This window comes from Canis lupus, chromosome 22 (assembly GCF_011100685.1).
Source record: "Canis lupus familiaris isolate Mischka breed German Shepherd chromosome 22, alternate assembly UU_Cfam_GSD_1.0, whole genome shotgun sequence".
NCBI lineage: Eukaryota > Metazoa > Chordata > Mammalia > Carnivora > Canidae > Canis > Canis lupus.
The window spans coordinates 6,583,503-6,688,005 of record NC_049243.1 but is presented as its reverse complement, the minus strand read 5'-3'; the positions used below and the strand labels follow the sequence as shown (position 1 = coordinate 6,688,005).

The window sequence follows — 104,503 nt, the reverse complement described above, 5'->3', positions numbered from 1 at the left end:
CACATTACATTTGACACAACTGACCAGACTCATTCTTCAGACTTTTCCTTCCTTGGCTTCTATGACATGAATCATCTTGTTTCTGCTCTTTACCCTGAGTGACCTTGTCACCCTCCTTTGCAGACACTTGCTTTCCTCCCTCTTCATTCACTCATTAACCAGGGTCATAAAATCCTTGGTCTTAGAACCCCAGCTTTCTTTCTCCTCTCCTTTCTGAAGCATACCTCCTTTCTTGGTTTGAGCTACAAGTTTTCCAGAGAAGATACAGCTGATATTCAGCAAAGGCCTGGAGAGACCTAGTGTTTGCTGATTTGTTGAGTGCTTACTATGCACTTTGCAGGTTTTTGTACAGTGCATCTGTGGTACTTCAGTCCAGCCCCTACAATAACACTGCGAGAAAGGTGTGTCATTTTCTTTTGTTCTTTTGTACAGTTTTACCTTTTGTCTGAAATTCCTTTTCTTCCTTCGTCCTCTCATCTTTCAAATTTCTACTCCTTTTCAAAATCCAGTTCCATGACCATTTCCTTTATGGCATCTCTCTTAACTCCTCAGGCCCCTTAATCTCTTGGTGTGAGTTCCATGGCACTAACATCGTCCTTCCGTTAGATCATTTACCACATTATATTACACAGCACAGTTGGCAAATTTCCATCCCCCAAAGTTGTCTTCAGGGTGCTAGGGGGCAAGATGGGATCTTCCCTGTCTATGTGTGGATATCCTAATATCACAGTGCTTAACACATGGGCATTTCTTTAAGACATCTGCATTTATTATATGATAGCTAGCTGTAGTTTTCTCTGTGTATTAGCTCAGGCAATCCTCACAACAACTCTGTGAGCCAGGTCATTATCCCCATGTCACAGACGAGGAGAGTGAGATTTGGAGAAGTTTAAAAACTTGACAAAAAGCATACAGACAGAATTAGGACATGAACCAGCAGAAACTGAAGCCTGAGTCCATACTGTGTTGCACAGTTACTCACTGACTGTGGTGTGTGCTACCACAATCATCTGACAGTCAACAACAGAGAAGAGTGCTTAGCAAGGGCCCTGGCACAACCCAACGCTATATAAAGCATACATGAATTCATGAAAAATGAGTAAATGAATGAATCCACATCTATAACTCTTTCAAATAGTCCAGCCTGATTCCTGCTCATTCAACCTCCCTCTTGCCTCCCCCCCCTTTTATTTCCATAAATGCTCCTTCAGTCCCTACCTCTCTCATCTCATGCCTACTACCTATAACATCTTCTAGGTAAGTCCCTCAGCCCCTAGCTTCCTTCCTCCTGTCCCTGCACCCAGCATTCTAAACACACCTTCTGAATATTAATTCTTAAACTGTATTGTTGGATCTACATTAAAGGATTGATTCCAGCTACTGACTCACAGTTAAGTAAAATCCAAGTACTCAAGGCTAACTGCCAAAGTGTCACCCTCCCTCATAAGAGTCATTTCCTTCATAAGAGTCATCTCCATCATTTTGAACCAAGCAAGTTTGTTTACTGCCTCCAGCCCGCAATTTGCCTGTTTCGCCTCCAGATCTTTGCTCAAGCCATTCTTCTGTGTTTTGAACACCTATTATATATCAGGAACTGAGCTGGATTCTGGGAATACAGAGATTAAAGCTTCAGTCTCTGAAGCTCATAGATTAGTGGAGAGACAGCTGAAAGAGCAATTACAAGGCACTGTAATTGTGGTAGGCAAGTCAGGAAAGCCTGGGTTGCTATGGAGGCACATAGGATGTCCTCCTCCCACATCTCCAGTAACCTCATCTCTCAGCTCTCTCCATGCTCTGCAAACCTCTCCCAGGGGGCTCTCTAGGCCTGCCCCTCATTTGCTCCCTCAGGCCCTCCTCCCTGTGGATGCAATCAGATTTTTCCACACTTACCTGTACATTTTGATTCATTCAGCTACAAAAACATATTTCTGTGAACTTGGCTTCTTCAACCAGTGAACTGTAACAGGGGAGGAGAGGATAAAAGAAGGCAAACATAAAGGAAGAATGAGCCTACTCAGGGAGAATGCATCTCAGAGTACAGTGTAAGTGAAAGGCATGCATGGCTTCTGTTGGACTTTACCCTCACTATCCTCTGTGGTGTGCCTGAAAGAGAAAGGATCATATATAACTCAACCTTGATCTACTAAAGGGCGACCCCTTAAACAGTGGCTCACAGAACACAGGGTGCTGTTTCCATGCATCTGGACTGACCATGAAGCATATAAGACATATCCTTGGAGCACTTGGGTGGCTCAGTCAGTTGAGCATCTGGCTTTTTATTTCAGCTCAGGTCATGATCCCAAGGTTGTGAGATCAAGCCCCACATCAGGCCCTGTGCTCAGCAGGGAGTCTGCTTCAGATTCTCTCTCTCTCTTTCCTTCTGCCTCTCCTGCCCTTCTAAAATAAATAAATAAATCTTAAAAAATAAAAAAAAAAAAGACACATCCTCAGAACTCCAAGAGATACTAGTGGGGCCAGAACTGTGAAAGAAAGACCAAAATCCCATGGAGGATGCAGTTGAGCAAACAAAATTTGATCCTAAGGGTTGACAATCTCATTTTTGTGCAAAGCTAATGAAGCCTGGGGAACATTCACATGTAGTCCACTTGTGACTCTATAATGATTTGCCAATTGACGAAAGGAAAACAGACTCCACGAGAGATGATCCCAGGAAAACAGAACAGCCAGTGAGACTCACCATGGCCTGACAAGTCCCACAAGCTTCCCCACCATCCTGCCAGAAGGACCCTGCCATTCTAGTACCTGGGTCCCGGGCACTTGATTGATATGAAAACATGTCAACAACATCTATGGTTTAGCCTTCTTGCTCTCAGGTCTACAATGTTTCTCTCTGGCTCCAAGACCCTTTTACTTCAGCCTTTCAACATCACATTTTCCATTACAGTCACCTGTCCTTTGAACCAAGCCAATCAACAAGCTGAGGAAATCTCTGCTTTCCTCACAGTCCTGAGGAATCAGTGCTGGGAGCTGGGCTGTGAATGTTCTCCTCGCCTAGTGCTATCATTCTGAGGGCTGAACAACATCAGGCAAACTCTGCTGCTGGCTGAAACTCCCTTGCCATGAGGGATTTCATTTTATGTCAGTAGTTCATAGGCCGACCGTGTGGTAGAGAGAAAAGGAACATGGAAAGAAGATGCCACACATCATGAAACTTAGCATAGCTTTGGGGCAGAGATGCAGAGATTTGGTAAAGGCCCAGAAATCCAAATGCTGGGTTGTGCTTACTAAGTTTGCTTATGTATTGAGCTAAGCAAACAGATTTCCTGTATCCTTGACAACCAGAATACAATCATGTTTTACCTATATTACCTACCCTCTTTGCTGAAGCCAGCGCATAATCAGTGGAGAGACAAACCATAGGTGCCAGGTGAAAGAGCCCATATCTCTTAAACAATGTCTATCTCTTGCTCTTCTCTAGGCCAGGAGTTACCTATTCAACTTCATTAACATCTCACTTGTCATACATACTTGCTGGTGGAAAGCTAATACAGCTTTGCCTCTCCCTGTCAGCCAACACTATTGAGGGGCCTGATAAAATTCGCTTGGAAAGTTTATCTATAAAGTTCCATTTATAGAGGCACGCCTTGGTGGCCCTAGACACTAACTATAAAGAACCTCCTTCGTGTAGGAGGAGTAGGGCCATGTTGTCACCATCTTAGACGAGAAGGAGAGGCCTTTCCTCCTCTTGATGGAACTCACACTCATGTTTGCTGTCTTGACATGTAAGACAAGCAACATTAGTTTCAAACTGTTTGAAATGAACTGAACCCAGTGGGACCATCTCAAGGATGTGGGAGCCAGCAGCCTTTAAGTACTTAGGGATCCCAAAGGCACAGTCTCCTGAGATAAGCAGCTTCTAAAATAATGAAGGCAGTCCTGGAAAGATAGACTATCACCCCTCAAGTCTAGAATGCCTGTTCCCTATGACTATCCTAAGCACCACAGCCACAAGCAAGCAGAGAGGATGGTTAATATGGGAGGGCAATATCCTGACTTCCTCCTGACTGGACACATATAGGGCCTACAAGGCTATATTTGGAGTGAATCATCATCTTGAGCTCAGCACACACACACCTGGGCTTATGCCCACAGTTGGAGCCCTCCCAGGGTGGAGGACAGGATGGAAGCCAAGCGGGGAGAGAGAAAGAATGAACATGAGTATAGAGGCCCTGATTCTTCAAAAACAATTATAAAACAAATATGATAAGACTAAAGTGAGTTGCTTCCCCTCCCTTCTCTCCCCATGCCAGGTCTTTTCAGGATAAGTTTGGAATCTGTGTAGAGAATAGGAGGGGCTTATGTACACATGTAGGTGCACCAGTCCCCTCTCTCCCGTAGATCTGTATGGGTATACTGGTGCCTCTGGGCATGTGTGTGGAAACCCACGTGATGCTGCAAAACAGAACAAGCACCACGCATGTAAGCCTAACCACAAAACAATTGCCAAATCCAACTCTGATGGGAAAAGCTATTATTTTCCAAGAGTCAACAAATACTCTGTTCTCATTCCAGCTCCCCCTCTGGGAATCACCTAGCATAGTTAGGGGGAAAGAGCAGTGTAAAGTCTTGAGATAGAATGGCACAAAAAATGTCTACCATTTGTCATAATCAACATCCTGATGCGGAGGTCACTTAGACTGGAAAAAACAGTACTCGTTAGGAATGAGTTGGGACTGGATCTCAGGCAGCCTTCTCAGAAAGTATCCTGCTGGCTTTTCCCAAGAAGCAGGAATGGGAGATGGAGGGGCTAGCTGTGTGGACTGCCTCCAACCCTGCCGGGGGTGGCTTAGTAGGTGGTGCAGGTGAATTTATTGACAGGGATACATTTGAACCAATAGTTGACTTATGACAACTGATTGCACAATAGTAGCTGGCCTGGACATAACTCTTGTGCAATTATCAGAATCCTGTACTACTGCTAATAATAATTTACTCAACAAACATTTTACACCTACTTAATGGGGGAAGTTTTATTCCAAATCCAACCTTTATAGTCACTAAGGGTATCTGCTTCCCATGTTTACTTTTGTGCAAAGCACCATACTAGGCATTTGAAAGAGGTCAACAGAAATGGCATGATCTCTACTTTAAAAGTGTTTATGTCCTGGTGGAGAGACAGACAGCATTGTGAAAGATTTTTGAAGAACTGACTTCAGCAAATTTGGCCATTCTGCAAACATCAGGGCTTTCTCTTAACGACTGATAGGCTCTTCAGGTTAGAGGTACATGGAGAACTATAAATCCCCTCTCCTATAACCTCAGAAGTGTTAGACTAAACCCCACCAAACATACAGACATGTATTGGCAAGGAAGCACAAAAACAGCCATTCAGTTCATTCAGTAGTTTGGAGAGGCCCCCAGCAGTCCAGTGAGCATGGAGCATGAAAGGCTGGCATGGGGACAAGACACTGGGCAGTTCTGAGTTGGATTGGGCAAGAGGATCCTCTGTAAAGGGAAGGACAAAAGCCCCTTGGGGCTGGTGGCATGGGTAGATTTGCCATCTTCTTGTCTTATGAAAGAGGGTGGAGTCTCTACAACATACCTAACCAGTCCCCAGTCTTGACCTATTCATTGTACCAAAGAATTGACTTCACTAAAGATGTAGGGAGAGCTAGAAACCCCCCTCTAAAGATGCTGATTCACAGTCAGGCCCCTCATGTGCTGGTTAACCATCTGGAATGCTGCTTCCTGATTCAGCGCTCAGGCCTCCTATTTCCCGGATCCCATCAAATGACCTTTATGTGTCCCAAACCAGCATTCATTGAGTCATTATGGTCTAGTGTGTTTTCCAAATGGTATGTTGTCTTTCACATATAAAATAACTGAGAGAACATCCCACAGTTAGAGACGTTGTAAGAACCTGAATGTAAGGCAAAACTCTCTACATCAAGGGGTATTTTGGAGGGAAATATGCCTTATATTTGTGTATTTACTATCATATAAAAGCATCTAGTTTGTGTATGACATAGCAGGTAAACTTAATAAATTTGAGTTTCCTTCCCTATGTCACTATCTCATGTAATTTTCACTTAAAAAAACCACACACACACAATGAGGAAGGTATTATAATTTTTATTTTATAGATGGGGAAATGGAAGTTTAAAGAAACTTGTCAAATTCACGTGACTGCAGATGGTCATTCTGGCTGCACACTGGAATGCCATGCCTTTCTAGTATCCACACTGCCTCTTTAACACGCATAACTGGGCTTTGCAGAAATTGCATTTACAAAGCACTTTCACATACCCCATTTCATCAGATCCTCAGAAAAGTCCTCTAATATAAGGATTATTGTTTTCTTCATTTCCAAGTAGGGGACACAGCTAGAGGAATTACAGCAATTTGCCCAGGTTTTCTGAAATGATGAATGGGTCTGTCAGAATTTAATCCCGTGCCTTATGATGTCCAAACCTTTGCTCTGGGCACCACACCATGTGATGTCTCAGCATGGAGCCTAAGGATGGCCAAAGGGTTGAATGTGAACTGCTCACCAGAGCGCCCCATTCATGAGCAAGGAGGATCCAGTTGGCTCTTTGGTGTTCCAGAGCTACCATTAAACCCCAGCTCAGCAGCAAGGAGAGGCCACATGTAACAAGAGTGATAAGCTACATTTTCATAGATTTTTATGCTCTCTGAAGTACCTGTCCCATATGTTCTAATTTTGAGTGCAGCCACTGCATTCAACACTGCGGGACAGCAAGGTGGCTATATTTTTCAGGATGACTAGGCCCAGCCTTGACTGTGTTCTTAGGTGCTGGAATCAATTCCTACATCCTGTGGAGGCCACTTTCCTAAATGACACTCTGCATTTTTCTTGCCTCACTTAATCTCCTTGAGGCTACCTTGATCTTCTAGGTATAATTTTCTCAGGACCCTTTTAAAATAGATTTGCTGTATTTTGATTATAACAATAATACATGTTTTTTAAAAATAATTTAGAAAACACAAATAATATACATAAGAAAATAAGCATTAGCAAATTACTCATTTACTGAGATATGTCAATATCTTACTATACATACATAACATTTCATCGACATGTACATGTGTAGGTACCATTATTTAAGTATTAATGATGATTGCTATTTGGATAGTTTTCACCATATATATGCATTTAAGGGACAAATCCTTCAACATATACCTTTGTCTACTTATCTAATTTTCTAGAAATGGAATTGCTATTCATGAGAATATACTTTTCAAAAATTTTTAACATTATTGATCAGTTACTCTCCAGAAAACTTGAATCAACTTATACTCTCACCAACAAAACATAAGATGCACTTTTTCCACACCTTTGCCAACAGTGAGAATTAACAGACTTTTATTCTTTAGCAAGTTGATAGGAGACAGCAATAACTTGTTTTTCACATTTCTCTTATTACTTATGAAGGTGAACATCTTTTTATCAGTTGGTTGTCTGGTCTGGAGTGTGTTAAAAGTGAAAAGAGGCACTAACCAGTAGGGAAGCAAATGGAATTCATGGCCACACTACTTACTGGCCATTTGCATTTCTCAGTTTGAGGTTTACTTGTTGGCAGCTTTTATTTTTCTATCTACTTGTCTATTCTTAACAATTATATAAAGATCATGTTACAATAATAACATTAAACTACTGTAACTTATGTTAAATATATTTTCCTGTAGGTTGTTTATTTTTATTTTTAATGATCAAAGTAATACAAAAATAAGGGTTTTTTAAAGTTTGTTTCAGGTTTTTTTAATTAAACTTTTTGAGGCAGTTGTTGATTGACATGCAATTCTAAAAAATAATAGAGAAAGGTCTCCTTTACCCTTCACCCAGTTTCCTTCAATGCTAACATCTTGCAACACTGTGGTACAGTATCACAAGAATACTGACATCTGTACAGCTAAGATGCAGGACATGGCCTTTGTCACAAGGATCCTCCATGTTTTTCTCTTATAGCCACACCCACCTCCTTCCCACCCTCCCCTTAACCCCTGGAAATTGTTATTCTATTCTCCATTTCTATAATGTTGTCATTTCAAAAATGTTATATAAATGTAGCTGTAAAGTCTATAACCTTTTGGGATTGGCTTTTTTCATTCAGCACAATTCTCGAGAAGTTCCTCCAGGTCATTGAGTGCACTGATAGTTTGTTCCTTTTTATTACTAGGTTTCCCAAGATACGGAGGCATCACCATTTGTTTCACTGTTCATGTACTGCAGGACATCTGGGTTGCTTCCAGTAGTTACCGTTTGATTACTAAAGGAAAGCTGCTATGAACATCCATGTACAGGTTTTTGTGTGCACGTAAGTCTTCATTTCTCTCAGATAAATGCCTAGGGGTACAATTGATGCATCATATAGTACTTACATGTTTGGCTTTAAAAAAAAAATGCAAACTGTTTTCCAGGATGGCTGACATTCTCATCAGCGATATAAGAATCATCCAGTTTCTCAGCATCTTGCCATTGTTTGGTATTGTCACTGTTTTTTATTTTAGCCATTATGATAAGTAGGTAGTAATATCTCATTGCAAATATAATTTTTGTTTCCCTTCTGGCTAATAATGTTGAGCATTTTTTTAAGAGAGGGAGAATAACAGGGAGGGAAAGAGGAAGAGGGAAAGAGAGAATGTTAGGCAGGCACCATGCCTAGTGTGGAGCCCAATATGGGGCTAGATCTCACCACCCTGAGATCATGACCTGAGCTGAAATCAGAACTCAGAAGCTTAACTGACTGAGCCACCCAGGCACCCCTAATGATATTGAGCTTTTTTTCATGTGTTTATTCCTATTTGTATATTCTTCTTGGTGGCATATCTGTGTCTTTTGCTCATTTTCTAATTGATTTTTTTTTTCTATTCAGTTTTGAGTGATCCTTACGTATACTAGCTACTAGTCCTTTGTCAGGTATGTGGTTTGTAAATATTTTCCCCCAGTAGATAGCTTGTCTTTTCTTTCTGACAGGGTCTCTTCATAGGGCAAATTTTTTGAGGTTTCAGACTTAGCAGTTTTTCCTTTAAAACATTATACTTTTGGTATGAAGTCTAATACCTTTCTGCCCTGGATCCCAAAGATATCTTCCTATTTTTTCTAGGACTTTTATAGTTATACATTTTACATCTAAGTTCATGATGCATTTTGAGTTAATTTTATAAAGAAAGGAGACTTAGGTTGCATTTCATATATTTGTCTATGGATATCTAATTGATCCAGAACCACTTCTTTCTTTTCTTTTCTTTTTTCTCTTCTTTTTTCTTTTTCTTTCTTTCTTTCTTTTTCTATTCTTTCTTTTCTTTCTTTCTTTCTTTCTTTCTTCTTTCTCTTTTTCTCTTTCTTTCCTTTTTTTCTTTCTTCTGCTTTTTGCGGTGCTTTTCGCTTTTTTCTTCCTTTCTTTCGCTTTTTTCTTCTCTTTTCTTTCTTTCTTTCTTCTTCTTCTTTCGTTCTTCTCTTTTTCTTCTTTTTCTCTTTCTTCTTTCTTCTTTCTTCTTTTCTTTCTTCGTTTCTTCTTTCTTCTTTCTTCTTTCTTCTTTCTTTCTTTTTACTTTTTGTCAAAACCCAGTAGGGCATATTTGTAAGAGTCTATTTCTGGGTTCTGTGTTGTGTTCTATTGATCCATCTTATCTATCCTTCTACGAATATCACACAAATCCTGATTACTGCAGCTATATAATAAATTTTAAAATCTAGTAGACTGATTCTTCTCATTTATTTTTCTTTTTCAAAATTATTTCAGCTATTTTAAATTCTTTGCCTTTCCATATAAATTTTAGGCTAATCTTGTCTATGTCTACAAAAATCTTGCTGATATTTTGATAGAACTGAGCTAAACCTTATAGTTGGTTGGATTGTGGTCCCCCAAAAGGTATGCCCATATCCTGATCACTGGAATGAATCAATGTGACCTTATATGGCAAAAAGGTCTTTGCAGATGTCATGAAGTTAAGGATCCTCAGATGAGGAGATCATCCTGAATTATCCAGGTGGCTTCTAGATTCAATGACAAGTGTCCTCATAAGAGACACACAGAGGAAACAGATAAAAAAGGAGAGCACACTGTTACCATGGAGGCAGAGATGGGATTGAAGTGGCCACAAGTCAAAAAAACAAGACTGCCACCAGCCACTGGAAGAGGCAAAGAACAGATTATTCCCTAAAGCCCCCAGAGGGAAAGCTGCCCTGCCAGTACCTTTATTTCAGACTTCTGGCCTTCAGAAATAGGAGAGAATAACTTTCTGTTGTTTTAAGCCATCCAGTTTTTGTTGTAGCAGCCACAGGAAACCAATAAAAAAAAACTATATATCAAAACAGGAGACTCTGAAAAAAAAAAGTTTCAGACTCTGGGTCTGATAAAAATTTCTGTTGTTAAGTGAGTTTTTCTGATACTGTTCTTGCAGGAGGTCGCAGGGTTGTGGGGGATGGAGAAACACCTTGTTATTGCCAGGGAGCAGACGGAAATCCACGTTCCCCTTACAGTCTCTATTGACCCTTGTAGGAAGGGGCTTCTTGTTACTGCTGGATGACAATGGGAGATACAGCTCCCATGTAATCTCCACCTACCCTTCAAAGTGGGGATGAGGGAACACTTTTGCAGGCCAGTTGGGATGAAAGTCCTAGCCCCCTACTTGGCCTTCTCTGCCTATCCCAGAGTGGGGGATTCAAGAGTACCTCAATACAAGCTCACAAGGATTAGAAGCATTGAATCTTCACATGGTCTTCACCGGCATGGGTGGGAATGGAGCCACAGCTTTTTCTGTGGTATTTGGCTGAAGGAGCAGTTAATGTCTAAAAATGTTCTGTTTTTCTAGATTGCTCCTTTCTTCTTCCTTTGACTAGAGAAAGCAGGCTTTTCTTAGTTAGGGCTTATTGCTGTTGTTGTCTGCTCCTGTTGGCCTTTTTGGGTTGCTGGCTTCTTTAGCTCAAGTCTGGACTATATGAGGCAAAAAAGAAAACCCAGAGAACTCTTGGCCATGTCATTTCTCAGGTCCCCACATGTGAGTGAGTCTGCCTTCTGTGATTTATAAGCAAAATAATAAATCATCTTTTTATTATTAGGCAGTGGTTTTTGCTGTAATATAACCCATCAAAAGTAACCTGTGAGGCACCTGGGTGGCTTAGTTGGTTAAGCATCTGCCTTTGGCTCAGGTCATGATCCTGGGGTCCTGGAATCAAGCCCCGCATCAGGCTCCCTGCTCAGCAGGGAGTCTGCTTCTCTGTCTCCCTCTGTCTTGCTCCCCTTGCTTGTGTTCTCTCTGTCAGATGAATAAATAAAATCTTTAAAAAAAAAAAAGAAAGAAAGCTAAAATGATACACTTATATATCTTTATTAAGTTTTATTTTATTTTAAGATTTTATTCATTCATTTGAGAGAGAGAGAGAGTGGGTGAAGGCCAGAGGCAGAGGGAGAAGCAGACTCCCCGCTGAGCAGGGAGCCCCATGCAGGGCTCAATCCCAAGGCCCTAAGATCATGACCTGAGCCTAAGGCAGACACATAACCAACTGAGCCTCCCCGGCACCCCATACTTTTTAGGTTTTAATAGGTGTTTTTGCTTTGTTTTGTTTTGTTTGCTTCCTGTTCTGAAAGATGAAGAATGAATGCCTCTTACACTCTCTTGGGCTTCCTTACCCTCCTGCCCACTTCTTGAGTATGGTTAGTTTCATTATTATTTTTAAGTTTTTCTAATGGTTATGTGTATAACTCTAAATTATGTGCTTGGCTCTTGTTCCATCAGCTTTTGATAGCATTGGTTTACTCTTCACTATATACGATTAAGAAATGAGTGCTTTAAAGTTCTTCTAACATCATCTCCCTCCAAACTTCAGTTGGTGATACCATTTATTTTTATATTTTTAATGTTCTCTTTGCCTCCTCAAGCCACGTTGTTCTGTCTTCTCTTCAAACCATGTTGTTGTCCTAAGAATTTACTAAGGGGCATTACCACAGTGTGGAGGATTAATGAAAAGTCTCTGTGTCCATCAGGGAAACATGAAAACAGTGGGTGCTGAGAGGAGCAGTGGATTTGATGCTATAAGACTTGACGCTGAGGCAGAAGACTGACTGGAATCTAGGGGAACTCCTGACCAATGGTCACATGTACTTTCTTTCAGATCCTTATCCAGGGCAGGCAGCACTTTCCCTCTGGGCCCAAATTCCCCACACTGCCACAGTGCAGGGGAATAAGCATCAATCCTGGTGCTTATGCTAGGAGACCCCCTGATCCAAATAGAGTTGAGGAGAGGGCTTTTCTGACAAAGACATCCTTCATATACCTCCACCTTGCCCTTGCTCTTTTTCTTCAATCAATCCAACCTCTTAGTTAATTCCTCTTAACTACATATCAGTATAGAGTATCCTGTTGAGTTCTGCCCTTGGTCTCTTACAAGTTGAGGTGTTAGGGGTAGGGTCTCCAAATACTCTGCAGGACACTCAGTTTGATTTCAATCTCAATTAAACAATGGAATTTATTTATTTATTTAAGCACATCCCAAATACTGCATAAGCCATACTTATACTAAACAATTATTCATTGTTGATTTGAAATGCTAATTTAACTGAGCATTCTCTATTTTTACTTGCCAAATCTTGCAACTCTGCAAGGGTGGGGCTGAGCTTCCTGCTATCAGCAGGAACAGAAACAGAGCCAGGAGCCCCACACAGAAGCCCTGACCAATCCAAGACCATCATGAAGAACTCAAAAAGACTGCCTGTGTTAACAGATATGTCTTGTAGAGGGGCATCCACATGGAAGTTTCTCAGAGTTTCCTTGGGTAGCTTCATCTGCCATCCCACAAATCACCTCCTCCTACCCAAATAATTCCACACCTATTTCTCAGCCTGTATATAAGCAGTTTGCATTCAATGTATTTGTACTTGTTTATACTTTTATACATGTTGTCTCTTTTTCTAACAGATCCAGATCCAATATGTACTGAATGCCAACTTTGTGACAGCACATTACATTAAGTGCTTGGTCGTATTGCACCCCCACTTTCTTATCTGCACAACAGTCCCATAAAGGAAGCATCATTTGTTATTATCCTGTTTTCCAGATGTGGAAACCTAGCTTCAAAGGGTCCCTGAAGGCCAAGGGACTCATTAAATCAGTGTTGCCTAAGTCCCCACTACTAAGAAGTGCCACAGGGAGGATTAAACTCCTGCCTAAAGATGAGCTGCTCCCTAAATGTTCTGGAGCCCTCCCTGCTTTTCCATTTCCACCCGAGGCACCTACCACTCACTGCTCCCACCAATAGCCAGGTACCATGGCCTCATCCCCACTGGAACCATTAAAAAGCTGAAGTTCAGGAGGTGCCTGTGAGGCTCAGTCACTTTTGAGTGTCCAACTGTTGGTTTCGGCTCAGGTCATGAGCTCAGAGTCATGAGATCAAGCCCCGTGTCATGCTTCACACTCAGCGGGGTGGTCTGCTTGAGGATTCTCTCTCTCCCTCTCCCTCTGCCCCTCCTCCTCCTCACAGATTCTCTCTCAAATAAATAAATCTTAAAAAAATAAAAATAAAAGGCAGAAGCTTAGTAAAAGGAGAGAGGAAGGGACATTCCCTCCAACAAGATGGTGACACAGAGCTTCTGTGATTTAATGTGAGGACCAAGGGGATCAATTCATTAGTCCACAGAAACAAAGTTGCAGAAGGTGGATAAATCCTACCCTTGTCTGAAGGAACAAATGGGCTGTGGTTTGCCCACTGGAGAACTTAATCAACCTTTAGGGTATAATTTATAATTTACATTGGCAAATACAACCTAAGTTCAAGCCATTGATTTAGAAATGAACTTGCACAGTGCTCACCTTGGAGTCTGTGCCTATCTTTCACAGGTTTGTGCATGTGTGTGGCTGTGAGCACACTGCTTTTGCTTTCTATAGTAATTTCAGTGAGGGCAGGGATCAATCATGTCTCTGGTGACTCATTGTTTCCCCGAAGCACTAAAGCACTGCTTTGGCCAGAACTGAGCTCCATCCATGCTTTCCACTAATGGAGAAAGCATGGGAATCTCACATATTTCTATCTGCAGCATTTGTGCAACTGAAGAGATTTGTAGTCCCTTGCAATCATTATTAACTGCCAGCTAACTGAGACCATTATTTTTCTTAATGGCATAAATGCCTATTAGCTTTAGTTTTCCCTGTTGAGAAAGCATGGGGGCTTACTTTACATCCTTCCAATTCTCTGAAAGAACCCGGAAAAGTATGAAAAAAGGAAAACCATTTAGGTAGGTATCATCCCAGGACCTAAAAAATATCAGCTATATTGGGTCCAGCTTCACAACTGAGTTTATGGTGTGAAATATAGAAATAACATGGGTATTGTAACTCTCAGACTGTGGCAAAATTTAGTTTCAACGTGGTGGTTAGGAAAGCAGAACATCCTAGTCTGAAATCCTACCCATGAAAAGACTAAAGAGAAGCTCCTCCAAAATAAAATATGTATTGTTTAGGCAAGTGTTATGGTCAGATGACATTTAGATTTGAGTCTGCTCTGCTTAATGCCTTCATTTCCTACTGTGAAGGACGAAATCAGCTCTCCCATCCCACAGGTTCAGAAGAAAGCTCCCCTTTGCAGGCTGAGATGCCATTTTCGGCTTTGGGAGGAAAACAAATCATGTTATTGTCAAGGCTGTTATTGAGAACATCATGCTCTCAGCCCTACTGGCTTGGCCATAGTCAAAAGACTCAAACAAAGCTGTTTGCCATGAATTTCATCACTCTGACTTGCCCAGCTGGGACCTCCCCCACCCCTACCTAATTCCACTCCCATTTCGAATGCTCCAGGGTTTGTTCCAGGAACAAGTTAAAATTCTTGCTACTTTCAGACCTACAAACAATGCAAATCTTTTCTTTCCTTTCCCTTTCTTGTTTTAAGGAAAAAAAAAAAACTGCTTGCTGGACAATCTTGGGTAGCCAGCTCCAAAGTGTAAAGCCCTGAAGAGAAGTGGGGGGATGGAGTTATCAGTTTGTAAGACCAGAGGATATACACGATGTATAGGCCACGGAGCAAATATCTAATTACGTTCCAAGGCACAGAGGCCTGAGGGCCCCGTGCTTGGCTCTGACACCTGTCACCATAGCTGAGTGGACCCAAGAGAGTTTGTTTAGTCAATAAAGGCATTGGAGTCCTACCTGTTAATCTCTTGCCGTAGGGCCTGTACACAGGTTCCTTATCCATTATGCTGTCAACTTCTTCACCTCTAAGCCAGAATAGGAATGCAGTGGTTGTCCTAAGGAACTGGGAAAATACAAAGAATAATGTGTTGTTCCAAACAATGTTATTTAAGAGTCCACTGGATGGGGGAGAAAATACACTGGCAGCTTTCGTTACTTTTGTTTTGAGCATTTGTGTATCTGTGTTTGGAAGAGGGAGGGAGAGCTTTTTTTTCTTTTTTCTTTTTCAAGTGTGTTTTGTTACTAAATTCTCTTCGAAAAGTACTGTTGGCTAGGACATTCTTTCTAAAAACCTCCAGAATAAAACACAAGAGTCACTGTAGGGTAAGAGAGACTGTTTAAAAAACAACACCTTGGTAGGCAGAAATTATAAGATTTGAATTCCTGCTCAAACTCAAAGCCTGTGATTTGAGGCAAGTGAGTTCGGATTTCTGAGCCTTTCTTTCTGCCCCACGTCTGGGAGGTGAGTATACTGTAATAAAGCCTACTTAACGGCCTGGTTGTGGGCACAAAATAAAATAGAATATATAAAGCACACAGCACAGAAGCTGACATGTAGTGGATGCGTAAACACAGCAACAGCTAACATTTATTTAGATTTTATATACCAGTTACCACCATCTGTGCTTTGCCTAAAAGATGTCAATTAAACCTCACTGCTACCCCAAGAGGTAGATATTAAAATCATCCCCATTATATAGAAGGGTGAGGCTTAGAGGAGCCTTTCTGGTCAAGTGCAGAAGCAGGATTTGAACCCTGCCCCAGCTCTTACCAACTATGTCCTGTGCAGAAGCTGCAAGCTGAGTTCCATGAGCCAGATCTGGCCCATGAGTGTATATGTCTTGGCTTACAGTATTTACACACACATACACACACACACACACACACACACACACACACAATGTAACTTCACTGTCAATGCTTAAAAACTGAGAATGATTTCACAATTCTGAACCTTTAGTTTCTCTTTTAAAATCTGAAGCTCCAGGGGATCACTGGGTGGCTCAGTGGTTTAGCACCTGCCTTCTGCCTGGGGCATGATCTTGGAGACCCGGGATCGAGTCCCACATCAGGCTCCCTGCATAGAGCCTGCTTCTCCCTCTGCCTGTGTCTCTGCTTCTCTCTCTGTGTGTATCTCTCATGAGTAAATAAATAAAATCTTAAAAAAAAAATCTGAAGCTCTGGTCACCATGCCCTTGTGTTCTCACATAACTGTGTGCAGCTAAAGCTGTACAGTGGCTGTCACCCATGGACAGGCCAGAGCTTGTGGCAGTCCCTACCATTCTTCACCCTCACACATTCTGGCCCCCGGAAGTATGGTAGGCTTGTCCTTTCTCCCACTTCCTTTTGCATCGGTCTCCCTCACTAACGTCAGGAAGTTATTAGGTACAGCCTGATGTCTCCATGTGGTTCCTTTGTGGAGTAAAATGGCCAGTCCTACCCGATAGAGCTCTCAGTAGAATGTCAATGACACACTAATGTTCCCCAATTCCTCAGGAGCTTCTCAGTGCTTCCTCTGCTGGGAGAAATATAGAGAGACCCTGAAACATCCCTGACTGTGAGCACATATCATCTCTTATTTCTTAGATTTGCCTTTTTCTTCCCTTCATACTCCTATGAAACCGCCTGAATCCAGGGCCTCATCACCTCCACCTTCCTGGTGTATTGCAGTAACCTCTTACCTCATCCCCAAATATACCCCCAACTTGCTCAACCCATTTTACACAATGACTTCATATCCATCTTCAGCAAATCTTTCATGGTCAGGGTTGGCTTCATGAGTGTGAGATCTGGCACTTACACCAGACCCCACACTTAGAAGAGCTTTATATTAATTTAATGGTCTGCTATCTCCATCTTGAAATTGCTTACGATTTTTGAACCAGAGGCCCACATTTTTATTTTGTGTTGGGGCCCACCAATTATATAGCTGGCCCTATTCATGTTTCAGTTCAAGAAGCTTCCATGACTCCTTACCTTAAAGGTATTTCCTAGTCTTTTCTGAGCATGGCACACAAAGAACATGAAAATGTGTGTGTTATAGTGGGCTCCCCTGGAGATTCAGATGCTGGACAACCAAAATGAGGGGAACAGATGTCATGGCAAACTGTGACCACTTCCCAGCACACAGAGAAGCTGAGCACACCTGCTAGGGAAAATCTGGCAGGAGTAGGTCCTATTAATCTATCCTGTGTGTATCAGATTCACACATCAAGTATTATTTGTTGCTTAATCTGTACCAGGTCCTGAGCAAGTGCTGGAAATATAATTATAAACAAACCCATGCCTTATGAAGCTTATTGCAAGTTAGGAAGGTAGACAGTCAAGTAAAGAGGCCACTTTGAAGCACTGTGAAAACAGGTATACAGAAGTAAGGGAAGGATATATTAGTTCCTACAGCTGCTGCAACAAATTACCACAAACCTGGTGGCTTATGGCAACATAAATTAGTTCTCCCATAGTTCAGGACAATAGAAGACTGAAATCCAGGTATCAGTGGGATCACACTTCCTCTGAAGGCTCTAGAGGAGAATCTTTCCTTGCCTTTTCTAGTTTCTGGTAGCCCTGGGCATTCCTTGGCTTGTCACTGCATCACTAGATCTTTGTCTCCTTCTTCACATGTCCTCTTCTGTTTCTCTGTTTCTTATAATGACCCTTGTCATTGTCAACTCAAATCCGTAATTACATCTGCAAAGAGCCTTTTTCCAATCAAAACAACATTCACAGGTTCTGGGAATTCAGATGTGGACATTTGCGGGGGCATCATTAAAACTACTTCAGGAAAAAAAAAAAACTACTTCAGAGGGTGTGTGATAGGTCAGCTAACCCCACACTGAGGAACTGGGGGTTGTCTTCTTAAAAAAACAAACAAAAAAAAAAACAAAAACAAAACAAAAAAAAAACGTTGAAGCTGAATAAGCCAGAAAAAAGAGGAGGGAGAAGGAGGATGATGGTGATAAAAAATATTTCTAGAAATAGCGTGTGCAAAGATCACAACACAAAGTTAAGCATGCTGGGTTCCTGGAACTAAATAAAGCTAAGTGTTTTTACAGAATAATATACACAGGAGAAAGGTTAAGAGAAGCAGCTGGAGAAGTGAGCAAAGCCAAATCAAGATGAGCCCTGTAACTACAGAAAGGACTTTGGAACAATGTAATGGGGGGACATTGAAGGCTTTAAGCAATGGAAGGACATTATTGGATTTCAAAAGATTGCTATGGCTGTAGAGTGGAGCATGATTTGGAGGGGGCCAAGACTAGGCCATGGCAACTGGTTAGGAAATGGTTACATAATTCAGACAGGGAATAATAAACTAAGATAGTACAAAAGGGAAGGGAGGCAAGCCAATAAATTCAAGAAGATATTTTGGGAGGCAGAACCAACAGGACTTGGTGGCCGATGGGATTTCAGTGTAGAAGTCAAGGATGGTGCCCAGGCTTCTGGCTTCTGGTTTAGAGAAAACATTGCGGTTGTCGAAGTAAGGAACCGAGTAAGAGGTACAGTCTGGGTAGACACCAGAGGGAGGAGTTTGAAGTGTCTGTGGAACAGCCAACTGGAGATGGTTAGTGGGCATTTGAATTTAGAAGTCTGAGGCCCAAGAGAGGGTGCTGGGACTAGAAATACAGACTTGGGAACTGTCAGCACATAGAATACACATTAAACCAAGGAGTGAATGGTAACACTCAGAGGAATGGACAGAGTGAAAAGAGAATAGCGCCCACAATAGGAATCTTAGGGGCACCAGGACTCACTCGATGGGCAGAGAACAGAGGCTGTTGCAAGAGGCAGATGACTCAGAGGCAGACGACTGCCAGGATTTAGTTATGTGTGGTTTTTAGGATACAATTCAAAATTTACTCCCTGTTGCCCTATTCTGTGTCACTTATTTTATATATTACAAGTGTTCTCCTTTCTGCTGTCCTGGTCACTGACTACTTCTTACACCCAGGAACCAAGGCAAAGGTCCAGAACAGGGGGCCCTGAACAATGGGCTGGGTATTATCTGTCTGCGCCTGAGTTGGAAAACCTAGGGAGGGGACATTCCCCATCTCCTCTGATCCTTCACTAAAACCCACCATCCAACTTCACCATCAAATGGACATTCTAAAAATCTTATTTCTCTTAGATTATAAAGTTTCTCTAAATTTGAAGTATCTTTGTTTTGGCTCAAGATATTTCTTTTCCCCTCCCCTGGCCCCTTTTCAGCTATTTAAATTCTGTGTCACAGCACTGCCCAATGTAATTTTCTACAATGATGGAAACATTTGATATCTGTATTATGTAATTCAGTAGCCATGTGCCAAAGGTGGCTATTGAGCATTGGAATGTAGCTAGTGCAACTGAAGACCTGAACTATTTTATTTAATTTTGATCCACTTGCATTTAATTACCCACATGCCACGGCTAGTGGCAACTGTAGCAGACAGAACAACCATAAGGGGGCTCAGATTTCACTTCCTCAAGGAACATTCCCTGAATCCTCCTCCCAAATATGCCCTATCTCCTCCCTATATGCCCTCTAGAATCTTGTACTTTCATAAAACTAATGAAGATTATAATTTTGAATAATTATATGTGTATGCACTAGTTTAATACCTGTTGTGCCTGATAAACTCTCAGAGGGTAGGAATTGTGTCTATCTTATTCACTACTATATTTCTAGCACTGCACAAAGGGTATGGTACTTACTGTGTGCTCAATAAATATTTACTGAAAGAATGAATGAATGATAAAACGACTCACTAAAACAAAACATATTATTCAATACATACCAAATATATGTTTATTAAATAGTTGCTATAGACTGTCACCATATGGTAGATAATTCTGGGAGGCTAATAATAGCTCTAATCTGTAGAAATTGGTACCGTCAAGAGAGGAACAAATTTGACAGGCTCAGTTTTGGGTATGTAAAATTTGAGGTGCCAGCATGTCTGTTTTGTATTCCCTTGGTCTTATTATCCACTAAAATCCTGAAGGTCCTTTCAGCTCATGCTGGTATGCCACATGTCCTCTCCCATGCACTACGCAGTTAATAGAAAAACAATTCACACTTCTCATTAACATTTCTCGCTGAACATTACATCACCACTCAGCCCCTCGAAGTTGCTCTAAATCCTGGAGCTTGTCACAGTGTACTGGTCTCCTCTGCCAGCTATGCATTCTCTCAGTGTTTGTTTAACATCTTCTCAAAGCTCCTAATCCAATTAATTTTTAAATGGTGACTATGTCAGGAACTGTGGCACCCCACCGAAAACCTCCCTCCAGATATCAAAATGCACAGGCCTGCAATCTTTGGCTATAGCCTTTCAGCTATTAGGTAGCCCCTGCTTGGGATGGACTTCGAGGTGAGTCAGAAGCTCTGGCTTAACTGGAGCATTCCAGAGCTCCCTAGCTAGCTCTTTAGTCACTTTCAGCTCTGGCTGTCTCTCAGCACTGTGGCTTCCACCTTCTCCTAACAAATAAGGGGAATCTGGAAGGTTCTGCAAGCCCAACTGAATCCAGTTCCTACACCCTAGGACGGCAGAGGGCCAGGGCCCCTTAGCCAAGTTTCATCGCAAGTCCATGAAGGGCAGTGTTTTATAGGCACTCCGTGTCGGAGCCAAGGTAAACAGGCTGCGTCCCGATTGTCTGTCCCACTGGGGTTGGGCAGAGCGGAGAGACTGGGGAAGCCAAAGAGCAGAGAGGTTGAAAGGGATGGTTGGCAGGGAAACTGGCAGGTCTTGATTCATGCCACCATCATGGCGACTTCTGGAAGCAATGAGAGGGACTATAAGGGACATGGTATGATAAAGATGATCACTGAGAAGGTGGCGCCAGTGGATAGATTTGATTCCAAACGGGCAAAAGAGCATTAACCTTTACTTCAAAGCCATCTTCTCAAACATGGTGAGTGTGTTCTGTATAAAGCTGAAGGGAATGTATGTACCACAAGGTCCCCAGTGGCAGACAGACCCTTCCCTGGGTACCCTGAGGCAGGCAGCTCTGTGGGGCAGCCACTGCCAGCACCCCAGAAGAGAGAGAAGAAGCTGCATTCCTGGCCGCTGCCACCTCCCTGGCCCACCTCCCTGCATGCGTGCCTTGGCCAAAAGGCCATTGACACCTGCTCTTACACTTAGTGGAAGAGTCGTTCAGTCCTTGTTTACCCTACATGTCACATCACGGCTGCCTTTTAAATTTTCTGCATACATTCCTGGCTCAGTCAGTTAGGCGATCGACTCTTGGCTTCGGCACAGGTTGTGATCTCAGGATCGTGAGATGGAGCCCCACATTGGATTGTGTGCTGAATATGGAACCTGCTTAGGGTTCTCTCTCTCCCCCTCCTCTTCCCCTGACCCCCCCTCCCACTTGTGCACACACACACACACACTCTCTCTCTTAAACAATTAAAATTTCTTCATAATCCTCAAAGCTGCTAACAGGAGTGAAATGAACAGCTTCATGTTGGAAAATCCATAGGCGGTGATTTTACTGTGAACTAGAGTCACAAATGGGAGCATGTGGTCAGCGCTCAGGGGTCTTGGTAACAGATCAGGTGATTCCCAGAAGACAGTAAAGCCAGAGGGCGAGAGCAGCTGGTGATGTAGTTGGTGGATTCAGGTTGGCTGGAGCTGAAAGGCAACAGAGCAGTGGAAGTCAATGCAGAAAGCCCTGCCCAGGCCTGACAATGCCCGTGGCCGGTACTGTCCTGTTGTTACACTCGTATGTAATGATTCATGGAGTCATCCAGCCCAGCAGTCGGGGCCCAGCCCAGAAACAGCCCATGCTGTTCCCTCATAGCCCACTGGTTAGGTTTACTCTGCCAGGTTTTACCTCAAGGAAGCATATTGACTGTACAGATATCAAGCCTCGGGCCACTGAGAGATCCCAGCAATCTGGTCCAGAGATCTCTGGGAAGCTTCTGCAGTGCCAAACCGTCCCAATTGCTAAGTTTCAGTAAACAGCCCTCGGTTACCTATGGCATAAACCAGGTGCTGTCACATAAACCGTTTCACTTAATCCTGTCTCTACAATCTCTTTCCAGCCTTTCATTTTCACAGGCTCTCATTCAAGGCCTCACGATTTCTGTCTTTACTTCTGTAAAGGACTCTGACCTGATTCCCCCTCATCTACACAAAAGCCAGAAGAAACTTGCAAATGTATGAATTTGATCAAGTCATTCTGCTTCTTAAAGATGTTTTGTGTTCCCATGCTTTTGGGGTAAGGTCAGCCATTGGCTAGGCATTCAAGGCCCTCTGTGGCCACACCAGCCCACCTCATGCCCCAGGCCTCCCCATCTGTACTCACCCAGAGTGGGCATACTGCCTCACACCCTTTATGCCTTTCCATGGGAACTTCCCCTCTCTATGCCTGCCAGACAGTTCTGATTCCTCCTTTGTGATTTCTAGCATCTCCCTTTACTCCCTGAAGTCTTTCCAAACAACACCCACCACAGTCAGTCTCCCCCACCCATGGGCAGTGGAGTGACTCTACAACTTGTACCACTTTCTCCTATTGCACTCACCACACTCCCCTGTAACCCTTTGTCTCCTTCATTTTCAGGGGAGGATATATATCTTCCAGCAAGGGGGAGAGAAGTAGTTCTTGAAGGAGGGGTCTGGAAAAATCATACTCTTTTTTATTATAAAGCACAGATCTGAATACAATCCATAAATATATGCACAGTGTACCTGTGGTATTAAAATTTCATGGAGAGCAGGGAAAGATAAGGAAAAGAATGTCTAAGAAGGTTCCTTAGAGGCCAGTAATGAAAAATAGGTTGAGAAATACAGAACTGATTTGTTCATACATCTTACCCACCAACTGGACTATGAACATTTTGTGAGTCCCCAGAGTTGATAGAATGTTTTGAATAAATGTCGAACATTGAAAGCTGAGTGCAGTGTGTACTTGAATGAATTCTCCCAGTAATCCTGTGGGGTGGCATTACTGCCCCATTGGAGGAAGATAAGGAAACAGGTGCTACATGCCCCTCTCCCACCTCCACTACCAAAGTTTCAGAGTCAGTAAAGGCTAAAGTAGAAACATTTTATTTTATTTTTATTTTTTTAAAGAGTTTATTTATTTATCCATGAGAGAGAGAGAGAGGCAGAGACACAGACAGAGGGAGAAGCAGGCTCCCCACAAGGAGCCTGATGTGGGACTCAATCCTGGGACTCCAGGATCACACCCTGAGCTGAAAGCAGACACTCAACCACTGAGCCATCCAGGCATCCCTAAAGTAGAAACATTTTAAATTCAGTACTTCTAGAGTCCAAATTTAATGTTCTCTTACACTTTAGTATGATGGATGTAATTTACACAAAACCAGGACAATATATTTCCCAATTTGCCTTCAACATTCAAAAGTGCTCTGGTTGGAATAACCTAAACCAATTTGAGTGCCCAAGAACAACCTTGGAAAATCAAGCCTGGGGTGTGGCAGACTCAAGCAAAGACTCCCCAGCACTTGGAGGGGTTTTGATGTGGATAGTGGCCTTCTACCTGATTCAGGAGATTCCAAAATATAACCAGGTGTAGCCAACACCACCCATTGAGTTCATAACCCTGAGCCTTGCAGTTAATCCAATTAAATTAAATTTTTTTAAAACCCAGCCTTGAGCCTTTCCTATGTATTGAACTGAGCCACACAGGGCTACTTTGCCCTCAGGAGGTGAGGGTGGTGGAATAAGAAAAGAATACCACAGTTGTAATGCAAGATTCAACAAGATGACAGTCATGAGAGAGACTTGGACAACTCTAAGCCAGGAGATGAGCTGCAATGGGAAATAATGAGGACGGGAAGGTTATTAACAAAGATGCTTTCCTTGTTGAAAGCAAAGCAAAGCAATGTCTATAAAATGGTTTTATGAGTAAATTTGTTGAAGCAGGAGGAGCTGAGTAGTTCAACCCAGTGTTTTATTCTTTCCAAGGTCAAGATGAGGTTTGAAATTGGATTTATGGGTCTGTTTGTTCAATAAAACTCTTCACTTTCCACTCCTGAGCTTATGAGCAGTGGATAAAAATACCTATTGAATGGGAGTTCATCTGCCTAGGATGAAACCTTTTGCTTTTAAACATAAATACTTCATGCATACAGAAAAAAAAAAGCACTAATCATAAGTGCACAGTTAATGAATTTGCACAAGAAGACCAAACCCTTGTAACAACCACCCAGATAAAGAAACAGAACATTATTGCATCCTGAAACCTGTCCTGGTTATACCATAGATTAATTTTGCCTTTTTTGAACTTTAAAGAAATGGAATCATACAATATATAGTCCGTGTGTCTGATTTCTTTTGCTCAATAATATTATCTGTGAGATTCATCCAGATTGTTGCAAGTAGCAATAATTTGATCTTTCTCATTGCTGAAAGCATTTCATTGTGTGGATATATCATTTATTTACCTACTCTACTGCTGATAAATATTTGGATTGTTTCCACTTTTTGGTCATTATGTACAGAGCTACTATGAATATTTTTTCTACATGTCTTTTGATGAGTGTATGTGCTCATATACACCTAAGAGTTAGAAGGACTAGTTCATAGCATATACATATGTTCAGATTTAGTAGATTTTGCTAAAGACATTTGAAAAGTGGTTTACCAACTGTGTAACAATAGTGTACAAGAGTTCCGAATATTCCAAATCCTTTCCAATACTTGGTATTGAATGTCTTTTTTCATTTTAGCCAGTCTGGTGTCTGTTTTTGAAGTTTGTGATTTTAATTTGCATTTTCTTAATGACTAATGAAGTTAGGTATCTATTCATATGTTTACTGGCCATTTGAATTTTCTCTTTTGTAAACAACTTCTTCAAGTCTGCTGCACTTTTTTTCTGTTTAGACGTCTATCTTTTTCTTATTAATTTGTAGGAGATCTTTATATATTTTGGATACAAGTCCTTTGTCTTGTATATAATTTGCTAATATTTTCTTCCAATCTTTGACTTCATTTTTCACTCTTTTAATGGTGTCTTTTGATTAACTGAAGTTTTTTTCCTTTTTTTAAGATTTATTTATTTACTTTAGAGAGAGAGAGAGTTGGGGGGAGGGGCAAAGGGAGAAGGAGAGAAAATCTCAAGCAGACTCTGCGCTGAGCACAGAGCCCAACGCAGGGCCAATCTCATGACTCTGAGATCATGACCTGAGCCAAAACCAAGAGTTGAACATTTAACTGACTACATCACCCAGGCACACTGGAGTTTTTCTTTTTTAATACCCTGTAGTGCCAGTTTTATATTTAGTACATCATAAAATTTATAAATGCTATTAATGAAATCTTTGCCTCTCCTCTGCTCATGAAAATAATCATCTGATTTTAATACTGAGTTTTCCAATCTGTGAGCATGATCTATACCTTCATTTTTGCAGGTCTTCTTCACTTTATCTCGGTAATGTTCTATATGTTTCAGTCTACAGATTTTGCTCATTTTTTGTTAGATTTACATTCAACTTTGGGCAAACTCCAAATATCTTTCCAGTTTCAAGAGATATTTTTTTTAAAAAAGAGTCTAAAATATGTGCCTTGAATTCAGAATGCTTTAATACAATCGTGGCATGCAATTGCAGAAAGATAAAAGACAGAATATTAATTAAGTAGTAATTGTGTGATGGAGGCAACTAAAAAAGAGAGAGGCAAGCAACCAAAATGGGTTGAAATTGTTGGCAGAGATGCCTGATACAGGATGTAAAAAGGTATGAGATGGGCTTGAGACAGTGAATGGCATTTACAGGGTGGACTGAAAGGAAGTGTTTCAAGAGAAAAACTGGAATGAGCTGAAGTCCAGAAGTTAGAATGAACATAGCATGTTAAGGGACTCATAGGACACTGGTTGATGAAAGTATTTACACTCTGATTCATGAGTAGTGGGAGATAAGATGAAATACTGAGCTTAGAGGCCCTATGAACAACAGAGTGAAGATCTTCCAGTCCATTTTGATTATGGAGTTTGGCATTCTGGCCCCTGGAAGGGAGCTCAGCAAGTTTTCACCCTTGCTTGACATTAATTGGCAGCTATTTTAGAGTTTCCTGATAGGAACTCCCGTGCTTTCACCCTTGAACCAGACTTCCTATCCAAGAAGGCTTCCAATCAAGAAATGAACTATTTATTATAGAATATATAATCCAGAGACACTCTCATAGTAACCAGAGCTCGTGGCCCAACCAGAAGGCTTAGATTCAGCATCTACCACCAAATACTTTTGAGAGGGCTAAGCTGTAAAATCCAGTTGTGATGACTACTCAATGCATGCATTCTGTAGCAACAGCTGAATTTCTCAGAAGACATGCGGCTGGAAGTGGGTGTTCAAGTCATAGATCACTGGTCGGGTTTTTGATGCCCTATTTCCTTCCTAACTTAGGCAAAGTTAAAACTAGCTGACTTAGGGAAGCTCCAGAACTCATGGAAGAAGGTCCTCAGACCTCCTGGGAACTACTGGAATGAGTAAGGCGTGGAGTAGCCAGTAATGAGTTCAAATGATAAGATTCCTAAATGGGACATGAGTATGCATTTTGCCAAGATTCATTCTAATTTTGGAACCCAACTGGAAACTTCTGAACGTCATGTTCCATTTGGCTCTGACAAAATGCAGCTCTGCATTGCTTTGTGTTTATTTTATCCTTCAAGATCAGAGCATAATTTATTTGTAGTTAGATTTTTGTGTTTAGCACAAACCTCCATTTAGATAGAAAAACAAGATGATATTTTTTTCTTATATGTCCTTAGGGGAAAAAAAGATGTACAATGGAGAAAGTTTCCACTAGAAAAACATGCATGCCCAATATAGAAAATTTACGCAAACAGAAGCACCCAGAGGAGAAATATTTTATAAAGCCTAAAGTATAATGAGTCCTCAAACTTGGCACAAAATAGTAGAGATTAGATCCAGAAAATCTTCAGGACTCTCCTACATTTAGGCAGGACTGCATCTTCTCTAGCACCTCCTCCTTGTTAAAATTTCTTACCATATTTAAACAAATATTTCGAGAAGAAATATTATAACTTCCCTTGGAACTATGTTCTGTAACACTCTAACACTAGGTCTCAAACATGAAGATGCTTTCCTATAAGTACCTTTCCCCCCTCTTTAACTCATTTTTCATTTAATATCAAATGATTTTTTTTTTGGTATTATTGGTACAAATCCAAATTCCCCTATAGCTAAAGTGTACTAGGGCCTACAATAAAACAAAAATTAAGAAGAGTTGCAGATAAGGTTACATTAACCAGAACTCTTTCAGAAGCTCAATATAAAGTAAGACCCCCCAAAAAGGAGATTTATTGGCTCAGGTCGCAAGAGTCTTCTCACCACCTCCAGTTAGAAAGGTCTCAGAGAAGGATTCTAATTGATCAAACTGAATTGTGTGCCCAAGTCTGGACTAATCACTGTGGCTAGACCTGGGTCATACACCCAAAGTGGCATGTGCTCGTAGAAAGTGGATTTATTTCCAGGAGAAAGAGGAATTATAGATGATCACTTAGGGACAATCATAAACTGACAAATTTGAAAGAAGCAAAAAGAAATGTTTTCACAGTGTATCATATCTAGTACATTAGGTTTTGGAGAAAGCATTATTTCTTTAAGAAAGACAAAGGTGTTACAAAAGAGCACTGATTAGCCTTGAGACCTTGCTCTAGAATGTATACGTTTACTGTAGATGTCTTATGAGCATCGAGAAGGCAGTATAGCATAATGGCTAAGAACATTAACTTTGGATTCTAACTTACTCAAATTCAAATCCTCACAGTGCCAATGGCTAACTTTGGTATTTGGGCAAGTTACTTATCCTCCTGAATGAGTAATAGTAAAATTTACCTCTTTGGTTATTGTGAGGATTAAATGAAATAATAAAATGAAACATAAAATGCTTGGTACAGTGTCCATCACTTAGAGATCACTAAATGTTTAGTCCAGCTATTATGGTTTTCATTACAAGCATTATATATAATATGTTATAATATATACTAATATTTACATATTAAATATAATTATTATTATTAATTATTAGTTGTTAGTAATTATTACTATTAAGAGTGCCCAGGGATTTCAAGGCTAGAGAGTTCCTAGGATGGGTGATAGTGATAATGTTCCATTCTATCATCCTTCTGGAATAAAAAACATGTCTCTCTATACATCGTCTCCATTTATATCCAACTCCATCATTTGCCTAAAGTTACTTAAAATCTCTTTCTTCTACCTTCCATAATTTCTCTTTCTATCCACTGAGGCATGAAACACTAATGGATCTGGGTGGGAAAAGCAAGATGATGGTGCCCTTGATACTTGTTTTAATCTTTCCAAAAGAGACTTCACAGGTAATTGAAGTCCAAGAAATTACAGTCTTAGGAAGTGTCCATGCCATGAGCAACAAAAGATAACTCCTCAGAGAGATATCAAAACAGTTGACCAACTTCTGGAACCAATTGGCAAAGTTATGTGTAACCACACAAGATTACATTGCAGAGGAAAAGCTGTGAGGTCCTCTAGGAAAAATTGGAGTCTTCAAGACTGGACTTCTCTATCTTCTCATTAACTCTGTTATGTCTTACTTTTCATAAAACTTTCCATTGAAAACTCCAGAAAGGGAGATATCTCAAGAAAAACTAGTTCCTTTACTTCAACTGCAGCTCTCGGGGATCCTTGTTGCCTGGAGATTTAGGACCTAGAATTTTTTTAATCAAGTAAAATAGTGTGAGACAGAAAAACAGGTTACCATTTGAGCTTAACTTCCATGCTCTATTGAATGTCCATGGTAGCAATTACTCAGGACTCAGTCTCTTTTTTTTTTTTTTAAGAAAATGTTTCATAATATTTTTTTCCTTCTAATTATGAAAGGCAGATAAAATAATACCTTATATTTATATAGAACTAGCCCTTGGAAAGTGCTACAAATAATGTAATTCTTTCTCCCTCCAGAATTCCTTGTGGAAGTAACATATTTTCCTCACACCACTTTTATAGATTACATAGTCTGTCAGAATCATTGTGGGGGCCAGAACCTGGGTTTTCTTTGGATTTCAAATAAGGTATTAGGTTTCCTTTCTATTAGAAAAACAACATTTTTAGGCAAGGGAAAGAGAAGAAGAAAGAAGAAAAAAGAAGAAAGAAAGAAAGAAAGAAAGAAAGAAAGAAAGAAAGAAGGAAGGAAGGAAGAAGGAAGTAAGGGAAGGAAATAAATAACTAACAAGAAGACGAAAAAGAAAGCAATCAAGCTACAACATCCAAAACGAAAGAAAAACCCTAATAAATCCCTCCCTCCCCTCCAGAACTCCCTCAAACCATAAGAAAAAGAAAGAAAAGGCTTTTATACATAGTGCTCAAGGATTGCCATGGGAAAGAGCTCAGTTAAAACATATTGTTTTTCAACATAATCAAATAATCATTTTCCCATTTTCTTACAAACTTTTTATAGCCATAACTTGAATGGTATAGATAGTATACAAATATACTATCTATATCAGAATCATCTGCTCATAGTAATGTTCAGTATTGGACTGTGAAACTCATGTGTGTCCAAGGTCACAATATATTTCTTCCTGTGAGTGGCAGTGGTTTTTAATTTTTTTTTCTAACTGAAGTGTAATTGACATATAACATTTTATTAGTTTCAGGTGTGCAACATAATGATTTGCTATTTGTATATATTGAGAAATTATGGCCACAGTAAGTCTAGTTAACATCTTTTGCCTTACATAGTTATAAAATTTCTTTTCTTGTGATGTGAATGTTTAAGATCTCCTAATGTACATCAGTGTCTTACTACAATAAATGTTTATTTATCGTTCATGTGACAGTACAATGTGGATTCTACTCAGCAGGTGATGGCTATCCTCCATGCAGTGGTTCAGAAACTCAGGTCTCTTCCCATTTTGTGGCTTCACTATCCTCTAGGGTAGTTTTTTTCTATCAGTTCTAAGTAGAGGCCAGGAATATACAATTCACAGGAGAGATCCTGCAAAAAAGAATTTTCTGGCCCAAAATGTCAGTAGTGCCAAGGTTGAGAAATACTGCCCAAGGGACACATCTTCTGCATCCGGCCAGCTAAACAGGGAAGTGGAGAAACTGATTAAGATATAATTGCTTTGTAAATGCCTTGACCTAGAAACATTAGTCACATCATTCCCACCTAAATGCAAAAGAGGCTAAGAAATGAGTCCTAGTGGGCAGCTGCTTCCAGCAACAGCTCTTTTATTGGGGGGGAGGGGGGGGAGCAAGCATTTTTAGTGAAGAGCCAGTTAACTTGTCATAGGGGTCAATGGCAAGATTTGAATTGTGTACTTGCCTGGCTTACTCACAACACTCTTGAAGCATCAATATGAGCCAATGAAACCAGTAATATATATAAATGCAACCCTGAATTTCTCCTTGGGTTGCAATCTTCTGTCTAATGTCTTCTGTCTAACGTTTAATATATTATTAGGTGTTGCGAACAACACAGTCAAAGAGAATTTTCGGTCTTCCCACCAAAATGTTATTTTTCTCTCATCTTTCTCATTTCAGCAAATGATGACACCATGCTCCTCCCCTCTTTCTGACATCCTCTTCCAGTTGTTCAGCAGGTCTTTGCAGCTCTATCCCCAAGATACATGCCTGCGTCTATTACCATTGACTAGCTTTTCTAGCCTAACAACCAAAATAACCTTCTAATTGGCCTTTCTGTAACCTTTCTTTTCCCACTACCGCCTGTTTGTTCGTATAACCAAAGTGTCCTTTATAAACTATAAAGACTATTTCTGCGCATCTGGTGCCCGATTACTCTCTTGAGTGCCTTGGAACATGCCCCAGCAGGGATCGTGTGAGACCAATTTACTTCACTCCATTGTTCCTCTGAGGTCTGCACACCCTTCCTTCACCCTCACAGGTCCCTGAACTTGCTGTTAGCACTGGTTTGGTGGTTTCTAGATTCACAATAGTCACCTTCTTTGTACCCTTCTAGGAATGTGGCATAGTATTGTAATATGGAGAGTCAATTTGTCAACCTGGGGAAGCTAATTTGTCCAAATCCATGAAACTCACCATAGTCTACAAAACTCATCATGGTCTGGCCCCTGTCCCTCTCATCTCCTCTCCTGCCTTTCTTCACCTCTTCACTTTGCTGCAGACACACTGGCCCTCCAATGTGCCGGCTCATCTCGGTCTCAGAGCCTTCGTGTTCCCTTTCTCCTTGGAGCATCCTTGCCTGGGTGCTTGCACACCTGCCTCCTTCTCATCATTCTAGCCCCAGGTATTATCCACCAAAAGTGAAACACTCCTGAAATTGCTGTTACCACCCCTCTCCACCTCTCAAAAGCCATATCCCACCCCTATTTCAGTTTCTCCAGAACACTTATCAGCCCTGGAGCTGATACATATTATTCATTTGCTTGTATATTACTTGTCACCCCCTGCCACAGAATGGAAGCTCCTTGAGGACAAGGGCTTTGCTGGTCCTGTCCATCACTGTACCCCTAGTCCTAGAACAGGACCTGGCCTGTAGGTGTGATCGATACATAGTTAATGCATAGTCATTGAATCAGTGAGCCAACAGGAGAATAGTGGTACCCTGGAGAATAGGAAGTAGTGAATCTGAGGTCTTGTTCCAGCTCTGCCACAGATCTCAGAGGCTCACAAATAAATCTCATAGATCACAGTCCCTCCCCTGTAAACCTGTTTTCTTACCCAGGAAAAGAACTAACCACAAAGGCCTCCTAGAAACACAGACTTAGTAAGGAATTCTCTCCAGGGCCAGCAGACTGGCTGTCATTCATTGGTGGGTCACTTCAGAAACCTTTGTGTGCTTACTACCCAAAAGTGACTTCTGACCTTCTAGGCCACACACAGAATTGCCATTACTGAGGGAGTCAGAGGCCTAGTGAAGAAAATCATAATCATTATCATCCTTTCCTCTCCACATTCAACCTCTTTTATCTTTTTCTCTGGAATATCCTGGCTGCCCTCTCATATTCTCTAACAGCCAAGACTGCTCTGTACTTTTGGAAAATGTCATGATCCAAAAACCAGATCCTCTCAGCCAATACACCCCTGGAAGTTTCCTTCAGCTGGCCATGTGGCTGCTTCCTGGTTCCCACATTAGGCTGAGATGCTGCTTGGGGTACACACATGGCTAGCAGTAGCCTCACCTTTGATGTCCTCTTTCATCCCTCTGCATTGTCCTTTTCAGACTGAGTTCCTCATTCCTTCAATTAACAGCTATTTACTGAGCACTGAACTGGGCTTTAAAATGGATACAAGCTGAGGCACAATTACTGTGAATAAAACTTAAGCTCTAAGACCGATTTGCAAAAGTGAAACATTTTCACTGAAATCAGTTAAAACTATCCTTCTGCTCTGACTTCCCCTTCACCACACTAACCCCTGCGCAAGTTGCCACAGCATTTTTGGGATTCTGCTGAAGGGAAGGTGAGTTGGAGATACATTTGGTTTGCATTTAATGGGATACATTTATATGGTTCAAAGTCATGTTTGTATATAATAGTTATGTTATTGCTATACAAGTCAGCATAAAATTGCTTCTAGAAATACTCTGAGAACCCACTGCACCAACTCATCTAGTGTCATGATATGAAGACACACAGCCAGGTGCCATACCACAATAAAATGCATTATGCAGAATCCAGACCTGCAAATGGATGGGAAATGGAGGATCGCCCAGATTTGAGGTTACAAAAGTAGAAGCTCGTCTGTGGGAATTCCTCTAGTCATCACACGTATAAAATCGCAAATACAGATTTCAGTTCTCATGGACATGTAGTAAAAAAGGAAGTTCTCTCTGTGTCCGTAGGGCACAAACTCTTGAGGAGTAGTACTTTAAATAGCAAATATATCCTTGTGAGAATTGTTCATGCATCCCAACTATTTAATTTAAAATTTTAAAAAAACTGGTGTTGATCAACCATGTCAGAGGAAAGACTATCCTTCTATTGTTTTTTCCTATAAAATTATTGTCATATAAAGAGGCTATCAAAGAATATGTAGCCAAAAAGGTATGGGGAAAACAGTATTGTAGAGGTATGTCAGGCAATTAGTTAATAGAAATGGTATGCTATGGGGGATGGAGGAGTGGGGTGTGATGTTTGTAGGGTTTGTCAGCATTTAAATTTTTAAAATTTATTTCTATTTCTATCCTTAATCTGAATAAATATTTAATGTTCATAAATGCTCCCACAGTTGTTAAGCTAACTGGGTCGTCTCCTGGATACAGGTTCTAATGATATGCCTGTGGTTATTAAGGAGCTTCCAACAGATATTGAGTGAGTCCCAGATAGGAAAAAAGGTGAAGAAATTATCAGAATGCATTTGACAGTCCCTCTATCTACCAATCCATCATTCCCCTTATCTCCCCTAAAAGTAATCCCCAACAAATTAGACTCTTAACAACCATGCTCTTGAGGGAAATGGAAGGCGCTAAATTGTGGCATGTGTTATAGGTCAAATTCAGCAACACTTCTCTGTCCCTTTGGCCATCACCATCAGAGGAAAGTCAGCAAGTGTGACAGGGCTAAGCATTGTTTTAGACTCAGGTGTCCTAAGACAGGCCCTACAAAGGGACCTTCTGATCTTACTGGGTCAGTCACCCTGAGGGCTGAGGACAGCAAGTTTGTCACTGGAAGACCCTGAATGCAGTAGCAGTGTGGTGTCAATGAATGTTCTCTCTAGAAGCCTGCGTATTTTCTTCCTTCTGTGTGTAGACCACAATGATTAGTCAACTGATTTCCAATCAGTCAGTGAATGTTTGACTTGAGTGAGCCACTTACAGCAGATTTGGAACAACAAATTGGGTATGATGCTGCCCATCCCCTACCCTTCAACCCGTCACAGAGTTGTTTGCAAAAGATCCGTCAAATGGAGCCAGCTTACCAATTGACTGGCGACTGTGGTTACCATTTCATAAGAGAAAACGAAGCGCATCATGGTTTTCCTACAAAAATTAACCAGAAATGTAAAGGGATTAGACTCAGAACAGTATGTGAAGCAGCCAACAATTAATCATTTACTACAGGGTGGGTGACCTTTTCATTGAAGGTAACCCGTATAATTAAACAGCCTCTTGCTGAGTGGGTGTTGAAACTGAAATTCTCTAGGCCTGACTCAAGGCTTTTCCACCTGGTTCCTGGCTCCTTTGGAATTGGTTGGGAGGCAGGTTGCCTCTCATAACAAATTCTGGGAAATCCCCGCCTCAGGCCTGCCTTGGAAAACACTGGCAGTGTTTTCCTTTGTCATTTAAAGTTTGTTTGTGTGCTGGGCAAGGAAAAGCCTGCAAGCAGGTACTTGAACTGGGTGGAATGAAAGCCTAGGGATCAAATAGCGCCCTAGACCCATTGCCAAGGCCAAGGGAGGGACAGAGGTCTAATCACAGAAAGTGGCTGCAGCTGCACTCCAAAGCTGTCATTACTGTCTTGCTGTAACCCCTGAAAGCTTGTTTATTTCCTGTTTCAAACTTCCGGAAGGGTACCACGCAGGACAGTTATGAAGGGCAGTAACATCACAGCCTTTTGTCTTTCATTTGGGTGGTACCATCTTCAACATTAGTAAGTCCAAATCCAGTTTGGCGTGGCAGGCTCCTTTTGATCTGTAGACATCTTCTGATCCCTGCCCCAGGGACCCCTTGCCCCCACATCTCCCCACTCCTAGGCTTCCTCTGTGAAAGGAGAGATTTAGAGATGATCAAGCTGATGACACTTAATTCAGATTCAATGTTTCTCTTAAGTCTGAAATCCTCTGAATCTGATGGGAGAGGAGAAGGAAGTGAAACTGGATAGTCTAAATAATTTGTAGTTAAAGCCGAGATTTATGAGGGGAATTACTCCCCAGAGCTTGATTTTGCATGTTGTTGGACCTGGGAGCCAGATTCTCCCCTCTGTCTGCCCACATGTGTCTCTCATGGCTCTGTGGCATGACCCTTCCATGGTGGGAGAAAGCTACAAGTGTTCCACAAGCAGGGAGTCTTGGCCCTGAAAGCCCCAGGAGAGTGGCTTGTTGGTGTGTTTGGTAATTAGCATGTGGCTCTTCAAGATGAAAAAGAAAGACTTTGTGGTGACAGGGGAGGAAGCAAAAGGAAGGAAAGAAAGAACCACAGACTGTGAGAAACACTCCCAGGGAGACCAGGCCTGGGGGAATGCAGGATGCAACTTAGACCTTAGAGTTTTGTTTGGCCCCCCACTTTGCCAAAGAGGTAGGCATTAGAGTGGGATCATTTTGGAGCCACAGGTTAGAACCGGTTCTACTTAGGTCAGGCCCTGCTAAAATTCATTTTGAGAAGTTTGAAGACTGGAGAAGAAAACTGAAATTCTAGCATTCTTTAACACACACACACACACACACACACTGCTTTATGAAGATAGAGGGCAAAGTGAATTAATATAACACACTTAAAACAGTACCTAACACATAGTAGATGCTATAGAAGCACTATTGTATTTCCTGCTTTAACTGTGAACTGTTAGTAGTAGTAGTAGTAGTAGTAGTAGTAGTAGTAGTAGTACTGTATTTTGACATTGCTTTCAAATAACTGATTTTGAACATAAAAATGTAGATAGGACATCCCAGCCATATTTTTGCTTTTCTCAGTAACTGCATATGCGTAGACAAAGCAGTGAGCTAAAGGAGATGGTGTACCTGGCTTAGAGCCCAGGGGCAGCTACAGGAAGGCAGAGTAGTGGGAGGCATGCTGAAGATAGGAATAAGCCTGGTGAACTGCTTGTGTATGAGTGCGGCAGTGTGCCTGACTCCCCAGTGTAAGGGAAGAGCCGGAGAGACAGAGGCCAATGTCTGAACCCTCACCTGTGAAGTATGTAGCTGTGAAAATTACTGAGTATGTCTGAGCCACCAATTCCTCTTTTACAAATGGGTATGATTAAACCACCTCCCAAGGGAGGCACAGAAGACTAAGTGACTAAGTGGGGTTCAGCTGGCTTCTGCCTCTCAGCATTGAGAGGGTTTTATTATCTGGAGTTTGTGATAGAGCAAAAGAAATTAGGAAAGAGAGGCAAAATCCACCTGTGGAATGCCATCTAACCAATCTACTCAACAGTTAACTTGAGCATAAATGAGCACATACAATCAGTTAGGATTCAAATCCACACCTAGCCCAGAGTAAGAGGTCCTGGTGGGCTTTTTGGTCCTCTCTCTGTAAGGGATTTCGGGGCTTCACCCAGGTGGGCCTAATCTGAAAGAAGGACCTGACCTGGTCCTTTCCCCACCCAGATCCTTTTAGGACCTTCCTCCATGTGTATTGGTTGGCTAGTTGTGGTCCCTGGTCTTCCTCCATGTGCCCCACAAGTATCCAGCCCATGTTGGTCTCCCTGGAACCATCTCTTCCAACCCAGACAAGTTTCCAATTATAGCCAATTCTTACTGCTTTTAGTTCAGGATTTAAGAATCATCACCTTTATCTTTATAACCATTGCTGGTCCCAAACTCATTCTTTCTCAGTAAAATGGGAATAATCTCATAGGTTTGTTTTTATTCAGTTAGCACAATGCTTGCCACCTGTATGTAAAATTATTTTTAATGTTATTCACAATCATTGCCATCATCGTCTTCATAATTCAGTCATGCTACTCTTTAAACTGGCTTCCAGAGATGCCCTTCAAAATCACCTCTAGCAGTTTCTCTTTACATCAGAAGTTGATTTTATGAATCACCCCAATGTTTGGCAAGGAGAAGACAACTTTCAAGTGGAGGGTTACCGAACAAAGCAAAACGAAACAAAAGAATGAATTCCTGAATGATGCAAAAGTCATTTACTTTACGACTATTTCCTCTGTTCCACTTGAAACCTACTCAAGTGTAGTTTCGTTGTTGAATTATTTAATGCCAGTCGGGTAAGAGCCTTTAGGGAGTTAACTTACATCCCAGGGGCCAGCCTGGCATATTTATCTTCAATTCCTGGTGGAACTAACATAATCTATTTTAACATGTTACCATTCTACTCTTCTTTAGAGCACCTAAATGCTAAGTTCAGGCAGCACATAGAGGCCCAGATTCCGTTCACCCAAGGAAGTGGAAACAGGTAGAAAGCAACAGTCCTCCTGTGGATTGGGGATCCTCAGAGTTGGTTTGTAAATAAGTTACTGCTGGAATCTTGACATTTGGGATTAAATCCCAGATCAGAACACAACATAAAGAAAGGGAGAAGCCATTCAGTTGTAATGTAACTGGCCTGGCATGAGGTGGCCCAGACAATACCATGTGCCGGAGAGAAACCCTGTGCTCAACAGACAGGAGCACTCTGTCCACCAGGAAGAAAGGCATTAAGCACAAGAAGGATGATTTCCCAGATGTTGTATTAGTCTGCTGGACATCCCCCCTGAGATTAGGCAATTAGCTTTGTTTTGATTCTGTGCTCACTGAGAAACCTTCTAATTTTTTCTTCAGTCATCCCAGGTACCTTAATTCCCGAAGAAGGTGTACCCTGGATTATGGGAATGAATATATGGGTAGCACCCATCTTTGTGTAGGAATAAATTTGTTTTGTGGCATACACAGCCACTGCCCATGAGTTTAGCATGATGCAGTCAGCTCCAGGTAGATAGAAGAATAGAGAGTCAGCATCAGAAAGCTGAGAATCTATCATTCAGTCAATGCTCTTTGAAGTTCTGTTGTGCCTCAGTGTCCTCATCTATAAAGCAGTGGTAAACAATAGTGCCTCTTTTGTATGGTTGCTGTGAGGATTTATGATTTAGTAGATGTAGATTATTTATATATATATATATGTGTGTGCATGTATGTGTATGAAATGATTTTACATGTGGAAGTACTTAGAATGGTATCTGTGATTCATAGTGACCCCACAAGATTCCCCATTAGAAGCCACCACCTAGGAGCACCTGGGTGGCTCAGCGGTTGAGCATCTGCCTTCAGCTCAGGATATGATCCTGGAGTCCTGGGATCGAGTCCCACATCGGGCTCCCTGCATGGAGCCTGCTTCTCCCTCTGCCTATGTCTCTGCTCTCTCTCTCTCTCTCTCTCTCCATCTGTGTGTCTCTCATGAATAAGTAAATTAAAAAAATAAAAAGAAGCCACCACTTAATGTCACTCTGCCTTAGACTTTGTTACAGGGCATGCAAAGTACTTATTTCCTCTAGCTACTCCACTCTGATAACTCGAGGCTTTGAATAAAAGCTACACACATCATACCTTTGGGGGCATGTGACCTGTGCAAGTTGCCTGGGGCCTGCACTTAGTTTAATGCTTGGCTCTTGCCGTCTTGAAGTTCTTAATAATTTTCACAAAGGGGATCCACATTCTTATTTTGCATCAGGCCCTGCAAATTATGCAACCAACCCTAGTTCCCTGTCTTCAAAGACTAGCCAAGTGGCCTTGGGAAGGCTATTCCCTTTCCAGATGGCTCTATCTTAGTTTTATGGATGTTGTGGAGACAATGATGAAAGAAATGAGATTAATATGGCCACAGACCCAGGCTTGCCAACGAGCAGAATAAAGCCTTCTTGAATGTGTAGCAATGTGTTCAGGCTATAGGCAATAAATTCTCTTCCAGGGGTCTCCATAGACTCAAAGAAATCTGAAAGAAACTGTGGATGTGCTTCCCATCACTATCAATTCCCCCAAATAACAAACATACTTGGTAATTCATAGAGAAATGATTTGAGTTACTCAGAGATACAGAGCAGCCATCTTGGCCTTCAGCACAGGGAGTGCCCAAAGAGCATCCGACCACTGTTGGGAAACTGAGAGCACAGTTATTTAGGCTGGGGTCTCCCAATGGAGACTATTATGGGGGGTGGGCAGGAGGACATGACCATGACCACTTTGGACAAGCAGCTGAGGCCAGGTAACCTCACAGGTGACATCCAAGTCCACCACAGGAGCTTTCGCCTCCAGCAGTGTACCCCAGTGGGCTGGGAGCCTGTCTTGGTGCTCATGCAGGATGTTACCTACTTGGGTGGGATGTCCACTAAATTCAATAACGGGAGTAAGAGGCAGAGTGTTTTGAGGCCATTATTGTAAACTGTTCCTTCTTTGAGTTTCTAAGTGAGAGTGGCCCAAGGAAAAAGGGGTCTACAAATTCTCGGCCTCGTTGTTCTGGTATGTGTGTATTTTGTTCATGCAGTAGGTCTGACTTTGACACTGGTGGATATGACTTGGTAGCCATGAAATCACTTTTCCATGACCAGGTTCATTCCTATCATCTGCTTGCTCCCCATCTCTGGCCCTGAAGTGATGATGGAATTTACCAGTAGGTACCAGCGACACAGACCTGTGGATGAGCTTTCTGAAATGCTGCCTCAAATCCCCTTTTAGAGAAATCCATCTAAATATCCCACAATAATTCAGTTTCTTTGAACACTTGGATCGCTCTGTTCTGATTTTAGAATCTAGAAATGCAGCGCAAGATATTTCTAAGCTGGGAATTTGCCATCGTGTTGCAGGAGTGCAGCAGCAACCCCAGAGAGAAATTTTTCAAGGCTGCAGGGAAAACAAGGGCTGGAAAAATGTTTGTTTATTGCCAGCTCTCCCCACAGCCACTTACATAAGAGCTCGTGCTGAGACAGGCTGTCCTGCCCAGACCCTGGATTAAGAGTTACGCTCCTTGGGACCATGACAGAAACAATGTGGGAACCACACAGCCATGGCCCGTGACGCAGTCCAGGAAGGAAAAGCAAGTGTTGTGTGGCGATTAGTCCTTTCACAATGGTGTGATGGTTTCCTGGGGTGTTTTCCAGTTTGCGGGTGGTGGCACAGTCTGCAGGAGGGGAAAGGCTCTCTGAGCGAGATATGGCTGAAGAATGGTTCCTCGTTTTCCCATTTTGAAGATAAAACAATGCACAAAAGTGTGTGAGCTGAAGGGCAGAGTCAAAAGTTCAGCTATCTTCTGACCTTCCAGATCCATTCTGACTTTCGAGCCACGAAAATAAACACTATATCCAAATCTGGGGGCATTTAAAAAGTGTGGACAAAACTGTGTAGATTTTGTTCAACTGTTTACTGCACTATATATATACTTTTTTCTTCACAAAACAAACATGAGAAACAAAGTCCGCCAGGAAAAAAATGCAAAAGCCTTTTACAGCTTGCCTTCCCCCATGCTGTTACTGAAAAGCAGATGTGAAGGGCAGAGATGCAGGCCTGTAATCAAGCTTGTGAAGCAGCCATGAGGCAGTCTAAACTATTCGCAGCAGCCTCCCTCTACAGGAGACGCCACAGCCTCTTCGTGTAGACTGTTCCAGGCTCTAAGTGAATATCAAAAAAACATTTTCCATATGTTTTAACTTAACTTCTGGTTTAAACATGGGCCCATTCATCCTGTTCCTTCCTTAACAGCCTTCAAGAGTAATTGTCCACTTACTTTGCTGCTTGCCATTCATACCTGGGTGTGCATTTTTCATACACCAGACACACCTATCTCTTAGCGTCTGTCGTCACAAAAAAGGTTTCTGCTTGTTGCTTTGGAATGACAGGTTGAAACTAGCACAACCTTACACACATAGGAGATATTCAGTCAGGATTTTGCTGATGGAGTCATCTCTCTCTCTCTCCCTCTCTCTCTCTCTCTCTCTCCTTAGTTCTCCTGCTACTTTGTTCGCTTCCCTCCCCCTATTTTTCTTTTTTTTTTCTCCCTCTGCTGCCAAAACATTGTGTTTACCAGTGAATCTACTGAGTACTCTCTAAATCTCTGATTGACACCAAAATAGAAAAACACTCACTTTGGGACGCCAATTTGGGGCTGAATCTATGTGAGTTTGGAGTCATAATTTATTTTAAGCAAGTAGAGGTCCAGAAAGAGCAGAGGTAGCAAGATCCCATGCATCACCTGTGGATTCCATCTCACTGGACCTCACAGATAAGAATCTGTCTCACCTGAATGATGTTCTGTCCCTTCTTTTTTCTGACTCTTCCCCAAATCATAATGGACAGGCTGGACTCTGACGCTAATAGCTTCTGATTTTTAGTTCACTTTTCAGCATTTCTAGGAAAGAGGAAAACTGAGAAAGGACCTAAATTATTCAGGACTCATGGGTTACAAATGGAAGAAACACATCTTAAACCAGCATAAGCCTAAAAGGAAATTTATTTGTTCATATAACAAAAACAAAAAAGACAGTTGGATTGAGGCATATCCTCAGGACTCTCATTCTCTCTCCTTTTTGCTCTTGCTTGATGCTATTTTCCCAGACCAGATCCTCCATGGAGGTGGGGACACAGCCATGGGCAAAGCTCACCTCCTCATAGCTCATGATCTGAGCACATAGGTGTTTTCTCCCGTTCCCCCTAGGGGCTGGGAAAAAAATCCAAGATGAGATGCTGATTGGCCCATTCACTAAGGCTAACCACATGAGGTATGTGATCAGCTCTCCTAGGTCATGTCTCCCATGCGGCCAGGAGGACAGTTGGTCTCTGTTATCACAAGAGGGGTGGGGAATTCTAGGCAGATTAAATAGCAGTTAATATAGCAACTAAGGAAAAGAACTCCATGAAGACGCCAGGTCTACTGACAGATGACTCCTCCCTATCCTCGCAGCCCCATTTGTGAGAAATACTACATGTGGTCTAAGGTTTCTTGGACCCTTTACATGAAGATATAACAACAAGTCAACATCCTACCATCCTGGTGGGGAAGAGGTGGGGATGCTTTGTCTGATTTTCCTACCAATACCGAGAAGTAATTAGAGATGAAATTTGGGATTCACAAAAAATTATAGAGCCAGAGAATTGGAGAATATCTAAGAGAATCTAGATTTCCCATCTCTGGCCAGAGCTTTACAAAGAAGGGTGATGATGGATGGTGAAAGATCTTGTACAGGTAGAGGGTCTTGCACTAGGTGAGAAGCTGGACAAAGAAACTCTTAAAAGTCCTTTAGTCTGGGATCCCTGGGTGGCGCAGTGGTTTGGCGCCTGCCTTTGGCCCAGGGCGTGATCCTGGAGACCCGGGATCGAATCCCACGTCGGGCTCCCGGTGCATGGAGCCTGCTTCTCCCTCTGCCTATGTCTCTGCCTCTCTCTCTCTCTCTCTCTGTGACTATCATAAATAAATAAATAAAAATTTAAAAAAAAAAAAGAAAAAGTCCTTTAGTCTGTGAGAGGATGTGAGTCTATGAAGCCATCCTAAATTGAAGTTGGTTGGTTCTTTCCTTAAATTGTTCAGGACATTTTCTCACACCACCACTCTTACTGATTAGAACGATCAGCAAACCTTGTACTAGAGGATTCCATCTGGATGTTTCATTTAAACACCCCACTCTGGCAATGTAAGCCCATACCCTTGAAGCCTGGGAATTCACAAGTCCTTAGAAACTAGTAAGCCTTCCCTTCCTCCTCATCCCATGTTAGACAACATTTGTGAGCCTCCTTTTCTATAAATTTTGGCATTTTTATTCCTTTTCTTTGTGTCTTGGCTATACTAACCAAATCACAGCTGAGAAGAGAAGCCTGGGGTTGAATACAGAGGTCTAAAATATCTTCAAATTGCCTTTTTCTGGCCACAGAGAATTAGAGAAGTCAAGAAAGCAAGAGAAAGAGTTGATCTTTGTTCTCATTTTCCTACTCCCTTCCAGTGATAGGCAGGAAAAAAAAAAAAAACCCAAAGATGTTTATATCCTAATCCCTGGAAACTGTGGATATGTTATGTTCTGTGACAAAGAGGAATTCTGGCTGCTTTTCAGCTGACTTGAAGATAGGAAGATTACCCTGGGGAGCCCGATGTAATCCCAAGGGTCCTTCAAAATAGAAGAGGGAGGCAGGAGAGGAAGTGGAGTGATGCAATGTGAGGAGGACTCCACACACCACTGCTGGCTCAGAAGCCAGGAGAAGGGAGCCATCACCCAAAGAACAGAGGCATCTTCTAGCAACTGCAAAGCAAGGAAGCAGATTCTTCTCTGGAGCTTCCAGAGAAGAAGGAAGCCCTGCGAACATTTAGGTTTTAGCTCCATTAGACCCATGTTGAACCTCTGACCTACAGAACTGCAAGATAATAAATTTGGGTTGTCTAAACCACCAAGTTTATGCTTGTTGCAGCCACAGTAAGAAGCTAACACATTTCCTATTTCTTTCATGTGTGTCCTGAAGTGTTAGGTTCTTTAGGATTCTAGCCACCGAACCAAATAAAGACAAGATAGATAGTTTAGCGGACAAGGGAAACAGACTTGATGTTATGACTATGACTTTACTTCGTGACTTTGGATGAATCAGAAAACAGGCTATGACTTTACTTTGTGACTTTGGGTAAATCCGTTTCTCTGGTACTCAGTTTCCACATCTGTAAAATGAGGTTGTTTTATTAAACAGTCTCAAGAGCCTTTCTCCCCTTTAAGTTCAGAGATGCAATATCCTTGACCTTTTCTTCATGATGTAGAACATTCTGCATGCCCAGGCCAACCACTCCCTTCACCCTCTTCACTTCCCTCTCACCTCCCCCCACCTGCCTACCCCCATCACAGCTCACAGCAGAGCTTTGGATAGGGAGGGAAAGTCCAGGTGCTCATGATGTCTCTCAGGTCCTATCCCACAATGAGTGAAGGCAGCAGTGGTCAGAGTAGGCTCATCAGCAGCCCAGTTTGCTATCTGTACTCAGGCAGAAAGTATCTAGTGCTAAGTAAGCACTGTGGGGGCTAACATGCTGGAGAATTCCTAAACCCAGGTGATGACAGAGGTCCAGCTGAAGGAGGGGAGACTGTGTTAGCTCCAAAGAGACATAGGCTTTGGATGAGGGTATTCAGTGCATCAGTAGTGGCAACGGGCAAGGCCCACAGTGAGTTGGGAGTGGTGAGTCAACCAGGCTCATAGAAGAGAAGTCTTTGCAGTGGACATAAAGTCAGAAAGACATATTAAAACCAGATAGTGGTGGCCTTTAAAAATTCTGGGACAAGGCTATGAAGACTGAGTGACCTCCATAAGGCTGTACTGCATTTTGTGCCATAGCATATGCACAAAGCTTAGTATAGCACCAGACACATAATAGGTGCTCAACACAATAGGTGCTCAGTATTTGTTGAAGGAATAAATGAAGCATAAACATTTTTTTTTTGAACAGGACATTGCCATAACCCAAGATAAATTTAAGGAAGGTTAATGGAACCTCAGTGTGCAAAACGGATTGGAGGGTCAGGGGTGGGATGTCTGGATACCAATCAAGAGTCTGCCAAACCGATTAAGACCTAAGGGTTGAGTTGGGCCAGTGGGCAGTGTGAACTGAAGGGAAGAGACCCATGTGCCATTAAAACTTTCTTTAAACCAGTCCAGCTGGGAGGATGTCATTTTCATTCATGCAAATCTCCAAGGAAGGAGCCACCCCCCCACCTCATGAATAAGAACAATACAATAGCCCAGACAGGCCAGCACACACTGAACAAAATCCTCAGGCAGCAATTTCAGCATCTGTAACCCACATCATATTTTCGGTGGAAATGACCACTAATCTCTGCACAATTATTCTCCCTGTAATCAAAGCTGGTTCTTAGCTCACTCTTTCCTTCCCTAGGCTCAACAAGTCTGATTCCCCTAACCACTTACAGAGGCCCATTCACCAAGTCTTCTGGTCACTTGCGTTCTTCTCTTCTGACTTCTTTCCAACTTCCCTCTCCCTGAAGTCATTTACCTGAATCAGAGGACCAGTTTTGCTCCAGCTACATTCATCCTACAGGCCTGCTTTTTCTCTAAGTAGTTGGCAAGGAGCACAGCTGTGTTCCAGGAGGGAGGCCTGGTCTCACAGGAACACTGCAGTGACGTCCCAAGCCCAGCCAGCCAAGGATGCAGACGGTCCTAGCCTAGAGGAACCCCACAGAAATCAGCAAGAAGCCCACCTCCAAACAGTGTCTGGCCTCAAATCCCAGAAGAACCCACCATCCTCTTCCTCTTCACCATCCTCTGTAAGTTTTCCTATCTTTATATTGGCCAAAGCCTGGCCAGCAAGGACAGAAGGGTAATTGATGGCCGTAAGGGATATCAAAGTGCTATTGAGCGAAACCACAACTCAACAGCCTCACAGGTGCTTCCTGCACCAGGGAGGGAAAGAAGTGTCTTTAGAAAGCCCTAAATAACTCTAGGCAGGGATGTCAACTTGACAAATGACTCTCAAGAAATAGCCCTGTTGTTCTCTGGTGTGTGATTCATCCCAGGCGGTGCTGGTGTGGGGGGCAAGGCCCAGCCGTGAGTCCCACGGCTGTCACTTGGGGCCGCTCTTCAGCGTGCCTCTCAGGAAGGAATAAGAAGGCTCCGTGTTGGTTCCCTTGGCCCAGGTCTCACTCTGACCTTATTCTCCAGTGGTTTTATTCCATGAATCCTGGATTTGTGCTGATTTGGATTAAGCTGCTTTAAGTGAAGGATGGATGCCATGAGGAGGCTCTCTGAGCATCTCAAGGTCTCCCTCCATTGGATGTTAGCTCTCAGTGCTTCTTGCAGTCATAGCAACAAAGACCATGACCTCCTCAGGACAGAGACCCCCCCCTTCTACTCCCCATTCTCAGTTCCTCAAAGAACTGGCTTAAGTGATTGTCAAATGTCGGACTGAATAAATGCAAAGGTCCCAAGACCAAGAGTCATGATCGCTAGTTTCTGGTCTTGGCTCTGACAACAAATAACTGGAACCTTGGCCATGTACTGAAGTTCTCTGCTCCTCCTCACCCTTGTGTGTGCAATGAGAATGCAAGCTCTCCAATCCCCTTAAACTCAGACTGTGAGGTTCAGAGAGGCCTGCAGGGGCTGAACAGAGTTTACACTGGGCTCAGGGGAACAAAGCTGAGGCACATATGAGGCACCAACAATTGTTTTGCACACCCAGCAGCAGTGGTAAAACAAAGCACATTGAAAACCCAGGTAGAAGGTGCATAATAATTTCATTTAGTAGGTAGGCCTGGAGGCCTTGTCCAGTGACACTAGATGGAGGTATTGTGAATAGGAAGTGGGCGGGCGGGGAGCCTTGGGCCCACACCTGACATAAATACAGCCCTATCAGCACCCCTGAGTTTATTGGGTGCTCTCCACCAAGGTGTTCCAGCCACCAAACTATGATATGTGCATTCTTTGGCCTATGCTGTTTCTTCTGTGAAACAACACAGCAAATACATTGTCCAAGGAAGGCTGTCCTACCAGCAGAGGCCATTTTGTATGTGTGAGTTCCCAAGAGAAATCTCTACACAAGATGGAATGAATGGTTTTGTAATGAAATCATGGACACGTTCTAAGGAGACTGGCCAGTGTGTCCCAACAGGAGGCCCATTTCTCAAAATGATCATCTGATTAATTCCCCCATGGCGGTGGATGTGCCCTGGGTTTTAATGCCCTTGGTTTTCGTCAATGGCAGTTTTGTTAATGTTAACAGAAAGCAAGACAAATCCTTTTGAAATCCAGGTCTGATGGGTGCCTGAATATGTGCCCTCCTCTGAAGATGGCTATAATCTTGAGATTGAAGAATTGAGTGAAATTGTGTCTTTTATGGGAAGGCATTTTAAGCAACTGGAAATAAGGGTCACAAAAATTTTCAGGAGTTTTAACAACCCCAGTTTCCCCTCTGGGAATCATTTCAGGTTCTTTTTTGACAGATCACTGATGCCCCTGCTCAGTGAGGCTCTTCATGCCAGAGAAGTCAGTTAGTGAGGATCTGGACTTGGCCTTCATTTCTCTTCACCTTTGTGGAAAGCATCTAGTTCTCCTCACACTTTGGCTTGGCTTAGGCAGGGGCTAGGATCTGACTGTGTCTCCCCTTCCCCAAATTCATGTTGAAATCCTGACTTCCAAAGATGCTGGTATTAAAAGATAGGGCCTTTGGGGTGCTTAAGTCATGAAAGAGGAGACTTCATGAATGCAATTAGTGTTCTTATAAAAGAAACCCAGTACTTTCTAGCCCCTTCCACCGAATGAGGATACAATGAGAAATCTGTGACCCAGAAGAAGGCCTTCACTAGAACCTAACCATGCTGGCACCCTGATCTCAGACTTCCAGACTCCAGAACTGTGAGCAATAAATGTTTGTTGTTTGTAAGCCACCCAGTCTGTGGTATTTTTCATAGCAGCCTGAATGGACTAAGACAGTGGGTCTGACAGGAAGGGGTTTTGTTTAAGCTATGGATCTTTGCCAGAGTCTGGTATTCTCTGGGGGATGGACAGACCTTCCCACTGCAGAGTTAGACAAATAAAAGGAAAAAAGAGATAGTCTCATTCCAAGATATCAACACCTGCACATACATACACCCATATACATGCATGTACATGTGCATGTCTATCACTTGTTAGTTTATAAGCCTGCTTGAGTTAATTAATCTTTCTGAGCCTTGGTTGTCTTGTTTATAAAATGAGGAAAATGAAAGGGCCAAATCATAGTTCTGTTTCAGAGATTAATGGGGAAAAAATATACATAAAGCACTTACTTAGCACAACGCCTGGAATATTCTAAGGGTTCAATAAATGATAGATGATTGTAATAATAAGAATAATGAAATCTCCTTCTTCCTGACAAAGAACCTGCAGCCCTTCAGCACTCTATAGAAAGTCAGAGCTGTCTCCATTTGGAGTTTTCCATAGGGCTTGCTATGAGGCAGAGGTAAAATGTAAGTTATGGACTTTCCATATCTACTGTTCCAAATAAGAATTCCTGGAAAACAGCATCTGCAATTGTCTGAGTTTGAGGGGACTTGCCTCCTAATTTTATAGATGAGGATACAGAGGCCCAGAGACCCAGACAAACTGGCCTGAGTTACTAAGACCAGAAACTAGCTATCATGACTCTGGGTCCTGGGATCTTTTCAACTTAACCCATTCAACATTTGGCAAGTACTTAAACAAACCAGTTCTTTGAGGAACTGGGCAAGGGAGAGGACTAGAATCTCTGCCCTCAGAGGTCTTTGTTGCTAAGATAGCAAGAAGCACTGGGAGCTAACATCAAAGGGAGAAAGGCCTCTGGATGCTCAGAGTGTCCCCACGGTTCCCATCCTTTACTGAGTGCAGCTCAAACCAAACCCACACAAATCCAGAAAGCAGTCTGCAGTGTATATAGGACTGAACCAAGGCATCCACGCTGAGAGCTCTGCTTCAGGCCTTCATCCCTCCTGAGTCCCCCTCTGTCTCTGGTTGAAACTCGAGCACTTTGTGCTCCATTAGTCCAAAAGTCTTCATTTGCAAGGAACCGATAATTTCCTAATCTTAAAAAAGAGCCAATATTTACTAAACACCTTCTCACTCACATCCATATGAGGTGAAATAAGAGAAAGGCTCCAACGTCTGTTACCGTGGAACTCACAATGTACAATCAATTTACTAAAACAAATACCTGCTACAAAGATGCAGCATTCACCACCACTTCAGAAGTGTGACTTGTCACACCCAGAGCTGCAGAAGGTATGGATGTTATGTTAAACATGACACGTGCAGTTTGAGAGTCACCCCTGACTCAAACACAAGGACTAGGGGCATAGGGGTCACCTTTGGGGTTGCATACCTTTTCCCTCCAGTGCCGAGAATAGCACCCAGACATCACAGCCAATAAATATTGAGTGAATGAATGAATAAATGAACTAAGTATGAACAATGGAGTCAAAGAACCATTTAGTGAGTTTGGACAAGTTGCTTGCCTTCTCTGTCTGCACCCAGATTCCTCATCTGGAAAAGGATCATAATTGTTGTGGGGATTATTGGTTTCATTGTATAAATCTCCTTAAAACAGTGCTGAATGTGGACGCCTGGGTGGCTCAATTGGTTAATTATCTGCCTTAGGCTCAGGCCATGATCCCAGGGTCCTGGGATTGAGCCCTCCCTAGGCCTCCCTGCTCAGCGGGGAACTCTGCTTCTTTCTTACCCTCTGCCCCTCTCCCTGCTTGTACAAGCACACACACTGTCTCTCAAATAAATAAATAAAATTATTTTTTTTTAAAAAATGCTGAATAATGTTAAATATCATTGAGTATAGATCTTCCCATTGATTATACTTTTCCTTTGTCCTCACAGAAGTCTGGCACATATTCAACAATTTAACAGATATATCTAAAATTTATTTTGGTCAAATAATCATATTAGAAAAGTTCTGAAAGTTTTCTTTGTTGTTTTTTGTTATTGTTTTGTTAAAAGGTCAACTGCTCATCAGTACTTGGTTTTGCTTCCATTATTTCATATGAAGTGTGACTTTTCTGTTCAGACTTACCTGTGCTACCAAAAGAGTGAAGCTACATTCCCACATTTCTCTTGGGTTGACCCTCTTCCTACAAAACTGGGACAAGCAACCTCCTGGACGCACTGATGCCTCCCTAGTAGTGAGCCCTTTGTGAGAGGAAGACCTCAAAAAGCTTTCCAGAGGGTGAGCTGACCATGCCAATCTCCTCACTTAAGACCCCTCCAAAAACTTCAGCTCAGTTAATAACAAAGTGTATATGGTCTGACTTTATTCAAAAACAAAGAAAGCAACTAGCAAAATGTGTGACTACCTAATGGTTAGATATTAGGAGTGACTTGCAGATATGAATTCACCGAGTCTTATGAAACAGGGATAAAGGCAAGAGGCATCATATTTAGCTTATCAAAAAAAAAAAAAGAATGGAAAAAGTCCTTGAGAACCAGAAATGGAATCCAGCCCCTGCCTCCTGGATCCACGCTTAGGGAACAGCCCATCCACCTGAAGTTCTCTACGAAAAGCCAGTGTATTGAGAAGACAGTCATCCCCATATCAAACTGCTGAATATTGATCTGCCCTAGGACATTGTATTAGTAATAACAAATAATTTGCACACAAGGAAGTATAGCAGAAGTAGTGTGGATTTTGGACTCGGAAAGACGTAAATTTAAGTACCAACAGCGTGATCTTGAACAAAGTGAGTATCTGAACATCAATTTGTCCTGAATAAAATGGAGTCAAGGATGGCACCCCAATGGAGTTGTTATAAAAATGATAGATAATATCTGTAAGCTTCCAGAAGATTGCCTAGTTCATAAACTGTGCTTAATAAAGGATGAAGATGATGATGATAACGATGAGCTTCCCTATTCAGAAAATACATTTTCAAGTTAAGCAAACGCTTTGCCTTTCCCCTGGAAATGTTGTACTTATGAAAATTTGAGGTGCTAAGATTTTATAGCTTATCAGAGCAGCTTTTTGGGAAGGAGCAATTTATCAAAATTAAATTGGCTATATTCATTTGACCATAACTTTAAATGGCCCAAACTGACTATTCCCATCTAAAACTGTTTTCCTTTCCCATCAGCTTAAGACAAACACACACACACACACACACACACACACACACACACACACACACAAGCTTACCCCAGCAATTCATTTCTCATTTTGGTTTGGGATGAAGCCAGTTGGTAAAAGGGTTCAGAGTGTGTTTATTGCCTCTTTGTTCTCAAGCATTTTCTGGGGCCTCCTGGCAGCTCTTGGGTCTGCAGCAAGCAGCAAAGCCCTCCAGGGTTGCAAAGCCCAGACAAATCCCAGGCTCTGACCATTGCCTAGGGCTGGCGCAGAACGGCTAGAAGCCTCTCCCCTCCCACCCCAAACTCCTGCTCAGAACTCTGAGCAAACACAAGGCAGGAGCCGTGCACTTGGCCCCCTGGGGCTTGTTCTTACTGGTGTTGTTCTGGAGTCGGCTATGCTGCGTCTTGCCTGGCCCCACACAGGACCTTTCCCCTTGATACTGTGAAAGACTCTGGAGTCTCTAGAATTGCTTGGCCTCGGTAAGCAGTTGTTTGGCGGAATGAGCATGCGTTCACACGTACGTGTGTGTGTGTGTGTGTGTGTGTGAAGACCATCATACCTGGTCTTAATTAATGACACTGCTGGTTGTAGACACCATAGATGCTCTGATTCTGGGGGCGCATGGGTACCTTTCCAAAGAAATTACCCAAACAGCACTAGTGCAAGCCCCCAGGCCTGACCCCATTTAGGAATATTACTCTAAGCCTGAAGGAGAAACAACTGCTCAACCCAGGCTGAGGCACCCCCATCCCAGGGCCCTCCACCCCTGCCATCATTGTACCACTTAAACACATGCTGTGATGGATGTGTTAAAAGGTAATCCAGCTCAGTGGTCAAGAGCCACTTTTAGCCTTCAGCCAACTAACGTCCAAATCTGGCTTTGCCATGTTGGGGAGTTCCATGACCCTGAGCCAAGCATATAATCTTTTTTATCCCAGTTTCCCCAAAGTAAAGTAATCATGAGGACAGTAACACCTACTTTGTAGTGCCGTTGTCAGGAGTAAATGAGATGGTGGGTGGAAAGGGCCTGACACGGTAAAAAGAGTAAAAAGTGGAATGAGAATGTAAATTGCCGACAGACTCAGTACTCCTCAGTGTTTGGGCTTTGTTTCTGTGAGTTCCCAGCAACCCCCTCAAGAGGTTAGGCGTAATGAGCATGAATTAATATGGGTTTCTGTGGGAGTTGTTATGTGACTGGTGCTTTTTCAGTTTATTTTAAGTATCAGGTATTGTGAAGGTGGGAGCCCCTAGAAATCAAAAGGCCCAGGTCACTGTCCTCATGTTGTGCACACAGGACAGGGAGATAGGAAGGTACTTGCTCAGATAGTGACAAGGTCTGGGGGGATGGGCTACGGAAGGGGTGTTAGAAAGAGGCTGAGGCCTCAGTGGTTTCCTAGGAGGGTCAGCCACAGAGCAGGGCCTTAAAGAATGAATAGGGCCTTACCCAGAAGAGAGAATCAGGATGGGGATTCTAGACAGAGAGACCATGCAGGGGCACAAATCAACAAAGAGGATGCCATATTTGGAGAGGGGTCGGTAGTTCTCCACAGTTAGAACTCGACAGGAGGCAGGGGTCTGTATCAATCTGTTCTGCTGTAACAGTTTGGCTGAGGCCTCTTGAGGAAATAAAACACCAATGAGATGTCCGCCTGGCATGTCACCCCTTCTCAGTGCCCCGGTCAACCCCAGCCACAGAGGCAGGAAGACAGTAATGGGAACAAGAACCAAGGCTTGATTTGATTTAAATGGCTCTCTGAGCTCTTTCTCTGCCTTGTAAACAAATGTCTTCTCCCAAGTGCAATCTCTTCATCTGTGACATGGGATCAGGGTGGGGTGACACTTCTTCCATTTAAAGGAACTCCAGGCAACTGGAGAAACTCCTGAGTTTCTCATCACCCACTGATGAAAATATTCAGGGGCATTATTTGAATAGAGCGGCTGTTCAACACACCCTTCCAGAAGATCATACAAAGTGACTTTGCAGAAATCAATTTGACTCTTCGCACACCGTAATGGACATCTTGAATGGATTTTCCCCACCTTCCTCATGGCCCTGTGTGATTTTTCTATGTCATCCTCTGATCCCACCTGCAGGATGATGAATTATCAAACCAAAACTATTGCTTCCACTTCTGATTCCTCTGAGAAGGAATCTCACGTTACAGCTCAGAGGGAGGAAACATTAGCCCAGGTGGAAGTATTTAACTTCCTCCAGCCATCCTCCAGCACCCTTCTCTCCCATCCCCATCAAAAAAAAAAAAAAAAAAAGGCAGCTGAAATCTATCAGAGCCTTAAGGGAAGAGCCAATGGACCTATTATTAAGTCTTCTGGCCCCTCAATGAGAGTGGACTGACACAGGAGGCTTCTTTTCCATGCTGGTCCTGAAAAGATCTTTTCTAGAATCTGTTAGCAGTGAAATCCTCTCAGTACCTAATCTGATCTCTGCACCTTCCGAAATCACAGCTCGACTTCCTGAAACTATGGCCAGCCCATGCTTCCTAAACACACTGCCTGAAAATCACCCATCAGGACACCTTCAGGGGTTGTCTGAGTAATGACAATTACTCGTCACAGGATCTGAGTAATGACAATTCCACTCTTCACATAAGGAGCCACAGCAAACACACAAGCATGGTCCATGCCCAGAGACATTCCCCAGCAGAAAAGAAAAAAACCTTCAGTGCCCTCACTTATGGCTTAAGATCCTAGAGCTCCTTTTTTTTTTTTTTTTAAGATTTTATTTATTTATTCATGAGAGACACAGACTCCCAGCAGGGAGCCTGATGCAGGACTCAATCTCAAGACCCCAGGATCAGGACCTGAGCCACAAAGGTTCCCCCTGGAGCTCCTTTCCCCAAGGCAACCTCAGGAATGCAGCCCATGTAGTTTGAAGAGTGGGTAAATGGAGGGATAGATAACCTAGATTGTAGGCAACTACTTAAATAAATAAATAAATATTTATATTTTATGTATGTGAAAATACTTCTAAGTTTTATGAAGTCATATATTACATAATATAAATATAAATAATATAAACACAAACACAAATATATTTTTATATATTTATAAATATATTTATACGTATTTTATTTATTTATTTACCAGCCCAATCCCAATGACCCAATGGGAAGTGTCTAGAGTTTCATACTGAAACTTATACCCTCCACTGAAAAAAACAGTAAGAAAATCTTTCACGTGAAAAGGGAAAGATTCAAGAAGGTTTTTTTAAACCCTAGTTAACTGAAAGAGCTTGTTCTTCCTTCTTATTCCAAACTTGCGCAAAAGCTCTTGGCTATATGAGTGGTTGCTTCCTGATTCACGGTTGTCCTTCCCTTTACTTAACTAATTTATTAAACACCCACTCTGCTCTGGGAATCCAGCATCACACAAACAACAGCATGGGGAGGTCTTGAAGAAAACAGACTCGGCTGGCCCAAAAGGGCAAAACACAATTAAAAGAATTCATTCTGACTAAAACTATTGTAGAAACAATGGCGCAACCAGTTTGTTTTCTTCCATTGACTTTTCCTTGGCTCTGGTATCAGTGGACCCAGCCCTAAACTCACTTCTTAGTAAAAAAGCATGTGCCCGGAGCTTGGGAAGCTCTGTGGAAGAGAGGTCAATGTCCTAGGTCAGTTGGGGGAGAACAGGAATAGCACCCATAGGGAGTGGTGTGATCCTTCAAGTGGAACAGAGACAGCTGACGCTGAGGGCTGTGCCTGAGATGACAGTGAGTCCAAAACCCTCCTTCGTAAATGAAGACATCTGGAGACAACCTTGGCAGTGCCAAGAAATGGAGACTTGGACCAATTTTACCTGGTTCTTAAGGAGTAGGAAAACTGCCTCCCGGGGTTACACATGAGGCTGAGCCATAGACTGCATGCCACCATCTCCCTACTCCCTGAAGTTCAGGATTTCATCCCACTGTTGACTTGTTCCTAGTAAACCATGTCCCATCCCCTTCTCCTTCACTACCTCCCACTACAGAGGCCACAACTTAATGTTCTCTTTGTCTTGCAGCTCGACAGAGCCAGATCCTCCCATTTTTCCCATAAGATGCAAACAGAAGACTCCTGGACGCTGCTTCCAGAATAAATTTTTCTGGGAAAAAGGAATAGTCGTAGCCAGTACAACCCTGCCATTCCCCCTTGGTGCTGCCTTGAATGTGCTTCTCACAGGTACATAGCTACCTGATGGTCAAGGTGGAATTCAAACTGGGGCCTCAGCCACCCCCAGAGCTGTTCTCCTTGCCACCATGTCCCGCTGTCTCCTTTTAATCACTTTTCTGGTCCACAAATTACAATCAGTGGAAGGAAACCAAAACATTAGGCAGTGAGGGACTGAGAAAAGTGCACTGGACCCGGTACCTGTAGAGGGATCTGAGCTCTAATGCATGGTGTTCTGGCTGTGTGGCTTTAGGTCAGTCAGTTCACCCCTCTGAGTCTCTGTGATATTGTGATTTATAGTATGAAATAAAATCTTTGAGTTTTTTCCCATTCCTAGTATACAGAGCCCCTAAAAACTCACGTAGTGATGGGAGTCAGAGAAGTATCTTTTTTATGTTAATGAGATGGTGTTTACAAAGGCCCTAGGTAATGTAAGGATGGAGGCTGGTTGCTAGGGGAACCCACCCTGTAGTTAAAGGGTTGGAACTTACAATTCCCACCCTCTGACCTCTGGGAGGGGAGACAGGCTAAAGAATTGAATTCAGTCACCAATGACCAACAATTTAATCAGTCATGCCTATGTAATGAAGCTTCCATAAAAACTCAAAATTACAGGATTCAGAGAGCTTCTGGGTTGGTGAACATGTGGAGGTGCAGGGAGAGCGAGGAGCCTGGAGGGGGCATGGCTCAAGCTCTGCACCCTTTCTCCATGCTTGCTCTCTGCATCTCTCTGGCTGTTCCTGAATTATATCCTTTTATAACAAACCAGTCATCTAATAAGTAAATGTTTTCCTGAGCTCTGGGAACCACTCTAACAAATTAATTGAATGTAAGTGGGGGGGAGGTCATTGGAACATCCAATTTATAGCAGTTGGTCAGAAACACAGTTAATCTAGATTTAGGATTGGCAACTGAAGACAGAGGCAGTCTTGCAGGACTGATTCTTTAGCCTGTGGGATCTGATGCTATTTCCAGGTAGAGAGTCTCAGAATCAAATTGAATTGTAGGACACTCAGCTGGTTGCTGGCAGGGAAAACCCACACTTTGGAATTGGGGGCAGAATTAGGGTATCATTTTCCTAATTCCTGAGAACTAGCTCCGGAAACTTCTGATGTCCATTCCAGTGTTCAGTATGGTTTTGATTCTAGAATATGGACATACTACCCTGCCTCCACCCTCCATTTCTCCTAATAAGCCACCATATTCTCAAAGTCCTGCTGAACCCACCTGCAGCTCTGACCTGTGGAGGCAGAGGACTGATGACCCAAAACATCCATGGGTCCATTCTCATTTCTGCTGGACATGAACTTCCTGATGCATTTTGAATGTGAGTCCCAAGGGAGACCTGGGGAGACCTCCCAACCACTTAAGGGAAGGGCCCAATGGTGTGGTGAGATTTGTTTCCAAAGATGAGAAGTCAGAGTCCTTACCCCACTACAAATCATTTGGCTACTCTGTATCCAGGTCTTCTTCTTTGTAAAATCAGGATAGCACTAAAATCTCCTTTATCCTAGTTCCAGCCATGGTACTGTGATGTCATATGATATAAGGCACCAGGAATTCACTTTTAAAATGATAAATCTGTCCAAAAAAAGATAAATTTGTCATTATCGAGGGTTCAGCAGTGCTCAGATAGGTCTAAGTAAGAAACTGATTATATACCTGGCATGTAAAAAATTCACACACCTCATCATTACAATGCAGAGACTTATTTCAAGGCAGGCTGATGCTACTCAGCTACATTAACTTTCTGGCCCATTACAGTGGGTGCTCATCCTTTACTCAAACAAACAAAATCCAAAGGCAACAAAGCAATAAAGAGGCGAAGGAATGTGCAGAGGAATCTCACTCTTCAGAGGACGGTTGTTAAACATCTCCACATCCACCATCCTACCACCCACCACCCACCACCTGACCTCGTGGACTGTGGTGTAATCCCTTTAAAAAAAAAATGCTCTGTCTTTATCCAACCACCTTTCCAGCATGGCTTGAGATTCATCTGTTTCTTTTAATAGAATGCATATTAATGCAGGTACTAAGGCTTGGCTCCATGGTTCCCTTACAGAAAAAAAATGTCACCATCCAAAAATCAAATCGAAATGACTTCAATGTAGGATAGCCAGCAGAGCAAGGATTCAGTTCTCCATTCAGATCTTTTCTCTCCCTTGGTTTTCCGGGACCTTAGACCAAAAGGTGTTAGAGCTCCAGGGCTCCATGGGGAGCCTCATGCTATAGCCTATGTCCACGGATTGGAATCATTCAATGAGTCTGAGGAGGCTTTTCAGAAGCCAAAAAATGACCATATTCCTCCATAGAACAAGGCTTTGTCTTGTTTCCATTAGAAAAGCTGTACCCAGGGAGATATCAAAGTGATTTCGTGCTCTTGGGTTCTCATATTGATCTTTTCCCTCTCTCAACAGTTCCCACCTGGAAAATTATCTAACTGCCCAGAGCTGTCTTTCTTTGGAAGCAGAAGACTTCCATTCCCTGCTTCTTCGTGCCCAGGGAGCTGGGTGCTCTTGTGGCACAATGAGATGTGTGTCCTCACAACAAGGGTGAGGACACCAGGGATGGGGTAAAGCCTGCTGTGTAGTGTTGACCACTACGTCTCCTCACACCCCTATGTGACTTTGCTCTCCCACTGTGCTCCTCTCCTCGGACAGCACTCAGTCTTGGAAGAACCCACCATTCTCCGTGACCACACAACTGTGATCATTCAAGCTGCCCATTGGTCAGCGTCTGCCACCTAATAGGAAGCTTTGGTCCTAGCATGAATCCATTCTCAGGAGAGACAGATTGTGTGTGAGAGGAGGTACACACAGTGGGCAGTGCCCAGGTTCAAGACCAACTGCCTAGATTCAATCTTTTTTCTGCCTCTTACCATGGCTGGAATTGTAGACGAATTTACTTTTGTCCCTCATTCCCTTAGCTGTTAAGGGACATAATGCATCTGTAGACCTCACTGTGTTGCTGTGGGGGTTGAATGAGTTAATTGGCATGAGGCTTTAAGAACTGTGCTGGGCAAGGATGCCTAGGTGGCTCCCGACTCACTTTCTTTTTTTTTTTTTTTAAGATTTTATTTATTTATTCATGCAAGACACACAGAGAGAGGCAGAGACACAGGCAGAGGGAGGAGCAGGCTTCCTGCAGGGAGCCTGATGCTGGACTCAATTCCAGGACCCCGGGATCAAGACTTGAGACAAAGGCAGACACTAACCAGGCAGATGCTCAACCACCAAGCCACCCAGGTGCCCCTCCAACTCAGTTTCAACTCAGGTCATGATCTCAGGGTCCTGGGATCAAGTCCAACATTAAGCTCCAAGCTCTGCTGAGAGACTGCTTGGGCTTCTCTCCCTCTGCCCCTTCTCCCCACACATGCACACTCTCTGTCAAGTAAATAAATTGTTAAAAAAAAAGAAGAAGAAGTGTGCTGGGCTATATAGTAAGCATTCAGTAAGTGCTAGCCATTATTATTTTTTAAATGTGGAGAAAAGAGAAAACTCTCATTTATTGAGCATTGCCTCGGGCCAGGCACAGTGCAAAGCACTTTACATTCATTATTTAATGCTCTTGGCCACTCAATGAGACACAAGTCACTATGTGTATTTTTACTGAGTGAAGAGGTTAGGCACCTTGCCCAAGACCACGATGCTAGAGAACGGTACATCTGGGATAGGATCTGAACCCAGGGCTGTCTCATCTGAAATCCTATGTGGAGGCGTGTGTAGAAGAAGCAATATTATTCCAAGAGAACCGTAGTTGGAAGAACTATGGTGGTGACTAACAACAAAGCAAATGGCAGAGAAGGGTATCCATGTGAGGACCATCTGCTGGTGGAATGCAGGGCTCAGCTCAGTAACTATAGTAAGACAAATATCCTTTTTCTCAAATATACTAAAGGAAAGTATGACAGATGCCACAGGTTGACCAACCCAGCTGTTGTTCCCAGTCCCATTCCCCCTTTCTCACAGAATCTCAATTTTAAGAGAGTAACACTTCATGCATCCCTGGGGAATACCTCATGGCCCTTTCACTCGCCTCCGCTAGCTACTCACATTCCTGTCCTTCCTTACAGCTAGCCGCCCAGGTCAGATCATGGGAGATATAAGGAAAATTTTCTTGAAGCCTGAAGAAAAAACTTGTTTCTTAAAGACCAAAAATCTGTAGCCTAATAAAAAGAAAGTCTTTTGCCCTTGCCCCTTTCTTTAAGCTTGGGATGCACATGCAATGTCTGGACCTGCAGCCGCCATCTTAAGGTCACAAGCAAAAGGCCATTAACACTGAGGATGGCAAAGAAGGATGGAAAAAACATGGAAGGATCATCAAGTGACTGAACAGTCTCCGACACCACTTAGCTCCAGACTTCTTAAGTAAGTAATAAATGTAATTACGAGTTCACTCACTCATAATATTTAATCAAGTGTTCTGTTCCTAACGGACGGACAGAAGTGAAAGCTTAGCCTAGTCAGAATTAAACTCCTCCGTCTGCATTCTCATGATCCATGGATTGTGCCTCATCCGGCCTGATGTTTCCAAGACTAGTTGTTTACACAACTTTCCTCTTCCCCTTTTTATCGCCAACACTACCACCCCCAGTATCACCTGTGACAAGCTATTTGAAGAAAGGAAGCCTGAATCATTTTTTTAGCCACTGCCCCCGCTCCCCAACCCCACCTGCCATAGTGACTTACTATACCATTCCATCCTGAATCATCACGTCCATTGCAGACAGAAAGGCCAGCACACACACACACACACACACACACACACACACACACTCACATATACATACACAGAACCACATATGGTTATGGACCTGAAGCAGGCATCATTCAGCTACAAGTACTGAACCTCTGGTCAAGGTCTCAACATACTGGGAAGAAGAGGGAGGGATGAACCTAAGTGGAAATAGACTGAGTGGGGGGGGGGGGGACACTAGAAAGCATGGGAAGAGGGAAAGAGAGAGAAAATAAACCAACACGGCAACAGCTCAAGGGCTTGACATCAGCGAGATTTACGGCACTAATATGCCAGGCTGCCTGCCGTAATTAGTTTCTGTAAAAACCATATCTCCTCGCTCAGATTCAATTAAATCATACAGTGTTTATTTGAGAGCTTTCTTATTACATGATGGGAGGACTGGCAGGGCCCCAAGCTCAGCTAACCCACCTGTCCCTTGCCTGGCACAATTTATGTGTCAGTCACACTGTTTTCAGGGGGTCAGGCAGTGAGGAGATGAATGGGTGAGTGTGTGCCCTGACAGAGACATAGGAAGATGCCGTGTGACACAAGCCTGGCACTGAATGATGTTGCCTTTTTCAAAACTTGAAAAGAAAACACGCACCAGAAATAGGTAACCCAGTGTTTGATGCAGGCATTGGTTATCTTACCATCCATCCCCTTCCTGCGGAGGAGGCAAAAACCAGGGTGAATTCTTCTTAAAGATCATTTAAGAACAAGCGATAAGCTTGTCAGAGAAGATCCTGATGAGGTAGGGAAAGAAAAGCATCTTATTCAGGAAATTCATCTGTCTGAGATTTCCTGGTCACTGTACAGAGGTGCTTTTGACTGGATGCGCTTTCTATGCCACTCTTCATCGCCTTAGAATGAATAAACAGCTCCTCAAAATGCCCTCAGTATGAGACACGTGCATGTGGGGAGGGGCCTGGAGGAGAGCAGAGTCCTGGTCAGAATGAGAAAATAGAGGTCGCTGAATGACACCACGCTCAGTGGCAAGAGCGATTTCTTCCTCCCGAACCTGAAATCAATATTAAATTAAATCTGCGTGCTTCATCTCCATGGGTAACTTCTGAGCCTTCTTCATGGCCAATCACGATTCCTTCACCCTCATCCATTCACTTGCATGACGTGTGTGTGTGTGTGTGTGTGTGTGTGTGTGTTTCTCTGCCAGTAAACTACATATTCCCATAGGAGAGAAACAGCATAACACATCAGCTGCTCCCTATTACTAAAGAGTTAGCCAGAAAAACATCTTTAAAAACTGCGATCTGCAGGAAAGAAGAATAAGAGATAATGCTTTAATTCTGAAACTACCTGTCTCCTGCTTTCCAGCTCTGTCACCTGGGGCAGGTCTGTGAAGGGAATACTGACCTTGGGCAAAACCCGTTCTGAAATATTACTCTGAGTTTCTGATGATGCTTCTCTCTCCTTGTTCTTGTTCTGGTGAGTGATTATTTGCTACCGTCTTGATCTTCTAATTCCCTAATTTCTCTTGGTCCAATCTTTCTGGGAGACAGTCATTTCTTTGTTGAGATTGCACTTGAGAACATGGCATAAAATAATAACTTTAAAAGCTTTCCAAGACTTGAGACAATAGAATGAACTTCAATGCAGTTTTCCCCCCCGAGGATATTCTTTTTTTTTTTTTTCTTTTTAAATCATTGTGATTCTTTTCTGCCAGTGGGTGGTCCTCACTGTTCTGTGACTATCCTTAAACCCAGCTTTGCTACTTTGTTGGTTTAACTTCTGTTCTTTACCCAGAAGCATGAAAGCATCTCAGTTATAAAAAGATTCATAGTCAAAGACAAACAACCCACCGAAGAAATATGATGTCAATTAAACTATAGCAGAAGCATTGCATTTCTTTAAGTAAAAGCACACAATCTGCAGCATATGAGGAAAACAAACTAACATTGAGCTCTGACCAGATGCTGGACACCTTGAGTAAATCCAAACAACAAACTTCAACGCAGTTGTTATATTTTGTAAGTGAGGAAGCTGGAGTTTGGGAAGGTGAAGTTCTTTGCCCATTAACCCAATGACTGGCCAAGATTGAACCCTTATCAACAGAACCCCCAAATCTGACATACTGCTTACATCTTGGCAGTGAAACATATTCCCCACTACCCTTAGATACCTTCACTCTTCCATGCCCACATCCTTTCCTGTGCCTGAGAGTAGTGCACGGGCAGTCTAACCAGAAGCAACAGCTGATGATGAGGTTCCCTAAGTGCGAAAGACATCAGTCAATGTCCTGTGGAAACCTCAATAGCACAGCTCACGTGTCTAGGCTGTAGGACGCCCAGCACACCGAATGTCCTTGGTGACTACTGAATATCACCAACAGGAAGGGGAGATCATCATCCCTAAATAGTAGACCATTTCAAAATGGTATCCTATTCCCCATGGTCCAGGGCAGTGGCCTTGCTTAGCTCCTTGGTGCTGTGGTCCTAAAAAAGAGATCTCTGACCTCTATCCTACTAGAAAAGAGGAAGGCTGTCTGCTTCATTACTTGGCGTCAGAAGAAGCAGAGGACTCTGTTCTGGGCCTGTGTTCTCAGCTTGGGAAGCACCCATATGTTGGTCTCCCTTATAGCTTTTCACAAAATCAGCCTTACTGGTTGGCCCCAGCCCTGACAAGGAGACAGAAGGTGTCCTCCAACACACCCAGCCCAGGGGAAGAGTTACCCCTGCCTCTCTCCTAACCATGGTGTTGTCTGTTTCATCCCTGTGCTAATTAGGAGCACAGATCCAGAGCCAGATGGCCTGAGTTCAGAGCCCGGCTCTGCCGCTTACTGGCTGTGTGACCTCGCAGAATCACGCAGTGTCTCTGTGCTCTGTCTATGAAATGGAGAAGGGTAACAGGGCCTTACCCTAGGTAATCGTGAAGGTCAAATGAGGGACTATTTGCGAACTTCTTAGAACAATGCTGACGAGTCGAGGCTCTCCATACGATATTGATTTCTAATATAATTGTTAATATGGCTCCTGATGCGTTTTAGAACAGGCAACCTCCAGAAATCTTTCCTCAAACCCACTCAGTTATCAAAAGTAACAGAAGAGACTGAGGATCCAAGATCCTGTGACAGATGCTATGTGGTGGAAGGCAAGGAGCCCTGAATTAGACGTCATCACCCTGGGAATAAGTCCCCCGTCTGCCTACATGAGCCACAGGACCCTACACACATCATAGGACCTCCTCACACCTCCTCATTCCCACCTGTTACGGATAGAATGATGTCAAACCAAAATTCATATGTTGAAACCCTAACCCCCAATGTGCTAGCATGTGGTGAGGGGGACTTTAGGACATAACTAAGGTTTGATGCAGTCATAAGAGCGGGGCTTTCATGATAGGATTAGTGTCCTTATAAGAAGAGACTCCAGAGAGCCCTTTGTCTCTCTCCATTCTGTGTGAGGACACAGCCAGAAGGCACCTGTCTATAAGCCAGGAAGACGACCCTGCTGGCACCTTGACTTCTAGCCTCCAGGACTGTGAGAAAGTAGATGTCTGTTGTTCAAGGGACATCTGTGGCATTTTGTTAGGGCAGCCCGCACAGACTAAGATGCTACCCACACCTGAAACCAGCCATCCTTCCAGCTGCTTCCCCACGTGCTGGCAGAGAGAAGGCTTTTCACACACGGGGAGGCTCCCACACAAGACCCCACGGCAGGAAGGGTTTCAAGGCTGGTAATGACTTAAAGACTATCAGAGTATGTGACTGCAAGGGTCCCTCTGGCTCTAGCAGAGCTTCTGCAGCACCAAGAAGAGAGCTATTAGCTCCACTGGCTCGGAACTACTACCAGAAAGTAGTTCTAGCCACATAGAGTACGCAGAGTAGTAGTTCACATAACTGAATTTCCCATACAACCCATTTCTTCCCCTTGTCATTTTGTCTGTTTGGTAGGAAATCTTCCTGATGTACATTACATACTTTATCTCCTTTTTTTTAAAGATTTTATTTATTTATTCATGAGAGATGCAGAGAGAGAGAGAGAGACACAGGCAGAGGGAGAAGCAGGCTCCTCTCAGGGACCCTGATGCGGAACCCAATCCCCAGACCAGGATCACGACCTGAGCCAGAGGCAGATGCTCAACCACTGAGCCACCCTGGCGTCTTGATACTTCACCTCCTTAAGAAGTATGTGCACACAGGCATGTACATCCACAAATATATTTAACTTTCCTCAATGACATGTTGGCATCCTTCTGAATACCAATAAAACAAGACCTTTGGTGGCCTTTAGGCTCTGCAGCACTCTTTGCCTCCAATATCATCTGGCGGTGCTAAGTGACTGTAAGCTCCTGTCATATCAGATGTCACTCTCTGTGTGGATCTGACCAGCTGCCTCCACAGCTCTGTGTGATGCATAGTTTTCAGGGACGAGATCCTCACGGCAGCTTCACATCACTTACATGGGATTAAATGCACGGCCCTTCGGGGCCAGCTGTGTTTCCCAGTGGCTCATATCTCTCCCTAACTAGGCTGGCACCCGTGGGCTCCCCTCGCTGCCACGACTTGGGGTGCTAGGCATCTGAGTGCCAGACTGTGGGCACCACTACAGATGGAACTGCTCCGGGGGCCCAGGCCCTCAGGGTCCTCACAAGGGATGCCACAGACAGTGAGTAAGAAGCTGCTCATCACCCACATTCTGAACACGAGGTGCTGGAGACAGAGATGACCGCCGTGGATTGTTGTGGGCAATCTGATGACCAAACGTGGGAGCCAGCTACTGTGGGAGGGTCCTGACAGTCAGAGAAGCCAAAAACATTTCTATTGAAGGCATACACAGAGGATACTGGTGAAGCAATAAAAAAAAAAAAAAAATGCATTCTGAGGACATGGAGACAGGCAGGGATGAACCAAGAAGGCTTTGGAAAGCCCCATGACCACCCACCTTGGCTGCTAGGGGAGCAGCGACTGGGTTCCCAACCGAGACCTTCCTGCACCCAAGTGATATGGGTCCTGTTGGCCCTCCGATCAAGGCCCTGTTCACATGAATCGGCTAAATGATTGTTTCCATGACAACGACCGATGCTCAGAGTGCCAGGAACAGGAGGCAACGACCACGCCGGAAACAGGCCTGAAATTCGCTCGGATGGAGCCAAGATGAGCAGGCTCCGGGCAGGTGGGAAGCGGGGGGCCCCCATGGGAGCAGCCCGGGCCCCTGCCAACCCTTTCCAGAGAAATGCTGTCGCTGTGTTCCCTCACACCTTGCCTGCGATCGCGCTCCTCCGGGCTTTAGCAACCGGCTGATGTGTACAGTTCTGACCTGCTCTTTTTCCTCCACCCCAAGCCCCTGTCGGGGCTCCACACACTTGACCAGTCAGAACATTTCCACTGCTTCGACCCCTACCGAGAGATTATGGACAGGGAATCTACCCCACTAGCTTTTTTATTTTGGTGTTGATCCCATGCCCTCTGTTTGGGAAAAGTCCTTGTGTCTTTTCAAATGACTTTTGGCCGGAACAGCAAATTTGCTTCGTGAGACTCTGTCTCAATTTCTGTCTCTCTCTAACGTTACTCACTTTGTTGCCCTGGAGACAAGAGAAAATTCACAGCTCTCTCTCTCTCTCTCTCTCTCTCTCTCTCTCGGCAAAATTGCATGAGATTTTTAAAACTTTAAGCAGGGAGAAAATGCCTGTTTCTTAATCCCAATATTTTGTCTTTCATCTTCTGTTTATTCAGCTCAGAGCCTCAAGGTCAGGTTAAAATTAAAGTCCCACTAAATTACTCTGGTTTGTTTTGCCAGTTCTAGGAATATCTTCTTCGTCAATCCTTCACCAGGATGTGATTTCAAAAATATGTTAAAACCAGGCATTTATTCATCTGCACACACTTAGTGAATTCTGTTGAGGGCTTTCTATGTGCAGACAGTGTGCTGGATGAACAAGACTGTATCTTTGCCCTTTGGAGCTAATGAGGCCCAAACAGGGGACGACAGAGGAAGCAATTAGAACACATGATAAATGCTGCAATAGGAGGGTGTGAGGGGTTCTAAGGGGGCAGAGGAGGAGCCCTTGATTCAGGATTGGGAGGAAAGGGGGAAATGGATGTAAAGGAGAAAGGAAGTAATCAAGGCAGTCCCCCAAGAGACAGAAGAGATGCTGAGCAAAGGCCTCCAGGCCTGTGACACTTAGATTCAGGAAGTCTCCAGAGAAGTGCCCAGCTGGTTCAGGGAATGCTTATTGAGTCAAGGAGCATGAGTAGAAAGTATTCTAGGAAGGAATAAACTATGTAAAGGCACAAAGACAGAACATGGAAGGTTTGAGTCCTCAGGCCATAATGATGAGAAACTTAGGAAGGGCTGCCCACATGGCATGGTTAGACCCCTCCCTCTAAGATGACGGACATGAGCACCAGAATGTCAGATAGGAGGAGCAGGTCAGGGCCACAGCTGGGGCTGAGAATTGTCCTTGAAAAGCAATCTTCAAGCTGCCTGTGTTTTGAGAGGCTGCTTGCACTTGAACACTGGTCAGAGTCCAGGGAGGGAAAGTTGAAGGATGCCCCAGAGAAGCTTCGCTGGTCTGACAGATGGCGATACCCTGGAGCTGCTGCTTCTGGACAGAGGGCCAAATTGCCCAGGGGTAGTGGGACAGAGATGATGCGGTGTGACAGCTGAGTCCAGCACAGGGGCCTCCCATGCACACTGGCAGGGTTGCCCAGCTTGGGAGCTTGAGTCCAAGTTTTGATCTTCAAAACAACCACATAAATCAGAACCCAACATAAGGGGGAAGGTGGTTTTCCCATGTCACATGAAAGGGCGTCATTGAGGGCAGTGTTGATGGAGGATGAAGCCACTTGAGGGTGGGGCTCACACAGGTTCCCACATCTCCAGGGATGCTTCGAATTACTGCCCACTCACTATATTTTCCCAGTGACTATTTGTTGCCCCCTACCCCCCAGCCCATCTGCCATTAGAACTGGATCATGCTATTCAGACAACCCCTAGAAGGGGATAAACTAACTGTTGAAAAAAACCACCATTGCTCATGCTGTGAATTCCAATTCTCACTCTAATGGCAATAGACTTTGTAAGACTGTTGAGAAGGCATTTTATCAGGACTCTCAGACCTTTCTTGTTTGTTTGTTTAAACATAGAAAGACCCAAAAGCTCTTTTGGCTGGCCATACGTATCAAGGAATGAGAGAAGGTAGGGAGCGATATGAGGGTGATTCCTACCCCACAGGAAGAAGAGGAACCAAGATAAGACTGTGGCCTGCCCACCCCCCCCCCACCCCCGCACCCCTAGAGCTTCCCCTCTCCTTCCTCCCACTCCAGCCCTGGAGCTCAGAATTGTGTCTGGAGGTGCCAGACAGGAACTGCAGACCAGTCAACCTGGCACTACAATGGTCTCCTATGGTGACGGGAGGGGTCTGGGAAAATGAGCCTGAGGGTGTCCTCACAGAGGCTTGCATTCCTCCCGCATGCTTGGCCACTAGGAGCACACAGGTCTCCTGAGGAGAACAGAATCATCTGGAGGCACTGAGGAAGGCCCGCCACAGAGGAGGCAGGTAATAGATAATATGTGAAGAGTAGAAAGAGTGGACAAATGGATGGCTGGATGGCTAGACAGATGGCTTCATGGCAATAAGTCAGAAACCCAAGTCCAGAGGAAAAGCTGGGTCAGAAATGAAAGGCCGTTGCAAGGGACTAAGGATAAAGGGCTGTCAGAGGATACCCCCATGATTTCTTTCAACGATTTGCTCCTTGTGGAGACCTGTTGTTACTGAGGCGGACAGCCCTGGGGCAGGCCCCCTGGGCGAGGGAGGGAGAGAGGAGAAATGAGGGGTGGTCTTAGGCTTTTAACAAAGGAAGCTTCTAGTCACTTGTCTGTTACTCTCTTAGGGATAAAATTAAAATCCACGAAGACTCTAAAAGTATCTATTTTTATATGATCCTTCTGCCATATAACCATGGGTTGAAACTACCATGAGAAATGTCATCTTTAAATCCAGAAAGTAGTATGACATGGAAAGTACCCAAACATAATATAAAATCCTTATTTAAAAAAAAAACTATTTTGCTATATCCTCCAAACCTTCACCTATTTACAACCTTTTGAGTATTTACCTATAAACAAATACTAAGCTCTATTTATATTCACACAGGAATTCCCCGAGGTAGTAATAATGCTCTCCAAATCCCCAGTCAAATTTCATTTAGATGGAATGGTCCAGACAAAACCACGTACTCTGTGTTTGGCCCCTCTTCTCTGCCGGAATCCAGTGTTCTTGCCAGAAAGCAAATATACTGTTTTTGTGACTTCATCCTGAGATTCCTGTGCCACTTTTCATATTTCAGTGTTTCTAAGAAGAGCCACGCAAACCAGACCAGATTTGGTTTAGTGAGAGGGTGTCACAGGAAGAATTTGCCCTCACCCACCTCAAGATTGCCTCAGTTACTGAAATTTCCTTGTTGCAGTAACATCCAGATTACCCACAATGTGCTAGGAAGAGAATTGCTTTGTATTTCCGAAGTGAAACATCCAAGTTTACCCAGAAATCCCTTTTTGTTTCAGTATTAATGAAAATTTGTCCTAAAAAATAGAAAGGCAAAAACAAAAATATTACACCCCTGAGTAACCATAATGAACATGCACATTCGCTCTTTTCTTGATGATTTAGTCTTGCTTGGAATAGCATCCTGCGTGCCCATGAGCACTGTCTAGTAACAACATCCCAGCCCATCCATTATACGTCAGGAATAACCTTGCAGGAGAGTACAGTTCCTGAGAGCACGAACTCTGAAGCCAGATTGCTTGATTCACTCCTGGCTTTGCCCTTACGAGTGATATGATCTTGAGCATCTCTGAACCTCAGCTTCTTTATCTATAAGATGAGACTAAAAACAGTACCCACCTCTCAAGGCTGTTATGGGGATTAAATGAGTGGATGTGTATAATATGCCTAGCACCATACGAGGTTAACCTGGTTTGCCACTCTCACAACCTGAGGATGTCAGGCACTCCCAGTGGGAAGAGAGATGAGAGACACTTCCAGCGCCTGACTCCGGTGAACCACAGTCTCTTCCACATCCCACTACCCTGAGTTCTGAAACTGGATTGTCAGTTCTCCTCTTGCTCCACCCCCACCTACCATCCTGAAGATGTAGATGCTGGAAACTGGAGGATATCAATTGACCTCACAGAACCCCCTGGAAATTGCATTTCTAAAATAAATACTGCTAACCAAGGGAGGCTAAGTTTGCAAACAAATTCAGCTTTCCAAGAAATATCATATTTATTTATTTTTTATCCACTCCAGCACTGCACAATGATTCCAAAATTTAATCTTTGTGCCTTTCTGACCTACCAGGATCATACAAGGAGCCAACATGGCCTTCTGAAGTCCTAGTGCCTGGTACTCCCTAGCCCATGCCAGGGGCGGAAGAAGCCAATTATTACTGGGGCCAGCATCCCCATTTCCTGGACTCAAGCCCTCTGAGAACTCTCCACAACCATTTCTGCCCAAGGTCTCATTGCTAAGGCTGGATGTGGACAGAGAGGAGGTGAGGCTGCCGTGACTCAGCAGACCCACCCATCTCCACCAGCACCCCAGTCTCAGGATCGCTCCCCCTCCCTCTCAGCTTTCACTTGCACACCCCAAAATCCTTATCTCTCTCTGCTGCCTCAGGAGTTCACAGTCAAGCGTCCCTAAACGACCTACTTTCTTAGAACGAGAAAGCTGGGATAGAATAAGTGACGCACAACAGAGTCTCATTCAAGTGCATTCTTCTATTGCAGCACAAAGCACAAATATTATCCTAATCCATTATCTTGACATACAAGCTTTGTGTGTTGCTTACTAATCGTTCTCATGAATACTAAATGCAGCAACATAATTCTGGTGAACTGAGGATCCTGGTTCTTAAGGTTCTACTTAATCATGCTTTGAAGTGCTTTGTTTTCAGTGCACAGCTGAGAACCCTGACTGTTTATACTATCCAGCTAGCAGAAAAAGCTGATCTTGTTTATTGAAGAGTGACAAATGTTACCGATGTCTGATTTGGGGGCAGATATGTCAGAAATGTATGTGTCTGTTTATGCACCTGGATGCATCTCCTCAAAATGTGGGATTTCGGCAGAAGCAGCTTTGGCGGTCCTCCACGTCCAGTCCTCATGGCCGACTACCAAGAGTCTCACCCATCCGGTTCTTGTAAGGATGGGACCGTGACTGCCAGCAATTGGAGATGGTTGGGCTCTTGCCTCCTGGCACCACAGTAAGTGCACACACATACGTGCACCCAGGACTGATGGTGGGAAGATAGGGACGGGGTGGAGGACAGCGGGGAATGCAGGCCCTATACTCATCCCACCTTATCAAACAATATCATGACTCCAGTTCATAGACTTTAATAATCTCCAAACCAGATTCATATGCATTATCTCTTTTGATCCTCACAAGGACCCAGGAAGACAAAAATGACAGCTTCCTTACCCAGGAAGCATCCATGATAGGCTAAATAATTGACCTGCCTGAGGTCACTCAGAATGTGAGGGAACTACACAAAAACGTGGCTGTCCCAATTGGCAGGTAAAAAAATGCTTCTCTTACATAAAACCCATCACAGTTGAGAGAGCATTTTTTCTTTCATTCTTTTTTTCTTTCTTTTCTTTTTCTTTTCTTTCTTTCTTTTCTTTCTTTCTTTCTTTCTTTCTTTCTCTTTCTTTCTTTCTTTTTCTTTCTTTCTTTCTTCCTTTTTCTTTCTTTTTTTAAGAAAGCATTTTCATATCTATTACATCATTTACTCCTCTCTCCCAAAACTAGGAAAGCAGGATGATCACTTTTTGGGGAACAAAATGTCAAACTGATGATTTGCTCAGAGTGACAGAAACAGCTACTAAACAAAAGAAGGATCTTTGGTCTTCAAATCCTTTGCTCCTTCCCCTATCTCCTAGCTGCCTTTCCATGAGCCCTTTTGGCCTATTCCTTTGTCAGTCGGCAGCCAAAAGCATCATCCCCCAGAATCGGGAGGAGTGCTTGGTATCAAGTATGTGTGCACCAGGCACACAAGTATGCACCAGGCACTGGGCTCATTTTGAGAATTCAAGAACGAAGGAGAGATGATCCCTGGCGGGGTTCCAGGAGCAGCGGGGGAGACAGACTGGTGAACAAACAATATGCTATCAGCAGTTAGTGCTGGGACAGTGGCGTGCACAGGTGCTCTGCATATTCAAGGTGGGGGAGATGCGTTCTTCCCACCCAGGTGGAGGGTGGAGGTGATACTGGAACTCTCCACGGTCTTACCCAAACACAGGAATTAGCTTACATGCAACATCAAAGCTGAAAGGGCAAAAACTTACCTCTAGCAGCTTATTGAGACTAATGAAAATCATGGGGTGGGAAAGAGATCAACTAGACTACTGATCTTTTCTATTCTTAACACTTTGGTTGAAATTGCCCTGAGTCGTGCTTAGAACACTGGATATTTCTTGGAGCCGTAACAGGTAAAAATCCTCAGCAGCCAAGTTGTTTATCTAACTTCATCCCGGAATGTGTGCCATGGTTGCCAATATATCCTGAGTAAGGAAAATGAAACGGCCAAATTTAGTAGCAGATGACAAGTGTCAGGTCCAGGCGTTTCCGAGAAGCTTAAGAAAGCCCGTCCTGTTTACTGAAAGTCTGAACCTCCTTTCCCAAAGCCTGTCCTTCTCACAAGGATGAGGGGAGTGCTCACACCCTCACACCCGAGCTGTTACATCCTGCAGCTTTCAGAAGAGGAAATCAGACCCGCCTGCCTCAGGGGTGCCCGTGGGGATGCTGGGCAGCCCTGAGCCAGCTGAGAGGCTGGCATCATGAATGAGCACCCCAAATAGTTATGAAAAGAAAGCCAAGACGGTATAGGTGTTACATGTTTCCACAGCACCCTGCCTCACTTCCTAAGCCCGGGCACCTTTTCCTAATGGAACACCCACAAGCCTAGTGACCGCAACCTAAGGAGAATGGCTTTGGTTCTTAAATTCTTGCCAGCAGGAAGGAGTAGAAAGCTGCCTCTAGACTGTGACTTCCCGAACAAGTCCAGGTGTTAATATTTTAAACAGCAGAGTCAGTGATCTTCTTGGTACTCATCTACTATTAGAGTAAGCTTTCTCCTACAGGCGCTGGAAAATCCTTTGCATTTTGAATCTTTTTTTAAAGTTGTGGCTTGCTTAGGTTATGCTTTTTGTGACATTTGTTGAGTTAGGACCCGGACCACAACATTGTCTCCTACACTCTCTAGAAGGGATCATTCCCTTCTCACCGTTTGGCTGGCCTCCCCAGGGTTACACCCACACAGGCCAGCAATCTAATTTCCATCTGGTCAACCCCAGGAGCTATTTTGGGTTTGGCCTGCTTTTAATCCACTTTTCCTGCCAATGCAGGCTCAGCCCCTCCACTCTCCAGGGACCCTTTCCTCTAAGGAAACATTTGAAAAATACAGACTTTCCAGAGGACAAAAACCAATGCCCATCTCAGCTCAGAGTGCTGCCAGGAGGTGCTAAGTACTACCCTAAAACCCTTCTAGGGAGAGACTGAAAGGCAGGAGCTGGCCTCTCCATCCTCAGCTCTCAGGGCTTTGCACCTCCTCCTCCTTTCTGCTCCCAGCCTTTGGCTCCCTCCTGCAATCTCCCCTTAGTGCACCTTGCTACGTGTCTGACCTTGGCTCATGTTTTATTTACTCTGTGCCTGCCTGGAGCGCACGCACGTTTGTCTAGCTAATTCCTGCTGGCCCATCAGGCCTCTTTCTGTCTCCAAGGTGGCTCAGGTACTCCTCCTCCACACTCTTGTAGACCCCGCCTCGGTGGGGCTGTGACCCCAACCTTACAGAGCTGGACCTTTCGCTTGTCTGTCCTCGACCCCCTCGTGCCAAACTGTAAACTCCTTATGGTCACCACTGTGCTTCTCTAGCCCCTGCCCGCTAAGTGCCAGGCCCCTATGCCTTTGCTGAATTAAATTTAACGGAGCTAGAAAAGTATTGGCAGGACAAAATGAGAGACAGGAAGGAGGACTGGAGAAAGAGAAAAGAAAAACCAGCATTTGGTGCAAAGCAAGAAGGCACCTCCAAACTCCGCCTCAATTATCATGCTTGACCTCACATAGGGACTAACAGCAAGGATGAATCAGACAGAAACGATGATACTATCTCTCGCCTCTGCTGCCTAGAGAAAGGGTCCCCACGTTCATTGTCTCCAGGGGCCAAGTTAGGTAACATCAGTGTGAAGAAGTGGGCCAGGTATCAACCAGCAGGGAGCAAGGGAGCCATAGAAGCACTCAGGAGAGACCCCCACCGGACCAGACATTGCAAATCCAAACAGCGTGGGCCACGCAGAGCCAGCCTGTGGATCCAGTGTAGGCTCAGATGGCCAGAGCAAGAAGTACAGAGCTCTGTGTTACAAAGGACAAGCCTAGAAACAGAATCCGTTTCCCCTTATTTTTCTATATTTTACTTGTTTAAAATGCACTTGAAGGTGTTCTTTGTAGGGGTATTCTAACTACATGGAGCTACCATTTAACACGCTGTTTCTATGGGGGAATGTAGTTCAGGTTCTAACTCTAACTGTGAGGACTGCACTAGCACCTTCTCTTTGGTGATGACAGCGTCCATTGTATCAACATCTGAGGGACAGAACTCCCAACAGGGAGACAATCCTGGGCCCTGGAAGCTTGGGTTCTCTCCATACCTCTGGATCCATCTCTGTATTTCCCCTCATACTTGACACTGCAGACATACCAAAGTATCCACCGGAGCCACTTTATCCCCAACCCCTTACCCACCGTGTGTCATCTATGCTCTCTGCCTCACCTCCACCTGGCTCTCTTCTCTCCATCCTCGGGGATGCTTTCCCGAACCCTCCCCCAGCTAAGTTGACTGACTCTCCAAATGCTTCCACAGCACTTGACTTCCCCCAGCGTGGTGAGTATCCACACTGGAATGTAACTGGCATTTGCGGTAGGCATCCTCACTACACTGGCAAGGGCAGGGCATGGCTGTATCCCCAACACCCATCCAGTGTCACACACTTAGTGGCCAAGGCTTGGTGAATGAACAAGTGAATCAATGAAAGAATAAATGGACAAAGTGGATACAGCACACTCTCCAGCTAAATCTCCGACCAGGTATTTTCAAACAGATCATATAACACACTGTCCTATCAAAGGACAGGAACAAATAAATCTTGAATCTGAAATACCCCATACCTGCACATTTCACCTTCACAATAACCTCCATGAGATAGGTATTACCATTTTCCCTTTACAAAAAAAAAAAAAAAATGTAAATCGAAGATCAGAGATACTGAATAACTCGCCGAACATCACACAGCAGTAAATGGCCGAAGCCCAAACTCCAGCCCCAATTTACTGACCATAAAACCTGTGTTTTCCCACCATACCATACTGGTCGGAGGTTGGGACATCATCAATATAGAGGATAATTGTGCTGCTGCTACCATTCCTAACTTTAATATTCTAGGTTGAATCAACTCTTTGAAGATGTCAATTCCCAGATCAGATTCTGGATCACAGCTGTTAGGATTAGGCAAATTGGTCTTTAACTTTGGGTAGAAACTTCATTTCAGTAGCCTGGGATTTCTACCAGCATTGAGCATTCCCTCTACCTGCTGTCCTGGACCTGCCTCTCCCATTTCCCATTCTCATTTAGCATATTTTAAAAACCATTAACAGACAGCCTCAAGCCAGATCCCCAAATCTTCCTAATTAAGATACCAGGGCAGGCACCTGGGAGGCTTAGTGGTTGAGCATCTGTCTGCCTTTGGTCAGGGTCCTGGGATCGAGTCCCACATCAGGCTTCCCACAGGGCATCTGCTTCTCCCTCTGCCTGTGTCTCTGCCTCTCTCTATGTGTGTCTCTCATGAATAAATAAATAAAATCTTTAAAAAATATATATATATATAAGGGCAATATTTATCATCATATTTTGGTCAATATAAGTAAGAGAGAGACAGAGACAGGCAGCAAGAGAGAAACTGAAAGAAAAAAGCAGAGTCGTAAACAATAGGCTCTTAAAATAACACTATTCGGGAGAGGTGTAATAATGACGCACATCACTAGAGAAGGGAACAAAATGGAGGAAGCTCCCTGGCGTCTTTGTGCCTTATGAAATTACTGATGAAAACAATTCTTAAAGTCACGTAGTATTAAGTGACAAGTAGTTTAACTACGATAGCATGAGTCAACTACTGCATATTCTGTTCTATTTTAGCATTGAATCCTAAGATGATTCAGGCTAGTCCTGTCCTTTCCCAAACCGATTTAAAATCACATCTTCATGTAAGACAAGAGGTACAATCACTGGACTGCAACCCAAGTGGCAGCCAGTCTTCACGAGATTCCAGCTCAGGATCTATAAAACCCCAAGACAGCTGCATGGAAAGGACCCAGGGCTGTTCACACTGGCTGAGGCGGTCTTTGAAAATGGGCCAGCAAGGCTCACGGAGAAAGAAAGCAGACCTTTTCAGAACTCAGCAACACAGTGACATAGGAAAGGAACAAGGGCTGCCCTGTTGAATTTTGCAAATATGAATTTTATCACACTTATGAAAACAGGTCCGGGTACAGCCTATGCCACCTATCAGCTCATTGAGTTTGTTTTGGGGGAGAGGCAGTTTTATGCCTACCCTCTATTAGGCAGAAGGGTCATAAAGAAGCAAGGATCCTGGACGGCAAATTCAGTGGTGTTTTCAAGAGGGGAATGGCAACACACAGTGGGAGAGAGAGGGGTTGTCTCTACCAACTGGCGTACAAAAATGGACTTATGCCACAGGGCTCCAGATAAACTACCCATTACTCAAAACAAGAGGAAGTCTTTTATAAGAGAAATATTTAGAGTTGGAGAGCCATAGTCCCAGAAAGAAAATGTCTTAAATGAAACTTTATGTCTTTGTAGCTTTGCACTCTCAGATCCGCAAATACTTCATCACTATTTTCTTTCTTCTACTCCACAATCTCACTATCCCTCTGCAAGGTTAGGGGAAGTCAAATTGTTGCCCATTCTGCAGCCGCTCAAGAAAATACATTATACTAAGCAAAAGGAGCCAGTCACAAGAAGTCCCACGCCATATGGTTCCATCCACATGAAATGTCCAGAGTTGGCAAATCTGTAGAGGCAGAAAGTAGATTATTGGTGTTTAGGGCTGAGGGGGTGGGGCATGATAGCTAAAAGGTATGGAGTTTCTTTTTGGGATAGCGAAATGTGCTAAAATTATTTGTGGTGATGGTTCTACTCTGAATATACTTGTATATAGTATACTTGAAAATTGCACATTTCAAATAGGTGAGTTGTATGGTATGTGAACAAATTATAAAGAGAGAAAGAGAGAAAAAGGAAGAAAAAATTAAAGGAAGAAGGAAAGGAAGGAGAAATGAAAGGAAGTAAAGAAAGAGAAAACACAGGAGCCCAAAGGCAGGACAAGTAGTATATAATTGCCTCTGCTCAGCCTAGAATCTAAATTCTCTGCTTCCTTTTAGTGTGAGCGTCCCCCACCCTCTCCCTCCCACTATACACATTGACACATACCAAAACCTATACTCCAACCATCCCAAAGAATTTACGTTTCCACTTGAACTCTATGCAGTTCTATTCCTTTGAGTTTTGCACAAGCTCCTCTCTACCTTGAATGCCTACCTACCATTTCCCACCAAAGGAGCTCCCCTTCATCCTTCAAGAGGGCTTCAAATGCCACACCCTTCAGGATGTCTCTCCTGGCCTCCACTGGTTGTTGTTAATGGCTCCTCCTCTTCACCTCTGGAGGACCCATGGCATCCATACTATATATAGTAGGGCATTTGTTACAAGGTACTACAACCTATTTCAATGTACATGGCATCCCCAATGAGACCACGAACTCATGAAAGATACTATATTTTATTCATCTTGGTATTGACAGATGCCTGAAACAGTGCCTGTCATACAGAAGACATCTAATAAATATTTGCCAAGTGACCCAATAGCATGGAGATGTGATACCCCCAGATGCAGGTCATGGAAAGATAACCAGAAATGATCCCTAATTCCCAAGGACAGTGGAAACATTAATGGTTTCTCAAAGAAAGTGTCTGGGTGCCTAAGTCCACCCCAAGTGAGAATCCTGCCCACAGAACTACAGGGACCCTTCTGATGCTTGGGCGGGATCCATATCAGGAGGAAGAACGCAAATGGAAGGCAGAGTGTGCGGTTAGAGAAAGACGAAAAGAGCTGTGAATGCCAGTAGAACCACAAAACAAGCCTTGGGGTAGCAAGCACAATAACAAAGGAGTTTGCGGAATGTTTTCTGGGGAAACCAAACTCCATAGAGACTGCTTGATCAGAATTGTGTTTAAAATGAAATCTAAGCACTTGCTGATAGCAAGTCTAGAAGTTTCTATACATAAAACAAGCATCCTGAACAAAAGAAGCAGCCAAACTAGCGCTGACAAGAAAGGACAAGAAAGGGGTGTGAAACATAGCAGAGGTCAACGTAGCCTGAGAGAAGAGGCTAAGAAGTCAGAGCGCAAGTTTCTACATAAAACCAGAAAGCTATTAATGATATCTGTGGATTTTTATGTATTTATGGTGATGATAATGGGTAGATTTCCTAAATGTAAGCTCATTCATTCTGAAAAGTCATTATATTGGCCTCATAGAATCCTGAGTTGAAGATGTCCCTCTAGGTCTGATCAAATACGGACAGAGCTTGTTAACTCCTGTGCAATACTAGGAGCTGCAGAAGCTTCTAAAGAAAAGAAGCCATTCTAGAGTTACTGTTAACTTGACCTTATTTATGAGTTAACCTTATTATATTGCTATTTAAAAATATACCAATAAAAATGTAGATATGAATTCCTTATGCTTGTAGCTCTAATATAATATGAAAAGCAACACAAGTTTACAAATTAAATGGAAACTACCTCAAAGGTCAATAAAATTCAAATTAACAACATTAAATTAATGACACCAATAACATTGTTTTGTTGAAATCACTTCGCAGCACAAATGCGACGCTGGCATCATTACGATGCTGGCATTTTTGAGTGTGGCATGCCTGTGCCACCCTGTGCCATGGGATGACTCAATTCTCCCACCACTTTTCTTGGTTTAATTTGGTGCTACACCTCCATTCATGCAAAGCTTCAAGATGGCATTTGCCCTTCACTGGAGTGAATATAGTCATAACTGTGGGTGCTCAAATTGTACCAGCAGGCTTGCAATAAGTTCATCATCCAGTTGCTCCAACTATTAAATTAAATGCATAATTTTAAATTATTGTCGTATTATAAAGGTTAGACTACTATAAATTATTTCTACATAGAACCTGTGGATTCCTCTTGAGAAACAGTCTGTTAGATGAACCACCTACCCCGGCAGCATTCTCCTATCTATGGAACCAGTCTGATCACTCTTTGGGCCCAATGAAAGACAGACCACTCCAGTCCCCAGAAATCTTAAGACACCGTAGTTCCCTGCCCAAGATAGTGTCAGTATTTAGAGCAATACAAAGAAATGGATACTTTCACAATGAGTTTTCCTCCAGAAGTTACTGGTGGAGGGAAGAATTCCCAGAAAGGCAAAGGGCAGAGAGGATGACCCACCTCCCTCCCCAACAAATCCTCCCCAGGGCAGCTTCTCTCCCAGCTGAGATCACCTCCTCTGACCCCAGTCTCCATTGGCCACATGTGGCTGTGTCTCCCAGGAGTCTGAGCGGCCAGTTAACAAAGCTCTGTCAATCCATTAGTTGTTTTTCAACTCGCTTGTCTTGTTTTTGTTTGTTCTTTGTTATTGTTTAGCTATGGTAAAATACATATAATATATGACTGACCCTCTTAAATACTTTTAAGTGTGCGGTTAGGTAGTGTTAAATATATTCGCATTGTTGTACAGCCAATTTCTAGAAATTTTTCAACTTGGTAAACAAACTTTATACTCATTAAGCTATAACATCCCATTTCCCCCATCCCCCTGACCCATGGAAACCACCATTCTACTTTCTGTCTCTGAATTTGACTACTCTAGAGGCCTCATATAGTGGATTCATACAATATTCATCCTTTTGTGATAGGCTTACTTCACTTAACAGAATATCTTCAAAGTTCATCCATGTTGTATACAGCCCTGAATTTCCTTCCTTTTTATGGCTGAAGAATCCATTGTATGTATAAACTACGTGTTGTTTATCAGTACATCCACAGTTGGACTTTAGGTTGCTTCTACCTTTCGGCTATTATGAATAGTGTTGCCATGAACATGGGTGTATCTTATTTTACTTTTTACTGAACTGACTGGTTATTTGGATTCTAACATATTAACCTCTGAATTTTCTAGATTTCTCAATCTCCTTTCAAACCTGAGAAGAACTTGCCTCTGAGATTTGGTACTTTTTTTTTTTTCTTCAGTGTACGATTTCATATGCTTTCTGCCTCCAGGCATGGGCACAAAGCTTCATGGATGACAGGTTGTAATGGCTAGACTCCAGAACATCCTGCAGGAACACGTAAATGTGTGCATTGACAATGATGTTTGAATCAACTTCCCAGAGGAGGAGAACTAAGAGGGGTGTTATTCTCAGCCATCAGCCACAGGGTGTCACCTCGATGTGGTAAGATTCTGGTGTATCCTCAGGGCCCTGCAATGGAGCTTTGAGAAGCCTCCTCTCTCACCAGCCTTCCATTCCAGGGATTTCACAAATGCTTCAGTGGAAGCTACTGTCTTAGAAGTGATGAAGGCAACCCAAAGTAAGCTGAAATTGTAGGTGGAGGCTGTCATTCATCATGACGTCTTTCCTGTGAGTGACACATGAAATGTGCTATTACTTCTGGAGGAACACTTAGAATGCCACTCTCTAATGGCTCACACACACACACACACACACACACACACCACAGAAATCAGGCCGCTAATGTCTACAGCCTGCTGATGTGAAATCCATCCTCCCAGACTCAGAAGCCTTACAGAAGTTCATCTTAACACAGATCTAGTTTCTCCTGGTTGAAGAAAATAATTCCCATGGGGCATATTTGTTCCCCACACCACATGAGAATCTGTGTTTTCACAAAAGAGGAAATAGAGGTGTCTTCCCTCTCTGGGTCAACAGCTGGGCGAGGAACCTCGGGCTTTCCCAGTGGCCAGCTGGTCTTCCCTCTGTGCACACCTGGTACCAGGTGGCAGAAAGAACTCACAGGAGGCTAAGGGGTAAAAGATGGAAGAGTCAGCTTTCTTAGTAAACTTCTTAGATGATACTCACCTGCTGGAGGTGAGGAGGGAGCAAGGGGCAGAGGATTGAGCCCCAGGCTGAGAACACTAATGGAAGTCCTGGATTCCCGGGTGGGCCGCTTCCTCCTTTTACCTAAATTGTGAAGCTGATGTGAAGGCCACACATAATTTGTGACAGTATTTTGTAAAGGCTAACATGCTTTACAAGTGGAAGGCATTGTTACTTTATAAAAATAAATAAATAAATTTAATAAAAATAATTTCCTGCTTTGAAACATTTGGTTCACAATTTTAATGGCTGCAAGGTAAAATTTGGTTTTAGGAGTGAGCAAACGATTCTGCAAACCACCAGCCACATTCCCCCAGGCCTGAATCCTGTCCAGGATCAAAGGGCTGCTTTAAGATCAAAAGACTCTGCAATCCAGAAACCAAGCCTGGATCTGCCTCACCCTAGTGCTCCTAGAGGGGACCAACTCCACAAAACAGTAAATATTCCCTCCTCTTTGTTCCCAAGCGAGCTCAGTTTCCACTTCTTTTTTTTTTTTTTTTTTTTTCACCTGCATGACTTACTTATTTTATTACTAGAGGTTTGGACCTGTTAATCCCTATCCCTATTTCACCCATCCCCTCACTTTCCTTGCCCTCTAGTAACCACCAGTCTGTTCTCTGTATTCACGAGTCTGTTTCTGTTATTTTGTTTGTTCATTTGTTTTGTATTTTAGATTGCACGAAGAAGTGAGATCATATGGTATTTATCTTTCTCTGTCTGACTTCACTTAGCATAATACCCTCTAGGTCCATCCATGTTGTATATGCAAATGGCAAGAGCTTATTCTTTTTTTATGGCTGATATGATTCTAATATATATATATATATATATATATATATATATATATATATATACACCACCCCTCTTTATTCTTTCATCTATTTGATGGACACTTGGGTTACCTCCATATCTTGGCTATTGTCAATGATACTGCAATAAATATAAGTGTATGTATCTTTTTGAATCAGTGTTTTTGTTTTCTTTGGGTAAATACTCAATAGTGGAATTACTGGATCATATAATATTTCTATTTTAAATTGTTTGAGGTATCTCTATACTGTTTTCCACAGTGATTACATCAATTTACATTCTCACCAACAGTGCACAAGGGTTCCCTTTTCTACGCATCCTTGCCAACACTTGGTATTGTCTTTTTGATACTGGCCATTCTAACTGGTATAAAGTGTTCTCTCACTGTGGTTTTTATTTGCATTGCCCTGATGATTAGTGATGTTGAGCATTTTTTCATGTGTCTGTTGGTTCTGTATGTCTTCTTTGGCAAAATGTCTATTCAGGTCCTCTGCCTATTTTTAATTGGATTATTGGGGGGGGGTGGTGTTGAATTATAAAAGTTCTTTATATATATTGGATATCAACCCCTTATTTATTATTTGCAAAATATCTTCTCCCATTCAGTAGGTTGCCTTTTTGTTTGTATGGAACCACAAAATTACCCTGAATAGCCAAAACAATCTTGAAAAAGAACAAAGCTGGGGGTATCATAGTCCCAGATTTCAAGATATACTCCCAAGCAATAGTAATCAAAGCAGTATGGTACTGGCCCACAAAGAGACACATAGATCAATGGAACACGATAGAAAGCCCATAAATAAATCCACACTTATATGGTACTAATCTACAACAAAGGAGATAAGAATATACAATGGAAAGAAGATAGTCTCTTTTATAAATACTGTTGGAAAAACTGGACTGCTACATGCAAAAGAATGAAATTGGACCACTTTCTTACACCCTACACAAAAATTAACTCAAAATGAATTAAAGATCTAAATGTGAGACCTGAAACCATAAAACTCCTCAAGAAAACTCAAATAGTAATCTCTTGGATACTGGCCTTAGCAACATATTTATGGATGCCTCCTCACGCAAGGGAAACAAAAGCAAAAATAAACTATTGAGACTACACCAAAATAAAAGCTTTTTCACAGCAAAGGAAACCATCAAAAAACAATAGTTTCCACTTTTATCCCCTTCCATACCCAGGAAGCAATGAATGCTCACAGTGCTTGCTCAGGGCAAAGTCAGAAAGGAGCAGGAGAGCAGGACAGACAGATGACCAGACAGATGACCTAACCCACTCAGTGGTGGGCACAGAAGTAAGTCCTCTTTGCCTTATACAGATTTCTCAAAATGACCAATGGAAATATCAAAGGAAATGATCAACATAACAGGAAGTATCACCATTAGAAGGAAATATAAGTGTGCCTTTCCTGTTTAGTGTAAACCTCTAATGATAAAAATTCTATTAAAAGTAAGTTTGCAGAAGATCTCTGTTTAGGACACATTTCCATCCCTCTCTTTCTCTCCCCCATCACAATGGCCTCTACTTCTCTCAGAATAATGAAAATCTTAGTGGTTTCTTCCAGTTACTCATTATTCATTCCCCATCTCCTTCTCCCTCCTCTACCCTCCAGCCCCTTTCTTAGCTCAGCTCTTACCTGGACTATGACACAAGACTTAGACAGCCATCCCACTCTGATCCATCTTCTAGTCTGCAGTTAGATGCCATTGAAGTATGTCACCCTCAACATAAAACCATTCCATGGCTTTCCATCATGATAAAACAGAGTTAAGCTCTTTGCTTGTCTTACTGGTCCTGCATGAACTGACCTCTCCCCTTCTAAATTCCTCTTCTGCCTCTTCCTGCCTCACTATTCATGCTCTAATCTTGCTAAAGCACTTGTAGCTCCTAACAAGCATTGTGTGATTTCAAGTTTCCTTGCTGTTGCTCACACTCTTTCCTCAGCCTGGAGTTTCTGTCCATCCTTTGTTAACATAGCTATCCTTTACACACCTTTCAACACTCAGCTCAGCTTCCATCACCTCTTGAAGACTTCCCAGAAGCTCCAGGTTAGGCTGAGTGCCCTCCTCCATACCCCTAATGCATCCTCTGCATACCTCTTCTTTGGCCATAGGTGTGTTATAAGCCATGTATAGGCCTGTTTCCCCAATAAAAACTGTAAGCTCTTAATGGGAGGAACTGTTCCCTATGTTTATTTGCCTCCAAAGCATCTAGCACTGTGCTTAGAAAATAGTAAATGTTTGTTTAAAAAGCACTAGTTACTTCCTATTGTGACTAGCATGGAACCACGTTGCAGTAGATGCCCAGTGGATGTCTGTAGAACTTGTTTTCTGGGGTGGAAGGCAGAGAAGAGCATGGTAGACCTTTCATCAGAATCCCAGATGATGGAGAGGTGTGAGGCTCCATTGCTTTTCCTAAATACTTTCCCCAAGTATGGCACCTTTTCAACAATCATGACATGATAGTTGAGAAGCTTGTGATAAACAGACATTAGAGGAAGCAGTGCAAAATACCTGGTTGAAACACCAAGGACCTGGCTATGAGGTGTGAAACAAAGATAGTTTAAAGCAAGGACCCTTTTTCCTGTACTCTGTGCCAGACCAACCTTTTTACCTCAGCCTGTCACCTCTTCTCTCAATCCTCAGACGTTAAAACCTGCCACACATCTGTATTTTGGGTTTCAAGGTTTTGTTTGCTCATATTCTATTCTGCCATAGAATCCCCATTTCCGCACCCTCCAATTCATTTTCCCTAAAGCCACATTGCACTACTACCCATTTTGAAGTGTCTATGAAACTCTTTCTTATCATGTCTTTGTTAGAATGGGCATTCCTTCTTTGTGTTTCATCATCCTAGAACCCAAAATCATTGCACATTTGATATATATACTCATTGTTCACCTATCTGTCTCTCCTACGAGGACTAGAAAGTACTTGAGGCCAAGATATATGTACCTTTATGTCAATAAACCTAGGCCAATGTCTGATTCATACAGCTGACTGATTGGACTTTCTCATATAAAGAAAGCAGAATCCTGAAAGAATAGGTACACTCTGGTGGTGGTGAAGGGGAAGTAATCGGGAGCCAAAAGAATGGATCAAGCCTCCTGTGAGTTGATGTGATAATGCCTAGCAGTGGTATTAGGCATTGAGGTCACTTGAGGATGGGAAGAGAGAATGGGGAAATAATTCCCAATAGACTGAAAAATACTTTACCATGGTGGTACCCATGCCTCAGGCCCCTTACCTGCCCAGTCAGGAATCTTCCTGGGAGTTCCAGAAAATTCTAGAACCTAAAAGAATTACATATGCAGCTATTATATTTGTGTTTGGGCCTGTCAGTTTGGCGTCCCATTTTAATGGAAACCCCACACCAGTTAAGACCACAGCTTTTGTGTGACTTTAATTCCAGCAGCCCCTACAGAATGCTTCCTGAGGTACCCAGAGAATGTTTGATGACTTGTAGACCATGTTCTTTGACATTAAAATAGTCTGTAAACATGGGAGTGGCTTCAAATGAATTTTGACTAAGTCTTAGGAAAACAGCCTCAGTCAGATTGTATTCATTTAGTTTTTTGTTCACATTCCACCGCCTCTGACATGTCACAGCCTCTTCCTAAATAGGCTTCTAGAAGTCAGGAGCACATTTACATGGGAAAGAGTGCTGACTGAAGAGGCTGAGCACCACACTAGCTAAAGTGTCCCAATGGCACTTCCCAATGGGAGTCTTGTTTTCATACTAATATTTTGTGCATTTTAAAGTCAGCTCCGTCGTACATACAACTACCACTTCCTCATCCATAAATCAGTTGGGGTCAAGCTAATTAATACAACAGAACTATAGTCGTCTCATCTAAAACAAACACTATAAGAAACAAAGAAACCAGAATAAGAGAGTCCAGACTTGCCAGAGGAGCTCATATGCTCAACAGTTAATAGCAGAAGAACCTGTAAGAGGCATAAAGATGCAAAAGTATAATTGTAACACACATAAAATGATAGCCAATGCCTCTTGAACATCTGTTAGGTGCCAGGCACTTTTTAGACATTATCTCATTCAACTACACATAACCCTACAGGATAAACGTTATTAATCCCATTTCACAAATTAGAAAATTGGACTCTCAAAGAAGCCAAGTATTTGGGCCAAGATTTCTCAGTTGGGAAGTAAGGGAGCCAAGATACAAACTCAAGTCTTATTGATTTCAATTCAGTGCCCATTAGGCTGTGCCAACCATTTCACACACACATAGGAAACCAAGAAGAGTGTCCTCTCCACCAGGGCACAGTCAGAAAACAGGAACTTCACTAGTATTTTATCAGAGACAATCTACTACAGAGAATTGTTTAAACAGGTACTGGGGGACTGAAAAGGCAAGCAGGGAACCCCAAGGTGACAAAAGCTAGCAACTGCAGAAAGTAGCCAACAAACCTCTCTAGAGCTGCAGGAACACAAGAGAGGGGACTGGGCGGTGCCAGACCCTGGAAGCTTGGAGAGAGGCCTGGGGAGCTAGGCCTGGGACTTCTGAGGAGGGGGCACTGCCTGTGTGGGGCTGGTCCCTCAGAGCATGCAAGTGCTATGGGACTGCTTTGGGGAATTCTGAAAGATGCTGGAAACTGCAACTGACTAGAACCTTGCTGTTTCCAGAGTGAAAACTCACTGATGGAGATGCTGATAGGAAAAGCAAGCAAACAGAAAGGGCAAGTAACTCCTCCTCTCTTTGCATCACCCTACCTCCCTGGAATGTCGATAATTGGCAAAGGAGACATGTAGTCAGCAAAGCTCCAGCCAATGGAAGAATACAGCAGGTTTAGAGCTGAGAGAATTGTCTCCTAACCAGCACGAGTGGGTTCTGTGGAAGCCCCAATGCAAGTGATTGGGAGTATGGGAGATAATAATGATCACTAGAGTAATATCAGCTGCCATTAGTGAGTGTCTACTATGTGACGTTCACTGTGTTCCATCCTTTCCACACATTGACTCCTTTGGTCTCTGCAACCTATGAAGTAGGTACTATTGTTTTTCCAATTTTGCTCATGCAGAAACTAATATTTAGAGATGCTAAGAGCCCTGCAAAAGGTTAGGAAGAAGAGGGGCCACAACTCAAAACCAGGTCTCTCTGGATGCTAAAACCCTGCTTTAACCACTCATATTTGTTTGCTAGGGCTGCCATAACAAATTCCCACAAATTGAATGGCCTAAAACAAGAAAATTTTATTCTCTTAGAGTTGGAGGCCAGAAGTCCCAAAATCGAGGTGTTTGCAGGGCATGCTCACTTTGAAATCTGTAGGACTGTGTTTTCCCTCTTAATCTCTTATAAGGACACTTGTCACCAGATTTAGGGTAGACTCAGGTAATCTAGGATAATCTCATCTAAAGATTTTTAATTATATCTACAAAGATGCTTTTTCCAAATAAGGTCACATTTGCAGGCTAGGATGTAGACATTTCATTTTAGGGGCCACAATTCAACCACTACACCACCATACCATGTAAAATTACTCCTTCACTTTTGAAAATCATGTTCCCAAACTATTTAGAATGCAATCTGTATTCTCGTACCATTTTCAGATTTCAAAACAATGTTTTGTGCTGTCTGTAGTACTTTTAATATTTGATGCTCCTGTTCCTTTAAGCTTTTCTCCCTTCCTAAAAACATCTTCTGCAGCTCCTGTCATCTGGAACAGCCACCCTGTATGTCTTTGCCTCATCAACTCTTGATCTCATTTCAAATCTCATCTTCAAATTTCCTCCCTCTTCTCTTCTCTCTCCTTGACTGCTTTCTTCAACTTGACTTTTGTTCTCACTGGTTTGGCAATCCCAGAACTCAGTGGACACACCTGGTCAAAGGAGTATTATTTTAGATGAGAGTTTTTCCAACCACAGGGTGAAGGCTCCCAAACTTTTCATCACTGGATCCAACAAAAGATAGGTGTCTCTTCTTGGTATTCCCATGACAGTGTCTCTTCTTGGTTGGAAGGATTGAGTGATCCATTTTGCAATTCACCTGGTTGAGGACATAGTTTAAAAATTTATGTACCTTGGAGATATGCTTTTTATGTGAGCATGAAGGGCAAAAAGATTTCTCAAGGCATGAAGACACGGGGAAAGAAAGGTGTATCATGCCCTTTTGCTAAATAAAATATGTGAGCTAAGGGCCCCTTATTGCATCAAAATTAATGAAATGTATTTCATATGCCTGGTTTAAAAGAATAAAAATACAAGATGCCTTTCTCTCTCATGGAAATATGTCAGACTCACCTTTATTAAAGTCTGACATATTTGCTAGTGAATATTTCCAGCATTCCAAGCCACTATATCCTTTAAATTTAATTCTGAAGTTCATAAATTTTGCTTCCTAAAAGGAAAGAAGATGAATATTAGAAAGCAAAATCTTGAAACTCATCCAGGGTTTTTGTTCAAGTGTCTCAATATCAAAATCATCACTATCTGTTTAAAATTTAATTTTCAAAAAGTATTTCCTGCCTCCACAGACATGGTATTGATGTGACTGCACTGTTTTTTCCTCTTTCCTCACAACATTCTTGGAAACATTTCTTCTGCAGGTGGGGTATGTTTTTGGCATTCATCAAGGTAATTCCTTGCATTTCATTTATTTTCCTCAAGTTCTTTCTTATCTGTGAGTTCATATTTTACTTTAAAAAAAAAGCAATAGATGGAAAAAGCAAATGGATTTCTTCAGACATGCCACTTCTTCCCTTCTTTATGACCAGGAAAAGACCAAATCCTGCCTCTTCCCTCATTCTTCTTGGTATAATTGATGGAAAAGTCATTATGCATTTGATACCTCTTCTCAAGTATTTGAGCTAGTAAGAGTAATCCTTACCAAGTTTGTCTGCCTCATAGAGTTACTCTACAACTGTGTCTTTTGTGGGTTTGGAGGGGGAAAGGTACAAGTATTCAAGAGAGTCACGAAGAGGAAGCCTTCCTGGGAAACTCCTGCCCAGCAGATGACTATGGCTCCAAGTATCTTCCAGGATGTTCGACAAATGTCTGTTGGCAGAATTAATGATAGTAAGATGTATAAGCCTTTCATTTTTAGGAAATACTACAGGCTCATGAGAAAAGGCAGGAAGATATGGGTGGATAACTATTGGCAGGAAAATGGGACAAGGTGGCGTAGCCATAGGTTTTATTTAGGTTTTTGTTATATTTAAGGAATTCCCAGAGTTTCATCCAGGCATCTCTGATCAAACACACAGAGAAGAGAAAGCCATGTGAAGATGGAGGCAGAGGTGGGGGTGATGTAGCTACCGAGGCAAGGAACGCCAAGAGCCACCAGAAGCTCAGAGAGAGAATAAAACAGATTCTCCCTCGGAGCCTTCAGGAAGAAGCCCCCTTGCCGACACCTTAATTTCAGCCTCGTAGCCTTGAGAACTGTGAAAGAATACATTTCTGTTGTTTTAAGCCACCCACACTGTGGTTATTTGTTATGGTAGCCCTAGCAAACTAATATAGACTCTTGCCCAGAGGGTGAGAAAGTGTCTGGTTTAATGAGTACCAAGGGATGTGGATTTATTAGGACTTCTAATGGATTTAATACAATTTCTTGAAAAAAAATATAATGAACACCAATTATGTGCCAGTCCCTGTTCTCTGCTTTTAGTCCAGTGGAAGCCATAAACCAATAATCATGCTGGCAAATGCCTAATTACAAAGGAGATGAGTGCTCTGGAGGGAAGGATCGGGTTTTATGAGTGAACACAATGAAGGAAACCAAGCCTGACTGAGGAGTCAGCAGGAGTTCTCTGAGGACAAGGCTGGGAATGCACAGGACTAGAGGAGAATAGGGTTGTGGCCCTCTTCTTCCCATTCACCACTGAGTGGACGATGGGTGCTTTTCTGGTCAAAGCGAATGTACCTTTCCATGCTTTAAATGGTGTTTTGTGAGCTTCCTGACACCTCAGTGGCTTCCTAAACAGAGTTTGGGATTACTGATCTGAATAAAAGATAGTAGAAAAAGGGTTCACACTTTTTTTTTTAGCCAGTAGATTCAATCCCCTCCTGCATCTTCATCATCATCTGCCCTCAATGCTCAATGGCTTCCTCGACTATTAAGAGATGTGATAGAGGTGGAGGGAAGATGAGTTTTACATTCAAGTAAACTTAGAAGTTTATTTAACAAAAAAAGATTTTTTTTTCTGTAAAACTTCTTACAGCCTCTCATATGCTGGTTTGCACTGTGCAGCTCCACACGAGTGATATGATATGCAACATCCCCTACATCTTTGAACCCAGAATCCTTTCATCACAGAGCAGCTTACGGGATTAGCATTCCGTGTAACACATTTTGAGAAACGCTGCCTCAGGGCAACTGTTGAGCTCCACAAATCGTTGATTTTCATTTTCCTTTCTCTTCCTTCCAAAGTGCCTTGGACAGAACTGAGCATCCTAGTCCCAGGAGATCTTGTCCAAGATAGCTAGACCTCCAGGTTGGTCCTCACTGGAACACGAGGAGATGTGGCCACATCCACAAATGAAAGACACCTTCTAGGTGGTAAATGTAAAAGGAACAAGCCCAGGCTGGACCCTTGTGCCTGCTGACTGCTTGTTCCTCCATACCCCCTTGACCATGTACTCTTGACTACTACTCTTGTAAACAGAGGGCCCACACAGGTGTTGGTAAAAATATGGATATTCAATAGGATCCAGTGACTGGACATTCCCTTAGCATAAGACAAACCAGTCTCCAGGCAGAGTGGCCTGCGATTGACACCTGTGTTCTGTGTGATCTAAAATCTCTTAGCTTCGTTCTGTTGCATTCTGGGATATACAATTACAAGCATTGAAGTCAAAGAAGCAAAAAGGATTAAACAATTCCATGACCATAGCAGTAGATACACACTATTAAATGTCCTGGATCCATTTCAGTTCCCCTAATAGTCTCTCAAATGTCCTCATTTCCAGACACACACTGTTAGTGACTCATCACTCTTTTGCACTTTCTAATAAGTCATAGAACTTCCTTGTGCTGTAAGGAGAACTTACGGGAGAAGCAGCTTTATTGCTGTTGTATATTCAAGGCATTTGACCATAAAGTGCTGCAGAATCCTTGTGTGTGTGTGTGTGTGTGTGTGTGTGTGTGTGTGTGTGTGTGTATTTAGAGTCCTATGCCGGAGCAGGCTAGTCTAACAACGAAGGTTGTTAGACTACAAGGAGCATTCGCCAAGTCAGGAGTCCACCCGAAGATTAGAGATTGTTGCAGCTTCTTACATTAAAACTTGAGCAGCCCAGGCTTCCTCAGAGAAAACATGCTGCTTATTTAAGGGTAGCTTGGTATAGCAGGAAAGATGGGGAGTGGAGGTTCAGATCTTGGAGGTGCAGCTGATGGTTGCATATAGCCAGGTGTCACTGGGCAACTCACTCTTCTTTTTTTTTTTTTTAAGATTTTATTTATGTATTCATAGAGACACAGAGAGAGAGAGAGAGGCAGAAGCAGGCTCCATGCAGGGAGCCCAACGTGGGACTCGATCCAGGGTCCCCAGGATCAAACCCCGGGCTGCAGGCGGCGCTAAACCGCTGTGCCACCGGGGCTGCCCCAGCAACTCACTCTTCTGTAAAATAGAGATGGAGACACCTTCCTGGCAGGATATTTGTCAGGCATGAAGATAAACATGCAAAATCCTTGGAACAAAATAGATACTCAGAACACAGAAGCTATTAAACCTCCCCTATATTTATTGCATCTTATTTGCAAGCTAAGCCCACATCCCCCCACCCCATATACTGCCTTTACCTCCACTAATTCAAGGCTTTCTACTGAGGGGAAGTCAGTAGAGTAGCCAGGGTCATCGGAAGTTGCCTTATTGGGCTTTACCCTCTGCATGGTTCATTCATTCATTCATTCATTCATTTAGAAAGTATTTCTTGAGCACCTAGCACATGCCATGCACTAGATCTGATTGCTTTCCAGCATCACCAATGCCCACTGATAACCAGACGCACCTGCCCCCTTACATTCTCTTTTCTTCCCTGTTCCCAGGTGCATGCTCAACCCTGAACTTCCCTTAGGTCTCCTGAGACAGTTGTACAGACTGCACTACACAACTTTCAGGGCAGCCTCCACAGCATACTTCTGCTTTCTTGCTTGTCCTCCCTGCCTACATACACCTAAAGAATCTTTCTGAGGTTATGCTAATAAGCATAATTAGCACAATAAAATTTAAGAAGCAGACAAGGAACTATAGGGAGGGGAACAAAAACTCCCATCTGAGTGTGAGACCTGGCTCCTCCCATCACATAGCTCAGCATTCTGGCTTGGAGGTCACAGGCCGTGTTAACAGTATTCATGGCTACAATCCCAAGTATTTGCATTTTCCTTTAATGCTCAAGGGAATCTTATGGAAAATGTTATTTCCATTTTACCAGTGAAGAAAAAAGATCCAAAGGAATTCAGTAATTTGCCCAAGGTTTCAGAGGCAATGAGTAGCTGAGCTAGGACCAAAACTCAGTTCTAACTCCCACGCCTGTTTCCTCATGAGGTTGGTGGTCCAGCAATGCTGTCCAATAGAAATTTGTGTGATAATAGAAATTTTCATATCTATATTGTTTAATATGGCAGCCACCAGCCCATTGTGGTTATTAAGCGCTTGCAGCTAGTGCAACCAAGGACCTAAACATTGTTCTTTTAGTTTATTTTAATTAATTTAAACGTAAATAAACCACAGGTGACTAGTGGCTACCATATTGGACAATGCAGGTAGGGCTGTAGTGCTAAGCCTGAGCTACGCTGAGAGGGTTTCTGGGTCAGTCACCATGTCTTTCCATAGGCTCCATTCCCCAGAGCCATCCCTTCCCCATTCCAAGTCCCAGGCCCAAATGAACTCATTTGGGAATGACTGTCAAGTGTCCCCAGAACCTTTGAAGAAGGAAATGACCCTAAAGATGGTCAGAACTCACAGGCTACCCAAATGGCTTGATAAGACCTGGGGTCAGGAGGGCCAGGCCACCTGATGATCACCCACAACCCCCTTGGGGCCTTACTTTTCCCCATGAGTCCCATACCTCTAGGCCACAGCTTTGAAGTCAAAGACAAATTCACCACTGGAAATTAAGTAACCAGCTACCTCCCTGGGTCCTAAAGGGAGAAGATCCCAAGAATGAGAGACAGACTCTGAGAGAGAAAGAAAAAGCAAAGTGGCATCGCCTAGGGAGAGAAGTACAGATGAGAAGTCCCCAGTGGAATCCAGTCCAGTCTTATTTTATTTGGCCAATAAAAACCATTAGAAAAAATAGTTAAATTAACCAGATTTCCAATATTCAAACATAGTGAGAATTCAAATAAAAACTAGTTTTCCCACTCCTCCCAGAACCTTGGGGCCCCTGTAATGCCCAGTTTCCTTAGTATCAGTCACCCAGGGCAGGAGCAGCTGCCCTGTTGAGATGGACCAGAAGTTGCTCAGTCCTCTGCGGCCCCCACCGCTGGTTCCCCACACATCCTTCTGTACTCACCTGGCTGACCTGGCTACTATCTGCACCATTTGTGGTTTGGATCCCAAAGCAGAGTGCAGTCCTGGGCAAGGCACCTCTGTGGGGGGCCTGGGAGAACATGATGGGGTATCTTGTATCTGGAGGCCCAGGGGGTGCCATGGGGTAGAAGATGAAGAAAGGGCACTCAGAGTCAGGGAAGGAGGCAAGGAGGGAGGGAGACAGCTAGAGCACACTAAAATGAAATGCCACCACCTCCACACCCTGCCTCCCCCCTCACCTGCACCGAAGTGTGCCAGACGTTTCTTGGTATCTTTGGTTTCTCGGAACGTCTCGATCTCCAGCCCCCAAAGCTTTTTCCCTCTACTTTTTTACAGCACCTGGATCAGTGCCAACCACACAGAAAGAACTCGAGAAACTTCAGTTGCTCCCAATAAAGTGCACTCAATTCAGAATGCCTCCATCAGACCCCCACCCCAGTTGTCGCTCCCAACTGTCATTATCCCTCCTGAGTGCTTCTGGGTGCTCTGCCCTGCGTAAGCTCACACTAGAGCTCTGTAGTCACCCCCCACTGAGAGGGGTCTCTTACCTCAGGCCTCTGCCCCCTGTGGCTGACCCACCCACGTAACAGCACAACAGAGGAAGCAGTTCCCTCAACGTGGTCCTGGAAGCTAGACCAGACAGTGGTATCAAAGCTGTGACCCACCCCATGATTCTAATGCTTTGCCTCTCCTTCTTTTAGTAGTATGGCCTGTTCACTTGAGATTTTTCTCCAGAAGGAGAGGAGGGAATCTGGGAAGGTCACCAGGCGATAAGCTCTTGGGAAAGGGGAACTATGCATCTTCATTTGTCTGTCCCTTGCTTTGGCAGAGTCTCTGGCACAGAGTAGCATTTCTCCAAGTAAAGCTCTGAGCAAGGAAAAGTGTGAATAGAAGGAGGAAGAAACCCTAGACTAAAGAGAGGCTCAAGGATGTAGGTTCAAGCACCGCTGTACCTTTCTCTACCCACGTTAGCTAATTCACAGAACCTGAGCTTCTCCTTCCTGACCTGGGAAAAATAAACAATAATATGTACCCTGTTGTTGGTTGGTGCAACCCTTAGGTAGTCAGAATGTCACCTGGCAGGAAAAAGCATAAAGATTTTTAAGAATAGGAGCTCAGTGATCCCAACCCTGGGATATTGTTTTAAGAAACTAATTCAGCAGCAACAGTGCTATTCCATGCATCAAGAAGATTATATGGAATTACAGTCAATAATGGGATATTTAATGTTCTCTAGCTATTCCCGACAGGGGAATAGTTACCTCTGTATGGCATTAAAGCATGATAAACGATTTTTCACTAATAAAAATTCACATATATGAAGATGATCTAAATACACAGACTCTATCATCCTTAATGCTACTATTCTTTTGAAAACAAAATCTGTTCATATTGCTGCTCTACTTAAAACTATTCAATGGCCAAAAATTCAGGAGGTGGCTTGCTGAGTTCATGTTTATGCAATGTGAGAGACTGCCAAGCCATTTCCCAGAGCAGATGTACCATTTTACTTTCCCACCAGCAGTGTCTGAGAGTTCCAGTTTCTCCAACATCCTCGCCAGTACTTATTATGGTCAGTCTCTTTAATTTTAGGGATGCCGATAGGTGTTTATTGGTATCTTACTGTGGTTTTAATTCACATCTCCTGATGACCAAGGATGTGAAACGTCTTTTCGTGTTTCGTGTCCTACTTTTTTACCCGAGAGAAATAAAAACCCATGTTTACAGAAAGACATAGGTACATGAATGGTCAAAATGACTTTACCATAGTCCCAAACTGGAAAACCAAATATCCACCAACAGATAAATGGAAAAAAAAAAAAAAAAAGTATGGTATCCTCATACCATGGAATATTACTCAGCAATGAAAAGGAATAACCTTCTGACACACCCAACAACGTGAATGAATCTCAATGACATTATACTGAGTGAAAGAAGCCAGATGTAAAAGGGAAACATACTACGAATATGAAATTCTTGCATAGGCAGAGCTAATGTATTATGATTGAAAACAGATCAAGTGGTTACCTGGAGCTGGGGTTAGAGGGGAGTGTTGACCACAAAGAGGCACAAGGAAATTTGGGGAGCAATGGGAATGTTCTACATCTGAATCGGGGCGGTGGTTACGCAGGTATGTCTGCCCAACCTCATCAAACTGCACACTTAAAATGAGCGCATTTTATTGTATTTAAGGTAAACCTCAATAAAGATGTATCAAGAAAAAAATACTCCATTGCTCCTCACTATGTCAGAGTAAAGTAAAAAATACTAGTCTTACACACAAGGTCCTTGATGATGACCCCTCTCTATCCCTCCCACTCCGTTTCCTGCTAAGATCCCACCTGTCTTGGTCCACCACTGAAATACCTACAGCTTCCTGGTCCCCATTTTTTTTCATGTCTCTGTCTCTTTCGAAGTGCTATTCCCACTAAGCATCCAGACCTCACCCCCTGTCACCTTGAAAGCTGACGCACTCCTACTCACCTTTCAAGGTCACCCCAAGTCTGCTTGAACTTCTCTCCGAGGCTGCAGCCAGTATTTCTCTGATACCTTCTCACAGCGTCCTATACAGAAGTCCAGTGTGATGTTCTCACTGTGGTATCAGAGCTGATCGCTTTCCAGTCTCCCTTTCTGAGCTCCAAGCATCTTAAAGCCAGGGTCTGTCTTATTATGTTTTGTAGCCCTAGCACAGAGCTTGGCCCATGTGGCTAGTGAATGGACAAATGGATGAATGGATAAAGCATTTTTTAAAATTTCATTTATTCATGAGAGACACACACACAGAGAGAGAGAGAGAGAGAGAGAGAGAGGCAGAGACACAGGCAGAGGGAGAAGCAGGCTCCATGCAGGGAGCCTGACGTGGGACTCGATCCCGGGTCTCCAGGACCACGACCGGGGCCAAAGGCGGCACTAAACCACTGAGCCACCCAGGGTGCCCTGAATGGATAAATAAATGCCCTGTCTATCATTAGAAGGACCCAGTAAGGAGCAAGTAAAATAAGAGGCGAATTCCTGCACACCATTATGTGAGCGTTTGAATTCACCCTATCACAGAGTTGTGTGGCTAAGACTACATCCTCTGAGAACCTCCGCCAGGGTAGAGCCGGTAAAAAGAACTTTGTCAGTTGCTATCTTGGGATCAGCAGGACAAACGTCCCAAGATGAGAGAAGCTCCCCAGCTCCTCGAGAGGTAATCAAGAGAAGCTGGACTCGAGGAACTTGGAGCTGACAGGTGGTGGCTGCATTCCCCCCATGCTATTCGTTTCTATAACATTTTCCACTATTTCATACAATATTTGTTCACTGATATATGTAACCTAATTATATTTGCACTTCTAAGAACATCTGTTTTAGATTAATATTCACTCTTTAATCCTGGGCAGTAAGTGTCACCCCGGCGGCCAAGCAGACACAAGGCAGAGAGACCCCCTTGGCCATTTTCTTGACGACGTGGTGTTGGAGCAGCTGCTTTATATGATTGGGATCCATTTTCTTCACCTTCACTGGGGCTCTAACAAGAAAGAGCTGGAACTCCGCCAAACCTTCCTCCCTCTCATCACCTTGCTGCTTCACCAACGTCCCCTCAGCACCCAGTTCCATTCTGTCAACACTGCCTCCAGCTTAATGAAGAGTGACAACCAACCTAGGCGTCATTTTCTTGAATGAAGGGAATGGTGGCATTTTATACCCTACCATCATTCCCTGACCTTCTACTTTTGTTTCACAGATACTTTTCCTTCGGTTTTGCCTGCATTCACTAGAGAGCCCTCCAGCCTCTCCTCCTGCACAACAGCCATTCATGGCCTTTTTTTTTACTGCCTGACATCGAAGGTTAATCCAGCAACATAAAGGTTAGTGAAATCTCTCTACCAAGTCGGTGCTCAAAGGCAAGTAGGTGAACCTCTGGAAGGGAGAGTCAGGGAAGGCGAGTGGGAGGGGTCAAGAGTGTCAAGTCCAGAGCTGACTCCCCTGATCCTTTTTTCAAGTCACGAGGGAGGATTCCTTTGCTCACTTATTTATTCATTCTTTGAACCTTGGCTAGATGTCCCAGAAGTGGCCTCATCTCTAACCCCGGGCCCAGAGCTCTGGCTCCGGCAGGGACTCCAAAGCTCCCCAACACCGCCCCAGGCTTGCCCTGAACAGTAATGTTTTGTGGACATTCGAATCCACCAAGAGCTTAAAGATGGTTCTTTTGGGAGAGAGCCAGGCGACGGAATGACCATTATCAGCAATCTCTTCTCTGAAGAATCCGAGCCATGGGAATAAACAATCTAAGCCTCTCATACCGCAAGAGAAGGAAAGGGGTGGCAGGTGGGGGCGGGGGGGGTGGGATTGGAATGTTTGCTCGTGTTTTCCTAAAACATCCAGTGAACCATGAACCTAAACTTTACACCTGAGGCAAACTGGGAATTGCTATTTTAACAAAGCGCAGCTTAGAAAACAACCTGCACACGTTTTGTGTCTCGGGCCAGCCCCCGAGAGATTTCTGGCAGCGTTTTATGGGTGACTAATACTCAAGTTAGTATCAACACGGGTTTCCCAAACACGGCCTCTTTGGGGGTGAAGGGTGGACTTTTCACCTGTCTGCCAAGGCGCTGCTTTGCCACGTGGGATGTGGGAAGGAGTCTTTCTCCTGGGCATATGATGGAGCTCTGAAGATGCTTACGAGTATTATGGCCTGACGTAGGCTCTCCCCACTTGGTCTGTTGGCCTATCTCTGGTAGAGAGGGACCAGAGAGAGCATGCGTGACATGAGACAGGACAGGCCCTCCTTTCTTCCACAAACATCTCTGGAACACCTCCCGCCCCATGGGGCCTTTGGGGAATACCAAGATGAGTAAGCCACACTTGAATGAGGGCAGATAGGAAAGCAAATAATTAAAATAATGCGGCCAAGTGCTGAATAAGGTTTGTACCAAAGGCCGTGGGAACACAAAGAAGGAATAATTCATTCTGCCAGAGGGAGTCAAGGAAGGTTGTGTAGAGGGTCACCTCTGAGTTGTCCCTTCCTAGAGGAGTAGGAATGTCCAGGTGGGAAAGGACAAGGCAAGCATTCCCGCAGGCAGAGGGGGCAGCAGACACGAAGGCCCAGAGGCCTGAAAGTCCCGTGAGAAGTGTGATGTGTCTGACGTACAGGGTCGGTTCGAACAAGCAGAACGGGAATGGAGCTGATACCCGGGTTGGGGTCAGAGGTGTGGGCATGGGAGCCACACTGAAAGATCCAGACTGAGTTCTTTGCATGGACCTGAAGATCTTAAGCATGAGTATGATGTCTCAGATTTTGCAAAGATGTGTCAGGCAGCCTGCAAGCAGGTAGGTCACAAGCTTGTACCATAGACCAGACCCACTAAGAGGAAATAAAAGCTAAAATAAGTTAATTGTGGTGGAACTGGAGAGGGGAGCCAGGCATGTGGCCTTGGAAATAATGGAGTCAACAGCACTGGGTGGCTAAGGAGCTTTGAAGGGTGAGGCAGGAAGGGAGTCAAGGAAGATTCTGAGGTCTCCAACCTGGCCACCCGAGTCCTCGGTGATGGTGGTAATGGAGCCGGGAAACTGAACACAAGAGGTGGAAACATTTGTCCCTGCTCATCCAAATGTCAGTGTCTAGCAAGAGGATAAGAAGCGGCCCAGGTAAATGTGGTTGCTTTCATAACAGTCATAATTTTAAATCGATTGCTATAAAATAACCCTTCCTTTTATTGTGGGTGATGTTAGACACACATTCTTCGGGGAGACAAGTGAATATCGTGTTGGTGTAAGGCCCTTCGCTGTCCTCAGCTCTGCTCCCTGTCCTTGGCACTGGCAGGGAAGAGCAAGAGCCAGGCATTCTCTCTGTCTTTCTCACCATTCCCATATTTGTTGAGTGCCTAGGGCATGGAGGGCACTGGGGAGAGTGCCTGGCTGAGAGGTCAAGCCCTGGGGTGGCTGCTTGGGACACCCAGAAGCAATTGGGGTGCAATTAGGTGCGGTATTTGCACGAGGGCAGATGGCAGGGCAGGGGTGGGGAAGAGGCCCCGCAGGAGTGGCCGTGGGACCTCAGAATCACTTCCTTCTCCCTCCAGTGCAAACAGCTCCAGGAAACAGCAGCTCAGAGCCCTCAGGCTGATTGTCACTCTGTGTAGTTAGCCCCCCTGGCTGACCAGGGGCGGCCTGGGCTGCGCAGAGAGCGGTGCCTGTCACGTAGGAGGCCTCAGGCTGCGGAAATGTGAACTTCGACGTCCAATGAGGGGCGCACAGGAGGTTGAAACCAGAGATTAGGAGAGGCTAAGGAGATGTCCAGCAGAATTCTCCGGAAAAGAGAGGCTTCCTGAAAGCTGTGAGCTGCTTCCTGCGTGAGGAGCAGGGAGGGTGTGCAAGGGGTCAAGCACTAGGGCTGGAACAGACCCGGGAGAGAGGTCCCACCTTCCTGGGGCCTTGAGGTCCTGGAGCAGGAGGCAGAGTCAATGGGGAGCCGGCCGCTCAAGGTCTTCAAACAGAGATTTGACTTGGAGGAATGGTCATTTCAGCAGTCGTGTCTGAGATAAACGGGCTGGGGAGAAGCGAGAGATGAGGGCAGTTAGCAGGCCACTGGGATACGTACGAAGCGGGAATCTGGCTTTTATGCTGCAAGCGCTGAGCTACATCTTCACATAACTGTATACGATCTGGATTATTGCTCCTGCTCCACGGTTTGGTAAAAGTGAAGCACCAGGACTTAAGAAACATGCCCTCGTAGGTGGCAAAGCTGCTTCACAGCCAAGTCCGTTGGACTTCCAAGCCCGTGCTGCCACCGTCCTGTTATTGGAGGCAGGTCCCAGCGAGGATGGAAAGGAAGGACAGTGATTTTCAACTCTGGCTGAACATTAGATTCACCTGGGAGCTTTTCAAAATCAGGATGTCCAGGCTGCACCCCAGACCAGTGACATCAGGCCCTCCGAGGCTGGCACCCCAGACATCATTATTTATTTGAAGGGGGATTCCGGTGCGCACCTGAGTTGGAGAACCACTGCTGAAGAGATGTTGCGGAGGGAAGAATTGATAACAGCTGCTAGAACGTGTAAAGCCTGAGAGAGGAGGAGGAAAGAAGGCCACTTTAAGACTTTTTTACTTGGATAAAGTCTGAAGGAGATGCTAGTGGGGAAACCAGGAGTTTATGTTTATAGTCCTACTCTACCCTTGTAGTGTGATGTCTGCGTGGAAATGCCCAACCGATGCTGGGCTTCAGAGGTGAGACCAGACCCAGCTCAGCATCTCTGCACGTCAGCACGGCGTTGTGCGGGGGCCAGCTCGCACCAGCTTGGGAGAGCCATCTGCACCATTTTCCGACATCTTGCAAGCCAGTTTTTAACGTGGCCATCCTTACAAATCAAAGCGTAAAAATTTACAGTTAAATAATCTTAAGAACAAATGTCATAGATTCACAAAATTCATCCCTTCCTAATGACTTTGCCACACTTTACCTTTTTTTTTTTTAATTTAAATCTGGGCTCCTGAGATGGTTTATATTTATTTTAGCTGTATGATGAGAAAAGTATATAATGGTGTCTTACATGCATCTCTCGCCAAGTCCACGTCAGCCGTGTTGATAGCTTATAATTGGCCATGATGAGGAATATTTGCACTGTGAAAATTGGCAAAAAACAAAAATTAGGACCAGCACACCACTACCTGAAACCTTATGGTGAATGGTCTATGGAGAAAAGCCTATGTGTGAGCAGGCTCCAGGAGCCCCACGAAGGTGAAACAAAGAGAATAAGGTAGAAACTTAAGACCCCACAGATGAGGGAGAGAAATCAGTGCCAGAAACACTTTTTAATGTTGATTGATATTTCCCCCCACACAGGCTCTCTGCACTACTCAGGTCCTTTGGGATCTCTGCTATTCCAAATAAACCTGTTTCATTTAGCTCCATGAATAAGAAACTTCTAGTCCGAGAAGATATATTTTATATGCACACATAAAAATACTCTGTTTATATAGCCTTTTCCTTTTAAGGAGCTCACAGCAATTACACATGTTCTCATTATTCCTATGAACGCCCTGGGGAAGTAGCTAGGTGGCGGAGGAAATAGGAAGGAATGAAAAAACTGTTAAACTAGAAATAAGGGCATTACCTAGCCTGAGTACTATAAACAGTCTGTCTTCTCTCGGTGCAGGAAACCCTGACTTCAGATCTTTAAAGCATCCTGCTTAAGAAGGTTCTAGAATTGGACTCGTATCACTGGCATTTCCCCAGGGACCTGGCTATGGAAACCTCCCTCTTCCTCGTTCTTCCGCTATTTTGGGCCTACCTCCTAACTGGGGCCAGACTGGGGTTTACTGTGCAAGCCTGCCGGCCCCAGAGGCCCGGGGAGTTCACCAAAGGGCCAGCCCCAGGAAAGGAGATGGACCCCGGGCAGGAGCAGCAGCCTCTGCATCGGGAGACTTTCCTGCGTGACTCACTGTCTCCGTGATGCCTGTTCCTGGGCTTGGTGCCAGGGACACCACTGTCCCCTGTGCACCAGCTGCTTTGTCCCAACGGGGATCTAAAGGGCTCCCCTGCCTTTCCTCCGCATTTCCCTGTGAGGCTCTGGATGATTCCAAATCAGTCCTTTGGCATCCAAATCAGTGTAACTCGAGGGCCACACCTTCTCCATCCACTGGGAGTTCATCTGCCACCGAGCAGCACATACAAGGTTGCTGCTGATGAAAACTGGAGGAAAGAATGGAGTGCATGCGTGTCCAACGCAGAGACAAGCTGAGAGAGGCAAACGGACAGAAACGGAAACAGAGACAGAGAACAGAGAGGGGCAAAGAGTTACAGAAGAATTCCTAAACAGAGATATTATTTTCTTTTGAGTAGTTCTATTTTGACTAAGAGTTTCACTATTTGTAACCGGTAAATCTTCCTGCTGTGTAACCCTGGTCAAGTGTCCCCTTAACAACTCCTCTGGAGGCGACCTGGGGGAGGAGCTATGACCCGAGAGCACTGCCTTTGGGAGCATTTGTCTTTGGCCAGATATCCCTGGACATTCAGAATGTGGGGACCCAGTCAGGTGCAAAGGAGACACCCCAGATTCCCAACAAGGACCTCCTAGAGGCCACAGATGGCAGCGAGTCCCCCCTTGGAGCACTCCTGGGCTCTCCTTCTTACCAAGCTGTGAGAGGAGCTTCTGGGGAGCTCCCCGAGATCCGAGGACCCTCACACCCAGCCAGAGTGGCCTCCGAGGCAGCCGGTGGTCCGCACCAGCCCCACAAAGCAAACAAGTCGAGGGAGTGGAAGCAGCACTAGCTTGGGAGCAGCTTTTGTCCACCCAACTCCTCAAGGCCTCTGGGCTCAGGTTGCTCACGTGTGAGATGCCAGGGGGAAAGGAGTCATACAGTCCACATTCATGCTCCGAGCGCTCACGGAGGGTCAAGGATGTGTGGGGTTGCAGAAACAAAAAGCCAGACGGCCCACGTGGACTCAGGAGACATCACCGAGCCTATAGGCCCGGGTCTCTGAGGGCCCTTCCGCCACACGTTCTCTCAATAGTTTCACAGTGGCAAGAGGGCATCCCTAATCTCCTGACCTAATGAATTCAGCCCCTCCTAAGCAAGAGGAATCACGTTTTGTTTGTTTGCCTACAAAAGTTTGGGTTCCCAAACTTAACTACTTGCCACTTGCAGTGTGGGTGTCTGAAATGTTAATTGGGCCTCACCACAGTCCCTAGGGAGGTAGGTGCTGTGCCATCTGCCGCAGTCAGACACACGCTTCAGGCTCCTGTCTGCTCGGGGCACCATATGCACTACGTCAAAGAGGCACAGCCCAGCTGTCCAGAAGCTTCTAGAAACCCTGGAGCTCACCCACAGAAAGGACAAAGAAACAACTGAGCAAACTGGGATAAAATGGTGTTGTCAGACCAACAAAGGGAATGCAAACGAAGAGCTGGTGAAGAACCAGAGATGGTGGGGAGGGGGGTGGTGAGAGAAGGAGAGAGATGAGTCTGCCCAGGCTGGACAATGGGGTTGGGGTGTGGGGTCACTCCCTCTGTCTCCTTGGTCCGGGCTTGCCAGGATCTTTTGAATGGTGGACAAAAGAGGATAGAGAGCAATGGGGTGGGGACCCAGGATGAGGCCCCACGGGGACTGCCCATCCCAAAGGGGTGGGGACATGGGTGCAAAGTCACGAAGGCGGGTAAAACCCCTCCAGCACTCCACTGGGCTCCTTCCACAATCCCCCCCCCCCCCCCCCCCCGCCTCCCCAACATCTTACACAAGAGCCTCCTGTTGCGTTGATATGGGGGGAAAGTGACTAAGGCAGGGGTATGACTAAGGAAAAAAAACTAGGGAGTCTCCAAGGCTTGCCCCCGCCCCCAGGTTCCCTGGCTCCCTCCCCATTCCGTCAGTTCACAGGCTCTGACATAAAAGGCAGGAAGCTACACACGCTAAACAAAGCTCCTTAGATGTCAGGAAATTAACCTGGGAAATCGGAGCCAAGAGCGATTAGAGGCGCTGCTCAGAGTTCAAACACCACCACGGGCCTCAGATCAAAAGCTGTTTGCTGGGCACCCCAGGCCGGGCTCTGCCCAACTGCACAGCCCCGAAACCCTGGCCCCGGGCCGCCCGCCTGCGTGCTGTGCATTTTCTCTGCCCCGTGACTTCAGCCTCACTCAGATCTCTGCCTTTGACTGCTCTTGCCAGCGGAGTTTGGATGCCTGCCCCGGGGAGTCAGCCCCAGGGGGGAGCTGCGCCCCTCACCCCCACTGCAGGGCTCCCGCCCCACCAGGAGGGAAGATCACACACCTAACCTCAGATGGGGTCCAACAAGTGGGGCCCCTGGTGCCCCCCCAGGAAACAAAGAACGTCCTTAAAAGGAAGGGGGGTAAACTGGGGAACCGGACCCTCCCAGCTAAGAAAACAGATGCCTCGTGGAGGGTGGAAAGGTCAGACCAGAACAAACCATAGAATCGTGAGAATCATTGTTTGTGTCCGCAGCAATAATAATAATATCCCTTTGAGTCTCGACATCACAATCTTTACAATTAAGGGCTTGGACTGGGGGTTATGATACGTACCAGTTATGAGGGCCTGAAACTCGTGAAGAGCTTTAGCATTTTGTGTCACAATGAAGTCCTCAAGGATTTGCACACCATTTCATTCCTATCTCCAGTCCCATGTACAGAGCAGGAAACTGAGGCCCCTTAAGGCCCAGTGGCTTGCCTAATACCACAAGCTGGCAGGTCGCAGAGCCTGTAATGAGTCCTCATACTAGTGACTCGTGGTCACTTTCAAGAACTGACCCACTCTGAATGGGGTAAGCCTTTGGGCCACACACCCCTGGTCCGGAGCTGACAGGCCAGGGAGAGAGCAAGTCAGAGTTGCTCTCCCACAGGACTGGCGTGAGGACCTAGCAAGGGTTGTTAGAGTGTCTGTGAACCTGAAGCGATTCAATCAGGCTTAATCAGGGTTCTACAGAGACGCAGAAACAATCGGATGCATGTAGAGATAGAAAAAGATTTATTGTTAGGAGTTGACTTGTGCAATTGTGGAGGCCAGCGAGTCCCAAGATCTGCAGGGTGAGTCCGCAAGCTGGAGACCCAGGAGCACTGATGGTCCAGTCCCAGGCCAAGGGCTGACAGGCTCGAGACCCAGGAAGAGACAAGGTTGCAGTTCAAAGGCTGTTAGGAAGGAGGAATTCTGTTACTTAGAGGAAGGTCAGGGTTTTGGGGATTTTTTTTTTTTTTTTTTTTTTTTTTTTGGTTTTTTGTCCTATGGAGACTTCAACTGATGGGATGAGGCCCACTCACATCGGGGAATACCATTTGCTTTACTGAGTCTACCAACTGAAATCCGAATCTCGTCCAGAAACACCTTCACAGAACCACTCAGAATAATGTCTGACCAAGGATCATGGTACCTCCATGGCCCAGTCGAGTAGAAACATAAAACTAACCAACACACAGAGAAGGGCCAGGGCAGCAGTGGGAGGCCAGAACCCAGGCAAGACCAAGCGAGGAGGCCTAGGGTTGCAGGGAAAGCCGGCTTAGAGAGAGGAAAGTGATCATCCTCAGGGAGGAATTAAGGGATGGAGAGGGTCACAGGCCTTCCAGGTCCCATGAGGGTCCCCTGCGTCCTTCCAGTCCCCTGCCCCCTGCCTTTCCTGAGTTCGTCTAAATGGGTTTCTCTTTCTGACAACAAAACCACTTGTGATTAGAATGAGCACGCTGTGGACACCTTTGAATTTTACTAGGCCCTCCCATGCTCCCTGGCTTTAGACCAGCCATTAATCAAGTAATAAGCCATCCTGAGTGTCACGTACTGCCAGGGTACATGCCCTGTACTCTCGGTTCCTGGATAATTTACATTTGCACCTTTGATCGCACACAAGCAACCACATGCTGTTGAAATAAAATGTTTTCATGTGATTCGGGTTTGCGTGAGGTTCTTTGACCTGTGAGTCTCAGGGACAGAGTTACTCAGCAGGTGACGGATCTCATGCAGTTGCTCAGCATCCAGTTCACCATGCAGCGTTACCATTCTCGACTCACTTCTCTTTGAGAATTTTCTATGGAAAGTCACATATTAGAGGGTTTTCCTGAATTTAGGACCATGTGGTGGCCCAGGCTGCATCCCCTCCAAATGCCATAGGTCTACTATACATTGTCATGAAAAAAATTTTTTTTTTTTAGAAGTCTCTGTCAATTCTACTCTTAGCTCTTCGGAAGATGGGCTCCATGCCTTATGCAACGCTGGCTTTTGTAGGTAGAAGGCAGTACTTTGAAGCTCATAGTGCACAATCCATGTTGAAGTTAACTCTCATTTAATC

General features: G+C 43.8%; 2 long non-coding RNA genes across 2 annotated transcripts; one reads left to right on the top strand and one right to left on the bottom strand.

Moving 5' to 3' along the window:
- Positions 1-21,519: 21,519 nt before the first annotated feature.
- Positions 21,520-50,565, bottom strand: LOC119865186. The gene is made up of 4 exons (XR_005376265.1): positions 50,352-50,565; positions 40,970-41,094; positions 34,007-34,067; positions 21,520-21,773 (listed from the first exon to the last, which is right to left on the bottom strand). It is a non-coding gene; the product is annotated as an uncharacterized LOC119865186 (long non-coding RNA).
- Positions 49,177-101,876, top strand: LOC106557580. The gene is made up of 6 exons (XR_005376262.1): positions 49,177-49,388; positions 54,303-54,460; positions 56,869-57,003; positions 58,659-58,818; positions 95,465-95,588; positions 99,873-101,876. It is a non-coding gene; the product is annotated as an uncharacterized LOC106557580 (long non-coding RNA).
- Positions 101,877-104,503: the final 2,627 nt, after the last annotated feature.